Genomic DNA, 144179 nt, shown 5'->3' with positions numbered 1-144179 from the left:
TGTTCACTTGTTATTGTTTATATGTCTTTTGATTGAGTTAAGCCATTTCAATTGATATTTTATAGAGTGTCTTTCTATTTGTGATGTTACACTATTGTTTCAGGTAAGGTGAAGGTTGGCGCCTATTAAAACGTTTAAACCCGCTGCATTAGTTTGCACCTGTCCTAAGCCAGGAACCTGATGTTCAGTGGTTGTCGTTTGTTGATGTGGTTCATAAGTGTTTCTCGTTTCTCGTTTTTATATAGATTAGACCGTTGGTTTTCCTGTTTGAAAGGTTTTACACTAGTCATTTTTGGGGCCAGTTTAATTGAGGTCTGGAGCTGGCATGTCAGTAACTGCTAGTAGTCCCTTGTTAATTTATGTACCATTGTCATTTTGCTTAGTTTCTTTTGTAACCTATTCTGACATCGGACTCGGACTTCTTTTAAACTGAGTTTTACTGTGCGTATTGCTTTGTGTTTGTTTATTCTACATTGGCTAGAGGTATAGGGGAGGGTTGAGATCTCACAAAACATGTTTAACCCCGCCGCATGTTTTGCGCCTGTCCCAAATCAGAAGCCTCTGGCCTTTTTAGTCTTGTAAGTTTTTTAATTTTAGTTCATTTGTATGTTTTGAATTTTAGTGTGACGTCCATTTTCATTGAACTAGTACACATTTTGTTTAGGGGCCAGCTGAAGCCCGCCTCTGATTTTCTTGCTATGTTGAAGACCCATTGATTGCATTCGGCTGTTTTCTGCTCTTTGGTCGGGTTGTTGTCTCTTTGACACATTCCCCGTTTTCATTCTCAATTTTAGTTAAAGGAATTACTCTTTAAGTTTTTGAATATATCTTTGTTTATTCTTCTGACTGCATCAGTTTTACAGAAGTATTTAGGTTGGGCACATATGTATATTTTAATACCATTTTTAAAATAACTTAACTCATCATAGGCCCGTTCACTGGAATAAACATATCTTTATCTTTAATTATCTTTATTTGAAACAAAGTACTCATTTAGTATCTAGTGGGTGTTTGTCTCATTGGAAATCAAACCACATCTTTCTAAAATACATTTGATTATATCCATTTTCTTCATTCTAAATATTTTTTTGACATTTTACATTTATCCTGTGTGATAGGTGTATTTTATTCCAACTCATTTATATTATCAACATGACAATGTAGTGGGAATTTATTATTTTGGCATTGTACAATATCTTGATTTATTTTAGACTGTTTAGTCTATTCACTAAATTCGTTGGATGTGCACGGATTGATACTTTTGTCCGGGAGAAGATTATTTATCTATTAGCAGTTTTTGTCTTAAACTAACTTTCTGTACTCTTATACTCGATATTTTTTGTCTTCGGTATTTATGAGCTCAACCTAATTACTCAATGATTTTCAAATATTTTTACCCCGAGCATTACTGAAAAGAAAACATTGATGGTCGAAATGCGCATCGTGCAGAACAATTGGTACCGTTTATTTATTCTGATAATTATACACAATAATAATTTTATAAATTATAAATGAAATAGAACTGTATAACACACATAACAATACCGAATATAGGATAATTTATATGATTACATTGATGCTGACATTCCAATCTGTAACTTGATAGATAAAAGGCATCAGTTCGGGAGGTCGAATGTCATCAATTAATGCAACGTTTAATTACAGACAGATTATTAATTCAAATTATACTATTGAATAAAACAGCTTCAAGTACAGTCGTTATAAACAAGAAAAACAAATAATCAAACAAAAAATAAGTGCACGTTATTAAATCTAATAAACATGTGAGAGTCCAGTCCAGTCCGGTCCACAGTCCAGTTTTGTCTACAGTCATGTTTACAGTCCAGTCTACAGTCCAGTCTACAGTCCAATCCAGTGCAGTTCAAGATATTACACTTTCCCAAAAAAATAATCACAAAAAACAACATGATATGAATATCGAAGTTAGTTCATAAAGTTCACCTGATCACAAAGTATTTATGATAGAAAATAAAACGACGAGAATCATTTCACAAAACCAAATTGAAACCATGTGTGGTTACCCGTGTAACATTATATCCATTTGAAGTTCAACTTTTAAAGTATTACTTTTTCTGTGGTAGTGTTTTTTTCTTATATATATATACATTCAATAAGATTCTTTGTGTCAGCAAAAAGTTACCATAAGCGTTCAATTGTCTGATAGTTAGTACAGCTATTTTTTATAGTAGTTGTTCAATCCGTCAATCAATAGTATGTTCAAGAAGCCTAAGAAAATTAAAGAAATTTTTTTCGGTGTCATGGTTAAGTTCAAATAATGGATATTTTGGATTTAAGTTTATAATAGTTAGCTTAAATATTGAGAGCATGCTAACAATAATGTTACTTAGCATTTCTATGCGATATAATAGCCTCAGCTGAGGTAATTGTGTACTGCCCTTCGGACCTTGCACTTTAACTGCACCCTCGGATAGTATTCTTGCAATTTCAATGCTTAGTAGGTCTAATACATTTATCTATTGCTGAATACAACATTAGTATTTATCATTAATTCAACATACAAAAGATGTGCAAGAAAAGTTTAAACAAATGACAACATGTCCAAAACATAAATTATGCTTATCCTAAAATTATTTCGGAAGAACAACACAAAAACGGAATGAACAATTTTATATCGAAGGTAAATTCCATTTTCCCCTATTTGCGTGTAGAATTGTTGTCAATGCACTTATACACGCTAAGACACTCGCCGTTGATACTTCAAATGATATTTTCTATAGGTGAAGTTCGGCAGTAGGGAATATTACATTAAAGCATTCTATAGGTCGTTTTAACATTTTGTTGCTCAATATATAATTATCTACAAATGCGCCAGTATTTATCATTACTTGTGTTGTTAGATAAAAATAACAAAACCGCTAAAACTCTGCTTCCCAAAACATAAAACAGTCTATTTGCAGACTATTAAAACTGCGATTTACTACTACAAAGCTAAACATACGAATAAATTATATCTTATGGTTAATATTCTTACCTGTGAACATTTAGATAAAACAACAGAAAAAGTAGTTATCATAATAAGAATGGATGATATAACTAAAATGACAAGAATTGTGTGCTTTATATCCCAGCCAACTCCACATAAAGTAGTTTGTCTTTGTACTTGCTCACTTTGGTCAACATTAGAATTAGCAACTTGTATGCTCTCTGCGTGAAGGACATTTATACCATTGGACCACATATTGCCCTCTACATGTAACCGTCTTTCGTCATCGCTTCTTTCTTCGTTAGGTAACAACTCGATATCGTTCGGTGTCCACATTCTGACTTGCACACACTCACAGAAATCAACTTCTAATTTAAGTTATACCTACGGATAACAGTTTTATTTAAAGTCGGTACGTAATATAGCAAAGTAAAATAACCTCTGTATGAGGAAGTCGATACGCATGATTACCAAATTACGTCTTCTTTATTTTAAGAATTCATTGAACAAAGTCTTCCTTTCAACATGTTCAACGACTAAAATTAAAAAAAAAAATGTTTCCTTCTTTTTCTTTGTTTAGCCATTAAGTTTTGTGTTAGCAACTATAGGTCACCATTATACCTTCAACAATCAGGAAAACCTCGTATCAAATAGTAAGCTTTTAAAGATACTTACAAGTCAAAATATGAAAGCATTCAACGGTAAAACCAACGACCTATTTTATGATAGCGGGTGATGCATGTACAACAAAAGACTTTTACCAATGCCGACGCATCCGATCTCTCCACTCTTGGAGTTACATGTGAATGCCTCAGTTTTTGTTAGGTACCTGATTTGGTTTCTTAATCTATTTTTTTTTAATTTAAAAATCAATAAACTACTGTTGCCTTATTGTAGGACATACAAATAAACGAAAAACAAATACTAAAGACAGCAATCAATTACAACCACTGAATAACTAGCTCTTGATGTTGGACAATCACATAAAGAATTTGTGTCCAGTCCAGTCCGGTCCACAGTTCAGTTTTGTCTACAGTCATGTTTACAGTCCAGTCTACAGTCCAGTCTACAGTCCAATCCAGTGCAGTTCAAGATATTACACTTTCCCAAAAAAATAATCACAAAAAACAACATGATATGAATATCGAAGTTAGTTCATAAAGTTCACCTGATCACAAAGTATTTATGATAGAAAATAAAACGACGAGAATCATTTCACAAAACCAAATTGAAACCATGTGTGGTTACCCGTGTAACATTATATCCATTTGAAGTTCAACTTTTAAAGTATTACTTTTTCTGTGGTAGTGTTTTTTTCTTATATATATATACATTCAATAAGATTCTTTGTGTCAGCAAAAAGTTACCATAAGCGTTCAATTGTCTGATAGTTAGTACAGCTATTTTTTATAGTAGTTGTTCAATCCGTCAATCAATAGTATGTTCAAGAAGCCTAAGAAAATTAAAGAAATTTTTTTCGGTGTCATGGTTAAGTTCAAATAATGGATATTTTGGATTTAAGTTTATAATAGTTAGCTTAAATATTGAGAGCATGCTAACAATAATGTTACTTAGCATTTCTTTGCGATATAATAGCCTCAGCTGAGGTAATTGTGTACTGCCCTTCGGACCTTGCACTTTAACTGCACCCTCGGATAGTATTCTTGCAATTTCAATGCTTAGTAGGTCTAATACATTTATCTATTGCTGAATACAACATTAGTATTTATCATTAATTCAACATACAAAAGATGTGCAAGAAAAGTTTAAACAAATGACAACATGTCCAAAACATAAATTATGCTTATCCTAAAATTATTTCGGAAGAACAACACAAAAACGGAATGAACAATTTTATATCGAAGGTAAATTCCATTTTCCCCTATTTGCGTGTAGAATTGTTGTCAATGCACTTATACACGCTAAGACACTCGCCGTTGATACTTCAAATGATATTTTCTATAGGTGAAGTTCGGCAGTAGGGAATATTACATTAAAGCATTCTATAGGTCGTTTTAACATTTTGTTGCTCAATATATAATTATCTACAAATGCGCCAGTATTTATCATTACTTGTGTTGTTAGATAAAAATAACAAAACCGCTAAAACTCTGCTTCCCAAAACATAAAACAGTCTATTTGCAGACTATTAAAACTGCGATTTACTACTACAAAGCTAAACATACGAATAAATTATATCTTATGGTTAATATTCTTACCTGTGAACATTTAGAAAAAACAACAGAAAAAGTAGTTATCATAATAAGAATGGATGATATAACTAAAATGACAAGAATTGTGTGCTTTATATCCCAGCCAACTCCACATAAAGTAGTTTGTCTTTGTACTTGCTCACTTTGGTCAACATTAGAATTAGCAACTTGTATGCTCTCTGCGTGAAGGACATTTATACCATTGGACCACATATTGCCCTCTACATGTAACCGTCTTTCGTCATCGCTTCTTTCTTCGTTAGGTAACAACTCAATATCGTTCGGTGTCCACATTCTGACTTGCACACACTCACAGAAATCAACTTCTAATTTAAGTTATACCTACGGATAACAGTTTTATTTAAAGTCGGTACGTAATATAGCAAAGTAAAATAACCTCTGTATGAGGAAGTCGATACGCATGATTACCAAATTACGTCTTCTTTATTTTAAGAATTCATTGAACAAAGTCTTCCTTTCAACATGTTCAACGACTAAAATTAAAAAAAAAAATGTTTCCTTCTTTTTCTTTGTTTAGCCATTAAGTTTTGTGTTAGCAACTATAGGTCACCATTATACCTTCAACAATCAGGAAAACCTCGTATCAAATAGTAAGCTTTTAAAGATACTTACAAGTCAAAATATGAAAGCATTCAACGGTAAAACCAACGACCTATTTTATGATAGCGGGTGATGCATGTACAACAAAAGACTTTTACCAATGCCGACGCATCCGATCTCTCCACTCTTGGAGTTACATGTGAATGCCTCAGTTTTTGTTAGGTACCTGATTTGGTTTCTTAATCTATTTTTTTTTAATTTAAAAATCAATAAACTACTGTTGCCTTAATGTAGGACATACAAATAAACGAAAAACAAATACTAAAGACAGCAATCAATTACAACCACTGAATAACTAGCTCTTGATGTTGGACAATCACATAAAGAATTGTGTCCAGTCCAGTCCGGTCCACAGTCCAGTTTTGTCTACAGTCATGTTTACAGTCCAGTCTACAGTCCAGTCTACAGTCCAATCCAGTGCAGTTCAAGATATTACACTTTCCCAAAAAAATAATCACAAAAAACAACATGATATGAATATCGAAGTTAGTTCATAAAGTTCACCTGATCACAAAGTATTTACGATAGAAAATAAAACGACGAGAATCATTTCACAAAACCAAATTGAAACCATGTGTGGTTACCCGTGTAACATTATATCCATTTGAAGTTCAACTTTTAAAGTATTACTTTTTCTGTGGTAGTGTTTTTTTCTTATATATATATACATTCAATAAGATTCTTTGTGTCAGCAAAAAGTTACCATAAGCGTTCAATTGTCTGATAGTTAGTACAGCTATTTTTTTATAGTAGTTGTTCAATCCGTCAATCAATAGTATGTTCAAGAAGCCTAAGAAAATTAAAGAAATTTTCTTCGGTGTCATGGTTAAGTTCAAATAATGGATATTTTGGGTTTAAGTTTATAATAGTTAGCTTAAATATTGAGAGCATGCTAACAATAATGTTACTTAGCATTTCTATGCGATATAATAGCCTCAGCTGAGGTAATTGTGTACTGCCCTTCGGACCTTTCACTTTAACTGCACCCTCGGATAGTATTCTTGCAATTTCAATGCTTAGTAGGTCTAATACATTTATCTATTGCTGAATACAACATTAGTATTTATCATTAATTCAACATACAAAAGATGTGCAAGAAAAGTTTAAACAAATGACAACATGTCCAAAACATAATTATGCTTATCCTAAAATTATTTCGGAAGAACAACACAAAAACGGAATGAACAATTTTATATCGAAGGTAAATTCCATTTTCCCCTATTTGCGTGTAGAATTGTTGTCAATGCACTTATACACGCTAAGACACTCGCCGTTGATACTTCAAATGATATTTTCTATAGGTGAAGTTCGGCAGTAGGGAATATTACATTAAAGCATTCTATAGGTCGTTTTAACATTTTGTTGCTCAATATATAATTATCTACAAATGCGCCAGTATTTATCATTACTTGTGTTGTTAGATAAAAATAACAAAACCGCTAAAACTCTGCTTCCCAAAACATAAAACAGTCTATTTGCAGACTATTAAAACTGCGATTTACTACTACAAAGCTAAACATACGGATAAATTATATCTTATGGTTAATATTCTTACCTGTGAACATTTAGATAAAACAACAGAAAAAGTAGTTATCATAATAAGAATGGATGATATAACTAAAATGACAAGAATTGTGTGCTTTATATCCCAGCCAACTCCACATAAAGTAGTTTGTCTTTGTACTTGCTCACTTTGGTCAACATTAGAATTAGCAACTTGTATGCTCTCTGCGTGAAGGACATTTATACCATTGGACCACATATTGCCCTCTACATGTAACCGTCTTTCGTCATCGCTTCTTTCTTCGTTAGGTAACAACTCAATATCGTTCGGTGTCCACATTCTGACTTGCACACACTCACAGAAATCAACTTCTTATTTAAGTTATACCTACGGATAACAGTTTTATTTAAAGTCGGTACGTAATATAGCAAAGTAAAATAACCTCTGTATGAGGAAGTCGATACGCATGATTACAAAATAACGTCTTCTTTATTTTAAGAATTCATTGAACAAAGACTTCCTTTCAACATGTTCAACGAAAATGTTTCCTTCTTTTTCTTTGTTTAGCCATTAAGTTTTGTGTTAGCAACTATAGGTCACCATTATACCTTCAACAATCAGGAAAATCCCGTATCAAATAGTAAGCTTTAAAAGATACTTACAAGTCAAAATATGAAAGCATTCAACGGTAAAACCAACGACCTGTTTTATGATAGCGGGTGATGCATGTACAACAAAAGACTTTTACCAATGCCGACGCATCCGATCTCTCCACTCTTGGAGTTACATGTGAATGCCTCAGATTTTGTTAGGTACTTGATTTGGTTGGTTTCTTAATCTATTTTTTTTTTTCAATTTAAAAATCTAGTCTTGCTTATTGTAAACCATCTCATTATCTCTCTGCCAAATCCTTCAGATGATATTGTTAAGAGAATAAATGAACTTATTTATACATACATATGGAACTCACCTATACATAGAGTTAAGAAAGATATCCTAATCAAAGATTAGTTGGAGGGAGGTTTGAAAATGCTTGATTTGAATATGTTCATTGCAGCCCTTAAATCAACATGGATTAGAAGGATTTTGCAGAGAGATAGTAAATGGCAAAATATTTTCATGTCAAATATAGATAAAAGAAAGTTGTTTAGTTGTGGTGTTGATTATATTAGACAACTTTATATGAGAGTTAACAACCATTTTTGGAAAGATGTACTAAGATCCTGGGAAATGATTATTCAAAAAGAAAGAAACTTGACTTATGATTCATTTTTTATCAAATCCACTATGGCTAAATAATAATATTAAGATTGGTCATAAATCAGTAATTTATCAAGAATGGTTCAAAAGTGGTGTTAGATTTGTAAATGATATAGTTGACCAAGATGGATCGTATATTTCATTTGACCAATTTAAGGAAAACTTTAACATTAACACAGATTTTCTTAAATTTAACAGTGTTATTTCGGCAGTGAAAGAGGCATCAAAATCTTACACTAAAGGATCTTACAAATTATTTTGTCCTTTTATACCATCATGTCTGCAAGTATTTTTAAAACATTGTAAAGGATCAAAAGATATGTATTCTGTACTGACAAGAAATAATGTTACTCCTACTGGACAGCTTAAGTGGGTTAAAATTTTAGGTGAACAGAATCTGAACTGGAAAAAGATTTTCAGACTGCCTTTTGCTGTTACAAAAAATAGTTAACTACAGTGGTTGCAATATAGGATTAACCATTGCATTATTGCAACAAATCAGTATTTAGTTAAAATAAAATTGATCGATGATCCTTTATGTACATTTTGTAAATCAGAGAACGAGTCTATAGAACACCTATTTTGGAATTGCAATACTGTACAAAATTTTCTACAGGATATTGATAACTGATTCCTTTCTGGTGGAATAAGTCTCTCAATGAATAAATTAAACTTTCTTTTTGGAGACTTATCCAAGATATTCCCCAACAACCCATACAACATGATTTTTCTTTATATAAAACAATATGTGTATAATTCTAGATGCTTTAAAAAGAATCTCTCATTGCAAGCAGCTATAATAAAGCTGAAAGATATGTATAAATTAGAGAGTATGATAGCTGTAAAAAATAAAAAGATAACTGAATTAGACAATGTATGGAATGTTTTTGAAAAACTTTTATTGAATACCAGCTAATGTCTATTTTTGTTACAATAACTCATGACTATTTAATTATAATCTATTTTAAAGAGAATATTATTGTCATGTTATGTACTTGATCTGTGTTGATGGCTGTTACGAAAGAAATATGTCTAGTTAATTTTGCAAATATTTTTCAACATAAATATTTGATATTTAAAATATAGATAGGGATGTAACTGGATAATTCTTTTTTTTCTTCTTTTTTTTCCCCCTTCTTCTTTACTCTTAACTCCAATCTGTTAATTATCATTATTTATTTATTTATTTATTTATTTATTAATTTTTCTATTTTTTATTTTTTTATCTTTTCAATAGAAAATGTAAAATATTTCCAATTTAGATGTATTTATATTAATGACATTGTATATATTCTTATTGTATTATATTGTATGTATGTCATGTATATGTTGTATTTGTTGGAATTAAAAAAATCAAAAGTTAAAAAAAAAAAAGTTATACCTACGGATAACAGTTTTATTTAAAGTCGGTACGTAATATAGCAAAGTAAAATAACCTCTGTATGAGGAAGTCGATACGCATGATTACCAAATTACGTCTTCTTTATTTTAAGAATTCATTGAACAAAGTCTTCCTTTCAACATGTTCAACGACTAAAATTAAAAAAAAAAAATGTTTCCTTCTTTTTCTTTGTTTAGCCATTAAGTTTTGTGTTAGCAACTATAGGTCACCATTATACCTTCAACAATCAGGAAAATCCCGTATCAAATAGTAAGCTTTAAAAGATACTTACAAGTCAAAATATGAAAGCATTGAACGGTAAAACCAACGACCTGTTTTATGATAGCGGGTGATGCATGTACAACAAAAGACTTTTACCAATGCCGACGCATCCGATCTCTCCACTCTTGGAGTTACATGTGAATGCCTCAGTTTTTGTTAGGTACCTGATTTGGTTGGTTTCTTAATCTATTTTTTTTTCAATTTAAAAATCAATAAACTACTGTTGCCTTAATGTAGGACATACAAATAAACGAAAAACAAATACTAAAGACAGCAATCAATTACAACCACTGAATAACTAGCTCTTGATGTTGGACAATCACATAAAGAATGGTGAGAGGTTAAACATGTTTATGAACGCACCACTCTACAACCTAAGCTCTACAGTGATGTGACAGTCTGAAACAATTAATTGGAAAGACTAACTCAGCAGATTTGCACGAGGCATTGATACAACTTTAAATAAACACTAAAGACATAAGGTACCGATCTAGTATGGAAAGGAATATCCAACACAGTTAAACATTTCTTTATTTGTAAAAAGCAATTTCTTAATCTGTAAAATGTTATTTCCTAATTCGTAAAAAGTATTTCTTTATTTGTAACATATATTTAAAAAAAAGTTAAATCACAAAAATACTGAACTTCGAGGAAAATTCAAAACGGAAAGTCCCTAATCAAATGTCAAAATCAAAAGGACAAACACATCTAACTAAACTGTCATATTCCTGACTTGGTACAGGCATTTTCTTATGTAGAAAATGGTGGATTGAACCTGGTTTTATAGCGCTAAACCTCTCACCTGTATGACATTAATATATTAACGTATTCTCTTCGTTCGTTACATGAAATTCTATATGTCTCAATTTGTGAAATGATATATTTTTTTTTATTTGTTCAATTAAATTTCTTAATTCTAAATCGAAACTATGATATTATAAATTTCTTAATTTGTTTAATGGAATTTCTAGGTTTGTATAAATAAATTTAAAAAAAATAGTATACCCTTGCATCTAATCCTAACGCTCCAGAGTTGACTTCCTTCGCCTGCCTTGGGTATTTAAAAGGCCAACCTAAAGCTGGGAAAATGTAATACTTCTTTTTCCCCTTAGTCTTACTCCATATAATCAGTGCAGGGGTGATGCTATTATAAGAAACAGAAAAAAACGTATCGGTTCCGTTTCTTATTTTAGTAATTACATTGGTGCTTTTCTTAAATAAAAAAGAATTCGAATTCATTGGAAATGCTCATAGGTTACAAAATGACGATCAATGGTATTTACAAATACTACAAAGACACCATACTTGTTTTTAAGCAAGACGGTTCTATCATTCCTTGAATTTCCAATAAATTCCTGTTGATTTCAGATGATATGTACTATAGCCATGATTATTTATTCGATATCGAGTATAGTAACATTTAAATTTATCATATACTTATAGAAAATAATGGTATAATTGTACCCATGATAAAACTTATTTGTACATATATTTATTCATTAAATTTGAAGAATTGCCTTAGCCGTGTGATATGACTTTTGTTATCAACTGCTTCCGGTTATTATCGCATGCTTTTCTGTAACGTTATCGCATGACAGTTCGACTTCATTCGGCAAATTCCGGAAAATGTACCTCAATGGTACGTTTTTTTTTTTAGTAAAACATAACAAAGTTGGAGAAAAAGAAAATATTAATCAGGACAAGGATTTGTATAGTGTCACTAAATGAAGAAGTTATTAAGAACATAAAGTTCCAACTCCCTCAGAGCATAGTTGATCAAAGATGGATTTGCATAGCTATTTCATTGAAGTTCCTTAGGCATTTTCTTTTGAAATGTTAATTTCTTAAAATTATTTGAATGAGAGTAGGAACGTTATTTCAAAGTATATTTTATATTGACTATCCGTTTGGGGACAGTATAATATGCTCAGAACAGGTAAAAAGATATTTCTCATATTTTGATCATTATTTTCATCTCATACTATATTTGCTCATGTCGTTGCAAGGCCATTTAATTCCAAGTTTGACCGGTGCTATTAATATGATTAGTCATGCATGTGAAGTAGAGAGGCCCTCTGCCCCCTACTACATGTTCCCTGCTAGAATAGCAAATTTGAACTAGATCTGTAATTGCTAGCAATAACGGATGGCACCTTGTCCCTCTATTGCCAGGGAAACGGCAGCCATTTTGAAAATTCCAAAGTCAAAAAGCGCCACTACACATGCTAATTAATATTGTTTTAAAAAGGTAACAGGTACGTAAATGGCTTGTCCAGCGATTTTTTAAAGAAATTGTATACACGTAGAACTTTTAAAAATACAAAGAAAAATCGAAAAATTTAAGTGCGTAACCGATCTACTTTCAAAGTAACAGTCATTTGAAAATGTTAGGAAAACACTATAAAGTACATAGACATAACGTCAAATTTACGCCAAAAATGAAAAATTTCAAGCTTAATTTAATCTGCAGTTAAAACCATTCCTGCGATTTTTCTATAAAAATTAAATGTTTTTATGATAGAATTTTCCTTTCTATTGATATATAATTTTTCTATGGTTACCGAACTCCCTTTTTATATATCAGCCGTTGAAAGGGTGTTGCCGACGGGAAAAGATAGAAATTGCATGACGTCGCCGAAAAGGATTACGCAACGTCAAGTCTCCATCAGCAGAATCGTCGTCTACCAACATAGAAATATTGTCACATAAAGACAACGACCGCTTCATCCAGGTGTCTCTTTGATTATAAGTTGTTCCTCTAAACTAATGCGCTATAGCGCCTATAAAATAATTATCCTGTCTGAAAAAAAAATATTACTTACCGATTATCATTTTTTTTACGGATTATATGAGACCCTAGGCATGTATAACTTATTTCTTCAATCAGTGTGGGGTTTACGTCAATGCACAACAGCTCAATCATTAAATGATTAAATGATTAAACAATGGACTGTGTATATGTTTTATATCAAGCTCTAAATTGTAGTCTGTAAAAGTTATAAACAAACTTAGCAGAAACAATCAAAGGTCTGTCATAAAAATTAAATTCTCCGAATGACGATATACATTCATTGTTTACATTTTCGACCCGAAAATGCATGAAATATTTGCTGCTGAACAATAAGGGAAGCGAAATATACCAAAGCCGAAAACAAACTGACAATGCCATGGAAAAAAAACGTAAAAACGGCCAAAAGACAAACAGTAGTAAACAAAACACAACAGTAAACATTTTTTTTTACCTGATCGTTGCAGAATAATTGTATAGTCATCAATGTGCTGATGGGTCGTCGTACGATGTAGATGTAGAAGGTCATATAATATATATATATTTATAATTATGTTTTCAATGGCACGTGAACGCAACACAAAAAATAAACACATACATCGAGCCCAATAGTACTGATTTAAAATTTCGTCGTAAATTAAATGATGTGTTTAATATGATAAAATGGGATGTTAGATAAACGTAATTTATAGGTAAAACCCAACAAAAAAGATATTTTGAAGTTTGATGCATATTATGCTTACTCTTTTCTCCTATCCGTGGTTTTGTTCCATTATTCTTAAGTGAGGATTGTAAATTGATGCAAATATTTTAAAATTGTTTTGTGTTTCGTCGAGAAACTAAACATGTAATACAATACAAATGTGTAAGCGTTCAAACAATGTTTTACTAGTTTTTTAATGACATAATGTATTTTGAAATCGAGTCCAGTATCTTCTGGTCTTTTGTAACTCGGGGCTTCCCGTCAAACTGTTCGGTGAGCAATTCGCGTACACCATCAACACCTCCTCTTTTTCCTGCAAGGATAAGATGGTTTAACCGCAAACCAGATCTTGCAATTTTGTTCAACATTGAATTTGAACAGACAGTAGACGGCATGTTGCTAAATGTATCCAGTCTAGATTTTGTTAGCTGCAGCTTCATGATCATGGTTACTGTGTACTGAACAGAAAAGATGTGTTTTTCCAGAACTCTTGGAGAGACTTTTAGCGTGTTGATAAGCTGTTGCAGGGATTGCACATCGCCCATGGTATTGTGTGCATCATAATTTATGCCAAGTGATTCCTGGTTGTATGACTGCTTATTTGTCTTTCTGTCTGGTAGCAGTTCTTTCGTCAATGATGAGGTGTCTATAAATCCACCGCATTTCAATTCAAAATCTTTCATGATATTTTTATTTTGTAAAGCCTTTGTCAAAAATTCTGGAATCAAAAATTTTTGAATTGTGACCAATCAAAATGCATTTTTTGGGAAGCCAAGAAATAAACTGTTTAAAAATCTCACTTTCTTCATCCGTCTGCATTATTTCCCCGTTTTTTATATAAAATTAAACCACTTTTTGAAAACCCGGTTACTTTAGAAGCAGATGGCGAAATAAGCTGAACGGGTACCATATATCGATTATAATTTTGGTTGTCATATGCTGCAGCTATTTGTATAATATCACAATCAGTACCTGAAAAGAAAACAATTCAAAATATCTTTGATATAAATACTGGAAAAATATGAAACGCATACATTCCCATACAGAACAAAACAATTTGTTGTTTCCCGTGATACATGATAGCGATTCCGGTTGTGAAGCGGTTTTTTTTTTATTTTGCAGTGTCCTCTGAATTCCGATATTTCAGTTAATTTTTCTATTCATTCGGTGTTATCAATTTCTTTTTTTAAATACTGTAACTATATATATAATCTTAGTTATAATTTGAATTGATTTATTGATGAGATAATGTTTATTAAACGTTCAGTGGTGCATATATTTATGCATAATTGTTAAAGACATGTGATATTTTCCTATATTCAAACTCCTAAGTATTGAGATATAAAAAAAAAACATAAAGAAACTTCATATACTGTAATACTATAAAGATTTCTGGTAATATACTCAGGTCCTATAAAAACGCAACACATTTTACTCGAAGTCGTCTTTTGTCCCTTTTTGAATGACACTATAAAATATTTTTTAATGCATTTCTAAAACATGTGCCTACATGTTACTTCAACAACCTGGTCTCGCCTGGTTTTGTTTATCAAAACTTCCGATTAGTCCCCTTGGATTCAAATCAAAGAAGGTCTGTCGGTGTAAATTCTTAATAAATAAGAAAATAACATGTAGCCAAGAGATAACGATTCTATTGGCAATATAATAAAAGAAAGCCAACAAAAAATCTTTTAATTTCTTACCGAACCCTGTAGTTTCAAGGTCAAAGTAAACAAATATTTCGTCTTTCAAAGACACGGGAACTTCCGTTACTTCTGGTTTAGGGTCAGGAATGTGTGAAATATCATCGGTATTCTCACACGATTTTGCTGGTGCAGATATAGATGAAGCATATGTTACGCCTTCTCGTATTTCTTTGGCCTTTAGATTCAGGTTGAATTTTCCCTTTTTGACAAGTCTTTTTCTCTTAGCCTCACGGGTACTTGCATTTACTTTGTCATGTGTGCGCTTTTTGTCTATTTTTGCCGTATGCATTAATGTAAATTTTCCATGTGACAATTTGTGAGCTCCATATACTTTTGGTATATAGGAACGACCTTCGTTTTTCTGAATTACTCCCACGCATACTCTGAAAGGAAGGGATTTGGTGCCTTTGACGAGATGATTTGATTTAATGATTCGTTTTCTTGTGAGCTGCCACAGTTAGCTAATTTATCTGAATTCTTTGCGTAAGTATTGAACAATTTTGACAAATCGGCAAACATTTCCTGTCCGTTTAAATCTTTGCCATATGGAAGACTTTTATGTTTGTAATTATCCGGATCTTTATGGTAGTTACACCACGATAAATCACATGTAGAGTGGTCACCAAACGAATGGGGAATGATTGATCTAATATTTTGACTCAATTGTTCTGCACGGCTCTTGTTTTGGGCTATTGCATAGTCTAAATCTTTTGTCAAGTAGCTGATAGTACTGGTGGACAACTTACCCTTGTGTTTTTCATGTAAGTAGTATAAGTCACTAACAATATTTTTTCTTTGGTGATTTCTGTCTGATCTTTTAACAATGTCAGAATTAATGCTTTGTTTTAATCTAGTCAGAGTAGTTGTATCGTCATTCATTATTATACAAGAAACTTTGCAGCCTTTGCACTGCAGCTCCTGCACCATTTTAATGGCTAAGTTTGACTCAATCGACTTTGCGCTTCCAGTATGATTTTTCCTACAATCGTGATTTCCATCTCCCTTTTCATCCACATACATACATTTTCTGCAGTCTGATGATTTAGTTCCTTGACTCACACATTTTCCATTTTTTTCACCTATCATTGTAGCATGACCTATACCAATATAATTATAAGATTAATTTAAAACCGATATGAATTTATAACGTCATTCATTTTGAAAATTTCAATAAAATATATCAAAAATAAAAAGAAGAATTTGTCTGAGGGCACAAATGCCCCCGCCCAAGCTTTGCAATTTTCCCAGTTAAAAAGATCATAATTCTAAAACGGTAAATGTCTCAATACCCAAATTCGAACTCTGTTTACGTGGTGTGGTTCTCAGCATTGTGTTTGAGTTTCATAAAATTCACATGAGGCAAACTTTAGAAAGAGTGGAGAAACGAAAACATTTGCAATTTTCCAAGTTAATAGGGGGCATAATTTTTGAACGGTAAGCGACTCACTGTCCAAATTTGAACCCTGTATGTCTGCAAACTGTGGTTTTTAACATTGAAGATTAGTTTTATAAAATTTGGATGAGAAAAATTTAAGTAAGATTGTGGAAACAAAAATGGGACGGACGGAAGGATGGTCAAGGGTAACACTTAATGCCCCCTTCCCCTAGCGGCGGGGCATAAAAAATCACTAACCAAATAAGAAACGTTCTTTTCGGGGTGAGGAGTGTGCTCTGTTTTAGCAACCTTTATTTTTTGACAATTTTTTTGGACAATCTCCGGACCTTGATACAGTAGGAGTGAATGGAGCAGGCTTTTTTTTCAAATAAACACACACGATGACACCTACATGTAATAGGTTGTAGTCTTGTTTACCTCTACTATACATATCCTTTAGTTTATTCATATTTTAATTTTTGTGTATATATGTGTATTTCTTTATTAAAAATCAATAAACAAATCTTTTATTTTATCAGATTCTTTCACGGCTATTTATCGTTTTCCAGTGCATATAGGTATACCTGTCAAGCTACTGTAGCTTCTTCCACTTCCTCTTTTCTGCCAAGCACCATCAAAAGAAACTGTTATTGAAGGTCCATTTAAATGATCATCTTCATCTCTAAAAATATATTATTATCCATTATATATATTATTGACTGTTAGGAGATGCCTGAATTTCGTTTGATTTTTTCATAATACTGAACCCATTGACACTACAAGATTTAATTTTAGATGTGCACCATTTGCAATGATTTATTTTTTCAGAAATACATATTCTAAAAGTTGGTTAATTACTAACTAGATGCATCACTATCCCAAGTTATGGGTAGGGTTAGCGCCTTCAAACTTGTTTAACCCCGTCACCTTCTGTATGTGCCTGTCCCAAGTCAGGAGCCTGTAATTCAGTGGTTGTCGTTTGTTGATTATCATATTTGTTTTTCGTCTTTTTTTTTGTACATAAATCAGGCCGTAAGTTTTTCTCGTTTGAATTGTTTTACAGTATATCGGGGCCTTTTAAAGCCGACTATGCGATATGGGTTTTGCTCATTATTGAAGGCCGTACGGTCAAATAGTTGTTAATTTCTTTGTCATTAAGTCTCTTGTGGAGAGTTGTCTCATTGCATGGCAATCATACCACATCTTATTTTTTTATAAATATAAAATTTTGACTTACCTGCTTAAATCTATTTCTTCTTGTAGAGCTTTCTGACAAGACATTTCAGCACACTTTTCTATGGTTTTGCCGATTTCTCTTTCTCTTATCTTTAAATTCTTAACTGCTATTGGGGGGATGTTAATGTCAGCAAGGAAATTGACTGTCTGGTGTGGACACATTCCTGCATTTAAATAGGCTAAACAAAGAAATTTGTTTCATAAATATCCGATTTATGTAATAAAATTTAAGTTTATTGGAAAAACATTTTAATAAAATTTTCGTACTTCAGAAATACGTATCGCAAAAATAAAACCTCTAATTCTAAATTCTAATTGCAACATTTGTATACAGTTTTTACTGAAATCGCAATAACTAGTGACACAATTTTGCCCATTTCAAAATAAATTAATTAATGCACGCACAAATTTCTGAATTTTCAGTATACTATTTGAACTTTGCTAATCATTTTCGTTTTGAAGCGGCAGTAAAGCTGAGGGTAATTTTCGTGTAGCGTATTTTTAATTTTTCCTTCGCGTATTTTCACGCTTGAAACTCATTATTCACAATGTTCCTTTCATATTGACTAAAAAGCAACGTGTAAACTTTTTTTTTATAATTTTTCGTTCATTTTGAAAGACCATTTTACTTCCCGTTTGTCCGTGCACAAGGTCCCATCCCGATTTCGATTCGCATTCAATTTTCTTTCCTTTTCTCTTGCTTACCCTTCTGAAGTAATTTCCGACAATACCTTTCGCAAATTTCATGTCACGCAGCAATTTAAAACTCTTGTTCAATATTTTTATTAAAAATTATTTGTTTTAATCCTTTATTTTTCACACTCGGTACTAGCACTTTCCACTTCTATTTATAGACCATATTGCGGACGTGAAAGAAAGCACTGTAAACAAACGGGTTTTTTTTTTGGATAAACATCAAAATGTTTATATTTATGTGAGAAAGTGATTATCTAACACGAATATCAAATCAAGAATATCATTAAGCATATACAAGTGTATTTCCTCTTTTTTGTCGAAGTTGAATATCTCTTAGTGTTGACAGTTGTTTTGAGAAGCGAATTTATTTCTTTGTATGCAACTGTAAGTGTAAGTCTTCGACTATAGGCTATTTGCTATGGAATTTCAATAAATAAAATGAAAATAAAAAAGTCAACGTTATAGTGTGAGCTTTAATTTGTTATTGTGTGTATATGCAAGTGTTTGTAATATTCTTACCCATACTACATTTTGTATTCACGTCCCATATCAACATTCCCTTTTTTGAAGTCTCTGATCTGTGCCGTTTATCAGTGTTTATTAAGTTTGTGAAGGGACAGCTGCCACAAGGTATATACAAAATACTTCCGATACCGTATCTTTGTTCTTTTAAACAGTTGTGTAGAAACAATGGTGCATAGCAGTTCTTGCAAGCTTTAAGTTGGTCAGCTAGTAAACCCAACTCAACCACTCTTCGACCATCACGCCATGCCAAATTACTTTCATTTTCTTGAGAGGGCAGCAATGTTTCACTCGGACAAGACATTTCATTTACAATTACTACACTTTTTGTTATATTTTGATGAGAAGCATTCAATACTTTTCCACCGAATTGACCATTTTTCCGACGAAGCGGAATATCTTTCGACATCTTGAAAATAATTGTCTGGTGTAAGGGAGATAACTCTCATAACAATGAACGCAAATTTTCCCGTTTTGTTTTGAACATTTTTGCTGTTTCCATAGAAACGGCAACCATCTTGGAAATGCCATATCCCGATTGTAAATCTGGACATGCTGGTTAACATGATGGTATAGTTCCCTTACACATTGGTTCATGTAATTCCGAGATATAATCTGGACAAAAAAAAAATGGAAGAAAAAACTAGAATTGCTATTGCAAGTAATAGCGGAGGATGTCACCCCGTTCTTGACATTGCCACAGTAGCAGCAACAATTTTGAAAATTAACCAAAGTCAAATGGCACATCTATACATGCCAGAACTTCCATGCCGTTGAATCTCCCCTCCCGTGAAAGAAAAAAAAGCAATTAGAGTGGGTGGCGCATATTCGCCGTGGACACATTTTCGCCGTTTTTGCAATTTTTTCTGTAAATTTCGTGTGCCTTTACCTATTACTTGTCTAAATAGATGCTAAACGCTGTTTGTAATGTTCGAACTGTTGATATTCCTCTTTACCCTATTTCCAATGTTATTCGCACATATCAAGAAATACGCAGGTGTTTTTGAACGATTTTGGCAATTATGTAAGATTTATATGGCACGCATGCGCAGTCATAAAGTAAATATTAGTTAGGAAAATCGTATAGGAATGGCCTCTCAAGCTAATTCATGTAATTGCAAACAATTGTTTTTTTTATAATATACAAGGATAATGAGGATGGTCCATTGCGGCGAAAAACTTTCTTTTATTTTGTTGATGTGCATATGGACCAATGATGGACTTAAAGAGCATAAATCATTTATCATTCTAATATCACGTCCTTGTTACGCCTTGGAAACAAAGCCGTGTTCTAATAATTAGCACAAAATATGTTTGACACCTGCGCACAAATTTACTGTTTATATTTTCGTTATTTTCATTGTTATTCTAATAAAGTATATATATTTTAGCAGCTTACATAAATTTTTATTATGTATTGTTTATCAAACAACACATATTTACCCTGCTTTTAGTTTTTAAAGTAATTAAATATGAAAATGTAATGTACAGACTCCATTGGGAGGAAACGAGAACAGCCAAACATTTTTAAGGTATTTTCGTGCGCTTCGACCTATAAAAATACTGTATTTGCCCTATTAGAATCGACATAACGCTCAGTGTAAGATATAGACATATATAATGACTACCCATGTTAAAATGAGCATAGAGCATGACATGAAGGAATTATTTTTTAAGTTATATTTTTTTATTGCATTTATCCCTCTATAAACTTTTCATAATCGTCTTCGACTTTTTACTTCGGTTTTAAGCGCGGAAACCAAAACCAGGTCGGACGGACGGGTGGTCAAAGGTAACACTTAAGAGTCACTTAATGCCGCCTCCGGTGGGTGGGGGCATAAACAGAAACAATTATGATTGCGGAGTATCGAGTACCAACACGTTAATTTCTGAATACTGTGTACCATTCCTTTGAGTACAGAATACTCTTTTTTCCATGTACCTGGAATATCACGTGCCAAAAGGGGGCATCCCTCATACACACAACAACAAAAAAAACGCGCCGATTTTAATAATGTACCTTTGACTGCCAGGCATCGGCTTTGGCCGATGTGCAGCATCAATGACGTAATCTTGACGTCATAGACTCTGAGCAGCGCTGAAGGAAACATGGCTGCAATTGAACCTAATCCATGGTTCCGGGTTCTCCCACCAGAGCCAATGAATGACCCACTGTTTAATAGAGCACCCACTGGACCCATTAATATGCCGCCCAGAGATGCCGCGCCAATAGCTTACTTTTATTTGCTGTTTTCTATTGACCTTATCAAAGAGTTTGTCAAACAAACAAACAGGTTGGTTAAATAATCTTTTCTGAGTTAGTTTATAGTTACTAGACGTATCTTTCATAGCCATATTGCAATTTTTTACCATCAATATAGAACCAACGCGCCGTTGAAATGTTAATGACACAGTCAATAAAATAATCAACAAAGTCATACAATTTAAGTCTTTGTGATTACAAGTTGTTTCATTTTATGACATTGTTCTTTCTAAAACATAATTTAGAAATTTTTTGAACACTTTTATATCCACCTGCTGAAATGGTATGTGTAGACCGGTCAAGATAATAGAAAGACAGCCTAACACGACTGTTTGTTCGTTCAGCTAAATAAAGAGTAATGAACATTATGTTTTTCTGTGGTTGCGTTGCAGCTTGCTCAGATACAGAGGAAGCGCCCCAATGACAGGATATAAAATATCACAAAAGCACGTGTAACTCAAAAGAAACGGTTATTCGGGCAGTATACGAAAACAAAACATTAAAAAGAACGGATATAAGTTACTGGCACGAAGACATCAACAAATCACCAAATACAAAAACAAATGAAGAAAATAAAAATAACCCCACTTAATCACCACCACCAAAAAATATACATTTATAAAGTAATATGGTCGTTCCCTTAAAAAAATAGATATTTACATAAAAGATTCTACGACTTTATATAATAAATGTATATGATTATTTTTGAATTTTTTTGTAGATATGCAAAGAATCTTTGTAATGAAACCATTCGCCAAACCAGTCGATTTTCGAGAAAAATGCAGTGGCAGATGGAGGGTAAACTAACCATACCTGAGTTTAAGGGATTCCTTGCCGTTTTTTATAACATGGGCTTAATTAGGAAAGTATCATTTCAAGAATATTGGAATAAGCACAGTCCATCACAGTCTACACCCTGGTTCCGTTGTATGTTTAGTCGAAACCGATTCCAAAACATGTTAAAATTTTTGCACCTGGTGGACACCAAAAACTCCCTAAGCGTAATGATCCAGCTTACAAACCATCTCAAAGGTTCAAACCGTTACTTGATTTCGTTAACAGGAACTTTTTACGGTATTATAATCCCCGCAGAGAACTTGCTGTAGATGAATCCCTTGTTGGTACAAAAGGAAAGACAAGTATGTTACAGTATATACCAAGTAAACGTTCAAGGTTTGGCGTTAAATTCTGGATGTTGGTCGAGTCCGTCACCGGGTATGTTTTACAGATGGATGTATATCACGGGAAACGTTTCGATCCCACTCCTGCTGGAACATTACAAGGAACAAATGTAGTAATAAATTTAATGAAGAATTCGCATCTTCTTGGGAAAGGCTTTGATGTTTTCGCCGATAGCTTTTTTGCTTCACTTAATTCAGCTAACAAATTATTGAGAGAACGTACGTATCTCACAGGCACAATGAGAACTAATAGACCTATGCCACAGATGATAAAAAATGCACGTCCGCAGGCAGGGAATGCTGTTTACGCTAAACAAAGACAAATAATGCTTTGCCGTTTCCGCGACCACAACAGAAAAAAACCCGTCACATTGGTGTCTACTTACTACAATGCTATTGATACACTAAACGGTAAACCTAGGATCATAGGCGCGTATAATACATTTATGGGCTGTGTCGACCTTAGCGACCAATTGATTGGCGCATATAATGATCACAGGAAATGCAGTAAAGTATGGAAAAAAATTATATATCACATATTTCACCGCATTATGTTAAACGCGTATATTCTATACAGTCATAACACCTCATTACCGGTTATGTCCCGACTTCAGTTCAGCCAATCGGTAATAGAAAGTTTAGCGTCCGCTCATTTGACACACAGACATGGTAACGTGAATCGGCAAGCAAGAGTGAAAAAACTTGACGGTCGAAAAGAACGAGATTGTGTCGTTTGTTCCGACAGAAAGCGAAATATAAGAAAAAGATCAAGAACCTCTTGTGTGCACTGTACCAGAGGACTACATGCAGCTTGCCTTCAGAGGCACGAATGTTAATCAGAAATTGTTAATATTGTATTATATAATTACATTTGTCTGGTGTCTTTTATTGTCCAAAGTGCCTCAGTATGTGGTACACATTTACGAGAGATTTTAAACATTTACACAAATTAAAAATGTACCTTCTTTCACAATTCGCATTATATTTCGGCGGCAGATATTTTTTAATATTTATAAATTCACCACGAAAAAAACATTTTTGTTTTAATGTCCTTTCAGTCAGGATTCTACTTCGTCAAAATTATCTCCCCATTACGCCACCTAATTTTTATAATCGTAAAAATGGAAGCCATTGTAGTGATGACGCCCTGTCAATTTAGCTCTTGAAAACCGATAAATTTATCCACATAATATCAATACGATCCTTATATGCCAGTTGTATTTTAAAAGACAAATGTATCTACTAGCTTTAGAGCATCATTTAATGTACTTTTATGCATTTGTTCAACTTTAAAAAAATTATTGTCTGATCGGTTGTCAGGGGGAATTTTCGAAAGTTCAAAAATATTTTAAAAAATTCTAATTGAGTATTTCGTGGAAGGGCAGACTAAAAATATTCCGAGGTTGAAGAATGATTACCGTAGATAACAAACACAAAAACTTTTTTTTTGAAGTTATGCATTTTTAAGACCCAACAGAAAAGTTTGTCGTCAAGTACTTTTAGTAAAAATTTGTTATTCGTACAAACCTACTCTGTTTTTATGACTCATTAGAAAGGTATTTCACTTGACCTATATATTTCACCTTTTAGTACAGTAATTTTTTTATATTATTTTATCAACCTACAGCCTAAATATATAAATTTGAGAGCGATAAATCAACAAAGCAGACAGCTGTGTGGTGTCATCAAAACGAGCAATCCTATGCAGGTACCATGCACAATAGCGTGACGTTATCAATTGTTGTAAAGGTTGCCATGGCGCTGTTTAAAAACGTACGACGCCGGGCCGATTCTTGGCAGTCAAAGGTAAAGCGTTTTCCAATATATTGGCAGTCAAAGGGTTAATTAAAATAGGTAACGAATGGCTGATCGCTGATCATACAATACATGCATTAGACATGTATTTTATCTTGTATAATTTAATTACAAGTTTATCGATTGATTTTGAACAGCTAATGTGTGTATTTAAACAGGTGGGACGCACGTGTTTGTTAATTGTTACTCAATTCAGTTTTCATTTATTTAAAGCAGATTGATGACGATTCTCTTTTCAAAGCACGACTTTTGTATAGAGTAAAAGCATGTTTAATGATATTCTCTTCTAGCATATTCTAGAAGATGTTAGCATAACAGATTTGTATTTGATCGTATGCACATACACTTGATTACAGAACTTTGACTCCAATTTACGAGGAGTTTTTATGCATTTTTGAAGTTTCACATCGTTGCTGTTTCCATGGCAACGGTGGCAATGTTGAAAATTTACAAAATTTTAAAGACAGATGACATTTTAATAACATTTAACCGGGTTTGATCTTTAAATTTGCAAGAAAATGTTACTTTGACGTTTTATCCCATATGGGTCAATATTACACTTTTAGCCTTATCTCCATGGTAATAGCAGCAATCTTAAACATTCCAACGGCAATTAATTCTACAGTTCATACTATTGTTACGGCGGTAGGTTTGAAGGTAATATCTGTAACGGTTGATTAACTATGAATTAAGGATTAATTTTCATTTTTTTCCATATCTGGACTGTTCCCATGGAAACGGTGGCCATTTCGAAAGTTCTAAAGATGGATGGCACACTTTCGAATGACGAGTCATATTTCCTGAAAGTTTCATTAAATTTGGACAACTTTTCGGTTTTTAACATTTTTGCCGTTTCCATGGTAACGGCGGCCATCTTGAAAATTCCAAACCCTAAGTGCACATCTGCACATGAGGATTGTCATTATGGTGCAGTTTTATCAATGTTTGTCAAGTCATCTCCGAGAACTAAGCTGGACGAAAAAATGTGGAATATAAAACCGTAGAATAACAATATGTCCCCCATTTTCCAAATTGGTGACATATTAATAAGACGAAAAAGAAACGTAGAATAACAATATGTCACCCCAACTCCGTTGAGGGAGTCATAATAACAATAATTTTAAATTAAGATGTGTTGTTAAATTATGTACTCTGTATAAAGATTTATATTCATGTGGTTATGTTACAGTATTTATATACAAGGTTTTGGTACACATCTCAGTTCAATAGTAGTTAGTGTGTTACTATTGCAGTACGGTATTTTTTTTTTATTTTATGTTTTTGGTAAAAAAAAAATTATACATTGATTTGCTATTCCCCGCAGATGACAATGAACCTGTTTTTCCATCTTGATCATGTGTTTTTTACTTTCACTGAATGTTTGCCTTCAACGGCAACATGTATGATGGCATAGGTGAATGTTTTCCGATTAGAACGTTAGATCAGAAAATGATAATTAAGACGGAAAACATTGTTAATTTAACACTCTGTATTTTTGTGGATAGTCAATGTCAGTGAAGCTTTCTTAAAAAAACAAACAAAAACAAATCATCCTTGGCTTTCATTTTTTAACTTCGGAAATGTTAAAAAACCTAAATATCACAAGACTGCAATGACAACAACTAAACAAAAGCCTCGTAGGTTGAAACAGCTAAATGGAGATTTAATATACATGTTCAGTTCCTAACCTGCTGCAATCCAAATCTTAAATAAAGTTAAATAAAAGATTTCTAATAAAAGCGTACATATCTTGACGTTACTAATCTTTCTGAACGTTTCGGCCTATTGCACTTAAGCGTGACGGAAAGGAGCATATACTGCATGAATTGTTTGCTCGTTGAATGCAAATATTTTGCTGCAATAGATTATATTTATAAACTAACCCAGTTTGCTATTTTAATCTTAACAGTGATTTAATGTTATATGATTTTATTGACATCAACCATTTTAGGGAAAATTAGTCCAGTTACTTCCTATCAAATGCACCGATCTTTGCTTTTTCGTTTCACTTAATCCATACATGAAAATGTGTTACGGTGAGCAGAGTAACGGTGTCTTATAGCAACATTTTTGTTTCATAAAATTAAATATACATGTGTGTGTATCTGCATTAACTATTATATTATCCATTTGATGTGGCTCCGTACTTATACATCCCGTCATTGTGTTATTGTGCTATGGTAAATTTTTGTATTCTTGTCTTTCGTTTTTGCTAATGTGCTTTGTCTATATGCCTTTTTGTGTTTGTTTGTTGACATATTTGTTTATTTTTATAGTGATTATTAATAAGATTATAACACAATGTTGACTGCTGTACTCCTATTTTTGACATTTTTACCTATTATGTCTGTTTGTTTTGCTCGCACATCGTTGTCAATATAATGGAATTTTATGCGACTGTCATGCAAGTGAGAGGTTTAGCTAGCTATAAAACCAGGTTTAATCCATCATTTTCTACATAAGAAAATGCTTGTACCAAATTCGGAATATGACAGTTGTTATCCATTCGTTTGATGTGTTTGAGCTTTTTATTTTGCCATTTGCTTAGGGACTTGCCGTTTAAAATTTTCCTCGGAGTTCGGTATTTTTGTTATTTTACTTTATACTCACTAATATATTATCATTATATTTGCCTGATTTTCAGTAAAGCTGTCGGTAATAGTATGTGTTAAGCCCGTCAATAAATGTCATGTTCACTTGAGTGGATGAAGCCTTTTGGAATTGAAAGAAATTGTCTTCGGTTTTATGTTGAAGTTTTAATAATGGAAAGTTTGAGATAAGGTTTATAATGGTTTGGTTTTAACTTTAAAAGTATAACAACAAACATAATGATGATTTTAGCTTTGACGGATAAAGTACCCTCCACCGAAGATGTGGTACACAACCCTTCAATCCGTGAACTATCTCCAATCTTGGATACTATTTTACATACAATCAATGCCAAACACGCCGTTGTTCAGAATATTTAGAATATTTTATGTGTTCACAAATATCTTTTTTTAAAGTTTATTATATAATTTTTGTTGTCTTCCTTAAAATTGATATTTGCACATGCAGAATTCATCGAAAAGATATGTAAACACTAAACGTGAACAAAACATTCGGAATAATATTTGCAATGTAAAGGACAATTTTATTATGACGGATACTGCTACTGAATTCTAGTAAGCTAGTCGGAGGGTGTCCCGTTTTCCACATTTCTGTTTGTAAAACAGGTCAGGACCACTAAATTTCCAGACGTCTGTAAATATTTGCATAGTAATTTCCCAAATAAAAGGTACACATGGCATGGTAAAACTGACCAACCGACCCAATGAACGATAATGCATTGTAGGCTACTGTGAGTTTACTACCACTCAAAACACGTGGAATAAGTGGGAAAACTGTCACTTTATATAGTGTCTCGGACTCTCATAATAGATACTTTTGTTCAGCCAATGTATTATATGTAAAATATATAACATAATCTTCAATTTGCATGCTCAGATTAAAACTGAAAAAAAAGATTATATACTGGCTACACGATTCGACTTTATTTTAAAAAATCATTGTAAAAGTAGTTGAACAGGTTTTGACTATTGTTATGCATTACACCTTTGCATTAATTTCACGTGAAACAGTGAAATTTCCAATGAATTGACCACTGTCCAGTATAAAAATCATTTGAGCTTTTTGAAAGTTGCCAAAACGGAGGAAGGAATGGGTAAAATGCCTCTTTATATGTATGCTCTTGGATTTTTGTATCCTGTATAATGCCATTCCAAAAACATTGCTGCTTCAAAACACAAAGAAAATGGCACTGAAATACTGATTAAATTCAAGCATGTCGCCGTTGTGGCATTACAGGCTGCCCGGCAATGTGGATGTGACGACAGACGCAGACTTATCTGCACTGGATATGTTAACTTTTTATCAGGACCTGATATAAAAGTAAATACATAATATTCAGTATTCTCAAAAAATTGTGTAATAAAAAGTGGAGACGGTAAGTAGCTCTACATATTAAGTATACTTTTGTCCATCAATGAAGTCTGCTTGTTGCTAATTTTATCATAAAATATACCTAAGAGATATTTTTTTATCGCTCGGCTGCAATGTTCACAAAAATTGTCATATTTTACGTCTTTGTCCGTTGAAAATATAAAAAAATCCAATATCTACAGTAGAAGAAAATGAACTTTGCAAAGACAAAAACAAAACGAAACTACAGCTTCTTGCAATGATTCAAGAAAATATTGCTTCATTACCTTCAAAACAAAGGGAACAGTTTTAGAAAGAAAAAAATCCCAAAAAGTGAAATATGCCAAAAAATCAATTCTTATAGATTTATTTAACAATGTCAGACAAGAATTACGAAATGTCTTGAACAGTTTCCGCACGTAGATGACCTGTTGCATGGCCAAATTTCTGTCCCTATCTAATATCCCCATTTTCAGGTGACAGACGTTCATCCCGGATCGTCTCTATTACAGGACCAATCTATTGTACTTATTGTTAATTTGTTCTCGTCCTGAACATGCATGAAATATTTGCCACTAAACGTTAAGCAACCAACAATCAATTAATCAATCAATATTGTGAACGAATATCTGAAATCCTCGTTCAATCACCAATAATATTAATGGCTATATTTAGGGTATTTCAAACACTGGTTTCTTCACATAGAAACAACTATTCGTTAATCTGAACATGGAACGAATACTTAATATCACGGACTATAACTGTAAATACAAAAGATGAAAAACTTAGCGAAATTGTTTATCCCGCAATGCATGAACAAATGTGTTGTATTTCAGTAAATAACACGTCTTCTCGGTTGGTCGTTAACACGTTGTAGTCAATCATGCATTGTTACTTATTTAGGTGATTGGTCAAAAACTCAGGTAAAAAAAAAGCGTCATACGTAAATAAACAGTTGTATTTCCAAGGACATTAGTGTTTTGTATCATTTACTTTTTCTCTAATGAGGTCCCTCTTGTCCCTTTCTTTTTCCTTCTTCTCGCCAGTCATAAGATTCTCACTATTGTCCTGTGATTTATCATTAGCTGGTTTTGATGATTTTTTATTCTATTTTTCCATACTAAGGTATCTTGCGATGTCAGGAATATACGTGTATTTGTACTTTCATTTCTGTAAATATTGATCTATAATGAAATGTTGCTCCTTGTACATGTTGTAAGATTCCAACTATATTTAGATACAGGTATTTCGGAATGACGAACATAACAAATACAAATTTCCTTTTCCAATATCTATTTATATACTTGCTTATATATATACTATTCTTCGATTGATGTAAAACCGATCAACGTTTACAAACCATGGGTATTACCTGATAAAGGATTGCTAAACTGCCATTTCACTTCAACTTTATATGGCCTTTTAACTTCATTGATTCGAGCGTCACTGGTGAGTCTTTGGTAGACGAAACGCCAGTCTGGCGTACACATTTTTAACCTTGATATAAATGATGAGTTTATAGATGAATGAAAGCAAATATGTAGAATACGTCAATGAAACAATAATATGCAACCCAAAGATGAAAATATAATACATCTAACAACATGCATTCTTTATCTCAATACAAAAGGCTAAGCCCGTAATCCCCCCTTTTTTGATGATTTCCTGTCGTCTACAGGTTTTTCATCTTCGGTCCTAAATGTATTTTATTAATATAAATAAGAATATCTGGTATGAGTGCCAATGAGACAACTCTCCGTCCAAGTCACAATGTATAAAAAGTTCACAATTATAGGTCAGAGAACGGTCTTCATTAATGTTAGCTTTTTAAAAATTTCTCGTAAAGTACAGCAAGGAGTCATATTTAATTGAACTATATGCACTGAACAGATTCATATGTTTGCAGTTATTAAAAAAAGAAGTATCAAATACTAATAGACACAAAATAATAATTAACGATGAACGAAAGACATCATCATGATCGAAATTTAAAGAGTCAAAAAACAAAAGGCCACACAAAAACTAAGGAGAGGAAAAGCTAACCGTTTAATATTAAATTTATAAAGCCCGATGAAATCCGAAATTGGTTTTATAATATGTCAAGTTCTAAATATCCCCATTAACAAAAATAACAATAAGACTCTAAAATATCAAAAATCATCATAATTTCTCCAAATTCCAAATTACCACGAACTCCAAAAACACATAGAAACATCTTAAGAGAACCATCTGAATATAGGTGAGAAATAAAAATTATATCGTATAAAATCTCAACCCTCCCCTTTTTTTGTTATGTCCGAGTTTGACTGCTAAATAAGTGTGACATTCAGTCATATCGTGTATATCCGTGATCGGCAGGTGTTTTGTGACTAGTTGTAATTTTGGGGAGAGGGTTTGGAAAAAAATTCAACAAGACTGAGATAGTTTTCTTTTTTTTTTTCTCATTAATTTTACACTTATATGATACATTTCCATTATAGTTATATATATATAATCTATGATTTCCTATTCATTTTACTTTATACTCAGTTTTGTCAGAAATAAATTACAACATAGTCACACAGCTAATTTCTCTTACTTGTATCTTCCCTTTTTTCAAAATAGTTTTTTCTACTTGTATTTCTTGGTCTGGATGAAAATCAAATGTGAAATTTCCAGAATGAGGCCGAAATGTTTCAATGTTTGAAGGCCGTACTTTGACCTATAATTGTAAACTTTTTATACATTGACTTGGATGGAGAATTGTCTCATTGGCACTCTTCTCATTTATAGTAATGTACATATACGCATGTATTCTAATATTTATTTACATTATCATCATTACTATGTGGCGGAATTTTTTTATTTTGGCATTGTACATGTAGAAGGTCTTGATTTTTTTCAGGCTGTTAGTCTTTTCACTTAATTCGTTGGATGTGCACAGATAAATATTTTTGTCCGAGACATTATTTATTTATTAACTGTAATTAGCTTGGAACTAACCTTCAGTACTCTAAGGCCGCTACTTTGTGTTTCTGTTTTTATGTCAGGTGTTTTTTGTTCTGTGGATCGCGCAAATCTGACGAGTTCAGCCAATTTAAGTGGTTTTCACAGTTGAATTCTCTTTTTGTGCTGTTATACCACTGTTCCTTGTTAATGTAGGTTGTTTGCGAACAAACACGTTTAACACCACCCTTTTTTATCTGCCTGTCTCAAATCTAAATCTTCTATATAATGGCCGATCGGACACAAAGGCCGGAAATGATGCGATATCCTTCTATTAGAGCTAGACAGGGCATACCAATACGGAATGCTATTTATTTCTATTCGTTCTATCTGTGTCAGTCTTTGGGTAAACATAGACAGTCTATAATGAAATCAAAAGCACAAAGACAACATGATATGTATATTTATTGAAGTTCAAAAAGTTAACATGTTCATCAAATATTTACGAGAAAAATAAACGAGTCATTCGCAAAAACCAAATTGAAATCATTTGTGGTTACCCGTGTAACATAATATCCAGGTACAGTTCACCTTTAATTATTATTCTTTCTGAGGTAAAGCTTTTTTAATAATATTCTTTATTTCGGCATATAGTTACAATAAATCCTTTCGAAACAAGCGTTCCATTGTCTTAAAGTTAGTTCAGTTGTTTATAAAAGTTAATGTTCAATCCGTCAATCAATGGTATGCTCACGAAACTTTCAAAAAGGAATTCTTTACAGGTTGATTGCTAGTCTTAATTACTTAATCATGGTCTAAATGTTTTCACCATTTTAGTATCATCTTGCCCTCATAAAGTTATACATTTTTATAAAATCTTTCGTTAGAAGATCAATGTAACCGTGCTCATTTACAACACATTTAGTCAAAACAGCATTTTTCAAAAGGGAATTACAATATTACCTATTCACAATCTAACTTCTGTTTTGTTTTAGTACTCTGTCAGTAAATGTTTTGTAATTAAATATGTGTGTATTCGTTTATTCTAATTATTTGAAGAAAAAATCGTCGTTATGCCTAAACGACTTATAATACCACCGAAGAACCATCTCATTTTTATTAACAGTAACATATTAATATTGTCAATTTAAATAGTAAAATAGTTAGGAATGGAAGTAAGAGAGAAAAAAATTCTTCCAACTTAAGACACAGCTGAAGCTGAATGCAGCTGTGATACAATATTACTCTGTTACACAATTTAAAGAATTACATCGGCCGAAAAAAAGAGCAATTTAACAAAATAATAATTGAATGCATATTTCTAAATTTTCACCCTACATATATGCAAAATCATAAATGAGTTCTTCGGATATTGCATTTTTGAGATTTCATTCTTATCTTGTTTTTTTTGGGTTTTTTTTTGTGCAAATCTCATCTAGTTTAATCTGATTTTTAACTGTAACTTAGTTAGACGAATATACTGATATCTGAATAAACGAAAACATATGAAATTATGCACAGAAGTAACATATATACCACCTGCTTATACAAATTATGCATCACTGTAAATTGTTAGACTTAATACATAATATTTTAAAGTATATCGTGAAAAGTTATTGTCTATTTTAGTTACATTGTAGAATTCTACGAGTTTTCAAAATATATTAAATATTAATTTCATGTCAACGCTTTTGATAGGTTTATATTACAAAATCTTAATATATGGTATAATGAAAATGAAAAGCATGAGCTATATTTTATCGAAAATGATTTTCATGCGTCAAGTTTCATCTGGTACACCAAATTAAAATATCAAAATATCCGTTAAATCTGCATGTATATGTTACTGTGAATTTTTTTAATCAGGGATTATGTAGAATCCCTGATTTTTCAGCGATTTTGCATAGTCACTAAAATCATTATTGATTATATATAGTCCCTGAAAATGACCAGTGAATTTACAAAATTACTGAAAATATTAAGAATGATTTTACAAATTCCCTGAAATGATTTCAAGGATTTTCAATAATAAAAAGATCTTTTGTATGATAAGAATAATTCATATTAATGTATTACCCATTTATGGTTTGAGTGGACAATTTCATTCCCTGTCCATTTATCAAATCTTATCAAGGTGAACAGTTTTTCTGGTGATTCTATTTAACTCTTTAACCATGATAATTCATCAACAAAAATGTATTTAAAACATTTAAATAGAACAAGGAATTCAAACTAAGAAAAGAAATGCAACTAAAGGTAAAGAGACAAAAACAGAACCAATGCTTGACAGATTGAACACAATTGTGGAGGAGCCAACATTGGATGTAATGTTATAATACTGATTCCGCATGTTGATAGTGGAAAAGGAAACCCCAAAAATGTAATGGTCATTGTTCATAAAAGGAATGAAAATGATAATTGCTGGCTACCAACCATGAAATTTTTCTCAGATAATTCACAAGGAATCAAGGTGCCTGATTGGCCTTTTTATCACCTTCAGATATTTCTGATGAACAATTTAGTTCTCTTAAACTTGCAGCAAAATCAAAAATCAAGAATGGTATGTGTAGGTTAAATTTTAGTTTTTTTGTTTTTTTGTTGTTGCAAAAATATACAACCACAAACGTCCGAGCAAATTTTCAATAGTAGTGGGTCTGGATGAGTTTTACAAAATAATAAAAAATAATGTGCAAAAAAGTAAAATAAAGGGCTAAAAAAGAAAAGAGAAAAAAAAACATAAAAGAAAAAGAGTAGAGAATAACGGGGTGTTGAAATATACAGAAAAGAGAATATTGGGCAAAATAAATAAGGAATAGAGAAAAATTATCTAAAATTAAAGAATAAAGAAATGAGGGACAATGATACCCTTATCTGGTCCCTTATAGTAGATGTCATCCAAAGAAATGAGGGACAATGATACCCTTGTCTGGTCCCTTATAGTAGATGTCATCCAAAGAAATGAGGGACAATGATACCCTTGTCTGGTCCCTTATAGTAGATGTCATCCAAAGAAATGAGGGACAATGAGACCCTTATCTGGTCCCTTATAGTAGATGTCATCCAAAGAAATGAGGGACAATGATACCCTTATCTGGTCCCTTATAGTAGATGTCATCCAAAGAAATGAGGGACAATGATACCCTTATCTGGTACCTTATAGTAGATGTCATCCAAAGAAATGAGGGACAATGATACCCTTATCTGGTCCCTTATAGTAGATGTCATCCAAAGAAATGAGGGACAATGATACCTTTATCTGGTCCCTTATAGTAGATGTCATCCAAAGAAATGAGGGACAATGATACCCTTGTCTGGTCCCTTATAGTAGATGTCATCCAAAGAAATGAGGGACAATGATACCCTTGTCTGGTCCTTTATAGTAGATGTCATCCAAAGAAATGAGGGACAATGAGACCCTTGTCTGGTCCCTTATAGTAGATGTCATCCAAAGAAATGAGGGGCAATGAGACCCTTATCTGGTCCCTTATAGTAGATGTCATCCAAAGAAATGAGGGACAATGAGACCCTTATCTGGTCCCTTATAGTAGATGTCATCCAAAGAAATGAGGGACAATGAGACCCTTGTCTGGTCCCTTATAGTAGATGTCATCCAAAGAAATGAGGGACAATGAGACCCTTGTCTGGTCCCTTATAGTAGATGTCATCCAAAGAAATGAGGGACAATGCAAAGAAATGAGGGACAATGATACCCTTATCTGGTCCCTTATAGTAGATGTCATCCAAAGAAATGAGGGACAATGATACCCTTATCTGGTCCCTTATAGTAGATGTCATCCAAAGAAATGAGGGACAATGAGATCCTTATCTGGTCCCTTATAGTAGATGTCATCCAAATTTACAATGTCATTAATAAAAATGAATGATTTGTATAACAATGTTATGCTTAAAATTTTAATATCAATTTTATGATGTTTAAATAAGATTTCATAGAATAAATTATTTTACTTTTATTTCATTGTCTCTTCATTCCAGTTATTATGTATATATGAAAGAGGTAATATGATAGTCGGCCACTGCTTATAAATCTCCAATGGTGTATCAGTACATTGTGTCACCATGGTATTTAAAGTACTAGTAAGTCTTTATCTTTTATATTGTCTCAAGTTTTGAAATAACTGATTACTTGAATTTCTATCCCATTTCTCCTCCTGAAACAATGTGCCAAGAATCATCTCGGAAATCTTACATCGATGATTGATTGAAACACCTTGATTGATTGAAACACCTTGATTGATTTGCAGATTTTATATTGTCATATACGATTTATTGAGTTTAGTCTTCCTTGCCACAAATAATCATGAGCTATGAATGTTTATGGAAGTCACAGAATTCATCTTCGGCAGTTATTCTTCTTCTCGTGGTTGTCTAAATATTTGAAATGTTTTACATGATTCAGGAGGAATGTTGGACTAAATTATCACAGTACACATGTTTGATTTCTTATTTATTTAATTCAAATTCTTAGTTAAGGCGTGATCGTCATGAGAATTCTGCTCAAACCGATGCTAGTAGTCGTCTTAAAATTGCAGTTAGGTGGTAGGTTTTTTGCATCGTGCCTCATTTGTGACTTTGAGATTAAAACAGCAGTAAAATCGCTGTTTTTTTTTGTTTTTTTTTTTTTGCTTTTTGTGGTTTTTGTTGTGCATATACTGATATTGTGTCATGATACCCCATACCCTTTCTTTTCTATTTAATATATAAGAACGGAAGCATTGAGGCCTGACATTCCAGCAGCAGTCGTACCGTACCGATCCAATGGTAGTTAAATGAACTCATAATGCCGATTTAAGTCCGCACGATAAATGACCTTTTTATTACATAGTTCAAGGCAAATGCATATGTCATAGTTTTAAGAAAATTGAGTTTAAGGTTTGACAGATTATCAAAAATTGGTTTGTCATTATCTATGAATTTGTAAAATATGAGATCCAATTAATTTGATGATTAATCAAAAGCTATTTTAATTAATCATAATTAATATCATAATACAATATGAAGTTGATCTTTCTGCATACTTTGAATTTAAATGGTTAAATATGTGAAACATGCAGAAAGTTCTTTTTTGATCTACAAAAACCAGCATCATGGGATGTTACATTTTCATTAACCCTAGCCTTTTTGTTTTTTTGCTGAAACGAAATTCTGTTTTCTATTTGGTTACACAGTTTTACTGTTTATTTATTTGTCTGGCAAATTTCATTTTCCATCCAAAAACAAAATGATTATAAAGATATGAGTTATGGTTTATGTTTCTAACTGGTCTATTGAACGTTGTATTTCAGATGGTTAGATGTGTGATCGAAAGTTTCGAATATAACCTGTATGTATAACTACACAGTCCTGTCTTGAAACAGACAAGGAACTGATAAACTTGGACTTATGAAATGATTGTTACGATTGTTTGTTTTCATTGATTTTGTCTAAAAAGTGTGTCACTAACAGAAAAATTATAATAGTCTGCAAAGCAGTGTTCATATTAAATGTTCATGTTCATGTTAGCCCTTTTTGGAGTTCACGCGATAGCCTCAGTCTTTATTTGTTACTTTGTCTCTTCTTAATCGACTTACAAAATTTCCACATTTTTTTACTACAATCGCTTTGATGAAGCAATAATGTTTGTTTAAATTGTAGATGCTATGTCTTTTAACAGCAAAAAGGCAATCAAAGATCATTACGTTGAAAGGTTCGTTGCAGTAATACATGTTCAACAAGTCTTATGAGAGGCAAATTAAGCTGTTCAGTTGTTTAAGTACCAAAAGATGAAGTGGTTAAACATTGATAATAAAACCTCAAACCAGGTATGCAATATTCGATATAAGTGTTGGTTCACAAAATGTCAATAATGGTAATCTCAATGCAACATGAAACAAATTTGGATTTGAAAATAATTATTTCAGAAAAATGTTCGTTTACATATATTTGATTTATTCATGATTAAATGGATTTACTGTTTGTTGGGTTTGTTTTTTCCGATGTCGTCCTAACGACGTACAAAAAGTTATTGTGTAATCATTTGTTTTGTCTTTGCGTTTTCCCAAATTAAACAGCACCTATAAATGTGTAAACGGGAGATATTTCTGAAAAACGTCAAATAAATAAACATCAGCTATGCTTTAGTGGTCCGTAACTTTATAGGAAGTTCGATATTTAACAGTCGAAATATTTTTGGAAGGAGTAGTTTGGACACAGTGACATTCTTATCAGCCATTCATCGATGTGATCAAACGTATGAAATATTGCCTGTCCATCTGAGATAAGCATTGTTGAACAAATATAGATAAGCAACCCATAGATCAAACTACTGAAATGAGGATTGTTACATTACTTTGCATTGCATTAGGTATGTTTATTATTCTATTACATAAAAGTATGGTAGGTAATGGTCATATATGAAATATTTATGTTTTAGGTTTAGTACAAAAAAACGAATCGTTATGTTAGTAACAGATTTATATTGTTGTTGTTAAAGTGATTTCTCTGGAAAAAGTGTGAACACCGTAAGAAATGAACAGTTGGTCTCTTATTGTTCTGGTTCTAGTTCTGGTTATATAATGGACTATGTTTATAAATTATGTAATATGTTCTAATGAGGCTGACGTCTTTTATTTCCTTTGCTCAATTATTGTTAATCCTGTTGGTATCCCGACTATGCAGGGTTTAATGTTTGATTTATTTATACGACAGGTATCCAATAAAGACACAAAGGGTGGGGTCTCCAGAGCTAGAAATTAAAGAAACAACAGACACGGCTTCCTCGGCATCATGTTTAGACTTATACCTCAAATTTGACATAAGCGGCCATCTCAGTACCAGAATCTATGACAAACAAGACGATTATAAATTTTGAAATTATCAATTTCCTTCACCTTAGTAGCAATATACCAACTTCACCTGCATATGGAATATACATTTCCCAACTCATTCGATATTCAAGAGCTTGCAGCTGCTACTCAGACTTTATAAAACGTCACCAGTGTCTGAGCATAAAGTTGATAACCCAGGGTTATGTCAAAGAACGTCTCGTCCTATTTTTAAAAAAAATTCATGGAAGATACCAAGACCTTGTTGATAAATATTCCATATCAACTTCACAATAATACATGGTGGTCTGGAAGTATAGATTCAAGGTACTGACGTTGTTTATCATCTTCTGATTTAACCCACCTTATTTTGTGATTGTATCAAGTCAGGTTTCTGGACTATTTGTTTTTCGGTGTTATTGTCTTTTTTAGTAATTTTAGTAGTGTGTGGCTAGTTGTACTGTTCAATATAAATTTTTTTTTTTTTTTATAATTTCCTGTTATCTTTTGTGTTATTTGTACGCAACTGTCAATGTTTAAAATCAAATTGGCTTCTTGTTATCTTTTTGTCATTGTTGTTTTGCAATTATTTTGTAATTGTGGTAGTTTTTTTATTTCTTTTTACATAAGTTGTAGTAAATCACTTTAAACCTAACTTGTGTTTTGGTTTTTTTTTCTATTTTTTTACAAAGTGTGGTGAAGATGTAATTTTTCGTTCTATTTTGTTTACTACAGGCTTAGTTTGTTCCATTTGCCCTCCAGAATGGCAAAAACACGATAGCAGTTGTTATTTCTTCAGTAAAGAAGTCCTATCATGGGATGGTGCACAGGTAAGACTAAAATAATATAATGAGTTCCTTACGGATTGGATAAGATAGGCTTTAACAAATCATGATCGGAAAAAGTGTTTAGGATCAAATTTACATGGGGAGTACCATTATATATCTCATAATGAAAAACAAAATTCTACTAGGCAACTTAAAAGTAAAATAACAAAAATAACGAACTTCATGGAAAATTTAAAACAGAAGGTCCTTTATCAAATGGCAAAAAGCTCAAACAATTCAAACGAATGGAAAACAACTGTCATGTTCCTGAATTGGTGCAGGCATTTCTTTATGCATAAAATTGATTCCTCGTTTAATAGGTCTACATAACTGTAACAGTTTCCATAAAACTAATGGCGGGGTGCTCCGGAAGATAAAGCCAATTTTGCTCCGCATTTAGCATTATATAGAAAATAAATCATTATCTTAACTGGTTTTCTCTAAATTTTTCGAGAAACATAAGGAAAATAAAACGAAAGAGATACGAAGTAGTATAAAATAAAGGCAACAGTAGTATACCGCTGTTCGAAACTCATAAATCGATAGAGATAAAAACAAATCCGGGTTACAAACTAAAACTGAGGGAAACGCATCAAATATAAGAGGAGAACAACGACACAACAAAAACACAACATTAAAATGTAACACACACAGAAACGAACTATAATATAACAATGGCCATTTTCCTGACTTAGTACAGGACATAAAAGAAACTTAGTATTATCGTTATCTTTTATGATTTTCTAATTTACAACTACTGGGTTAAACATCCAATTTAGCAGCTTTACATAGTTGAAGCTGATTTGGTAATACCAACTCGTTTTAATATGGATATAATAACTAGATCTAACACGTCATGTCGTAAAGATATTTGAGCCTCGTGAGCAGTTATCTTGCGTCACATCTTAAAGTTTTGTTGATTTGGAGAAACTGGTATTTTGTTTTGTTTGATTATTTCATAATTTCTTTTATTCTTGGGACGATTTAGAACCGGACAAATTTGTCTTATTTTTTAGGCTAGTGACTGCATGTTTATGTCTAGATGCTTTTAATTATTTGTTTTTATGGGGTCTGTATCGTTGACGTATACCTTTTTTATATTCATATTGAATATTCGAATTCAACTTTGAAGAGTCCTAACACATTAACGATTCAATGATAATTTTTATACATATCCATATAATCAAAAGGTTATTCGGCGCAAAACATTATTGTTGAATACAGTTTTTACACAATATAGCAATTTTTGCATTTTTTGTGTACAATATAGCATTAAAGGACTCTTTAATCAAAGGATTTGATTGGTAGTTGTATCTGAAAGACAAACAAAAGTTTGACTTCCAACCGAAACTTGGTTTTAGCCTGGAACGTCCTTCTTATTTGTTTTTTTCGATAACTAGTTACAGTTTGCTAGAATCTACCAAACTTGCGGTTTTGAGCCATTGTTTTTGGCATTTATAATTTTGGTCCAAGTTCAGTAATACAAAGTACATACTTTTTGAAAATGGCACTGGTATGAAATTAATTCATGGATAAACGGTCCTATCTCTTTTTGTTTAGTTTTAATATTTAAACTATATCTGTTATTGTATTTAGGATTATTGCCAAGAATTCGGAGGTTACTTGACTGAAATAACAAACAGAGAGGAAAACAGTTACATAGAACAAATGTCAAAACAGAGCTATCACCCACACCGTACAGCACAAGGGGAATACATATATGGTAAACATTCTTTTATATATGTGCAAGTTTTTAAATAAGAACATGGAGAATGAATATGGTGCAGTCATTACGTTTTTCAAAGATTTGCTACCACGATGGTTACATAAATATAAAACTTTAATCGTTTTATTTTCATGCATGTAGTAAATATAAAAAAATAAGGAGATGTGGTATGAATTCCAATGAGACAAATATCCACCAAAGTTCAAATGAAGTGAATGTAAGCAGTTATAGGCAACCGAACGGCCTTTGACAATCAGAAAACCCATACCGTATAGTAAGCATATTTTCTGACATTTCAGGAATCCTTGAGGTTTTGATTCACTGCCATTGCGTATATTCAAAATGTTTTTTTTTATTTCTATTTTCACCCGGTCCCCGTGTTGATCATAGTTTCTTATGTTATAACACTTACGGTGCCAATTTTACTGCACCAGATACGCATATTGACAATAAATGAATCAGTGATGCTAGAATCCAAAATATCTCAGAATCCAATAATGCTGAAAAAAATTGAAGAACCGTGAAAATCTAAGATATAACTGCAAAATTAATTTGTCTTCCAATAAAGGCTACTGGACCGGAGGGAAAGAAGACCTGACACATGGATATTGGTATTGGGGTGGTAGTAGACAAAAGTTCACGTATACTGACTGGGCTCTCGGTGAACCAAATAATAGAGGAGAAAACTGCATGCATATAAATTCTAATGAGGGATTCAAATGGAATGATTATATTTGCAAACAGAATGAATATTTTATTTGCGAGAAGAGGTAAGAAATGAGTTTCATTCTTTAACTTTCAATTTCAAACCCAACGAAACCATCGGTATAAGAAAATTCAACATCTATAAGGTTGTCAGATGTAACAATCGACGTTTCTTTAAAAAAATGTTCTATATTTACAAATAGGAAATGTAACACTATTATAATTATCTTTTTTTTTATTATTATTATTAATATTATTATTATTATTATTATTTACCACTATTCTATTCAATCGGCATGTTATTATTACCTAAAATATATTTGACAGACCAGTTTGTGTTTAAGAGGTAGTAAGGACTGAATATCATGGCTGTTTGAAATTAAGCTTAAAAACTCATCAAAATACCAGGAGAATAATTATGAACTCAGACAGTATATAAAGACTCATCAGTGACGTTTGAATTAAAACAATTGGAAGGCCTTACAAATCAAATACGAAGCTGAATAGCATTAAAACAAAAAAATCCGGAAAAAAAATTGTGCCACGTAAGGATAAGGCAATCTTTACCTGGGAAAAGAGAAAATATTTCATAAACAATAAATTTACAAGAAAAAAAATAACACAATAGTGCTGACCACTGGTCTAATGATACCCTCGGGATGAAACGTTTACCAATACAGAGAAAATATTGAAAGGCGTATTTTACTAAATAAAATGATCAGTTAAAATTTTGATTATATTGATTATATTGCTTCGATTTCTGAAGACGTATGGACTAAAGAGGCGGATTTACATCTATGACTTTTATTCGAAAAATAAAATACACGGTGTATATGCTTGAACAGTCAACAATGTTAGAACAAACAACCACTACAAGGTGTATCAAATCTAGAGATCACCACACGGTATACAATCAGGAACACTCACATGTCCGAAAAACATCTCTTTTAAACATTTAATTTCTTGTTTCATATATTTGCATGAACTACAACACTCGTATTTATTTTTCAGTCAGTCAAGTTCAGGCCAAAGTGTAGTAGGATAAATTGATACTATTGTAAAAATTGTGAAACTCGTATGTTTAAGCATTGAAATTAAAGATATCATCGGGGTATTGTATTTTTCAATACCTCTTGAAAATATGTATTCGGCACCACTGCCGAAGAAACCCTTAAGAGAAAGATAATTAATAAAGTCCCCGACTGTACAGTTTGTCCAGTTTTCTGTGAATGAGAACTGTCATGAAATTTCGCAGTTAACAGAATTTATATATTTTTTTAAATATTAATATCATTTTATCCGGGAATCATCCTGGCTTTTATCCAAATAGTTTCAGTGGTAGTAATATTTTTTAATGAAAAACAATATGCATTTGATGAAAGGTCAAACGCAGGAAGTTAACTTTGATATCTAATCTTCGTACAGAAATGATAAATAAAAGTACGAATAACGTGCAAATTTCATGTACGTACAAAACAGAAGATAATGGTTTTGGATCTTTTATTTGGCATTCTAAATCAGTATTATTAGATTAGAAAATAACGTTAGAATATATGACGTAACCAACGAAGAGTAATACAATTATACGAAAAATGATACAGACAGCTAACAAATTATTGGTAACATTTTCACTTTAAGGGGGTACCCAACACTTTGACTAAAATAGATTTGGCCCGTTTTTTTTATGAATATTTTAACAAACAAAATATTCACAGTAACCTGTTGACAAAGATATAAAAATTTCAAGAAATTTGAACCACACAATTTGCAGGAATAATTTCATTGAATGTATAGCTGTTTGAAAACACTGATTTTGATCATTGAGAATCTTGATGTCTCTTTACTAATAGTATGTGATTGAAACGTTCAGCTGTTTTTTAAAGAGATAACTACCTTAGTTGTTCTGTATCCCCTTTAGTTTATTTTCTGAAAAAAATAGTTTTCAGTACTGAAGCTTAACAAAGAGTTTACAGATGTTATCATTTACATCAGTTGGTCTCTGATGGAGAGTTGTCTTATTGGCAATAATACCACCTCCTCTTTTTGTGATTTTGAGAGTTTCGAATGGTATATTCATTATAACAAGTAAAAGCAGAAGCTGCGAAACAATGAATTAAAAAATCATAATATAAAAATAACTTCAAACCAATAAGCATTTTCTTCTCACCCAAAATATGATAAATAATAATTGCATTACATATTCATTAGTTTGTTTCGATATTTACTCTGCATACTGGACACGCAGCTTTCCTCTGAAAAAATGTTCTTTAAGACATAATTCTTAAAATCTAGTTTACTTAATGCTGGAAATTTCAATTTAAATTAATGCAGGGAATTGTATATTAACTTAAAGCAGGGAATTGTAAGTTAACCTAATACGTTAAGTTAACACATGGAATTGTAAGTCAAGTTAATGTAGGAAAATGCTATTTAATGATAGTAACGGAAAAAGTCAGTCTATAGTCTATGGTCGAATTGTTATCTTGAATGTCGTAGATTTCCCCAACAAAACCTTAGAAGTCTATTTTGGCAACCCAATTGATGCATAAATGAAAATTAAAAAAAAATGCAGAATACATGCTAAATTACCACGAAAAATATATGATACTCTTTTCCCAATATTCAAAAACATTTAAGTTCAACTAAGGTTCCAACTCATTCAGGCAAAGTTGAGCATAGACGACTTTTGCTATTTTTTTAAGTTCCTTTTTGGTCATATACCTCTTCACATGTTTGAGTACGTAAAGATCGTTGGCTTGCAAGTTTTGAATTTGAGCATTCCTGATGAAGGTAAACCAAGAAATTTATAAAGTGTAATTTTCATTTAATAGATTAAGTCACTACAATTTAATGTAACTGAATTATTTCCTCACTAACGATGCTGAACTCCGACAAGTTTTGTTTAGGTACACGCACATGCTGTTTAGGCATTAGATTGATTCAGTCCGACACCTCGAGCTCAGCCTTTGTCGTGTATTAGGTTTTGACCTAAATGTTACAACTTTTACTACGTCTAAGATTTAATTCAATATACATAATTATATTTATTTTACAGTCATTTTCTAAACTCAGGCATTTTTAATGCAATTGATAAAATGCATAAACTTGACAGGCATTATATTATGTGACTAAAAATACTAAATCATTTTGTAAAATGACAGAATTAAAAAGGAATCAACAAATTGTCTGTTCATGTTAAGGTAATTTTTAGATAATGATATCATTGAGATACATGACCACAGAGGCAAATCACAATATCTTGAAATAGTGATTTTAATGGTTCAGTAAAATTAAGTTTATTCTTCAGATACAAGCAGGGAAATCTGAAATGTTCATAATTAGCTGTCACGGTGAAACTACAGAATTATGTTCATTTTTTAATGATGGCAAAAGGGCAACATGTTTTTACTATAAAACAAACTTTATAAACAAAAAAGAAAATCTAGATTCAAAACAGAAGTGTGTCATCGGGGCCATTTATAGCTTGCTGTTCGGTGTGAGATAAGACTCCGTGTTAAAGGCCGTACTTTGCCCTATAATTTTTTACTTTTTATACATTGTGACTTGGATGGAGAGTTGTCTCATTAGCACTCATACCACATCTTCTTATTTACATAGAAAGGTCTGGATGGATATCATTAATTTCTTTATTTCTTTAATTTTTTGTACGATTTCTTTTCCTTTTCTATTTTGCCCATTATTCTCTATTCTTAATAACGTAGTACCCCATTATTCTCTATTACTTATTTATTTGCCTTTTTTCTCTATTCTTAATTTTTTTGCTTTTTATTCGGCACATTTTGTCTATTAGTCTCTATTTTGTAAACCCATCTATATAGACCCTCCTATATGGAGCAAAGAAAACTAATTTTTTTTATTTGTTAAGTTTGGTTTGGTTTTTCGCCCAGTAGCATGTAGTTCGTGGATATTCAGGACGAAAACAAATCAGTAATACATCAAATAGCTAAGTATGCAATGGATCGACCGGGATGAAGGAAAAGAATTTTTACTTCACTTGAAATGAGGGTATATTTAATAGGAATGGAAATGTTGTCTTTCAAAACCTGTTGGGCCCGTGAAAGAGTTCTTTTAAAAAAATGCAGAGAGCGTGGAAGTATTGAACAAAATTCACAATTATTAACAGATCACTACACAAGACCGTGTTTTGTTGTGATGCAAAGATATGCTTATCTTCATCTTCGCTGCCTCATGAGGTTATTGCGTCTTTACAATCCGATAAAGGGCGTTGTACTCGCTTTAGTCAAAAAATATAAGTTGACATAATCCTGTTTATGTTAATTTGAATCTTTTGGGAACACAGAAAATAGACGAAAATATTTATGTGTGTGCTGTTTGCAAAAACCCGATGTTTTCGAACATTAAAGTGTTTTATAAGATAAAGTGTTAACAGTGTTGAATGTGAGATGGTTAGGGTTTCACCAAATGTGATCGTAGTGTTTATGATAAGGAGATGACCATTTGATATTCTGGAGGGCCAGGAAGATTTGTTTCATCTGTTGCTACAAATGCTTATTTTTTTTTCGCGGACTTCCCACCCGCAAATGTATTCTCACTTTTGAACACGATGAACTCATCATAGATACCAGAATTAAAATTGTGTAGGTCAGACGCTCGTTTCATCAATAAAATGACTCATCAGTAACGCTCGAATCAAAATGATTAAAAAGACCAAATAAAGTGCGATGTTGAATTGCATTGAGGACCTAAAATATCTCCCAGTTGATACGATTTTTCAGGAATTGCGTTTTCCTATTTCCTTGATTGAGTGTTGCTGTTTACAATGAAGCTATTAAATCAAGAGTTGCAAGTTGTGCAGTTGAAATCATCCCTTCGAACATTTTACGGACGCCTTCACGAGTTGGTTGACCGTTATGGAATACATATCTGTTTCACAGATGACTACGGATATGTTCTAATCGTCGTTAACACAATCCCATTCTCCTTTTCATCGAATATAACCTATCGAATCATTAATATCACTGGGTTTGTACTTACATGAGAAACACGACGGGGGCCACGTGTGGAGCAGAATCTGTTTGCAATTCCGGAATACCTGAAATCATCCCCCCCCCGTTTTTGGTGGGGTTCATATTGCTCAGTCTTTAGTTTTTTATGTTGTGTTTTGTAAATGTAAATTGTTGTTTGTCTTTTGGTCATTTTCCTTTTTGCAATGGCGTTTTCATTTAGTTTTCAACTTATGGGTTTGAATGTATCTTTGGTATCTTTCGCCTTTCTTTTACCAGGCCATGATATTCATTTTCAAAATCATCCTCCCTATCCCACCGAAAACCAAATTTTCCACCAAACGAAGGTTTTGCAAAAAAATCAAGAATTTTGTAATAGATCCTGCCATCGAAACATTACATGAAATAACAAAGAACTGTCAATGCTTGTCGGATAGCATATAATTCAGTAAAACTATTTTTTAATTGTTAAAACTCTTAACTTTCAGGTTGTTGAATTCACTTGCTATGATAAAGTAAACTGCTTTGCTATTTAAAATAATTTCAGTGGCTCAGTTTATAGCAACATTTCATTCTATATGTAATAATTTCAGGCATTTTGTAAAATGCTTTCTAATTTTTCCATGCATTTTCTCAAATGCCCGTAAAAAATTAGTCAATTTAAAATTTACTTACATCTAGCAGTGAATTTATGAAATGCCGAAATTCAGAAAATGACTGTAACGTGGACAATGAATAGCTTTGACTTTACATGTTATTATGATCATTTTGATGAAGCTTTTTAGTCATCAAACTACTTCTTATTATCTAACTGCCGTGACTTTGAAAATTCGGATCGGAAACAATAAGCTCTGGCATATTGTATCAGCTGGGTAATACAATCATTACTTGAACTCATATACATGTTTTGCTAGTACATTAGTATATAAAAATGGAAAGTTCAAAATGAAAAAAATGAAAAAAAAATCATCTCTTATCTTACTTTTTGCGACCCAACACGTACTGTCCATTAAGATTTTCCCCTTCTTGTATCAGATATAAACGTATACACACTTTTTTAGTGTGTTACCCCCTTTGTACTATTTTAAGTATTACAATTTAAAAGTTTTAATTAAAATATATCAATGTTTACTTACTTAAGCCATTTATATTTGCATGTTTTATGATAAGTATGAAAACATGGCAACGTTTTGCAAACCCGTAAAACCCCTGAAATAAATGAATCCAGACGTTGAAGCGTTCGAATAAAAAAGGTAACAATAATACCGAACTACAAGGTAAATCAAAAAAGTTTGAAGCGATAATCAGGATAACATTTTGGGATGACTTCGAATGACTTTCTAGAACTTATGAGAGTATATGTCAAAGTGTACATGAACATGCTAGTTTATCTAATCAACTATAAAGTTGTTGCAAGACCTGCATATATAAGACAATCAGTGTTGTACAAATAAAGATAAGCAACTGGTAAACCAAACTATTGCAATGGAGATTGATATATTACTTTGCATAACCTTAGGTAAGTTTATATTGTATGTCTACAATATAAAAGTATTAAATTTCATAGGTTATGATAAGATGAAATGTTTACTTGAGTTGTGTGTCTACATCATGAAAGTATAAAGTCTGATAGATAATGATCATATGAAATGTTTACAAGATAAAAGTATGAAGTCTCATAGGTAATGATCATATGAAATGTTTACATGAAGCAACTGCTCTGGTTTTTATTTGTGTTAATATAAGGGAAACGAACATGCATATAAGTATGAGATTTGCTGCTGTTACAGTTTTTTCTCTGGCAAATATCTGAACAGGGTACGAAATGGACAGTTTGCGTTTACTTTTCTACATTGGCTAGAGGTATAGGGGGAGGGTTGAGATCTCATAAACATGTTTAACCCCGCCGCATTTTTGCGCCTGTCCCAAGTCAGGAGCCTCTGGCCTTTGTTGGTCTTGTGTTATTTTTAATTTTAGTTTCTTGTGTACAATTTGGAGTTTAGTATGGCGTTCATTATCACTGAACTAGTATATATATTTGTTTAGGGGCCAGCTGAAGGACGCCTCCGGGTGCGGGAATTTCTCGCTGCATTGAAGACCTGTTGGTGGCCTTCTGCTGTTGTCTGTTCTGTGGTCGGGTTGTTGTCTCTTTGACACATTCCCCATTTCCATTCTCAATTTTAGTTGGTTTCAAATTGATCTGGTTTTCTGTGTCATATTTTTTTGTAATTTCTAAAATAAGTTCTGAGGAAGCTGACTTAATAGGGCGTAACATTGCATTAGAAGTAACAGAAAAGATACTTTTATTGGTTACAGATACAACAGACATTTGAATACCGTGTCTTTATCAGCATATTTCTTTACTGTTTAAATATGTTTCTCGTTAAAAGTAAATATTACACGGTATTTCAAATCGTACACTTTATTGTAATGTCGTTAATAAAACTTAAACATTTAAAAATATATATTTATTATCACGGGTGATGTGTCTTGAACAGAAGAGAAAGATAGGAATGGTATCTGAACGAATTCAATTAAAATGGTTATTTTTTTCTGATTGTATGGCGATTTGAAACTCTTACTGTAGTTTTTTAATGTCCCCTTAGTATCTTCCGATTCTCCCCCCCCCCCCCCCCCCCAACCCCCCAACCCCCCAACCCCATTGCCGATATCAAAATATATTATCAGACTTAATGAAACCCGATAGTACTGTTTATGATTCTTTTTTTTATTGCATTAGGATTCAACCAACTGCTGTGGCTACCTAAGTTAGCTCCATGTAGTAGCGAACACAAATTGATAATTATGTACCGTTTCCTTGCTCAACTTATTGTTCATCATAAGTGTAGCGCGACTAATAATGTTTTTATTTAGTGTTTTATTTCATCGACTTTTGGTCGGTCTAGATAGGAAGAAAAGGTGGTATACGCACATAAAACTTGTTAAACACCACCTTATTTTATCCCTGTAAACAGTCAGGCTATCAGAACGGTTTATTGTTCCATGTTATATGTCTTTCAGTGTAAGTTTTTTTTCGAAAGAGTCAGGTGCTGATTGTTGGTGTGAGCTACATGCTGTACTGTCCAATATTTATTTAAGTCCTGTAATCTTTTGTACCTTATGTATTATAATGTTCTGTTGTATTGATTTATTTGTACATTACAGTCAATATTTAAAGTGACTAGATATCATTGAGATTGGAGCCATCTCTGTGGGCCCCGCTGTGAATAATGTGTGGTAAAACATTTGTATCTTTATCATTGGACATGGGGTTGTCAACTGAAACAAAAGTTTTTGACCTTGACCTATGACCTAGGAAGTTGTACATAAATTATGACACACCCTCTGGTGTTGGTTTATATACGTGTCAAGTAGAAACTTTGAAATCTTAACGGTTCTCAAGATATAGAGCGGACACGATCTTTACTATAGGACACGGGGTTGTCAACTAAAACCAAAGTTTTTTTACCTTAACCTTTGACCTAGGAAGTTGTACATACATTTTGACACACCCTCTGGTGTTGGTTATAATACATGTCACGTATAAACTTTGAAATCATAACGGTTCTCTAGATATAGAGCGGACACAATTTGTTACGGACGGACAGACGGACGAACAGACTGATCACTATAGGGCGTCCGCCATTCGGCGGGGCCCTAATTATAAAGTTCTTCTCCCTACGTTAGGAAAGATCTTATTGTTAAGGTCTTTCCACTACGTTGGGTATGACCTTATTGTTAAGGTCTTTCCCTGTTTGGAAAGACCTTATTGTTTTTTCTAATGCTTTTTCTTTTTTTTTTCTTCCAACATTTTTTTGACATGTTTCCCCCCGTTTCTATTGAAGTTATCATGACAAATTGAAAATTTGGACCATCGATAGACCTCTTCATAAAGTATAACCAGATGACTTTGTGTAGGATTTGATTATTCCATTAGAAGTTATCTCTCTTTTATTGTTTTTTTTCGACATGGCCCCCTCGTTGTTCGTAGGTAAATCTCATAATGAAGTATTACCAGATGACCCTGCGTAGGATTTCAACATCTTCTTTTAGATTTATATCTCCTTGAATAAATTTCTTTTATTTGCATATATCTTAATATTAGTTACAGATATAATCGATCTGAAAATGTACAGGAACAGATAGTAATGTTAATAAACATAAACAATTATTTTGTTATCAATCCTTATTCGAGTTATTTTCCTTGAAATATTATACACAATTTTTTTAATAATTATATTTCGAGAACTGGAGGTCGTAGAGGTATGAGACCTTCACCAATAATCTGTAGTTCATGCGACCTTTCATTTGCACACAAAGCCAAAGGTCATAGAGTGCAACAAGTTTTTAAGCTTAAATGTCAAGCTTAAACATTAAGAAAACGATAAGAGATATCTGCATACACAAAGCGTATAAAATTCTCTCGAAAAGCTATACATCTTATGCATTAGCCCAAAACTGTCTGACCATCCGTTCAAAAGTAACAACGAGATGATTCTTTAAAGTTATGTTTTTTTTTTGTGTATATCTTTGAAACGGTAACCGACATCAGCTTACTTTAAACTGCAAAACTGATCAGTATTTTAAAACATTATATTTGAGATCAATGTCAAGGTCATGAGGAAATTTCACCTTAACCTTCAAAAGGTACTATAACCATGACCTTGTGACCTTTTAAAAGGTCAAGTGGTCCTGAGTTGAATGGTGGTAGTCCTATTTCTCAACGACTTCCGGTTCTCAAGTTCGTTATTGTCCAATTTTTGTGACAGTGTTGATTTTCATCTGCAGATCTTCTTATACTTAGTAGATTTGAGATATCTGTTGTCGTTTTAGAGATATTGCAGTTTGAAATTTTGTGAGTTGGGAATATATTTCTGAATCGACAACAGCTGGCCACCTGAAATTTTCAGAAATCGAAGAGTTAAACATGGTTATATGTTCGACGAAATGCCAAAAATATTTAATAAAAAACGAAGAAAAATAAGTAGTTTGAAATTTTCATGTTTTAAATTTACTTTGTAAGTTTCATAAGTTCTATTCATGAAATTGATATTGCATCATTTTTGGACTTTGCCAAATGGGGTCATGTGACATATGAAATTGAATATCAAAATGAGCTCTATTCAAAAATGAAAATTTTAAACCCCCCTTTTCATCCGAACGAGAAGGATGGGGTCATTAAGTGCACAAATTAAAACTTTTAAGATGGTGAGGTTGTCGCATATCAAATGAAAGTCCATTAAGCGTACATTTCAAATATCATTTCTGTCCCCCAAAAAATGGGTTGGGTGAGGTCATTAGGTGCAAACAATAAATTGTCTTAAAAGGTCATAATGTGTATATTTCAAATATCAAATTCCGGTCCCCCACATTTAGATGGATGGGGTAATTAAGTGCAAAACAATCAAACTTACTAGATGGTGGTGTTGTCGCATATCAAATAAATGCTGATCAAGTCTACATTACAAATATCATACGTCCGATCTCAAAAATGTAGGTGGATAGGGTCATTTAGTGCGTAAAGAGAAAAGTTTAAGAAGGTATGCTTATCGTATATCAAATGAGAGGTCGTCAACAGTGCATTATAAATATCAGTTTTTTAAGGGAAAGACCTTTCGAGATACTAGCTCTGCTTGTTTTTATTTGTAGTATAGCTATGCGTTTATTTTGTTGATGTAGTTGTTTGATAGTTTTTACACAAAGGGGTGTATGTCACCTAAATCAGTTAATAAAACCAAAGCGTTTGTGTTATATTTTTTGTGTTTTGTTTTTTCTTATTATGGTTAATATATAATTTTCCTACTCTGTTGTATTGTTGCAGGCGGCCTAGTTTGTCCACCGGAATGGCAAAACCACGATAACAGATGTTATTTCTTCAGTAACGAAACCCTTCCGTGGGATGGTGCACAGGTAACCCTATGAAAATAAAATCATTTCTATGAGAAAGCAATCATCTTGTTGTTGAGATTTGATAAGCCAGGTTTAAACTCGGAAAAAGGTGTCTAAGATACACGAAAACAGGGGGAAACCACAATATGTCTTATATAAAAAAAAAACAGCAAAACTTTTAGCCGCATTAGGTTGATTCCTCCTATAGTATGCTTGAATATATGTTGTAAAAAAACAATATGTAAGTACACAAAAATCCCGTTTGAAACAAATATGTATAATCTGGTAAGTATATTTGAACTTCCTTCCTTGAAACTTTTGTTGGCAGTTGATTGGTTGTTGGTTGCTTGCAACAGGCCACCTACGGACCCCTCAAAGAGTTGTTACAAGGGTTCTCAACGTGCAAAGAGCGTGGCACTCTCTTTACATGTTACCTTTGTGTATTCTTTTTTAAGAGGATAAAATATGAACTACTATATAAATAATTTTCAAAAGTTAAATACAAGCAAAACCAAGGAAACAGAGCCTTACTGTTAATGCACTTTTGAATTATTTCTAATAACTGTATAACTTCACATAATTTACCTGACTGGGCACAGCTTCAAATGAGCGTTCATTGCAGTAAATCAATATGTGCCTTTTCGTAATTAGAATGTTACTAACTATGGATGAGTTTTTTGCCGTTTCAAATCAAGTCAAGTTTTTGAAATCAAATAATGGTTATTTAGAGAGGTACGGCCAACTTCAATTGTTTTTATTTGCAGGTCAAAATCCAAAAGTTATTAAGACCTTCTTGAATTTGAACATAGTTTTCTTTGTGGAGTTTTGTGGATGTCTATTCGTTGTTGTTTTTTTTTTTGCCATGATTTGTTCGTTTCTCTTCGACTTGTGAGTTTTGAATGTCCCCTTGGTGTCTTTCGCCTCTTTTTAAAGTCTAAACAAAACCCATAACAGACTTTGCAAAAATTTTATACCTATCCGTAAAATCAAAATGTAATTCAATTAATATAAAAATAAGAAGATGTGGTATGATTGCCAATGAGACAACTATCCACCAAAGTTCAAATGAAATGGATGTAAACAATTATAGGCAATCGTACTGCCTTCAACAATGAGAAAAACCCATACTGTATGTTCGGCTATAAAAGGCCCCGACATGAAAAATATGAAACAATTCAATTCAGAACACTAACGGCCTAATTTATAACAAAACAATTTACGAAAAACAAATATGACAGACATGAACCAACGACAACCACTGATCTACAGGCTCCTGACATGGGACAGGCACATAAAGAATGTGGCGGAGTTAAACATGTTTGTGAGCGCTCAACCGTCACCCTGACCTGGGACAGTGGTGTAACAGTACAACACAAGAACAAAATATAAAAATCCGTTGAAAAGGCTTAACTCATCAGATAGGTACACATAGAAATACATCTAAGGGAGCTACCATTTGATTTTTAGAGGGGGGGCTAGGATGAAATTTTTTAGTTGTAATCTCTGTCCTGCTTTTTAATTTACTCACTCTATTCGGTCCTGCCTTTTTTTATTAGTTTATCCTGACTTTTTTTACATAAATTGTAATCCTACCTTTTTCGTTTGCCAAGTTGCTCATCCTGCCTTTTTTTTACTCTAAACTTCTGTCCTGCCTTTTTTTTCAAATGAAATTTAGACGGTTCTTTACTGAGTTTAGCCATAAACTGTGATTCATAACAGTTAAGTAACAAGTCTGCTATTAAAGGGGCACAATTGGTGCCCATATGAATACCTACAACCTGTCGATAAACTTTATTGCCGAAACGTACATTAATGTTGTCAAGGAGAAAATTTAGAGCTTTAATCATCTCATCACACCGCCAGTAAGCAAATCTAGCATATTTACCCTTCTCATTAGAGAAAAAGGCTTTATATGAGTTGCAGCAAATAAATTTGCAACCAGATTTATCATGCATTGTTTTTAAAACAGTTTTCAAGCTATATGGCAAATATTGAAGCTAAAATTTGTGTTTACAATTTTGCATTGAACGACATCCAAACAACATAATTGATTTGTATTTGAAAGTAATAAATCAAAGTTTGACTTCCAATATAATTTTCATGTTGATAGGAACGTCCATGTCATTGATTTTTGTGATAAATCGGTTTTGTATCACCTTGAGGCATTTAAAATTTTGAACCATGATCAGAAACACGCTATTCTGGCAGTGGATCCCCAAAAACACACTTGATTTTGTTATGTTGCATGCGAACGTCAAAAATTATTTAAAACACCTTTTGAAAATAGCACTGGTGTGAAATAAATTCAGGGTAAATTGACCTTACCTCATTTTATTTAGTGTGAACATTTAAAAATTTCATTTCATTGTGTTTAGGAGTATTGTCAAGAATTTGGAGGTTACTTGGCTGAATTAACAACCACAGATGAAAACAGTTACATAGAACAAATGTCGAAACACTACTATCACCCAAACACTACAGCACAAGGGGATTACATATATGGTAAACATTCTATTATACATGTGCACGTTCGGAAAGAAGAAACTCAAAAATAGAGAAAATATTGTGCAGTAACTACGTTGTTCACATTTTGCTTCTAAGCAAGGAATACAAATTTAAGAACTGTAATTGTAATAGTTCTTTGCATGTAGTAAGCGCATTTTTTGACAACCTTCACAATAGAGGGATCCTTGAATCATTTTATTCGGGTCATTGCGTACAATTAAATTGCTTCATTAATTCTTTGTCCACCCGGTCCCCATGTTGATCATCGTTTGTCAGATACAGATCACTGTTTAATACATTTGTTTTCCAATAAAGGATACTGGACCGGAGGGGGAAAAAATCTGACAGATGGATATTGGTATTGGCGCGGTAGTGGCCAAAAGATCACGTTAACTGACTGGGCTTACCCTGAACCAAATGATCTTGGAGGGAAAGAAAACTGCATTCATATAAATTCTAATGAAGGATTCAAATGGAATGATTATGCGTGCACACAGAATGAGTATTTTATTTGCGAGAAGAGGTAAGATATGAGTTTGATTATTTGATGCTTGATTTTCAAACCCAACGAAACAATCGGTATGAGAATTTAAGCGACATCTATGAACTTGTCAGATGTGACAATGGACGTTTCTTTGAAAAATCATGTTATTATTACAATATAGGAAATGTGGAAATGTAACATCATAATCATTATCCTAATTATTATTATTATTATCCATATTATTAATATAAACCGTTATGACACTTGAATTGACATGTTATAATGGCCTGAAATTTATTTCACATAACATTTTTGTTTTGTTTAATTTATTTCAATAAAGATATTTTATACAAGTATGAAATGTTGATTGAAATAGTTGCAGAAAGGGTTGAATATCATTAATCTGTTTGAAATAAAGCTTTAAAAAGTCTTCATTGATACCATGTTAATAAATTTGTACGCCAGACGACCGTTTCGTCTACAAAAGACTCATCCGTGACGCTCGAATCAAAACAGTTTGAAGGCCACATAAAATACGAACATGAAACCATTAAAAGCCGAAATTTAAAAAAAAACGTTGTGCCAAATAATGCTTAGGAAATCTATATCTGAGGGTAGAAGCAATTCAACATTTTATAAAAAAAAAAAATACAGAAAAATATATTTTACAAAAAAATGATCAGATAAGACGTTGATTGTATTGATTATATTGCTTTCATTTTTGAAGCCGTATGGACAAGAGAAGTGGGTTTACATCTATGACTTTTACTCTATTAAATACACGGTGTATATGCTTGAACAATCAAAAATGTTAAAACAAACCACCACTACAAGGTGTATCAAATCTAAGAGTTCGTCATAAGTTATATAATCATGAACACTCGCTTGTCAAGTAAAAATTCTCTATAAAAACCTTAGTGTACAAATTCTTGTTTTACATAAATCAGAGACATATAATACAATATTGTATTATATGTCTCTGCATAAATGCATGAACTACAACACGCAAATTTATTTTTTCAGACAAGCACGTTTCTGCCCAGGTGTAGTAGGATAAATGGATACTATTGTGAAAACTGTAGTCTCGTATTTTTTAAGTATTGAGATTAAAGATGTATTCACGATATTTAATTTTCTATTAATACCTCTTGAAATATGCATTTAGCACCACTGTCGGAAAAAAAATTAAATGTAATGCAATGTTTAGATCCAAAGGCACAGTCCCTGGCTGTACAATTTGTCCAGTATTGCGCGAATTGAAACTGTTATGATAACCCACAGATAACAGATTTTCTAACTTTATTCAAACTTTGATATCCTTCCATGCCCTCCTCATTCAACCCACAACAATCGAATCGCTTAACAACCTATTTGGAGAATTTGCGTTTATATAAGGAATCAAGTTTAAATGTATGGAACGCCATAGCTGTCTTATGTGTCTTTTTTATTATAATAAGATGTTTTTTTTTATTATACGAAGGTGCTTTTCTATTATACGAAGGTGCTTTTCTATTATACGAAGGTGGTTTTTTATTATACGATGGTGGTTTTCTATTATACGATGGTGGTTTTCTATTATACGAAGGTGGTTTTCTATTATACGAAGGTGGTTTTCTATTATACGATGGTGGTTTTCTATTATACGAAGGTGGTTTTCTATTATACGAAGGTGCTTTTCTATCATGTGGATGAGCTTTTCTATTATGTGGATGAGCTTTTCTATTATGTAGATGAGCTTTTCTATTATGTGGATGTGGTTCCCGTGATTAACCGGAAGTGTGGCGTGTCACATGATTTGAAAACAGGGACGGGTCAATTTCTAATAAAATATGGGAAAATCTTAAATCAAGAAAATCAATTAAGTCTTTAAAAGTTTTTATGGACTATTATATTTGAAATAAAACAATCAATTAATCATAATTGATAAGTGAATTTGTCAATATATCGGAATTCGTCCACCTGTTGATCCTGCATTGTTTTCGGCGATATATCCGGGTTGCACTAACGACAGGACGATTGCCCGGATTTGGACAGGATATATTGACCGGATGAGATATAAATAGTCAGAACTTTTTGTTATTTGATAGATTATTTCAATATTTGAAGACCTTAGAGATACATAACTATATTTTATGAAAATCTAACAAAAAAAGTTACAATATTTTTAAGCAAAAATAATTGAAATGAACGACAAAAAGTGTTAATATAGCTATTGTTTTACAACATTTTTTAATGGAACTAAAACTTTATAGAAAAAAAAATGTTTTGTAACAAAAAAAATTGAGCGGACGGATTTCGCCACGAACAATAATGAGCTGATCGACATAAGTGTAACACATTTCTTATATCTAATAATATTTTGAAATTAATAAATCTTTATGAGGAATAATTGTTAAAATGATATTTTATGAAAATATTAACTGAATTGTTAAAACTGATTATATAAGTCAATTTAATTATTAAATGTATTTGATCTCTTGTGTGAAAACTCAAATGACATGTTATTTGGCTTGATTGGTAATTACGACAAGTGTCAAAATTAGATTATTTAACTAAATGTTCTTGGCCTAATATGTCAAAATGTTTATCACTTATTCAAACATGTTCAAGCGATGCTTTGCTTTTGGGCCAATTTGCATTTCATTTGTGCAAAAAAAACAACCCATTTCATTAGCGCCAATGATACAGGAAAATACAGGTAAATAGTATAAAAAAATAGTTAAATTCAAAAGAGACTTTTAGTAATAATTCTAAAACATAGTTTTTGATACCATAAAAAAATATATTCCACCGAAATTAGTCATCGTAACCATAATGAAACTCGCTGTTTTATATTCACGATGTAGCAATGGATATTTCAAATTTCTTTGTTATATGTTACCTGTAAAATGACGCAAATAAAATATAACATTGTGGCGCAAATGAAAGATTGGATTTTGTCAAAATTGGCGCAAATGCAAACTTTGTTATTAAAACTTTGTTGTTTGTTAAATGAAAACTGGAAACCGGTACGTCTAAACACCACCTAGGCCGCCTTGGTGCACTAAGCTCCTGAAACTGCACTAAGCCCATGATGGAACAGTCATATAAGCACCAAGGTCATTCAGTACGATAAAGTTTTGAATAAAGAGCATATATTTAAATTTTGGTGTAAATATATTCAGAAATTAAAGACTTATCAACATTTTACGTGGCACGCGCCAACTTTTGTTTAATGTGTCCAGTTATTTTAGTGTTAATTGAATCCACTGAAGCTTGACGAATTCATAAAAACTGCACTAAGGAGATGATTGAAAGGTTAAATATGCACCAAGATCATAAATTAAGATTTCTTATTATGATAAAAAAAATTATGGTCAAAGTTGGTTCGAAGATCTAGATAGATTTAAAAGTTATTAACATTTTTAACATTACACGCGCTCTTCTTGTGTAATGCCCCCTCTGTAATGTATGATTACCTTGATAATTGATCTAATCAATCATGAAGGATTAACTTTTCACCAGTAACTCATTCTTCTTTGTTTATAATCATTAATGATAAAAGGACTGTTGATCTTTTCTTTGATGCTTTGTTAGAATTTTTTTTTGGGGGAAAAAAGTGTTGGAAATAAACATTTTGAGAAAATAACAGTAAAAACAATGGAGATTGGCTTGTTTACGAAGCCAAGTGTATTATATTCTGTTTCTTTTTATTCTTCTCAATTTACTGTTTCAAGACTTAAAATTATAAATATAATAGACTAAATTCAATTATAAGAGTGTAAAATGTGGCGTCCTTTGGGTTCAATGAAACCCAATATCAACAAGTATGACAGATCGCTGGTAATTCTACAAGGGATACATGTAATTATAATTAAATCTATATTTCATATGGTTTACTCCTGGTTTGCCCACTTTTAATTACACCTATTATTTATTAGTAACGAAAACAAAAAAGACAAAAGGTTTAATGAGTACACAATTATATAGTCTGTTCCAACTTAGGTATATAGTTTATCAGTGTTTTCTATATATATTCAGGTATTTTTTATTTTGTAATTCCATTTTCATAAATGTATAGATAAATTATAAATAAATTATATTTTTTTTCTCTCAATAATTTAACATACATGTAAAACAATGGCACTAGCCTGTTTTAAAAGTAATATAAAGTATATTAAAAAATAACTAAACAAATTTCGTGCGCAGGATTTTGGGGCCACTGAAGGCCCGAAGAAGCTATAGAAAAATGTATGCAAAATCATGCATTCTGCGCATTTCCCAGAACCTTTCTTGATCAAAAATGCAAGTTCTGTTTTTATTATTTTTTGACAATATTTTGGTCTCAAGGTAAAATATATAGTTTCAGTGTAAGACTTTTAGTTTTTAGGGACATCAAAACACCAATATGTAGGATAAAGCAAAAACATGTAGTTCACATATAGTTTTATGGATGTGGTTGCTATTTTTTTTTTTAAGAAAAAAAATCCTTAAAAAAAATAAAAGTCAAGTTAATTTTTTTTTTACTAAATTACAAATGGAAAGCAAAAGAGAATAAAGTAAATGTTCCTGAGACAATATACCTAAGTTAAATGAAACCCATTTTCAGAGATTTAATTCAAGTAAATTAATATTTATACATTATATTATTTAAAGATTTGGGAAGTTTTTCCCTAAAAAAATGAATCCTCCCCCCCCCCCTACAATATCCAATATTCGTCACCTAATATATGAATCAAGTTTATAAATGCATTGCATAAGGAAATAAATAGAGCACTATTGTAAAATAACAATCTGTTGGGTTTTTTTTAAATTATTTCATTTGTAAAGCTTGGCTACTGAACAGTTGCATTTTTATTCTATTTGTTAGTATTTATTGTCAAATTCAATACATTTTCCTGATAAAAACTATATTAAAACTTTTGAACATTTTCATTGATTTAATAGCAGAATATGGTATTTGATAAAATTTTACAGGTAAAATAAAAGGTAAAAAATATGACTATAATTCAGAAATAAACTATAATTGTTAAAACAACAATCCACCCTATGTTTACATATGCATGTAATTAAAAGTGGGCAAACCAGGATGACACCATTTCATATATACATGATAGAATTTGGGAGTTATGATATGATTGCCATTGAGAAATGTAAATATCCACCAGAGTTGAAATGACGAGGATTAAGGCAATGACAGGTCGCAGTACGACCTTAAACGACGAGAAAATCCATACCGTCTAGTCATCTTTATGTATATTCATTGGTTTTTTTTTGGTTCCAAAAGTTTTAAAACTTAAAGGAAATATTGTCATAATGTAAATTTGACTGATAACAGTTTTTAAACGATTATATGTGTTTCAAATGTTGTTAGCTGTTTACAAAGAACCTGCAAAATAACAAATTCCCTGTATTTTACCGAACTAAATATATTTAATCAGAGTCGGCAAAATAGCCACTGCCTTAATCATGATGATATGGAATTAAAAAAATCTCTTATTTTCCGGGCCTTTTTATACAAATAAGATGATGTGGTATGAAAACCAATAGGACAAATCTCCATCGAAGTCACAAGTCACAATTATAAAAGTAAACCATTTAATATTGGTCAAAGTACGGTTTTCAACACGGAGCCTTGACTCACACCGAACAACCCACTTTAATTAAAGTTTAAAGTATTTAACTTAAATTTCTTTAATATTTCGAATTTCTAATGTGTCAGAATAAAAATTTCATTCCAATTTTTTTTTATTAAAAGATTATATGGTACTATTTGTTTAATTTGCGTCTTTTTTTGTTATTATTTTGCTTTCTGTTTTCATTTATATTATGTCGCTTACTATATTTTATATGTTGTTGATGCTATAGCATTATTTTATATGCTGATTTGCAATAAACTTATTACAATTACAATTAAATATCTGTACTTCTAAATTGTGCCGGTAAACTCAATCAGGTCAACATTTTGGGATCAAAGATATAAGTTTTAACGGATAGGACTTATTGTTTCATACAATTTATAAGTTTATTTCAAATGTATCTCAATTTAAAAAAGATGTTTTGAAATTTTAGAAATTTTGAACACTTTCTGTCGATCATGTCAATATAATTCGTCGCATAATTCGCACAGGTCAACTTTTCTTGTAGAGAAACAATTTTTTACTATAAAGTTAATTTTTTTGTATAATTTATTCATATGTCTCCCAGATTCTTTTTTTTCATGAAATATTAACTGTTAAACAAACGAGATAGTAACAATTTTTGTCGATCAGTTCAAAACATTAAAAGCATTTTTTCGGCGATTTTGAAAACTGTTGGGTCAATATTTTTTGGTCAAAAAACATTTTTTGTTACTATAAAGTTTACATTTTCATATATAATAATTATATTGATTAATATCGCATAACAGATTTCTTAGTTTTATTTTAAAATGTTGTTAAACAAAAGCTATATTGACACTTTTTGTCGTTCATTTCAACTTTATTGTTAGATTTTCATAAAATATAGTTATGTATCTTCAAGGTCTTCAAATATTGAAATAATCTATCACATAACAAAAAAGTTCTGACTATTTATATCTCATCCGGTCAATATATCCTGTCCAAATCCGGGCAATCGTCCTGTCGTTAGTGCAACCCGGATATATCGCCGAAAACAATGCAGGGTCAACAGGTGGACGAATTCCGATATATTGATAATAGATATAATTCACTTATCAATTATGATTAATTGATTGTTTTATTTCAAATATAATAGTCCATAAAAACTTTTAAAGACTTAATTGATTTTCTTGATTTAAGATTTTTCCATATTTTATTAGCAATTGACCCGTCCCTGTTTTCAAATCATGTGACACGCCACACTTCCGGTTAATCACGGGAACCACATCCACGTAATAGAAAAGCTCATCAACATAATAGAAAAGCTCATCCACATAATAGAAAAGCTCATCCACATGATAGAAAAGCACCTTCGTATAATAGAAAACCACCTTCGTATAATAGAAAAGCAACATCGTATAATAGAAAACCACCTACGTATAATAGAAAACAACCATCGTATAATAGAAAACCACCTTCGTATAATAGAAAACCACCTTCGTATAATAGAAAACCACCATCGTATAATAGAAAACCACCTTCGTATAATAGAAAAGCACCTTCGTATAATAGAAAAGCACCTTCGTATAATAAAAAAAACACCTTATTATAATAAAAAAGACACATAAGACAGCTATGGCGTTCCATAATTAACACACAAGATGAGATTGTGAAATTTTAATTATTAACGAAAAGTATCTTTAACAAGTCGAAGGTAAAAAGTCAAGCACAGTTTTAGGGTATCGAGCCATTACATGTGTTACGGGATATCTTCCCTTGATTACTAGATACTTAGCCAGCCTTAAGAGGTTGAGCTAGTGAAGAACCGGTTAGAGCGCTGACTTGTAACCGAGGTCCCGGGTTAGATTCCCAGCAGAGACAATGTGATTTTCCAGCGAAAATAATGTTCACATACATGTATTACATTTGGCGCCCAACTAAAATACGCACGGTGTTAAGAAGGATTTCTAGCCAGAATATGTGTTGTGCGAGTCAAAATGGTATGATGACTCTTGCGGTGGAGGATGTGTGGCAGGACTGCTTCCCTTGAGTAGTAGATACTTAGCCAGTAATAACCGGTTGAGATAATGAAGTACTTGTTTACCTCTGTCGGTTAGAGTGCTGACTTGTAACAGAGAACCCGGGATAGAGTCCCGGAGGGGACAATGTCATTTCCTAATAATAATCATGCTCATATTAAACAATATGCATTTGGTGAAATGTATAGCAGCAATTTACCTTTGATATGTAATCGGAGTACAGAAATAATAAATAAAAATACGAATGACATGCGAATTTCATGTACGTACAAAACAGAAGAAAATGGTTTTGGATCTTTTATTTGATAGCTACATGGACATCAGTGTAATTACACTAGAAAATAACATAAGAATAAAATAATTATGACAAGTAACCAATTGAAAATAATACAGTTAAACGAAAATGATAGATGTAAACATCTAATGAATTATTGGTTTCACTTTCACTTTCAATTCATTTTCTAAAAATAAAATATGCAACTTTCGGAAAAAAAGTTTGAGTACTAAAGCTTCACAAAGAGCGCATTGAAAGTTTCGGATTGTATAATCATTGTAACAAAAAAAAGTGGAATAAAAAAATCTAAGAACAACTTAGAACAATTCAACATTGTCTACTCAACCAAAGAATGATAAATAATAGCAAATAATATTCATTAATGTGTTTTGATATTCCCTCTGCAAACTGGACACACAGCTTGACTCTGAAAATGAAAATATATTCTTAAAATGTAGTTAAGTTAATACAGGAAATGTAAATTAAGAATGTAGGGAATTGTAACTTAAGTTAATGCAGAGTAAACAAAGAAAATTGTAAGTTGTTTAGTAAACAAAGGGAATTGTAAGTTAAGTAAAAAAGGAAATTGTAAGTTAAGTTTCAACAGGGAAGGGTAAGTTGAGTCAATGCATGAAAGTTAAGTTAATAAAGGGAATGGTAAGTTTAGTTTACACAGGGAATTGTAATTTAAGTTAACATAGGGAATTGTAAGTTAAATTCTGCAAGGAATTGTAAGTTAATTAGTTAACACATGGAATTGTAAGTTAAGTTTATGCAGGGAATTGAATTGTAATGTTTACAATAAAAACTGTAAAGGTCGGTCGATGCAATCGTAGGTGGGGCATAAAAATAAAAACAAAACAAAATGCATGCTAAATAAACACGAATAAGAACATGACAATTATATTCCAATAATCAGCATGTAATGTTCAACTGACTATAAAGGTTCCAACTCCTTCAGTCATAGTTGACCATGGATGACTTTGGCTATTTTTTTATGTTCCTTTTGGTCATACAACTCCTCGAATATTTAGTAAAGGCAACAGTAGTATACCGCTGTTCGAAATTCATAAATCGATTGAGAAAAAACAAATCCGGGTTACAAACTAAAACTGAGGGAAACACATTAAATATAAGAGGAGAACTACGGCACAACAGAAACACAACATTAAAATGTAACACACACAGAAACGAACTATAATATAACAATGGCCATTTTCCTGACTTGGTACAGGACATTTTAAGAAAAAAATGGTGGGTTGAACCTGGTTTTGTTTAGGCTCGTATATATCATTGATTTTCAAAGTTTTGAATCTGAGCAGCCCGGATGAAGGTAAATCTGAGCAGTCCTGATGAAGGTAAATCTGAGCATTCCTGATGAAGGTAAATCTCAGCATTCCTAATGAGGTAAATCTGAGCATTCCTGATGAAGGTAAATCTGAGCATTCCTGATGAAGGTAAATCCAGGAATTGATTCGGTTATTTTCCATTATAATTTCATTAAGTCACGACAATTCAACGTAACGGGTATTTCATTAAGTCACGACATTTCAACGTAACGGGTATTTCATTAAGTCACGATAATTCAACGTAACAGGTATTTATCCTCAGTAACGATTCTGACTCCCGGCAAGTTTTTTTTTTCAGGTATACAACATGGAAGCAGAACCTACATCTTCTAAAGTTATTAGTTTGCTTCAGTCCTAGCCCTCGAGGCCAGACTTAGTTGTCTATAGGTTTTGACCTAAAAATGTACAGCCATTTTGTGTGTGCTGCTTTTTGTCTTTTTGGTCTTTTTCTTTATTTGCCATGGCGTTTTCAGATCATTTTCGACTTATGAATTTGAATGTCCCTTTGGTATCTCTCGCCTTTTTTTTTTATTACGTGTAAGATTTTCAATGAAAATGAGTTAATTACAAGCATTCTGAGAGTATTGCATGGCAATACATAATCCCCTACCGGGTAAAAATTCATTTTACTGGAACAAAATGCTTACTTGTTCTATAACTTGTCATGGTGTAAACAAAAAGTAAATATCATCTCAATATCTTCAAGCATGACTAAAAACAGTGTGGAAAACTGATTATATGAGTGAAAAAAACATTAGATATGATTAATAGTTCTCTAAAATTAGATATGATGTAATACAGTGTATATCTATTTTCAAATTATAATCAAATATAATTAATAGTTCCAAATATTTTTTCTTTCATTTGTCACAAACTAATATAGATTGTAACTTATCTATAAAATATCAACAACTTTTATCTACACAATGTAATGTATTGAAATATATACATTAATAAAAATAGATTATTATCTAATTAAAGGATTTCTCTTCATTATTTTTTTTATATATATAGCATTCAGAAAATTAGTTAATACTAAATTGCAAACAAACCTGCCAAAAAATTCTTCAAATAATTTAACAAAGAAACTCTTTTAAAAAATGAGTTATCTCCCTTTGTACAGAAATATGGTTTAACATAGTACTCTTACATTAGATATGGTCCAGAGTTATGGTCCATAACTCTGGACTAAATCATCAGACAGGAACAAAATTAGAACTTGATCTATAACTTGTCATGATAAAACTATATACCAAATATCAAATCAATATCTTCAAGAACGAACAAAAAAAGTGTGGAAAGCTGATTTGACGGACTGACGGATGGACAGACGGACAGATGGACAGATGGACAGACGGACAGACGGACGGAGTGCAAACCTAAAGTCCCCTTCGACTTCGTCGGTAGGGGAATAATAATTGGGTGCGCAAATATTCTCACATATATCTGAACTCTCCTTAATCAATATACATGATTACATGTACAATTATTAGCTTTTACTTAACATGTAATTCTGCATTCTCTGAAATTATGATCATTCTGATGTAGCCGTAGTCATCGACTAACTTACGGGAAGTTCTTACACTACTTACAAGATAGCACTTTTAAAAACATTATCAGTTAAAGAGTTTTGTAAGTTTGTCAAAAAAAAAGGTATCAAGAGGAAAATCAATGGATCATAAGTCGAAAAGAAAAAAGTCGAGAAGACACGAATGTCTGCCAAAAAATACAAATTAGAAAAGTAAAGATTGAGCAACATGCTCCTGAAGGGTAAGCATTGGCGTAGCTTACGTTGAGGCAACCGAGGCAGTTGCCTCGGTAAAAAACAATATATGAAAAAATAATAAATAAAAAACTTTTCTTTATAATCTTTTTAACAATTTTCACAAAATGCAGACCGACTTGTATTGTCTTGTCGCCGTGATTGATTCATACCCTTTGCGAGTTCAAGACTTATGGAAACATTTCCCTCCTCTAATTGGAAATCCCGATCCCTTTGCGGTAGTTTTCACTAATCATAAAATGTCGGAGTCAAAGAAATCGACACAATTGAACCGATCAAATTTATATAATGCTACCCCAATCAAAATCAGTAGTATAGATGATGATCAAACTCACGAGCCTTCCCCGATCGAATAACTTGAACATTCAGGTAAATTATTAATTTTGTGTGAGAATAATTTCTAGTATATGAGGGTCTGGTGAGGTTTACAGAATACAGAAAAATGCCCTGTAATTAATTCAAACAAGTTAACAGAATGGATATTATAAATGGTGCTAAATATAAAAGAAAGGAAAATCAAATTATGGACAAAAAGAATTAAAAAATAAATATTTGAAGACCCCCATTCAAACCCTCAAATATAACCGATTACGTTTAAAATTGAAATATCGCTGTGTGTTGACATTTTCCCCTACGTGTAGTACTTCAACTAGTACACAGTGTTTCATTGACTTTGAACCAAGAGCATATTATCAGCATTGCAGAGCGCACGTTTTGAATCGTCTTGTTGCGTTTACTTGTATAGCGCTAGCTGAGATCCGGAATTTGTTTGATTCTGTAAGTCAGCTGACATGGTTTTTTGGTGGATCACAGCTGTATTGTTGACTTGCTGTGTCATTAAAATATACCCCATACCAATCTCCTTTTAATCGTAAAGAATTTAAAATCTGGGAAGTTCACTGAAAGGATTCAATTTGAAAAAGTGGTAAATGTTTTGATAACATTTTTGTATTCATCTGAACATTCAAAATGATGTAGGTACCAGTAATCAACTAAAACATCTGTAGTATAACTAATGTAAGGCATATTAACATTATTATGATGAAGTAAAATAAAACAACTGCTATTTTTTAATAGACTGATCTTCTTGTTCAAATTTCAAAACCTCTACAGCTTCTGGGGGCCTGCGCCCCCCAAATCCCCTGCCTCGGTAATAACAGAAGGCATGCTTCGCCACTGGTAAGCAGTTCCTATTCTATAAAGAGCACCAGTCGCGTTGCTCATGACATGATACTTTACATTACATGTATGTTTCATTATAATACGTTATTTTGATTGGCTAACAGCAATTAATCTCGCGTCATTCTGAAATCAACATTCATTTCAAAATGAAATGTAACATTCATGATGACACGAGCTTCCACAATAAAGTGCACAGGTAAATAAAAGAAAAGCTTGATAGAAATCGTGTTTTCCTGATTTTAGCAAAAAAATTAATAAGTAATGAATGCTTCTTTTAGTAATTTTATGGGGTTGTAAAAGCGTTGACCGTGCGCACATTTTTAGAAAATGTACTTGTCAACGCTTTTACAACCCAATAAATTTACAAAAAGAAGCATTCAATTCGTAATTAAACTTTAGTGCAAATTCATTAAAATACCGAACTCCAAGGTAAATTTAAAAAGGGGAAGTCCATAAAACTGACAAAAACGTTATCAACCAACGGAACGAGTGAAAAACAACTGTCATATTCTTGACTTAGTACAGATTGTTGCTAATACGTGGAAGCCAAATCGTGGCTTTTACTAAATATATGGAACATATCTGTGGTCATCTGGACACAGATATTCCATAGCAATCAAGCAAGTCAATAAAGCGTGTGTAAAGTATTACTAGTGATGACCGGCTAAAACATTTGGTTCAGTGACTATCTTGTAAGCGGGAACTACGAGTCTATGAAGAAAGAAAATTCCGCGATCAGAAAAGTAAGCTCTAAAATATTGTATCAGCTGGGTAATATACAATGTACACTTGAACTCCATATAAATATTTTGCTAGTACGTTACTACATAAAAATGAAAATAAATCATCTCTTGTCTTATATTTTTGCGAACTATCACATACTGTCGATTAAGAGTTTCACCTCCTTGTGTCAATTATGAAGGATTAAACGTCTGTACATTTTGTTTTAGTGTTTTACACCTTAAAAACACCTTATGTACTATTTTTAGAATTACAGTTTAAAACTTTTAAGACATATCAAAGTTTACTCACCATTAACCATTTATCTACGCATGTTTTATGATAAGAATGAAAACACGGCAACGTTTTTATACTTTCTCCATCTTTGTATTCATTTAGGCATATACTACATGAATTTTTATCACTTTTAAGAGTTTTATATAGTCCTGGAGTAGATTTGAATTTGTGACAAGGTATTCGTCCTATTTCTTCTGCTTTTAGTCCTTTACTACGCACATCGCCATTTCTTTCTTGTAACTCCCATAAGGCCTGTAAATGTCAATTGAAAAAATATAATATTTAACTCCCAAGATTAGACTTCTTCAACCCGTCTGTGGTTGGCTTGGACATAAAAGTGGGCAGATAAACTATGAATAAGTATAAAAAACAGCTGGTACTTCATATGCTGTGAGGCTAGTTGTTTTTTACCAATTAATCAAGGATATTGTACAGTAAATTCATTTATTCCACATGCTTACACTTAAAAGCCAAATCCTTATACAGAAAGGTTTTAATTTTATATATTATACTTCATGTCATAATGTTAGATTTTGATTGGTTAATACGAGGAAGACAATTCACTCTATCCCGTGGCAAATACTCGATTACCCTTCACGGAGACGCTTGCTCAACTGTGCGCTTTAATAAATACGGATGATTGTTATGTACAAGACGTCATACTTTATAACTTTGAATTTAATAGAAAGTTATATCAGAACATTCAGTAGAATGAATTAAATTACACATATCTGAGAGGGTGATAGAGCAGATTGTTACCCCTCGCTTCTCCTCAGTTGACAATGTTTTCTCGGGGTAACAATCTGCTCTATCACCCTCTCAGCTATGTGTTATTTATATAATACCTTATGCATTGTAAGTATAAGATATTCGGTTTAAAGAGCAAAAACTACGTCAACCTTTATGCAGGTCTATCATAAAGCTAATATTTCTTCGAAGTACGAAATAGGCCAGAATTAAGTCTGTCGACTAGCTGTGTTGCGTTTGACAACTACATACCGTTTCCAGGGAGACGATAAATTTGCAAGCATTATACAGAGTACATGTATACATGTTCATACTGTTCGTTCAATAGAATATAAAAATAAAAAAATGTGGTGTGATTGCCAATGAGACGACTCTCCACAAGAGGCTAAATGACACAGAAATTAACAACTATAGGTCACCATATTATAAGGACAAGCAGTAGACTGTTGATAAAACTTGTACACAAATCATACCACTAAAGAGTATCGAAGAGTCATTAAAAAGAATACTAAAATTATTTTTTCAGGTATTCAGTGTTAACCTACAAGTCTGTTTCATATTTGTGTATGTACCTCATAATCATCAACATCTATATCATCACTCCTAAAAGGAATCCTGTTATTGCGGTTCTGGATGGGATTCCTGTGATAACCACCATAATTCATTAACCTTGCTAATGGATTGTACGGCTATAATAAAGAAAAAAGAATCTTTCAAATAAAAAAAATCGTTGCTATTAATAGTTTAGTATTGTCGAATTAATTTCAAAACAATCGAGATACAACAAGATTATCTTATTTTTTCATTTGCTACACGTTTGTTTTTTATGTTTAGGGTTTTCAATGTTCTAAGACTTACTAAAGGCGATAATAAAAGACTGTGGCTTCTAAGCAACAGAATGATTTTCTTTCGAAAAGTTTTGTTTTGTTTATGCTTTTCAGTTTTCGGTTAGATTTCTTGTATATAACGGAGTCAGTGATACATTCTGTTTTCTTTTCTTGCTTTTTTTCTGCATCATTAAAATGTACTGTGCATTTGCATTGTATCATAGGTCAAATTTATTTGTTCAGTGTATGTTCACTCAGGTGTTAATAATTATGTCCTTTGATTGAGTTCCCTTACCGAAAAATAAGCCCTGCGGCAAACATTTGCCGCAAGTTTGCAGCAAACATTGCCGCAAGCTTGCAGCAAACATTTGCTGCAAACTTGCCGCAACCATTTTACCATGCAAATGAAGGTTGCGGCAAGCTTGCTGCAAACATAATTATGCAAATTAGATTTGCCGCAAGCTTGCGGCAATTGTTTGCTGCAAGCTTGCGGCAATTGTTTGTTGCAAACTTGCAGGAACTACACATATACCAATGTCATGTGTGTAGACACATTCAATTTATCTCTTTCAAATTACACAGCAACATTTTGAAAAGAATTCCTGCCTGTATACAAACAGTCATTGAAAGAATTCTTGCAAACTTAAAGATTTAAGGAAATACATACATGCATTTGAGTTTTGAAAAAGGGGGCAGGGGTTATTCTCAAATGACATCATATACCTGTATTAAGAAATGAAAAAGGATAAATCCCCAATGTGTATTGGGTATAAAGCTAGGTAATAATTGCATTACAGAATTGAACTTAATTTTAATAAACATGATACAGTTAGTGACATCAGTTACAAAATTCAAACTTATAATAGCTAAAGTTTTTCAAACACACACATATATATATATATATATTTGCTTACTTAATTATGTATGATGGTGACATAAATTATTTTATCAAATGCAGTTCTATGAATTATTTGTACTTACAAAGTTACCTATTGAATATCCTATATTATTGAACCAAAATGACTCCTTGATCTCTTATATGTGAAATGCATTTTCCAAACACAATCAACATGACCTAGACACAATTTCAAATTGTTAGCTTCCAGGAAGTGCCAACTAGGCATGCCCAGTCAATATTGTGTAATTCTTGCAATGTTCTGGCAAACATATAGAATGGTCAAAGTTTTCTGCAATCTTGCGGCAAACATATATAATCGTCAAAGTTTTCTGCAATCTTGCAGCAAACTGATTATTTATTATCTTAACTTTCTGGCAATCTTATGGCAAACATTGATGTTTTTGCAAACTTGCCGCAAGCTTGCAGCAAAAAGCTGCAATGTTTGCCGGAAGTTTGCAGCTAGCGGCAAACATCTGCAAACACTATTTTCTCTGTTCCTGCAAACTTTTTGTTTGCCGCAAGCTTGCTGCAAGTCTGCTGCAAGTTTGCGGCAAACAATTCAGTTCCATAAGGGTTAAGCTATTTCAGTTGATATTTTATAGTGTGTCTTTCTATGTTGTGATGTTACACTATTGTTTCAGAAAAAGGGTGAAGGTTTGGTACCATTAAAACGTTTAAACCCGCTGCATTTGTTTGCACCTGTCCTAAGTCAGGAATCTGATGTTCAGTAGTTGTCGTTTGTTGATGTGGTTCATAAGTGTTTCTCGTTTTTTTATAGATGAGACCGTTGGTTTTCCCGTTTGAATGGTTTTACACTAGTAATTTTTGGGGCCCTTTATAGCTTACTGTTCGGTGTGAGCCAAGGCTCCGTGTTGAAGACCGTACTTTGACCTATAAAGGTTTACTTTTATAAATTTTGACTTGGATGGAGAGTTGTCTCATTGGCACTCATACCACATCTTCTTATATCTATAAACATGTAAATTAAATCATGCAATCTCTTAAATCCAAAGACATAATTATTATGTTCGACAGTGTCATATAAAGTGAAGTTTCCGATAAGTTAAAGTAACTGGAATGAGTGAACAGTTTAATTCAGTACAGTATTCACAAATATCACAAAATAACCAAAATAAAAAATAAGGAGATGTGTTATAACGGGCGTATTACATTTGCGATCATTTAGGGACTATAATTTTTTACGTTTGCGTGCAGCTTTTGAATACATTTGCGCGCATTCATTTTACAGATAAAGCAGTTAAAATACAGATAATTCATGATAAAAATGACCTTAGTTATTATGAATTTTGAACATATTTGTAAATTAATATTATATACTTTTCATATTGAATTATAAAAAAATATACAGTGATCATGAGAAATCCGTTATAGCTTAAGACAAATAATTTATTTAATTGCGAATATTTCAGAGTAAATAATATTCTGTCTCATAATTTTACCGAATAGTGATTGCTTTAAACAATTTAAGTCAGTTTGAAAAAATGCGTCAAGGCACACACATGGAGTTTCGTTTGTCAGAAACTAATCGGTGAAAAAAATCATAAGGGTAAGATGGATTTAGTTTCCGTATCGACAGAACACTTAAATCATGATATATTTCATAGCGATGCACCGTAAATAATTGCAAAGGTATTTTCCCTATTTCCCTTATGTCTTTGGGCATCACTACCATCAGTAGAATCCAGATGTACTACAAACGACCCGGAATCATTCCATGCTCACTACAATGAGCAATTTTATTCAGCACATGAATGTATATTTGTGCAAGTTACATGTAAAATCGGTACTTTTAACCTTTAGATTTAATGTTTTTACATTTTTGTCTGTATATATTTTTCAGGACTAAGTGATTGTGCACAATAAAACGGACTTATCCTGCTAAAAAAAATATTAGTTGAATAAATATATAGATATAATATACCTATGTTTACCTGAGTTTACCTGTAAAAAAAGGCGTGCAAATGTAACCAAAAAGATGCGCGCAAACGTAATGATTTATGCGCGCAATTGTAATGGTAATGCTCGCAAATGTAATGCACCGGTTATAATTGCTAATGACACAACTATCACAAGACACCCAATGAAGAGGATGCAAGTCCTTATATGGCACTTAACGGCGTCCTACAATGAGCAAAACGAAAAACCGTGTAGTGAAACAATTAAGGGTCCCAATATGACAAACTGTGACACAGTTCAATAGAGAAAACCTACGACTTAATTTATACTAAAAACAATAAACGAAAAATAAATATGGCAGACATCAATTAACGACAACCACTGAATTATGCTCCTGACTGGACAGACAAGTATATATGTTGATGTGTTAAAAATGGTTGTGAGCGTTCAACCCTCCCCTAACCTGGGACAGTAGTATAACAGCACAACATTAACTATAAACATCAGTTTGAAAAAGCCTGATTTTATATATAAGATATCTCAGAACTTTTAAAAACTTTTATGTTTCAATCATTATTTAAGTAAGCTATTCTATAATAAATGAGCTCCGTCGCCTTGACCTATACGTACATTCCTGTAAATTGGGGGTTGCACTATGTCGTGTCGCTGTTCTTGTTCGCGATCTGGTATATCATCTCTATTTTCTCTAAACCGAAACATGCCTGGCAAAGGCTGTAGGCCAGGTCTCTGTCCGTTTTCATCTGCCCTAGTATTCCTTTGAAATCTGTTCTGATCCGGTCCTCTTCTATGGTGTTGTAGTCTAGGTCTTGGTCTAGGAAGTATGGAGGGCTCTCCGTCTACTTCTATAAATGTATAAAACTTATTTTCTTGGGGGAAAAACATTTTATAAAATGCTAAAATGGTTACCAACAAAGCAGAAATGAAGTATGGCTTTAATCTAGGGTTGAAGATGTTCAATTATCCGCCCAAAATAGAAGAAGATTATTAACTAGAAATATTGTGATCACAGCAATAATTTAACAGCTGTAAAACTATAAGTAATTCAAAGAATTAATTTTAATACGCTGTCAATTGTGTTCAAAATAAAACTCAAGCTCGCATTAATCTGTAACGCATCATAGCATGCATAAACAATAAAACTAATGACATAATTTAACATAACACTTAAAACCATAACAAAGTATGTACAAGGAGAGATTAAAGACAGGAGGACGGACTGATTACTATAAGATCATTTACGTCTTACATGTAGGTCAAGATTAGGGGGAAATATAAATAATAAGCAACAATCGAATATTAACAAAGGCGACTCAAAATTAGGCTTGATCTGTAAAAGTTCTTGAAATTATCGGGTCCTACTAAATAGGTTGGAATAAATAATATCATAAAGTATTATCGCTCAGTTTTTTGTTGATATTCTGATTGAAACATTAATGAGGGTGGTGACACAGGAGTGATCATTACCCAAATCCCGATTTTTTTTCCATATCCCACTTTTTTCCTTCTTTTCCCAGTTCCTATCCCCCCCCCCCCCCCCCCCCTTAATCACATCCCCACTTGTTTACCGACTATATCCCGAATACTCAAAGCGTGTCATCCCCTCATATATTGAGTTCTCGAATGCCAAAAATATACTATTGTCTTGTCTATCCGATGTCTGTGTTTTGCTAATGACTTCGGTAAAGTAGCTTCATATTAATTTGCATTCTGAAGCATCTTAATTTTTGACGGGTCAGTTGCGTTGGCCAATCTTTAGTTTTCTGCATATTGTGTTTTGTTGGCTGTTTTTTTGAGTTGATGATTGTTGTATCTGTTCATTTGCTATCTAATTAGAACTACATCTATGCGTATGCTAATTGTGATATAACTTCGATGAGTAGGCGAGACTATATATAGATCTAAATTTTTAATCAAATTGTGCCCTTCTGCGACTTTACAACTTTTATTGTCCCCTTTGGATTATTTTTATTTTTCGTTGTTAACAAATCTTTTAAACAAAATTGATTAAATTTTTCCTGTACTGCATAATATTCTGTATCATATACCTGTGTCGTCTGAGCTGCTGTCTATTAATGTGCCGGGACCGAACACATGTAACCCTGAACTAGATGGAAGTGTTCCCATCATAGATGGCGCACGAACCGTTCTACTGAAGTTCATCTGTTAAACAATATAATAGTATTCAATTATCATCATTTACATATTGGGTCATCTCATATAAACATGAAATGGAACCAGACCAAACCGAATCATATTGAACCTGAAGATTTGGTACGGTTTCAAAAGCGGTTCGGTTTCCATTGATTAATTTACTGATGAACATTTGGTGGAGTCAGTTTGACAGGGCTCCAGTTTCGATCGGGTTCGGTTTAGACATGTTTCCGTTTAACATAAGCGATATTTTTATTAGCCTACATTCTGCTGTTGAAAACAATTTTGACAAATCATGCACATATTGTTTGATATCTGATATGCGTCTTGAATCAAAATGAATGAATCTGAAAGACAGTATGCAAAGGTTAACTTCCAATGAAAGGTTGATTTGAGAGTTCTTCCTTATCATCATTTTTTATTTAAAATAAAACAATACATAATAAAAATTCAGAAGTACCATTTCATATTGTCAGAATCCAAAAGTACACACAGGAATTTATCTTCAATTATTGTTCAAACTCATACAAATTCAAAGATCTAACTGGTATAATGCGAAGAAATAGATATAAAGAATATCCATGAATTTCAAATTTTTGCTACTTCTATGTTTTCGCTTGCTGAAATAAAAAAAAGTCTAGTTTAGATACGTATAACTCTGCGAGTTTCGTCTATGAAACGTTTCAAGTTTAAACTTTTAGGTGAATCACTATGGAATATGGAGAATTCAACAGAAAGTATTCCTATAGAAATATGCAATCTTCGGCCGATTTTTATTGAACCATGGCACTAATCAATAATAAGTGAAAAAGATAAATGGAATCACCCAAAATATTATACAGTACCACAGACCACACCAACCACCTACAATCGACTCCTCCAAATACCTAGACTTACAAACAAAACAAACAACAAAAGGAGCATGATTTGGTACAGACACAAAATGTGCCGGGTTAAACCAGTTTCACTTGCGCCCCCGCCCCCTTTTTAAACCATATGTCGTAAAAGTGATACAAAATAGATTAAAATAAAACTTGCGCAGTTCACATGTCCACAGGATAACCACTTAATTGAACAACACACCTAATAGGTTTCATGAAGTCTCATAATTGAAAGCTGCACTTATTACATGTGAAAGGCGAATAAGCATTTAAAAATTTAGACCATTGGAAGAACGACCATTTTAACTGAATTAGTTAGTAAATCACGCCTGTAGCTAATGCTGTTGAACGATGTGAGAACCTTCCCAAGTTTAAATATACGTGTATAAATTTTAATGTTTTAGTCCTATTTATGACATTCAATAGATTTTATGGTGAGAAATACCAAATGTAGGGATATTTTTTCTAACAAATATCAGGAACGATTTTTTAAAGTATCTGTTTTTATAAAATGTCCTATTCATTATCAACATACAATTGTTTATATCTGAGGCGGAATTTGAATTTTCTATAAAATAACTTAAAAGTGAAAGCACTAGCATCCGATTTATAAACTTTTATTTGCCAAAATTTAAATGAAAATGTACTTTTCGTGCGTCAACATGCGTATCTCTACCATACATTACAACTTCTGTCATAAAATGAAGTAATTAGTGCTCAAGTTAGCTGTTCCCTACCTCATTGCTTGGTCGTGTTCTATGCATGCTGTTTAATGCCTCATTTAGCCGGGGAACACGTCCACCGTCATTTAGGCGGGGAACTCTTCCACCCTCATTTGCATGGGGAACTTGTCCATCCTCATTTTGCCTTTGCCATCCGTCCGCTATTCTTTGGGCAACCTCTGCATCGTGGAGCTCTTGCTCAAGATGATCTTGTTCTTGCAGCTGCAATGCAATGAGTTCACTGTCTTCGTCAATAATTGGAGGTAATGGTGTCTGCACTTCTCTTTTTTGAAGTTTTAATGCCAAAGCAGCATCAGGATTTCTCCTGATACTTTCGGTAAAAGGTCTCTGAGCAGCTTCATATGCAGAGGCAGTAATTTCATTCTGAAGAAATCGTTTTGTAAACTGGTCATCATTGACGAAGGCCATTAGACAGGTGAATCATTCTACAATCAAATATAATAATCCTAGTCTTTATTGAAGTACTAAGTATATTACGTATTTGATAAACAATTATTTGTATCACTTTTGTAGCGAAACACTATAAAAACTAATTTTATTTTCATTGATGTTCTGAATCAGGAATGTTTGATGGAAAATAAGAATAGAGGGACATCACTACCGTTATTGTAATATATTGTATGGCCCATTAAATAAGTGAAAATAAGTTAAAACTTAAAGAATGTTTACTAAACAATTACAGCAAAAAAAAGGGGAAAGGGGAGCCCTATAGGACGCTAACAGCAGCTTTCGGAATTTATGTGTATTAAAAAAAAAAAAAAAATTTCACACGTATGATGTCTGCGTGCATCCAAGCAACGCTTCGACCATTTTTTTTCGGGGTTTGAAGTTTATGTTTGCAAGAGACATTGTTTAAAATTACGGGTGGCGACGGGTTATTTTTAAGTTCACGGGAGTAAATACAAAGTAATAAATAACACAGTTCTAAAACCCATATCCCAATGAAATAAAATGCAATAAAATGAAATTTATGAGATTTAATGAAATAAATAAACACCTAAAAAAATATTAAACTAGATAAAAAAATTCAAATTTAAACTAAAGAGTAAATTAAATAACTGTCAATTTTCTCAAACCTGACGATAATATATACCGTATACGTATCGTTTGAATGTGTGTTTGGTCTAGAATGTGTATTCAAAACGACAATATTTCCCCTTCTTCTGTTGTAGTTATATTTTGTAATCGTGTAATCGAAACTAAAACATGTAAAACAATTGCTGCTGTACAAAGAATATTCTAGAAGTTTTATCAAATCAATTTAAAATCCAATACTAACAAGAAGTGACAAAGTTAGTTTCGTTTTAGGAATTAGGTCATCGAAAGTTTTATCCCGAGCACAGTTTTTCTTTGTATTGTTTCCTCATTACAGTTCTCATGGTGATTTGAATATATCTAGAAAACATTTATGATGATATGTTAATTTACACCTTTTTTGAACAGATTCGTGTCATTTAAATTTGATCTATTATTTTACTCGACAAAAAACTACGTTCAACAATATAAGTAGGTTATAAATTAATTTGATCACAAAATGTGGAAATCCCAGGTTACTGGTAACAGACTTTCACAACTTACCCATTTTCGTGAATGATATTCAATCAAAATATTAGTAACTAGTGGCTGACTACACAGTTCCGGTATTAATAAGAACCTATATTTAATTTCCTTGTTGTGGTAAAGGTCTATAAATAAACATTTCACATTTGTCGGTATTATCACCAATAATCTGCAATCATATTGTTCTCATGGAAGTCCATTTACAAAATCCAGGAAATGTTAACAGATTTTATTTTTAATCCATTTTTCTTTATCCTAACGTATATATATAATTTATCAAAATTTTTAAGAGTCAGTGAGAGCTCGAGCGGCACACGTGTATAATAAACGATATTGTCTCAAGAACCATTAAAGAAAAAAAAACTGGGAAAAAAGTAGGAGCATGTATCCCACAGTGCACCAGAGTATTCCTGTCTTTCTAATTACTCTACTTTAACGTTTATAAATGTTATACGTAAACGTCCAACATTCAGAGCACTTGATTCCTCAGCTTGATTCTGTCATCGTGGTCATAAATGTAGTCGTTTGCATTTTCTTGTCCCGTCGCTCCCGCCTTTACCTGTGTTTTTTTTGTGAGATTTCTTTGTTCGATTAATATTAAATTATCTTAATTTTCTCTTTGTGTTATAATATGACGGACATTAATTTCTTCAAGTTCTACTTACACTCCTGCTATCTCGCTCATATAATATACTATCTCAACTTGGTCCAACCTCATCAGTTATAATAAAGAATTCAAACGATAAAAAAAACTGATAGCTTCACCTCTACGGTCGAGCATATTTTATACAAGCATATTTCAACCAGTAATTCCACATCTAAATCTCAAATGTATGCTCAAATATAAGTTTTGTGAAAAATAACCATCAAAGTTTTTTCTATATTTAGTAGATGTGTGGATCAAAAGCATATGTTGAGACTTCTAACACCCTTGTTTTTTAACAAAAATCACAACCTTAGCACTACAGTGAACATGCTCGCGTTTAGTTAAAAATATAACTTAAATATACTGCGACTGAAAGAACTTTCATGCGTTCTTCTCCAAACGACGTTACTTTAAAAATTAGAATGACATGAAATGATGAACACGATGAACAAGGCCGGAAATAATTATATATACATCTGTAACGCTTCCGAATTTTATTTAAACAACATCAAAATATAAAAAGGAAATGTAACCGAAGATCACACGGTAAAGGTAAACTTTAAATCGGCGACATCATCATTTTTATCTACAATTAATTAAGATGATTAACTTTAATTTAAATGTTGTGAATTCATTTACATTCATTGCGAACAGTTAAATTCTATCTTGGCTGACTGCACCTTTTTCAGTATATGAACACTCAATTTACGAGAGCTTTTTGTTATCCATGTGATCATTGACTATATAGGTACATCAATCACAAATGTATGGTCATTCCTTGACTTCTCACATGCGGCTGTAAAACCCATGCTTAAGAGGGGTGTCCGTTTGACTGTGCGGGCTGTATAAATACACAATAACGTCTAATCTTACCTTATTTATCCGATTCGACCCCACCAAACACTTGGGGAAAATGGGGGGGGGGGGAGGGAAGAGAGGGGTTATCTCAGGTTGCACATGGAAAGAACACATTTGGTGAAGTGGCCATCGAGAAAAAGAGGACAGAAACTGTTTGGTCGTTGTCGTAATGTTCTTAGCATTAAATATCCCCAAACAGGTTTTGGTTGCTGATCTTGTTTGGTCAAATGGTAGAATATTATATTGATCCTTCTTAACCAGCTTGTATGGAATGTCTCTTTTTTTTGATGGTCACTCACTTAAAAGTCAAAAACACGCCAGCTTTATGAATCATACAGCAGGATGGACTTAACACTGCTGTTGTTGATTCGCAATTTGGTCTTTAGAATGCACGTTCTGGTTGGACATCCAGATTTACTGAAAATGCAAATGTAACACGTGCTTATGCTTTAGAATGTGACAACATGTACCGAATGAGACTTTTCAACGAATTTGTACTTACATGAGCAAACGAACGGTGTGACATGTGGAGCAGGATCTGCTTACCCTTCTGGAGCATTTAAGATCACCAGCGAGTTTAAGTGGGGTTTAACCTGTGTTGATCAGTCTTCTGTTTTTTATATTGTGTTCTGTTGAATGTTGTTTGTGTCTTCTCGTCGTTTTTATTTCTTTTTTTGCCATAGCGTTGTCAGTTTGTCTTCCACTTATGAGTTTGATTATGAATATCCCTTTTGTATCTTCCGCCTCTGTTGTTGCCATGCAAATCTTTCCTATTCTTTCCTGTTCCATTATCTTTACTTTTTGATGCTTCAAAGGTAGATAAAAAAACTAATAAATTTTATTCCTGCAAATCATTGGTTGTAATTGGTGTTATACAAACAATATCTTCTTGCATGTGTATTTCTGTTTTGAATCTTGCTATTTTACGATTTTACGTCATTTCATTTGATCTTATATAGCAATTACACAATGGTTACGCTTCCGATTTTTAAACTAAAAAGGCCGAAAGATTTCAGAGTAGACAATGTCCATTTGTACACGGACAGGAGCCTAAAAACATGTACAATTCACCTATATGCGAACAAATTGTTCATTCGACATAGGTATTTGCATATTGTCATTTTTATTAAAAGGGCTTATATAATCCTATTGTAATGGCTGCCGTTATGATAAGGCAAAATGGCCGCTATGCAAATTAGAAAATTACCCCAAATTTTGCCATATGTGTTAATAGAATGAAATTAATTAATTAAAATTTCTTTTTGTCCGTCAGTGAATATTTATATGCATGAAACAAGTATTGGTTCATATATAACAATAGATTAACAAAGTAAAATATAACAAAATTTAAATGTTAGCGTATACTGCAAGTTAATATTAAATAGATGCATTTGAAAACTTAACCAGGTGCAGATTAATGTTGCTACCAAAGATATGTATAGACTACGTGATTAAAAGAGGCACTGCAGGAACATTTTGTCTAAATATAGCTGTAAAAAGGAACTTATGAACGATCGAGTTGTCTTGGTACCGAGGCATCGCATGCACGGTGTATTGCGTAGCTAAATAAAGCTTGATACGACAAAAAAGGCTGTGTGATATGCGATTGTAGTTTCTGTGAGAGATAAAAATTGCGACGGAATTATGCCACAGATTTTTTTTCTGCGATGGTGTACTGACTTACGGCTGTAGTTCAAATGTTACCAGTATAACAAGTTTATTAAACACTTTTTATGTATTTTCACTTTACAGCTACGTACTGTACATTGTTTACATGAGAAAAGGGTGAAATAAGGACAAAGTATAAAAGATATAAGGTTTTAACTATTTTACTTTGTGAAGTATAATGCATCCTGTCCCACAAATGAAACACGAAAGTACATTTCATCTAAACTCAGTTAAATTAATTATCATTGAAAGTTCTTGCAAACCGCAAAAAAAAAAGAATTTTCAACTGACATACGAAAGGCACCAACTTGTGAAGTTATTATTCCTGTTTACATCCTTTAATAGTTAGTTCCTCTCCCTAGAATTCAAAAAGACTGGACAATGCACATGACATCTAGTGAATATGGACGAATACGTTAATACTTTCTACAATCTAAACTGGGTTACGGAGCAGATTTGAATGTGCGGAACCTGGATCTCTACTAACATAAAATTTGTTGACTGAAACTAAACAGTTTTGAGCTTGTTCCTATTTCAAGAAAGGTCCGGTACGGATTCCGACAAGTCGTAAACCAAAGGATTCGACCGTTTGTTAACTAGTATGTTTTATACATTTTTTGTATTTTGTTTCATTTTTAACAGTTTAATTTCGCCTATAACTCTATTGTGACTGGTAATTTCTTTTATTATATTTTTTTCGTAATCTTTTTTTATGTACATTTTTTAGCTTCTTTTGTACATGTTTTAGGTATCAAAATTTAACCTTTATTTTTTTTTATAAATTATTCTAATCAAAACTATCTAATCTTTAATTCATGTCCATTTCTCAATTAAATTACCTTAATTTTCACCGTGGCTATAAAGGATTATTGTTATTCATTCCTTAACAAACTTTTTAAAATATTATTTCCGTTCAAAATATATATTTATTTATTGCTTTTCTCTGTTTTTCTTAGTCGTCGATTTCTCGGATAATAAATAACCTTTAAGAAAATTATAAAAGGCTTATTCACACTTCGTGAGCCGTAGAATTATGTTCATCAATAATCATCTTATTACTACAGTTATAACAAGTCAGCCAATTATCAACAGACCCAAAGGCAGTAGGTGAACGTTTTGGGGGGAAGTAACAAATGCAAATACATAATCCTTTAATTTCAAGTTGTACCTTTCAATCTTCCACCACAGGAGCAGTAGTTCTGGAAATCATGAACATAATAATGCTCTTGAATACCATGGGTATAGTTCTATGTCTCATTTTGATATTCAGCAACCTGCAATGTATAATAGAATCTCTTTCCATCCTGCCCTGGGATACTATAAACAGGGAATGAAGTTGTATTCTAAAGTATAACGTGAGTAGCCCATTTTCATCTTTCCCTATGGGATATCAAAGGTAGATATTAAAACTCACCCTTATCTTCTATTTACTGTAACGTGTTCATTTATAAGAGAAAATGGGTGGCAATATTTTATATAAAGTGAAAACATAATTATAAGATAAACTTTAGAAATAAAAAATATTAATGGGTATCGATATTTCACTGACTTAAAATGATCAGAAAATAGGTCAAAGTAATTTTCCTTAACAAAAAACTGAACATGAAATAAACACTTTATTATAGAAATTCTGACTGGGTTAAAAAGTTCTTTACCGGGTACCAGACACAGGGAAAACGACAAAATGTCTGACATTGAAAAGTGGATTGAAATAGCAAAAGATTGCAATTACTTGCCCGAAAATGACCTTAAAGTATGACGATTGAAGAATTTAAACAATTTCAAAAGATTGTAACAGTTAAAATGCAAAAAAAATAAAGTCAAGGCATGATTCGTCAGAGTTATTTTTAGCATTTCAGTTTTGATGTTGACATGGTTGATATTGCTTTATTCATGTTATTCTTTAATTGTTATACTTAGTTGAATCATATGATTGAAGGATATGCTCCTCGTATATGCTCTTATATATAGAGCAATTGTCATATGCTTTTATTTACATGATAATGATTCTGGGACTGTTACAAAACATTCAGATTTATAATACATATTAAAAAATAATTAATGTAATATAATTTTTATTGAGAAAATAACTTAATTCGTTTTTTTTCTCCTTAAAAATTCATTTCAATACAGTAGAGCTTCTTAATACTAAATACAACAAAATTTGAAACTTTCTAAAACAACAATAATGAACTGTGAACTGAAATTGATTGAATTTTTCTTTAAACATTTATTTCAAATAATGGTAATTTTAGTGAATATTTTAAAAATATTTAAAGAGACCTTCCTGTCATGTGATGTATCATGTTTGATGCACGTAAAGACATTTTCAGATATAAATGCAGATAACATACCGGTACTAATCAGTGTTCTCCCCAGTGCCTTTAAGTAACCATGTGGACATTTAACCTTTGCATGTTATGGTCATGATGATAAAGATGTTAAGCATGTTAAGTAACAGCACAAATCCTTCAAAAATTGCTCCCAGAAAATATCTCATGGTTAAACTACTTCATTTTCATGATTTTAGGTATACGTTCTAGTTAAGGTTTAAAGTTATTTATACCTTGTCAAGTTTCCTACAAAGGTCTTGAGAATGCCTTATCATTGCTTATGATAATAGATTTTTTTGTCTGTTAAAAGATTAGATACGATATATTTTATGTTGAGTTTTCCTACAAATACTTTAAAATAAACAACAAGGAGAGGAAAGTTTGAAATTCAAAGTGATGTTCTATTGCTATTGAAGGGCAGCCAAAGAAAAACAAAAGTGGCAGACAAAAAGGAGATATCTTCTCCCATGTGACTCACCAGTGTAAGGCTTAAAAGGTCTTGGTGATGCCTTTTAATATAAACAGATTCTCTAGATCTATTTGTATGGGATTGTTACAAATGTATGTTTATAGAGTTTTCATCTAATTAATATGGTTAATAACATTAAAAAAATTATGAAGACAAGAAATACTGAACTATGTTAAGATCAATATTTGATCATGTTGATTTAATTGACTTTTTTATAAAAACATTTTCAGAGGTTATGTGACATGGTATGTGAGTTACTCCTTGAAGAATCCAATGTGCAGCCCGTATCGTCCCCTGTCACAGTGTGTGGTGACATTCATGGACAGGTAGATATTTTAGCAAACAATCAAAGATCCCTCAATTGTAGATGTACTAACAAATGGAGGAATACTTCTTCCATGCTGGACACCGGTTGCGCATAATTGAACTTTCTTGAATCGACCCTGACAGTCTGTCAGACTTAAGTGAAAACTTTCCGAAAAAACATGCATTTCCCTGATTTTACAAAATTTTGTTTCATCGCAAAATACAATTTTAATATCTATCACCAATTGGCATGATTAGGTAACACCCATTTCATATTAATGCTCAATGTTCAGCCTTTATCAGCACCTGTCACTGTGTGATGACATTCGTGGCAAGGTAGATATTTTACATTGTTTTGTTTAGTGTACAACCTGTTTTAGCACCCTTACTACAAATGTATATGTTGACATTCATGGTGAAGTCATGCACAAGCATGACAAGTATATCATGTTAAGTGAACAGTCTTCTTAAGTGCTTTTATCTGGACCTTCCACAGTGTAGGTTGAGATTGATTGTCAGCATTATATTTTCTGATATTGCCCTGATTATTACGTATACTGATACATTCATAGTCCGGTAGATGATTAACATCATATTTTGTTCATGTATCAAAACCTGTTCAGAGTATTTTTCTTAAGCAATCTGATTAATGTAAAGACCCTATGTGAATAGTTCACTTTAATACAAGGATCAGACAAAGCTCTGGTCTACTTTCTGTTCTGATAACTATTATGTCAACCAATAAAATTTCTGCTTCAAAATTTATGGAAGAGTGAATTAATGACAAATCAGAGTATCTGGAAACAAGTTTTTTCACAACAAAAAGAGTGTTTGTGAAGCATTAACAAAGAATCTCTATTTTAATCAGATAGATTCTTAAGTAACCGCAAAAAGTTTGATAGTTTTAAAATATATGCAAATGCATTTGCTAGAACAGTAAAAAAAAAAGTTATGCAGTGATGAATTCAAATTTTTTTTAATTTTCTTTCAGTTTTATGACTTAATAGAATTGTTCAAAACAGGAGGCCAAGCACCTGACACTAATTATATATTCATGGTAAGTCACCAGACTACACAACATTACCAGATTAATTATTTAGATACTGTAATTTTTTTGAAAAAGTAACTTACTCATGATACTTATCATGCTTATTGTTACTAGCTAAGATTTAGCTTTTTGAAAATATATGAAAAAGAATGCAACTGGAACATGTCGAAAGAGAGCCCATAAAGATTTTGTGTCAGGAATGAACCCACTATACATGTATATATACATCCATTCTGTACCATTTGGAAAAGTTTTTACTTATTACAAAGAAATTTTGAAAGAATTGTTTGTGTTTTTATACCTCCACTCTAGGATTGGGGTGCTTTATTGCATACACCTTGTCTGTCTGCTTGTCCAACCAATATTGTTGTCACACTTTTCTCAGGAAATGACTTCATATTTAGTCAGCAGCTTGACAGTGATGAGTTGTAATGTGTAAGCACTTATAATCAGATCCGTCATATAACTGCTTTCTGTTAACTGATACTTAGAATTTTTCAAATGAACTTTAATTTTTTCGTCACTTTATACCTAAGTACTACTGAACCAATTGACTTCATGAGTTGTAACTTGTGAGAATATATGTAACACTCAGAAACGTGTCCTATTCCCCCAAACGTGTCCATATGACGTCACTGAACTCCAAAATATGTCTAGTTGTAAAAGGGCACTAAAGCGTATCATTTGTATAAATGCCCAAACGTGTCCATATGAAGCCTAAGTTTTTCCTTTCTCTGAAAACTCAATCGTGTCCATATTATAAAAAGTTAAAAAAACAAAAGAGCAGAACTCCCAAAGATGTCCCCCGTTATTTGGTTATTGTGCTTTCATTGACATATACTCCTTTCACTATTTCATTGTAAATTGAAATATAGTCCTTTAAGTCTTAATCAAACTAACAGTATAACCCGTGCCCAAGTGGGGCCTCCGTTCGGCTGTGCGGGATGTAAAAGTACGCAGCCATGTCATGTTATAATGTGGATATTAAATCCGATACCTCGTGTAGGGAGAATGCCCTCTCTCTGCACATTAAAATCCTTGTAACAACGCTTTCACGATGCCGTCGGTGGTATGCTGCAAGGCAACATTTTTGTCCCTATCCATATGCCCTTATTATCTAGTGGCAGTTAGAATTTCCCCAACTTTTATTTCAAACGGCCTCTATTATATAAGGGGGAATGAAGGAGTGTCATACTGAAGTCTCGAAAAAAATAAAGCGGTCTTTCCCCGCTCCCAAAAATTATTATTTAATTCCGAGTCCCGATTAGTGCAAATTCCTATTATAACCGTACAAATTTAGGCCGAATCCCAAATTCCCGGAATAATACTGGCACAATCCCAAAGTCCCAGAAATTATTATTATAGAACCTACCTATAGTATTTGTTGTAATATGTTGATGCATGATAATGCATGAAATATTTTCCACTGAACACAATGTCTCTTGTTAAGTAATGCTAGAAACCCAAAATTTATAAAAAAAAAAAACCCTGAGTACCAGTTTATAATTTCAAGAGCTTTTAAAGAAACAGAACTGTTGAAAAAAATGAAAAACACTTCTGCAGGAAGCCGGCCGTGCAATATCCTCATACATGATTAATATGGTAAGGCATTACCGCAGTTTATAAGTCCAAAATAATTTACTTCTTTAAACTGTGTTCCTTTTTTAATTTCCGGTAATTGTGCCCAAAATACTTCAGGATTTATGTCTTTTGAATGCGGCTTTTATCTTATCTAGGATCCAACCGAAATCTGACACCTTCAATCGTGTCCACTATCATGAAATTGCCGTAAATGTTATTGGCGTCACTGAGAACATAATAGCGCTAAAAGTTTTGAGACCTTCAGGCGTTTTAAAGTGGACACGTTTTGGCGAATAACAATTATTGGACACGTTTGGGGGTTATGAAATCGGACACGTTTGGGCGATATCAACCTTGAAGGACACGTTTGGGGGGATGGACACGTTTGGGAGTGTTACATATATATATGCCCAATTAAGGGACGTATTATGGTATACCATTGTCCATTCATCTTCAGCATGTCGGACAATAACTCAAAAATGCTTAAACCAATTTGCATGAAACTTTGGTAAATTGTTTATATCTATTGATGTGAGCTCCATTTCAATTTTAATAAATTTTTGATATTAGGTTTCTGAGTTATGGGGGTTTTATTCATTAAAAAAGGGGGGATTTTCCAGTTTTCAGATAATAACTCAAAAACACTTTCACCAATTCATGCAATTTGCAATAAACTTTGGTGAATTGTTTATACATGTATCTTTTTATGTGAGCTCCCTTTCGATTTTTTAGAATTTAAGATTTTACGTTTCTGAGTTATGGGATTTTATTCATTAAAAAAGGGTGATTTACCAGTTTTCTGACAATAACTCAGAAGTGCTTTGAGCAGTTTTCATGAAACTTTGGTGACTGGTTTATATCTATAAAAATAACCTCCCTTTAGTTTTTTAAAATTTTTGATATGACATTGAGAAGTTATTGCACTTTAATCTTTGAAAAAGCGACGGGCGTATCATGCCTTCATGACACAGCTCTTTATTCAAATTTGTCTGACTCCTACTTCCTGTTTGCTGATACTTAGAATTTTTCAATATCTTGAATAAACTTTAAAAAAAGTCTCACAATTACTGCATCGAAAGATTCATATTAAGTCTTTTCAGACACTTTTCATTGGCAGAATAGCAATAGTTCTTTTATATTTTCTTCCATTTTGTCTTATGTATATTCATAATGAGTGTTATACAACATGATCAGTAATGATAAATCCTATTTCATTCTAGGGTGATTTTGTAGACCGAGGATATTACAGTTTGGAAACTTTTACGTTACTGCTCACATTAAAGGCACGGTAAGTCTGCTTTGTATGACCACAGTGGGTAATATAGAAAGGTTTTCAGTCTTTATTTGAAAATATGTGTCTAATATCTCATGGTGTGAGTGTGAATGACAGCTTTACACATGCTTCTAGTACATTGACATAACAACACACTAGGATTTCCCTGTAATATTTTTATATTGCTGAATTTGTGATGGTTTTCAATATTTTATGTTTATTCTAGGTCAACATATTGAAACGTTTAGACAAATATATATAATATATTCAAATTTAAGTCTTTCTGATCTGAAAAAATAAACTACATTGATCTTAATAAATACGTCTTTATACTGAAAATAGAACTAGAAATGAATTTGAATGTTTTAGGTGGCCAGACAAAATCACCCTACTGAGAGGTAATCATGAAAGTAGACAGATTACACAGATATATGGATTTTATGGTAATGTAGAATTCAACTTTTGCCCATCTTTCATCTCACAGACCCATGACCTATGTATACTTCATGCTTAACATATGGAATTTTACACTTTCCATCATTGCACATACATTAAAAGGAATTATGGTCCCGTGTTTAGAAATTTCATTAAATTGAATAATGGTTCTTGTTTTAGTTTTATTAAATATAATGATTTGGTTTTTTTTCAGCAAATTGAATCCTAGCCCAGACCCCAAAACTTCATGCACTTGTTGTCTCAGTACAGAAGAGTATTCAAGATTTTTACTTGCAATTTTACAATAATATGTAGAAGGTCCTGTAACAACAATTGTTTTATTTTAGCAGTCTTATTGGAACAAATGAATGTGTAACTGTTAAATGTGAATGTACTGAATTTGCTGTAGGAAACAACTGTTGATTTAAAAATCAAGCAAAAGATACTAAGGGGACATTCAAGATTCTTTAAGCTGAAGAAAAACTGACACATCATGGCAAAGAATGAAAGAACACAAACAAACAACAGTCTATAAAACATTACTCAGAAATCTAAAAACTGACCAACATGAACTCCACAAAAAACTGTGGGTGATCTCCAGTGCTGTGGAAGAGTAAGCAGCTCCTGCTTCGATAGGGGCACCCATCATGTAGGTCATAATAATTACACTTGTGGTGATATGTAAAGGATATAAAAATTGTGTGTAAATATCAGAAATAGAATTCTTTAAATCTATGAAAAAAAATTATGTAAAGATTAATTGGCACACACCTGGCAAATACTTTTTCTATTTAACCCTCTCAAAAAAAATTCTTGATCTGCCCTGAAAGAATAATGTCACCTTATAACTAATGACTAATTCTTTATGTTATACAGATGAGTGCCAGACAAAGTATGGTAATGCTAATGCATGGAGATATTGTTGTAAAGTATTTGATCTACTTACAGTTGCCGCAGTAAGTTTAATACAGTGTTTATACACTGTTGTGATAGATGTAAAAAAAATTCTGAAACCATGTCTGATATAAATACATATCCTTTATAATATTTCGCCTCAATCAGGTCAATTTCCTTTTAGTTGTTATACGCCCGTCGAAGACAGGACATATTAGTTTATACCAATTTCTGTCCTTCAACACTTACTATAACAACTCAAATTTGCTTACAACAATTCACGTATAATTAGTATTGATTGAAGACTTTTTTTTAAATTAATTTTGAAAATGTTTAGCTTATTTGGTCCAGAGTGACAGGACTTTCAACGTTTTAATTAAGCCTAAGGCAATTTTTCTCATATTGCACACTTACTCCAGTATGCCTGGAATGATTTCCTCAAAACTTTAATTATTTTTTGGGGATTGATAAAAGGAATTTTTTTAATTTTCTGGTTTGTCATTCCAGAGTTACAAACTTAAATTATCAAATCTAAGTAGATTTTTCACATGTAGTACCATAACTTTAGTTTCTTTGATTGATTATTGAAAACTTGTCATAATTGTGGAATTTGGTGAATATAACACACCATTTGATTCGAAAAAAAATGATATGTCATTCCAGAATTATGGTAACTTGACCGTTAGATGAATAAATGGCATTTTTTAAATGCATGCACTAGCTCTAGTGTGCTTGGATCAAATTACTACAAACTTAACACTGTTGTTGAGATTTATAAATGTAGACTTGCTCTTGATTTTGAAAATTTTCTGTTTTGTCATTCCTGAGTTTTAATAGGACTTTTAACAGTCATATTTGGCTCAATATTTATATACCTAAGAGTAGCCTCATGCAAGTTTTTCTACAGAGCCATTTTATTTGTTTCTAATTTAATGCCTTCTCTTTTCCAGTTTTTTTTGTGTGTAAAAATTGCGTCTTGATAACAAATTATTTTTAATGAATATGTGAAGAAAATATAAAGACATATATGCCAGCACAAAATGTTAAAAGAATATTTGAAAAAAAAACTAAGAAATGTATGCCACCACAATATAATAAAAATTATGCAAAGCTACAGACTCTTAAATAGAGGTAAAATTCATATGTTTGCATTTAATTTAATTGTATTCACAGTCTTCACACCATCTAACATACTGGATAATCTGTAAATTATGGCTGAATAAGTTTGCTAGATTGACATGTATTTACGTCAATTAAATTGAATATTTGAGAATTCTTTAAGAATTTCATTGATTTTTTTTGTTTCTTTGTATAATTGTAGATAATAGATGAAACAATTTTATGTGTACATGGAGGTTTATCACCAGACATTAAAACTATTGACCAGATACGTACAATAGAGAGAAATCAAGAAATACCACATAAAGGTGCATTCTGTGATATCCTTTATCACAATGATTACTACATAATACACTACACCTCACATGGATTTTACATTGTCCACCTGTCAATAATTGTAGTGACTGGGAATGAGCAAAACTTCTGGATTGGCCCCTGTGCTTCAATAATACTCTTCACCTCACATGGATTTTACAATGTCCACCTGTCCATGATTGTAGTAAATACACTACACCTCACACAGATTTTACAATGTCCACCTGTCCATGATTGTAGTAAATACACTACACCTTACATGGATTTTACAATGTCCACCTGTCCATGCTTGTAGTATATACACTACACCTCACATGGATTTTACAATGTCCACCTGTCCATGATTGAAGTGTATACACTACACCTCACATGGATTTTACAATGTCCACCTGTCCATGATTGTAGTATATACACTACACCTCACACAGATTTTACAATGTCCACCTGTCCATGATTGTAGTATATACACTACACCTCACATGGATTTTATAATGTCCACCTGTCCATGATTGTAGTATATACTCTACATGTACACCTCACATGGATTTTACAATGTCCACCTGTCCATGATTGTAGTATATACACTACACCTCACATGGATTTTACAATGTCCACCTGTCCATGATTGAAGTATATACACTACACCTCACATGGATTTTACAATGTCCACCTGTCCATGATTGTAGTATATACACTACACCTCACATTGATTTTACAATGTCCACCTGTCCATGATTGTAGTAAATACACTACACCTCACATGGATTTTACAATGTCCACCTGTCCATGATTGTAGTAAATAGACTACACCTCACATGGATTTTACAATGTCCACCTGTCCATGATTGAAGTAAATACACTACACCTCACATGGATGTAACAATGTCCACCTGTCCATGATTGAAGCTAAGTAAATACACTACACCTCACATGGATGTAACAATGTCCACCTGTCCATGATTGTAGAAAATACACTACACCTCACATGGATTTTACAATGTCCACCTGTCCATGATTGTAGTAAATAGACTACACCTCACATGGATTTTATTATGTCCACCTGTCCATGATTGTAGTATATACACTACATGTACACCTCACATGGATTTTACAATGTCCACCTGTCCATGATTGTAGTATATACACTACACCTCACATGGATTTTTCAATGTCCACCTGTCCATGATTGTAGTATATACACTACACCTCACATTAATTTTACAATGTCCACCTGTCCATGATTGTAGTATATACACTACACCTCACATGGATTTTACAATGTCCACCTGTCCATGATTGTAGTATATTCACTACATCTGACATGGATTTTACAATTTCCACCTGTCCATGTTTGTAGTTAATACACTACACCTCACATGGATTTTACAATGTCCACCTGTCCATGTTTGTAGTATATACACTACACCTCACACGGATTTTACAATGTCCACCTGTCCATGATTGTAGTATATTCACTACATCTCACATGGATTTTACAATGTCCACCTGTCCATGTTTGTAGTATATACACTACACCTCACATGGATTTTACAATGTCCACCTGTCCTTGATTGAAGTAAATACACTACACCTCACATGGATTTTACAATGTCCACCTGTCCATGATTGTAGTAAATAGACTACACCTCACATGGATTTTACAATGTCCACCTGTCCATGATTGTAGTATATACACTACACCTCACATGGATTTTTCAATGTCCACCTGTCCATGATTGTAGTATATACACTACACCTCACATTAATTTTACAATGTCCACCTGTCCATGATTGTAGTATATACACTACACCTCACATGGATGTAACAATGTCCACCTGTCCATGATTGAAGTAAATACACTACACCTCACATGGATGTAACAGTGTCCACCTGTCCATGATTGTAGTAAATACACTACACCTCACATGGATTTTACAATGTCCACCTGTCCATGATTGTAGTAAATAGACTACACCTCACATGGATTTTATAATGTCCACCTGTCCATGATTGAAGTAAATACACTACACCTCACATGGATGTAACAATGTCCACCTGTCCATGATTGAAGTAAATACACTACACCTCACATGGATGTAACAATGTCCACCTGTCCATGATTGTAGTAAATACACTACACCTCACATGGATTTTACAATGTCCACCTGTCCATGATTGTAGTAAATAGACTACACCTCACATGGATTTTACAATGTCCACCTGTCCATGATTGAAGTATATACACTACACCTCACATGGATTTTACAATGTCCACCTGTCCATGTTTGTAGTATATACACTACACCTCACACGGATTTTACAATGTCCACCTGTCCATGATTGTAGTATATACACTACACCTCACATGGATTTTACAATGTCCACCTGTCCATGATTGTAGTAAATACACTACACCTCACGTGGATTTTACAATGTCCACCTGTCCATGCTTGTAGTATATACACTACACCTCACATGGATTTTACAATGTCCACCTGTCCATGATTGAAGTGTATACACTACACCTCACATGGATTTTACAATGTCCACCTGTCCATGATTGTAGTATATACACTACACCTCACACAGATTTTACAATGTCCACCTGTCCATGATTGTAGTATATACACTACACCTCACATGGATTTTATAATGTCCACCTGTCCATGATTGTAGTATATACACTACATGTACACCTCACATGGATTTTACAATGTCCACCTGTCCATGATTGTAGTATATACACTACACCTCACATGGATTTTACAATGTCCACCTGTCAATGATTGAAGTATATACAATACACCTCACATGGATTTTACAATGTCCACCTGTCCATGATTGTAGTATATACACTACACCTCACATTGATTTTACAATGTCCACCTGTCCATGATTGTAGTATTTACACTACACCTCACATGGATTTTACAATGTCCACCTGTCCATGATTGTAGTAAATAGACTACACCTCACATGGATTTTACAATGTCCATTTGTCCATGATTGAAGTAAATACACTACACCTCACATGGATGTAACAATGTCCACCTGTCCATGATTGAAGTAAATACACTACACCTCACATGGATGTAACAGTGTCCACCTGTCCATGATTGTAGTAAATACACTACACCTCACATGGATTTTACAATGTCCACCTGTCCATGATTGTAGTAAATAGACTACACCTCACATGGATTTTATAATGTCCACCTGTCCATGATTGAAGTAAATACACTACACCTCACATGGATGTAACAATGTCCACCTGTCCATGATTGAAGTAAATACACTACACCTCACATGGATGTAACAATGTCCACCTGTCCATGATTGTAGTAAATACACTACACCTCACATGGATTTTACAATGTCCACCTGTCCATGATTGTAGTAAATAGACTACACCTCACATGGATTTTACAATGTCCACCTGTCCATGATTGAAGTATATACACTACACCTCACATGGATTTTACATTGTCCACCTGTCCATGATTGTAGTATATACACTACACCTCACATGGATTTTACAATGTCCACCTGTCCATGATTGTAGTGACTGGAAACAGGCAAAACTTCTGGATGGTTTATATTTGAACACTAAAAAGTAAGACTAATTTACATAATAAAGAAATCAATGTATGTGTTCAACGTTGCTACAAAAAATGTATATTCTAGAATCTTATTAGATGGTCTGCACACCATTGACATGATTAATATGTAGAAATCCACACTAACTGTTATAGTGTACATATTGGCCTGATTTATAACATGATAAATCTTGCTCACAAGGCAAGTCTATATACATAGATCTTCCTACCAGGACACAGTATCCCTAATGTCAATGGGTAGTTGCTTGGTACTTATACTTCTAAATGCATTTGAATTATGAGCTTTTGTACTATTTGTATAGATTTGAAGAAAGTGTGTTCAAAATCCTAGTTTTGGTATCAGTTCTAAACAAGACCAGTAGTGTTAAGAATTGTTAAAAAATTTTTAAATGGTAACATGCTAGTGTCTATTTATCTCAATATGCATTAAATACTTGCTTCTGGAAATAACAACCAACGCAATAATAAATCAATCAAACCACTTTTTCTGCTGCACTAAAATGTTTTGGTTGTCCAGTGGTTTGATATGGAATTTTAGATCTCTTAACAGTTTTCTGTGTAGATTTGAATTTAAACTTCTTGTGATCATTTATATGGATATTGTTGCTCAACTCATTTAGAGACAAAGTCATTGTAAGTTTCAGTTGTGTTATGAATAATGTGAGGTATACATCAATGAGACAGCAACCAAATGACAAAAATAACTAAAACAAGAGGGCAAAATACAGTCTTCAGAAATGGTAAACGGACAGAAAGTCACAGGACAAAAAGTCACAGGACATAAAGTCACAAATTTGATAGGACAAATAGTCACAGGACAAAAAGTCACAAATAATTTGTTGACAATTGTTTGAATATATAAGAGAAAGATCTTGAAATATTTTCTTTTTATTACATATATTCATTTTTAAGTTTAGGAAATTGTTCATAAGCCTTGATTAAAATTTATTAAATTTTAAACATGCAAAGGATATATTTCTTGCCACAATGAAGCCATTTAAGTACCAAGCCACTTTGACATTTTGTTTTCATAACAATTATTTGATCATTATTGATATTTATTGAATTAATTTTAATTACAAAGTTGCTTCATATATAATAGTTCAAGAAAAAATAAAAATTTTATTTTTTAAATTAGTGTTTTCTTGTTTAAAGAAATGTAATCTCAAAACTGAATTGTGACTTTTTGTCCTGTGACTTTTTGTCCTGTGACTTTTTGTCCGTGACTTTTTGTCCTGTGACTTTCTGTCCTACATTTCTTCAGAAATATACTATATAATATTTCTAGTTCTAAATCATCCAGAGTCTGTAAAAAGTTTTAAATTAAAATAAAACCATCAAAATTTCAGACCTTGTCCCTTCTCTTTCAACATATAGGAAGGAGGGGTCTAATCTAAAAATCTGTTGTGACAGTTTTGTTTTTGGATATTTATTGTTTTCGCTGCACTCGCCAAAATTGTTCACATTGAGGCTCACAACTGATATTTTATGATGTGAAAGTGTAGAAAACCATATAATCTAAACATACCAGTACTGCACAGAATAGTTAGCTGCAAATATCAATTTTAGATATTGACATAAAATACATAATTATAGACCTTCGAATTACTGTTTGAAATTAAGAATGGAAATGGGGAATGTGTCAAAGAGACAACAACCCGACCAAAGAGCAGAAAACAGCCCAAGGCCACAAATGGGTCTTCAACACAGCGAGAAAATCCCGCACCGGGAGGCGGGCTTCAGCTGGACCCTAAACAAAAATGTGTACTAGTTCAGTGAAAATGGATGTCACACTAAACTCCGAAACACATAAATGAACTAAAATTAAAAAAACATACAAGACTAACAAAGGCCAGAGACTCCTGACTTTGGTGCAAAAATGCGGTATCAAAGTAGATGTCTTTTTGGCTTCTTGTGTCATTGGGTTCATGTTTCATTCAATCCCTTTAGTTCATGTGATCTTCCACATTCCACTTAGACTGTTCCTAAATCAAGGCATGCCGGGCATGGGAGGCATTTATTAAGACCCCAACCACTCATAATATAAAATTTTTGTTTTACTTGTAATTCTTACAAAATTCTAAGGAAAATGCAACCAACCACAATTAGACAATTTGAGTTCCTCCCAGGCCCCAAATTTAGACAATTTGAGTGGCTCCAATCCCCCACCATGATAAAATTTGGAACAGCCCTTGGACTGTTTGTATAATATAGAAATTGCTTATGAAACATTTTTTCTTATAAAACTTTTCCTTAATACATTGAACATTTGGTATGGTCTGATCCAGAAGATGTAGATACATGGTCTGTTAGTCCAAGAGGAGCAGGATGGTTGTTTGGTGCCAAAGTTACAAATGAGGTTAGTGTTATAAATTCTTCTATAACTAACAGCTGGAATTTATATACTAAAATTGATATTTAGCTCCACATAATTCCATATATAAATTTCAGAACACATAATTAGTCATATATGGACTTTTCAAACACCTACTGGTACTTAGTCATATATAGAGTCAGACTTTTCAGACACTTACAAATTCAATGTGAACTGACCCTGATACTTACCAGAAAGCAACATTCAAAATTTATTTTTTGAAGTGTTTTATATACATTATATTTGATAGTTCCCTAGTTTGAAATATAGTGGTTAAGATAGGATATAGTATACATGTAATTGCCAATGAGACCACTATCTACCAGAGATGATAGGATGAAGAAGTAAACACTATAGGCCACCTTAAGACCTTCAACAATGAGCAAAACCTATCCTGTTTAGTAGGCTATAAAAGGCCCTGACATAAAAAATGTGAAAAAATCCAAAAGGGAAAACCAACAGCCTAATTTATGCTAAAAACGAACTAATAAAAAACAAATATGACAGACAGCAATCAACAACAACCTCTGAATTAAAGGCTCCTGATTTTGAATAGGCAAATAAAGAATGTGGCATGGTTGAGTATTATTGTGAGTGCTCAACCCTACTTCAACAGAAAATAATTATTTCAAAGCCCTGATATGTAATTATTCAATACTATAAAAGATATTGGAAGGAATTTTGAATGTTGAATCTATCTGTTTACAATTTGATTTTTTAGTTTGTACATATAAATGGTTTGAAGTTGATATGTAGAGCTCATCAGTTAGTGCATGAAGGTAAGTTACTTTAGAGTTATTGTTTGTATTTTTTTCAATTTTTTATTGGTCATATTTGTCTTGATTTGAAATTGCATTGAAATACCTTCTCATTAAGGTCTGGTCCTTCACTTTGAAAACAACCTCCACCACTATTTTGGCAAAGTCATTGATTAGCATACAGGTATTGACCAATAATGGAAACATAATGCAATTACCAGTATACATGTAATCAAAATATTTTAAGGAACGAATACGAATACTTTATTTCTCATAAAACTACAATTACATAGTTATAGAGAACATACATGAATATAACTATAAAATACAATTTTTGCATGCATGTGCGAACAATACAATAAAATTAACTTGGAGGACTGACTTTCACATTTATAACTTTGATAAATTTACATAGTTTTTCTAATATTACAATATTTGATGAATTAAACAGTTGATCAAATTTATAGATATTAGGGTTTGACAAACAGTATTTCGGTAAAAATTTCTTTCTTTCCAAATTAAATGTTCCACAATTCATGATGTAATGATACTCGTCACCAATGTCGTTTGAGTCACAGAGACGGCAGATTCTGTCTTCTCTCGGTATACCCTGCCACCTTCCAGACTCAATCGGCAAGTGGTGACTTCCACATCTATATTTGCAAAATGTATGAATAAATTTGTAAGGCAAAGAAGAAAAATATTTTTCAAATTGAAAATTCTTTTTAAAAATACGATAACATATAGTTTTAGGCGAGTCTGCAACAAAAGCAAAGCATTCTTGTTGGAACTGGTCTTTGAGTTTTTGCTCAATACATTTTGTCACCCATTTATCAACAAACTGTGCATTCCATATATTGGACATACCACAATTATCAAAAATATTTTTAACATATGATATCCACTTAGTTTCTATTCCGTTATCATTATAATATAAAAATACAAGTTTGTATAATATAACACAAATTTTACTTTCTTTTCCATTAAGAAGTCTACTCCAGAAATTAACCATTCGCAATTTCACAGACACGGTAATGGGGTATCTGCCAAGCTCTGCATACACAATGAAATTTGGAGTAGACTGTTTTAAATGTAAAATCATTTTACAAAATTGTAAATGTACACGTTCAAGTATATCTATATTTTCAAAACCCCATATTTCTGATCCATATAGCAGTATTGGTAAAACCATTTTGTCAAATAAATCAAGTTGACATTCTATTGACAAATTGTTTTGTCTACCTTTTTTTAAAACACTATACATAGCTTTTGTGGCTTGCTCTTTTAAATATTTTTTATTTGATAAAAAGGATCCACTTCTAGAATATAAAATACCTAAATATTTGTATTCTTTTACAATTTCAATATCATTGCAATTTACTGTGAACTTGAGATTTGCTGGCATTCTGCCACTCGAAAAGATCAAAACTTTAGTTAGGTCTTTCCACCTTTCCGTGGAAAGACCTATTGGTTTTCTTCTGATTATTTTTTTTTTCTTCCGCCTAATTTTTTTCTTGCTGTGTATTTTTGTTTCAAAAGATGTCGCTTAGTTTTTGGGTATATGATATCATACAGTCTATACGCTTTTGAAACTGACCCTGTTTAACCGAACACTTTTCTTTGTAAGAGTTATCTCCCCAAACACTGTTTTTCTTGTTATGAGATCTCCTCTGAAACCGTAAAAGAAAGCGACAAATTTATTTTTCCGAATTGCTCGTTATATCCTCAGGATGTTAGGTTTTATTTAGACCGAAGCTTTACGAAGACTCCATATGAGAGTTATTTCCCCTTTTGTATTTAATATAAGTGAAATGTATTTGTAACTGGAAAACCATAAGTGATAGAGGCCTAGGGTCTTTTGATTTGAGGTCCTTGGTCCATAAAAATGAAAATGAGGTCAAGGTCAAAGGTCAAGGTCATGTTGTAAATTTTGATTTTTGGCTTGTTATCACTAATTTTCAGAAATCTTATAAGATATCGACAAATTTTTTTACAGACTTGTTAGTTGCGACATGTTGTAACACATAAATTTGAGTTGAAAGGGTACTGAGACATTTATTGGGAGTTTTCTCCCCTTTTATATTCAAAATTACATGTATGGTGATATAACTCATTCATCTTATATAATTGAGACCTAGGGTCTTTTGATTTGAGGCCCTTGTTTCATGACCTTTAAATTGGGGTCAAGGTCAAAGTTAAATTTGACGTTCTATTTTTATTTTATTTTTTTTTCTTATGCCTAATTTTTTTCTTGCGGTGTATTTTTGTTTCAAAAGTTGTCGCTTACATTTTTGGTATATGATATCATACAGTCTATACGCTTTTGAAACTGACCCTGTTTAACCGAACACTTTTCTTTGTAAGAGTTATCTCCCCAAACACTGTTTTTCTTGTTATGAGATCTCCTCTGAAACCGTAAAAGAAAGCGAAAAATTTATTTTTCCAAATTGCTCGTTATATCCTCAGGATGTTAGGTTTTATTTAGACCGAAGCTTTAGGAAGACTCCATATGAGAGTTATTTCCCCTTTTGTATTTGATATATGTGAAAAGTATTTGTAACTGGAAAATCATAAGTGATAGAGGCCTAGGGTCTTTTGATTTGAGGTCCTTGGTCCATAAATATGAAACTGAGGTCAAGGTCAAAGGTCAAAGTCATGTTAAAAATTTTGATTTTGGCTTGTAATTACTAATTTTCAGAAATCTTATAAGATGTCGACAAATTTTTTTACAGAATTGTTAGTTGCAACATGTTGTAACAAGTAAATTTGAGTTGAAAGGGTACTGAGACATTTAATGGGAATTTTCTCCCCTTTTATATTCAAAATTACATGTATGGTGATATTACTTATTCATCTTATATAATTGAGACCTAGGGTCTTTTGATTTGAGTCCCTTGTTTCATGACCTTTAAATTGGGGTCAAGGTCAAAGTTTAATTTGACATTCTATTTTTTTTTTTTTTCCTTCCGCCTAATTTTTTTCTTGCGGTGTATTTTTGTTTCAAAAGATGTCGCTTAGTTTTTGGGTATATGATATCATACAGTCTATACGCTTTTCAAACTGACCCTGTTTAACCGAACACTTTTCTTTGTAAGAGTTATCTCCCCAAACACTGTTTTTCTTGTTATGAGATCTCCTCTGAAACCGTAAAAGAAAGCGACAAATTTATTTTTCCAAATTGCTCGTTATATCCTCAGGATGTTAGGTTTTATTTAGACTGAAGCTTTACAAAGACTCCATATGAGAGTTATTTCCCCTTTTGTATTTAATATAAGTGAAATGTATTTGTAACTGGAAAACCATAAGTGATAGAGGCCTAGGGTCTTTTGATTTGAGGTCCTTGGTCCATAAAAATGAAAATGAGGTCAAGGTCAAAGGTCAAGGTCATGTTAAAAATTTTGATTTTTGGCTTGTTATCACTAATTTTCAGAAATCTTATAAGATATCGACAAATTTTTTTCCAGACTTGTTAGTTGCGACATGTTGTAACACGTAAATTTGAGTTGAAAGGTTACGGAGACATTTAATGGCAGTTTTCTCCCCTATCATATTCAAAATTACACGTATGGTGATATAACTCATTCATCATATATAATTGAGACCTAGGGTATTTTGATTTGAAGCCCTTGTTTCATGACCTTGAAATTGGGGTCAAGGTCAAAGGTTGATTTGACGTTCTATATTTTGACCTTTGCTTTTACCTCATATATATACATGATAAAGCCATGGGACTTTTTGCATTAGGTTGCAAGCCATTTGACCTTGAAAAAGCCAACCGGAAGTGACCTCGTGTAAACCGGAAGTAGCTATTTATTGTACTAAATTAATGTTCAAGTATATAGAACTATATATTTTTGGAATCAGTGTCAAGTAAACTATCAAACAATACCGGAAGTGACATTTTTTAAACCGGAAGTCAAAAATTATCTCCCTTATTTATCTTTTTTTGCATAGAAACCATATATTTTTGGAATAAGCGTACATTAAGCTGTCATTTGACACTGGAATTGACATTTAAAAACCTAATTTTAATATTTTTCATATCAAAATAGATCCTTACTGGTGGAAAGACCTTCAATTGTTCTCTGAACAATTGGTTTTTAATTTTATTTGTATTTATTTTCATTTTCCATTCTTCACAATATTCGTAAAAGGTATTTAACATGTATTGTAGATCAGTGCTATTTTCTGCTAATAAAACAGTATCATCTGCATATAAAAGTAGAAATAATTTCAAAAATACTGACAGCTCATTTTCGATATCTTGTGATATAGATTTTAAGCCAGTTATATTTTTCTGTTCAAAAAAAGTTTGAAGATCATTTAAAAATATAGAAAACAAAGCAGGTGAAAGGTTTTCCCCTTGCCGTACCCCCATCTCACAAGGGAAGAAATCGGATTTTTTGCCCTCATGTATAATACGAGATTTGGCAAAATCATACATATTCTGAATAACACGAAAAAAATTCCCATTTACTTCATTCTGCAATAATTTGAACAGAAGTAAATTTCGCTGTAAAGAGTCAAACGCTTTTTCAAAGTCGATAAAAGCACAATGTAACCTTTTCTTTCCCAATTTCAATAATTCAAATAAAATATGTATAGTAAAAATGTGTTCAGTCGTAGAATAATCCCTTCTGAAACCTGCTTGGTTTTCATTTAGTATACATAATTCATCAAGATAATTACATAATCTTGTGTTCAATATTGAGGTAAAAAGTTTACCCATAGTAGATAATAACGTTATAGGCCTATAGTTTTGTGGATCATTTTCAGAGCCTTTGTTTTTAAACAATGGAATTACATTTCCTATTAACCATGCCTCAGGCAACAATCCTGTGTCAAAAATAAGATTAAATAGATACACATAAACATCAATAAAAAATTCAATAGACGAACATATATATTCATTTACAATAAGATCATCACCAGGTGTCTTATTATTTTTCAGGCTTTTTATGGCCTTCAATATTTCATCTTTAGTGATACAAGCATTGAGAAATACATTTGATGAATTTTCGTTAACATCATTTTCTAATATGTATCGGTTTTCTGTTTCGTTATTTTTATTCAGATCCTTAAAAAAGGAAAACAAATCTTCAATATTAATATCATTTTTTTCCTTCGTCTACCTCGATTTATAATTTTCCAAAAATCTTTCGGGTTTTTTGTTCGCATCTTTTTCATTTTTGAACGTAAATTAACATTAAATGATCTAATATTTTTATCCATGGTTTTTTTATATAGAGTCTCACTACGTCTCATACGTTCATTGAACATGCGTGAACCATATCGTTTATATAACCTTTTTGATTTTCTAAACGCCCTCCTTTCCCGGCGGCATTCTGTGTTAAACCAATCACGGTGATTTTGTTTCCCTCCCGTGAAATCATATCCATAAGTTTTCTGTACGAACTCACCAAATGTATTTCTAGCAGAATTGAGAAAAACATCTCTTATTTCATTTACAATTTCATCAATAGTATTTTTATCAACACTTTGAACATTTTCAGATTTTTTCATAATAAAAGATAACAGTTTAGATATACTTTCAGAACAGAACTTTCTCTAAAAATAAACAAATTGAATATGTGGATGCAATTTAATTAAATTTCCCAGATCAAGCCATCTAGGTATATATTAATGCAATATGCTGAAACAAACTTGGAATTAGATAGACGTGAATTGGAATTTAAGTGCATAATATCACTTTATAAAAAAAAATTAATATGTATTTCATTAGATGATATTTATTATATGGTATATGTTCTTTATAAATTTATAAACACAGATCCATTGTTAGCTATATGTAAATAAATTCTAATCACATAACTGTATATTAAAGATAAAATTCCATAACATGGATGAATTGACTATTGTAAAATCCACTTTACAAAATTATAAAATTGCATTGTTAGCTCTGTCACAACCACATTTCTTGTAGGATTGTTGTGAAATTTATATCAAAAGTTTACATCAGTAATGTATTTGCTGAATTTGAAAATCAGTGCTGATCTATTATTTTTACAGGAGTTATTTCTCTTTAATATGAAATTTACAATGGAAATCTTTTTTATTACCTCACCTTTTGTACCATATTTTTGTTTGTTTATTGATACTATTATTTTTATGCCCCACCTAGGGGCATTATGTTTTTTTCGGTCTGTGTGTCAGTTCGTCCGTCTGTCCCGCTTCAGGTTAAAGTTTTTGGTCAAGGTAGTTTTTGATGAAGTTGAAGTCCAATCAACTTGAAAACTTAGTACACATGTTCCCTATGATATGAAATTCCTAATTTTAATGCCAAATTAGAGTTTTGATCCCAATTTTACAGTCCACTGAACATAGAAAATGATAGTGTGAGTAGGGCATCCGTGTACTATGGACACATTCTTGTTTATTGTGTAGAGCAATTAAAATTTATTTTTTTATTAGAAAGGGGTTTATAAACATTGTATTTTAATAATAGTAATAATATGAATTTTAAATTTGAATATTACAGGATATAAGTATATGTTTGATGAGAAGTTAGTAACAGTATGGTCAGCACCTAACTATTGCTATAGATGTGGAAACATTGCTGCAGTATTATCATTTAACGACGCAGATAACAGGGAAGCTAAACTTTTCAGAGCTGTTCCCGATTCAGAACGAGTTATACCAGCAAAGTCAACAACACCTTACTTTTTATAATATTAGTTGATAAAGACCAATAATTTGAAACAGAATAGTTGAGTGTCAAGAAATTTTAAGTAAATGGACATGTAGAAAAATGGACAAAAGAAAATCGTATCAAAATAATGATATACTATGTTTGAACTGACTAATTATTTATTCGATTTGTTTGAAACTAATTATAATGGATTAGGGCATAATCTAGAACAAATTGAGCAAAAACATCTACATAGTTGTGATCAATTCTTTTTTTTTCATTGCATCATGATATATTTTTTAAAAAGTACAGACGTGGGCAAACCATTATGTTCCTCTGATGATATTCTAGATTATTCTCTGTTTACCTTCATTGTTTGTTATTATAACATTAAATGCATGAATATATTCATTAATACATGTATGTTCATAAATTTTTAAAATGAAAATAATTGTGTTTGGTACATAATCGTCCCTCACTATTTCCCATCTTTGCTATTCTAATAAAATAGATGTGGATAAGTAGAAGAGGACTTCCAAATTGCCCAGACGTCCAACATACTTTTCATAGTTTTGCATACTTCCTACTTAGGGGTATATAACCAGGAGGGTCTCGTACGTTCATATTTTTTTGCATACATCAAACGGACATACAACCATAAATGACCCTATACCAATGTCCAAAAATTAAACTTCACTTCCTTCCCTTTTTATCCAGTTTAATGGAATAGCCCTCATCAGTTCAATCTTGCAGAACCAGAGGCAGATTTACAGAAAACTGAATCTGTTTTTTTTTAAGTTATTTTGTTTTCCTCTAAAAATTCATTTATCTGCTATGGAAATAACAGTGAAATTCTATTTCATAAGTACAGTCAGCTTAAGCTAATTTTGCTGACACAAGAAAGGGAAACAATTCAATTAAGCCTTAAACTCAAAGCTTAAGTTGAAAGGTTATTTTATATTGAAAATATATACTTGTTACCCTGGGCAAGTCCTTAATTGTGGCAAACCATATATATGCTATCACCAAACTGTTTAACATTGTTATAAATTATTATGATGGTTTTTTTTAGTGCTGGTAGAAATTTTAAGCTCTATCAAAGATGTATTGTAAAAATTAAAAATAAAAGAATAATGAACTTTCACTAAAACATTACTGCATATTAAATATGGACCATTCTAATATTTATTATTTAATGTGTTTCTGAAAAACTAAACAATGGTTTGAAATTGTTTGTTTCCAACAAAGTATCTTATTTGATTCTAATGACATTTCATCAATAGTTATATTTTGTGTTGATATTTTCACAATTTCAATGCAAAATTTATTGTGCTGTGGTTAAATTCACTTATTGAACGATAAATAAGCCCTTCTCATAAATTTGGTTGATTTGTGTAAACTATTCAAGAGGGGAATATTTTCCCGTATTTTACATGATTGCTAGATAAGCGGAAATAACCACAGCACGAAAATTTTCATTTTTACAGTTAAAAATGCAAAAGTGTAATTAATTTTATATTGTAAATAAAAATATAAATATTTGTTTTGGTATTATTCACATGAATTTTAAACAATAAATGTAGGCAAGTTATAGTATGATGTCTGATTAAAAAGAAGGAATATAATGTTGCTGTGTAAAAGATTGATTGGTGTTAAACACCATTTTCAACACTATTATGCTATTTCGTGGCGGTCAGTTTTTATTGGTTGAGGAAGCCGGAGTGCCCGGAGAGAACCACCAACCTTCGGTAGGAAAACTGACAATCCTAGTAAATTAATGTTGGAGTCGAGTGCACCTGCCCCGTGCGGGATTCGAACTCGCAACCTCAGTGGTCGAGGTCTCCTGTGTAAAAGAAGTATTATAGGAAAATGTAAAGAAGCTTCTTTGAATTGCTCATTTTGGAAAGAAAAAAAACATGCAACTTTTTTGCCATCATTTGTGCATGCTATTGAACTGCAATCAAATAAACTTGACAGGGTTGTATACAAGCATTTTTGTTTTGCTTCGAAGAAGTTGAAAAAGGTAGACTTAGGCTTGCTGTTTCCTTTGGTGTATGGTGAACTACTAGTGATAGATCAGCAATATTTGGTATGTAGTTGTTTTAGTATTTTCATGGAGATTATTTGGCCCCACCCCTTCAGTTATTTACTTTGAAACTTTTGCTTAGTTTACATGTGTTAGTTTGTGATTAGGTCAGTTTAAGGGGAACCATTAGTGGTAGGTCAATGATATTTGGTATGCAGATGTATTAGCATTGGCACATCTCATTTCCATGGCCAGGCCCTATCATCATGGTTAACTGACTTTTAAAACTTTTGGATAGTTTACAAGTTGAAGTTTGTGTTTAGGTCAGTAACTTATGACAATGCAATGGTATTTGATAAGCAGTTTTATAAGCATTGACATTTCTCATATCCATGGATGTTATTTGGCCCTGCACCGTCAGTCATGGTTCATTGACTTTGAATATTCTGCATACTGTAAATTCAGAAATTATTGTGTTTTTTGAAGAATGGACAAAAATGCATGATTAATTATTGCGATATCAGAAAAATCTGCATACGGATATTTGTATCAAATTTCAGAATACAAGTTCTTACTATTGTGATACTCAATCAGTCGCATTATTCGTATAAATAAAAACCTCACAATTATTTCTGAATTTACAGTAGTTTACATATTTAAATATTGCCATTTTAATTTCAACATGTTACTATCAAAATTACAAAAAGCCAGACATATCTCTGTGTCAACAGTTTATTTAACTATGACTGTTATCTTATAACAAATATCAGTAGGTCTACCATGGCTAAATAGGCTTTTCTGACCGGCTGAATCTAAAATAAATCTTTTAAGAATTGAAATATTGCACCTTTATCAAATATACAATGATTGCAAAGTAAGTGTCATTATAAACTATTAAACCAATTTGGACACCAGCAATGTTTTTGGTTCACATCCAAATTAATGTTAAAAAATTTTCATATTGATAAATACCCAAATAATTAAAATCAAATACTTGCTTTTTTTTAAATATGAAGTTACCTACAAGGGTTTAATAGTGAAGCCTTTTGTTCCAACAATAAACCTATATTACTGGTCACAGTTGTTTTTAGATAAGGCCACACAGGTAACAAGGTCTGATTTGACCATGTTGGAGCCACCAGTGGAGCAGATAAGAAAACATGTACCTGGTATGTAGAAAAATCTTCATGAAAATTACTGCAACAGTCTGAAACTTGAAGGCTCAACAGTTCCTTTGTTTAGTTGTGAGGGCAAAGGAGATTCCTTAATGCATACATGGCCATTAACTTTTCTATAGAAGCTCACATCTTCTAGTTGCCTTAAACCCCTTTAACATAATTTTACTTCAACTTAGCCACCTAAATATTTAAAGTCGTATGAAACTTCAAATTTAAAAAAAAAGTTGATATGTTTTATTTACTTGAATGGCTAAGTTTTACTATAAAACAAGTGAACGTGAACTTTCTTGTGAAAGAAAATCCTTTATATTATCGAAATTTTCAATTAAATTATTGTCTTCCCGTATACGAATTTGCCGATATTTTCCCATATGCAGTGACCTTAACTACAACCCTTTCGTTAGAAATTCGACAATTACACAGCGCAAGTGCAAGGGGAAAATCATGACGAAAGAATGTAAACAAACGTACACTGGAAGGTAAATAGTAATAACTGATTCTCAAAGAACATTCTTAATACAACAATTAATTTAACAACTGTTAAGGTCATAAGGAAGTTTAATTAACAAATGGCAACGCATTGAAAATATAAAAGAAAATATCATGGCTATATTAACTCACCATTTTGGTCAAGTTAACTTATTTGTAGATCTTTCTTTGCTGAACATTATTGCTGTTTACAGTTTATCTCTATCTATAATAATATTCAAGATAATAACCAAAAAAATTTCCTTAAAATTACCAATTCAGGGGCAGCAACCCAACAACGGGTTGTCCGATTCATCTGAAAATTTCAGGGCAGATAGATCTTGACCTGATAAACAATTTTACCCCATGTCAGATTTGCTTTAAATGCTTTGGTTTCAGAGATATAAGCCAAAATCTACATTTTACCCCTATGTTCTATTTTTAGCCATAGCGGCCGGGTCGGTTGGTTGGCCGGGTCACCGGACACATTTTTTTTAAACTAGATACCCCAATGATGATTGTGGCCAAGTTTGGTTAAATTTGGCCAAGTAGTTTCAGAGGAGAAGATTTTTGTAAAAGTTAACGGACAAAGACCGCCAAGTGATGAGAAAAGCTCACCTGGCCCTCTGGGCCAGGTGAGCTAAAAAAAGTGTGGAAAACTGATTTGCCAGACTGATGGATGGACAGACAGACAGACGGACAGATTGCAAACCTAAAGTCCTCTTCGACTTCGTCAGTAGGGGACTAATAAGAAGATGTGGTATAATTGCCAACTCTCACAAGACACCAAATGACACAGAAATTAACAACTATATATGCATGCATTGGTTCAATAATTTGAAAACATCAAAATTACAAGAAACTCTTTTCATATGACTTTAACCCTCAGAAACAGCGAATACTGATTTTAAAGTCTTGTTTGAATTGGAAAGGGATTGAACCAACAATCTTCAGCACTTGTTGCATGCAGGAGACCACCAATCTAGTATATTACACAATATAATGGATAATTAAACACAGATCAAGTTTGACCATTTCCTATAAATGAGTATGTACCTTCATCATATGAAAGAATGAAAGTTCTCAATTTTTCTTTTGTCAGACAACTTAATGATATTTTTTTTTAAACATCTGAACACATTGAATACAACTACAAAATCTTTCAAAATAACAAAAAAACTCATAAAATTTAAATAGTTATAAGTCAAACGGTCAACATTCCTTAAAAAATTTTGTACAATACAATATAAACTTAATTCAGTAAGTTTCCATTAAATAACCGAAGACCAAAACAAGCTCAATATGATACAAAAACCCTAATAAATCCAAACACAAACTACAGTGGATATACAGATACAAATAAATATAACCACATTTTCCTACATTGTTAAATGAGTACTATTAGTGAAAATATATGTAACCATTCGCCATAAATAAATATAACAGTAAAAAGAAATTCTTTTCAGGTGTCAGGCTGATTTGTAAAAGGACAGATGCCATTTTTCACCTTGTGTAATAATTTTCTTTACCTTGTCTAATAGTTTTATTTGTATAAAATGCTACTGGTATTTGATATAAACATAACACATTGCCAGGAATACAAAAGTTATCACATTTATGTATGGCTATATTTGAAATTACCAGTAAGGATTTATATGGCATGGTCAATATAATGGATACACCAGTCAAGCAGGAACTGCTAACCCTTGCAGAGTACACTGGTGTTAGTAGGGGATGTGTTGCTTAATTTTCAGTGCTGTTTACTTTGATGGATAGATGGCTGTTTAATGTCCAGTGGCAAATTAAATGCATATTCAGCACGTAACAAGTTAATGCGATATGAATATGAACCTTGTTTTGTACTACACCAACATGGTGAGCCAGATTTATAACGTGCTAGTTCACAAGGTAACAGTTCGCAGGAAGACACGATACCTTACCCGGACACATTATTCTGATACTATTTGACCCGTCTTTGCTCTTACTCCTTAGTGCTATGTGCTTAGCTGTGAAGCAGCAAATATCAATTTTAAAGTCTTTGGTTTGTCCCCCCTTTGTCATGTCTGTTTTCCATCAATAAAAGCTTTATACAAGTATTTACATACATGGAACTTAAGAAATTAAATCTTTTATTCATTCTCATTATTTTATTTGTGAAAAGATATCTTTCACTTTGTTTGACCATTTAAAATCTATGATGAGAAAAGCAATGTTTTGTCAAATTTCAGCACTAAATCAACAGGTTAATCTGGATTCTCTGTAGGCTAATTTGTACCAGATGGTCTGAAAAATAAAACAAATAACTCTTGAGTAATAATTGAAATTAAAATCAAATTAAATAATCCTATTCCGTAATTTTGATTATGGATAAATCACATAAATATTCATGTCAAAGCGGAAACATAAGTGGTGGCATGTGGTTTAGGTAATTGACAACAGTTTTCAACCTGTGAAGATAACGTCAGCATATAATCACCATAGAAAGGAATTTAAATCAATCTCCTTTATTTGTGAAATTGATAAAATTTCAATATGTGCTTGATCTGCAATTTTTATTTCACATGTTTTCTTGCTTGATGCTTGTTATTCACAGTGTTTAATGCAAATTGGTGAAAAGGCAACAATTCAGCCATTGTTTCAATTTTCGTTCATCATGAAATTAAAATAACCCCCCCTACTACAACTCTCTTTATCATATACTTGCTACTGATCAGCTGTTTAAACAGGCCTATTTGGATTTGTCTGTAAACTGACTACCATGAAAATGAACAAATGTGTTACCAAACAAACAAAAAACAAGCTTAATTTATTGCAGTTGTAAAATTCCAATCAAAAAGAAAAGCACCTCTGTCATATGCATGATTAAATGCGAACAATTACACACAATTAAAGTGTTTACCAAAAAATCTGGTATTAGACTTTAACTATATACTTACTTTGCCCATTCAACATTAAGAATAAGATGATCATATCCAAATCCAGACACACCAGCGATGGCCCGAGCTGCATCCTCTCTTCTGTGGAAGTTGATAAATGCAAACCCCTACAAAACAGATCAATTAGGATTTCGTATACATTGCCTGTGCAAAGAAACATTTCAACCGTTGTAATATCTACACTAGAGGTGAAATTTTGACTTGCTTGTCATGTAGCTGTCTCGTTGATTTTTACGTTTACACCTCATTTTATTCCTGTTTATTCATGTACATTATCAAATAAATATAACTGTTGAAAAATATGTAAAATAAAACAATTGTAAGATTATGTACCATATATATCAGAAAAAACATTTGTGTGTATAGAGTTCCCAAATTAAACCTTTTTTGGGCTGTAACCCAAACATTTTTATCTCTTGTAGAAAAAGACAAAAATTAAGTTTTAATATATAAGCTCAAATGTTTCATGCAAAAATCCTTATAAAGTTCACTAGCACCATGTTAGTTGTAAGAGCTATTCCATTAAAATAGGTGTGGGAGGGTAGCAAGGAACTTTCAAAATCACCCCACAACCAACATGCTTTCTTTCAATAACAGACATACAACCATGAAATAAAAAATCCCTTTCTATCCCTCCACATTCGTTTTAATGGAATAGCCCTAAATTCCTGCATTCAATTGGAATTGTACAAGACTGTCAAGACTGGAACCAGAATTAAATGTGAATTTTAAAAAATCTGATCCTCTAATCCCAATAGTTTTGGCATAATTATTTTTAAATCAAAATGATGATCAAAATTAAAACTAATTTTGCAAAAAAATAATTTCTTTCTTAGAATTTCTTAACCCACAAAAATTTAGTGTTTCGGACAACTTAAACAGTGTTTAGCTTACCTTAGACTGTCCTGTATTTTTATCTTTTGCCAAGTAAATTCTCTGTATAGGACCAAATGGTCTAAACAATTCCTGTAAATCAGACTCTCTGGTATCCTCCGATAAATTAGTAACTCGAATAGTAGCAGACTCGTCTGAAATAATAACAAATCAATAGAATATGGCAAACACATAAAATAAATACTGACATCAACAGTGGCCAAATCATTTCAAATAATTTGTTGAATTTTTAAATAGATATCTTAACAATAAGTATAAGATACAGCATATTTTCCAAGCACTTGTTTAATTATCTAGATGTTTTTTCCCTTACATTAATAATGCCATGCATTGATTGAATTATCACAAGATATATGAGAAAAGTTCAATTACCCATTTACACAAAGGTTAAAATTACAAATGTAATGAAAAGCAGTATGTTATAGTATTTTATATGTGAATTTCGCTATCTAATTATAACCATGTTAATGAAATTTCAAAAGAGGAAGGTATGATTTTCAACACTTTCTGATTTAATTTTATCCAGAACAACAATCATATTTTAACTTTTGAAAATTTAGAAGACATGCGAAGGGGGAGGGGGAATCATTTTAATATTTCACAAATTGATTTTTTTTTAAATGCCACACATATATCATGACATAGAACCATATTTTTGGTACAAATGAAGAATTTTAAATCAGAAAAGATTATAATGCTATATTTTTAAAAGTTGAAGATAGTATTACTCAAATTAAAAACTTTTCTGTCAATATTGTCTAAAACTGATTCAATATAAAAACCCAAAGAATGAAATATTAACTGCAATGTACAGACACAATCACTGACAATCATGATGATTTTACCTCTTTTAGACTGCATTGTCTCCCCTTTTCCTTTAGATGCTCCATCTCTAAGACTGGGTGGGACATACTTTCCACCTGGTTTAGCCTGTGCTGCAGCCCCGGGAACTGCTGGTGTTGGTGCTGCCCCCTGTTCTCCTGCTGGTTTATCTCCATCCTGTAGTTTCTCTTGGATTGGACCTAAAGTGTCCTTGTATGGACATTTTGTAGTCCAATGGTCTCCTTTACATATACGACAAGACACCATTTTCTGGGCCTTCAGTTTAGCAAGTGGGTCCTCTTCTTTTTCTTCTTTAACCTATAAAATTGTAAAGTTTAAATTTAAATCCAAACAAGATATGCATCAATAGGACACATGCCCCACTCCCACTATCACATTTCCATATTCAGTGAACCCATATACAAAAAATTCTGCAATTTTTCAATTTACAAAGGCACATAACTCAAGAATAGCGAAGGTGACACCAACCAATTCAAACTTGATCTGTGTTTGGTGGTAATAAGCCTTTGTGTATAAGTTTCATAACATTTGGTTGAGGCATACTAAAGTTAAAAGAGTGCAGAAACAGCAAAGTTAGCAATTGTTTCAGTTATAAAGGGACATAACTCCATAATGCTGAAAGTGATCCCACCCAAATTCAAACTTGATCTGAGTTTGGTGGTAATAAGCCTTGTGTATAAGTTTCATAACATTTGGTTGAGGCAAACAAAAGTAGAGTGAGGAAACAGCAAATTTAGTAATTTTTCCATTTATAAAGGAACATCACTTGATAACGGTGAAAGTAACACCACCCAAATTCAAACTTGACCTGTGTTTGGTGGTAATAACAATTGTGTATATATTTCATAACATTTGGTTGAGGAAAACTAAGGTCCGAGAACGGAAACTAATTTTGGGACGTATGAACATACATATGTATTATCATGACAAAGAGTTAGTAAAGCCAAAAATAAGATAAGAACCTTTCAGATCATACAAAACCAACTCAGGCTATTAAAAGAACAGCCAATACTGACTATGGTCAACTTGACCTGAGGTAGTAATCTGCAAATGTATTTGACTCCTGCACAATAATCATGTAACATATATTTTGCGATTTATACAGATTTACTGATTTTTGTTTTTCTGTTTTCTCTCAGAATCTTGATTTTACTATCTTTGTATCCCTTTATATCGTCTGTTCTTTCTTACCTCATCATTTTGAACAAACTGCATGAGAATTTCTTCTACTTGTACTATAGTATTGGCAGGGTTTGGGCCTGGTGGATCCTTTTCTGCTGATCCAAACTTCCTCCAATTCTGTAATCAAGGTTAAAATTATGTTTAGGGTAAAACCAGATGTACTATGAATGATACCCCTACTATAAATATTTGGTTAACATGAAGTTGGTGACCAATAGATGTGGTAAAGCATCTCACTGTATAGCATGCTCACATAATGTGCGATACCAAATTTTAGAAAGCTCTCATTTGTTGATCTGCTTCATGAGAAAAATATTATTAGAATTCCATGGGATAGACGAAAAGAGGTAAGCCAATATAACAATTTAAAAATATTCTTATCTCTCTTTACAATAAACTTTGTTACTCAGGCAAAATTATAAGCTTTGAATGTGATACATAATGTGAGTATTTAATTTTATCAGCAAAGGTCGATGGATGGATCTCAAAAGCTATCACAACCAATATAATGATAGAAAGAATATACCTTTCTTCTCGCAATTGATTTTGGGACTCTTCTTCTTTCAATCCTGTATGTCTTGATAATCTATATGTAAAATAAAAGCAAAACTATTAACACAATTCAATTGTAGCTAGATGATAATTTTTTATAACAATTTTTCAATTATTACAGTCATAGCTCTCAGAATAAATAAGTCTACTTCTGTTTTGACTTCTGCAAGTCAAAATGTGATTTTATGAAATCAATTTTTGAGTTGTTGATGTTCATGTCAGTTTTTTTCTAGTTATTTATCAACAGACTTTTCTTTTAAATTTGTTGCCTTCAAAGTCCTGGATACTTAATATATGATCTTATAAACTCTTTTCTAATAAAATCAGTGTTATTTACGTACCTCTATGAACAGTTCTAATTATTTTCAACAATATATATATATAATCATATTTCTTCTACTAACTACAACTTTTTTCCTTTACTTTTGTAATATAGGAGTTTCTATTCTTTTCTTTTAATTGATTAATTTGTCATATTTGATCTTCTCAGGTTAATAGTTTAAATCTGTACATGTCATAAACTAAATATATATATACACATGTATTGACAATGTTATCAAGAATGTCAGCAACAACAAAAATATATTGAGAAAGATAGACAATGATAGAACTAGCATCAAATTTTTGATTTGGATTTCAAAGAAATAATATTTTAACACAACTTCAATATTCTGACTCTGGATTAAACACCAAGTTGAGAAAAAAATCTGACTACCATATCCATCGTGTCCATGTTCAGATTTGCAACAAGAAACACATTGTCTTCACTCTAATTACTTGACCTTTTTACACTAACTGATCATGTAAATGCTGATGTTTTAAGTAGGATTTGTTAGAACCTGCAGTGGCAAACCCATTTTATCATGTATCATTTTTTTTAAATTATGTAACCAAAAATAGACATTTTTTCTCACTAAAGATTTGGCATTATGTGCATCAAAGCACAGAGGATAAAGCATGTTAAGTAATCATTTGATTTAAACTTGATTTGCAAATTGTGTTTAATATTAATGGTTAGAGGCAAATATTTTATTCATATTCAGGCCACATTTGTAATCTAGCAGAACCAAAGTACTGGTGAAATGTATGCCATTGGTTCCCCATGTTTAACTAAGGACATCTTACCTTGACTGTTTTACCATCTTCATTGTACTTGTATTCTGTGATTACTTTGATGCCTTTGTTTTCATCAATGGTCTCTGTAGAAGGTGGCAGGACTCCTGTCATGAAATTATGGCGGTTATTTGGGTCATTTATCATTGTTTATTATTATAATATACAAATTTTTATCTTTTTATGGTACACATAACATGTTTACCCCCACCACATTCTTTATTAGGGAGCCTGTAATTCAGTGGTTGTCATTGGTTCATGTCTGTCATTTTAGTATTTTGTAAATTGTTTGTTATAAATTAGGCTGTTGGTTTTCTCAGATTTCAAATTTTCATGTTGCCGCCTTTTGTAGCCTACTATATGGTATGAGTTTTTTTTTCATTGTTGAAGGCTGCATGGTTGCCTATAATTGCTTACATCCACTTTATTTGAACTCTGGTGATAGCGGTCTCATAGGCAATCATACCCAGTCTGCACCGTTAGCCACTAGTCCGATGACCCAGGCTAGTAAAATATTGTTAGGACTTGTATTTGAAAAACTTTTTTGGACACATAAGAAAAATGTTGACCTTTGGTCTTCAGATGAATTTGAAAAATATTTTGGTGCAGACTGCATACCACATCTCCTTATTTTTATATGTTTATCTTTTTTTTGCCTCCTGTCATAAGAAAAACATATGTCCCAGTGTTATCCCTACAGATTTTAAGCATGGTGGTGTCAACGTATATTTGTTCCGCCTAACAGAAGTTCCACTGGAAACTTTGTTATAAACAATGTCATAATATCTGTTCCTGTTGGAACAAATATTCTATACCATTTATTCCGTTAGGAACATTTACTGTAATATTTTTTCCAGTGGAAATAATATTCCAGAATATTTTTTCCATTTGGAACTTATATTATGAAGGAACTTCTATTCCGTGACAGTGGTGCCCCTGACCTTCAAATTATCCTTGATAATTTTTAATGGTGGATTCCAACATTGTTTTCACCAGAAGTGTGCCCTTGAGTTTCATGTTGTTTGTATATATTATGGTTTACTCGGAACTTTTCCTAAATTGCAAGGTAAGTCCAGAAGATAGGCCACTGTAACCATGATAAAGTGCAGAAAACTTTGTCACATCAATATTACCAAGCATGACAAGAGTAAAGAATTTTATGTAAATAAAGGATCCTCATGGAAACCAAGATGGTGGATTACAATGGAAAATAAAAAGGTCAAAATAATACTGTGCAACCACAATAAACGATAGGTCAATCTTGATTTCATTTTGAAAAAACGTTATGGGTTCTGTTAAGTGAAAAACATCATTTCAAATGAACGCAATTGACAATTAATAAATCTAAGACCAAACACTTAGTGCCATTTTCACATGACAGCGAATATACCTTATTTTTGTTTGCACTATATTTGTGGCTAATATTTTAATTGACAGTGATCATGAGACTATCAGAAAGAAATAAACTTCATTGGCAATCAAACCACCCCTTTCTTATTATTATACGATCTAAGACTAAGAGACCTAACAGAACCTTCCAATTTAACTGTTGCAACAGATGTTATCCCTTTAGACTTTAGTGTAATAGTCTGTATGATTACAATGAAAACAGCTGGAACATTTGTAGTCCAAATAATTATGACGTCTTGAAAGGCTATTTTAATTCTTTGATGTGACGCCTTCCTGCGAGTAGTAAGGGGTCAAAGCAAAAAATTAAAATAGCCTTTCAAGACGACATAATTATTTGGACTAGAAGTAGAACATTTGATGACAATATGTCAAACTCAAGGCGCCTTACCATCTTCTCCTTGCTCTACCTGTTCGGCCCAACTAAATCCCTTCGGCCTGAAATAGAAAATACGTATTAGATTTTATAAAAGTTAAGGAGTCTTTAAAATTTGGAAATAGTATACTATCATAAAGAAATTGTATGCCAAACATACTCTGCGTCGATTGACGGCATGCTTCTTCACAAATTTGACACTTCCGGTTTTACGGGCAAAACTAAATGATAACAAATTATACTCTCGTCCCAAGTACGGGATCGTCCTGATCTTTCATTTTTTATAACAAGAACAAGAACATATTTTATTACCAATTAAGGGCCCACAAGGGGCATATAGAGCATACATGTATAAGAAAAAAAGAACATTTATTAGCATAGATACATAGTATGTAAATACACAATCACAATACAATTAGACTGTAATGAAGCCCTTGGTGTATAGTATATAATATAATTATATGAAAAATAAATAGATCTAAGTCATATTGACTTTAATAAATTTTCTAACTGCATTAAGGATCTGATTGTCTTCACAGCTTAATAAATAAATGAATTTTTGCATATTGTCCAGTAAAGAAAAGTTTGGAATTTTTTTTTGGCAAACAAAGTCAAAGAGCGCATCTCTATCAGAGTTAAATTTTTCACATGAATTTAAAAAATCGATTTCATGTTCAACACAGCCAGAGGAGCATTTTTTGGCAAATTTTTTCATTTCGAGGAATGTTTGAAAAAAACGGCCAAATTCAATTTGAAGCTTATGATCAGAAAAACGTAATGCAAATAGCTCTTCTAAAATCAAAGTGAGATAATTTTCATAACCAAAATTTTGTTTAGATTTCAAATAATAGTTCAATTTTCCATCAGAAGCATTTTTTTGGCTAACATACCAATTGTTAATATATTTATGCACATACGCTTAAAATTTTAGCATGTTGAACTGACATTATTTCAATTCGATGTCTTGCGTCACTGAAATCCGACACTTTGAACTCTTTCAATAAAAACATAAATTGTTGATCTGTATCGTGTCAGGACAGAAATTAACTTGAATATGCGAAAAATGGGACTAATTAATAATCTTCTTCCATAATCCTGGGACTATTATACTAACAGCATAATCTGACTGATAAATTAAATACACGAATCATTCATTTCAACAACTTTTACAACCGAGGTACAGAGACCATGCATTACACGGTGAAAACTTTTGACTTAATACTATCTCAAATATAGGAGTTGGTTGTGGAAAAATAAATTGAATAACTGTCTGTAATTTAATAAGCTGCATTCAACAGCCAGCATGAGTAAACGGAACGAAATCATTTATTTCGAGTAACAAACAGATATTTTGTGTGTACTGTCGGGCAAATAGACTTATTGATCGAATGGAGTATTGAATTATTATCATGCTGTTTTGTTAAAACACTTATGTTTGTGTGATCAATGTCAATTTTGCTCATTTAATGTAGTTTGGAAAAAGTATTTTTTTGTACTTTTGAAAATTCTTTCGTATTAGTTTATATTTTGTTTTGTCACTATAGTTATGAACGTTATGAATCAGGTAGTATGACTTCAATCTTAAACCAAATTAAACTTGAACCACTGAAAGATAGGCGACGACAAAACGTTTTTTTTTCCCAAAAACAGACTGATTTTATTTTTGAAAGGTATACATCATCTAGCCGAACTACCAACAGAAAATCTTCAACGACCACAAAGAACAACAAAGACCATTCATTCACAGTCAACATTTTCTCAGAATCCAGGCCAAGAAGGACACTTTGAAATTTGACTTTCTACCAAATATACCTCCGGATATCATCGCCAAGATGCAATTCGCGGAAGAACCAGCTAAGTTGTTCATAGAAATTGTAAGGGGGTCCCAAGTCGTAAGTTATTAACCTTGACACACTCGCGTTAAAGTCGGGTTTTTTGTGTATTTTGTTGATCGATATAAAAAAGGGGCATCAGGACTTTATATCAACTAATGTAAGTCCTTCGGTACTGACATGATTTATATTCATTTCTTAAATTTTCCGTTTATAGAAATTATTAAGAAACTATTGTTACAACTTCCTGTGCTTACTTCTATGCGTGCCTCTCTCTTTTAGTTTGCTTGCATGATTGTTTTTTGATGCTGTTGTATATGTTTGTAGTATTCGATTGAAAGCTCTATAGATCTTACTATGTTCAAGTTATAGTTTGTAACTGTACCGAATCTAAATTATGCTTTCGTATCGTATGTGAAACGATTCAAACGCGAAAAAAAACCAACGGCCTGGTTTCAGGGTCTAAATAGCGATTACAGAATAGAGAATGATGAACAAAAAGCAAAGAATATAAGGGCCAACAAATTTAGATATAAAGAAAAATAGAAAACAAAAATTCTCTCAATCTTTTGTTTCCGGCAAAAACGCAAAAATGGATAAAAGTCGTCATTCAATTAATATAACTCCGTTTTTACGTTTTATCCATGTAATACGTGTTCGTGTATCCCCCCGACACGAAATGCATGTCAGTCGACCATTATATTTTGCATTGAAAATAAGACAAATTATGGTGGTCCAGTCATTTTGATGCATATAAAATCATTTTTATTTATATATATGTATGTTTCCAATAAGCTGTATTTGCTTTGGAATATTTTGTCCGAACATCGAAAAAAATGTCCGAGCTTGATAAATTTTTGATTAGTCTGAAATTTGGAAATGTATAGTTAAAGTTTGATAAGAATTGAATCCGGACCTTTTTGCCACCAACACAAGTTTGCTTTGGCTAGTTTACACCAAGGATTTCATCAGCTGTTGACTGAATACAGAGATCTGTGGTGTAGTTAATGGAACAGCAACCTATCGCTACAAATATAAAAAAATATCTAGGGCCTAGGGGTAAACCTAGAAGAAAGATTTATTTTATTCTAAAAAGTGCAGGAAAATCAGAAAAAAAACAAATGTATATAACTGTTATCTCAATTAATGGAATAAGGACACCGCTTGATTATTACTATAGTAACTGGTACAACAATAGACTCTTTTTGAAATATTTGAGTGGCCCTGAAAAGTGCCTTTGGTTTGTGTCGTTATTTCTGCTTAATCAGGTCTACTTCTTTGACTTCTTGGCGGCCTTCTTCTTTGGTGACTTTGCCTTCTTTGCTGGTTTCTTTGCAACCTTCTTTGCTGGTTTCTTGGCAGCCTTCTTTTTCTTCGGCGACTTTGGCTTTTTGGCCTTCGACTTCGATGACTTTTTAACTGCAGCTTTCTTCTTTCGGGGTGACTTATTAGCCTTAGCATTGTTTGATTTATTCTTTGATTTCTTGGAAATCTTCTTCTTTGGTGACTTTGCTTTCTTTGCCTTTTTCTTGGGAGAAGCAGGTGCTTTTCCAACTCGGAAGCTACCAGTTGCACCAGAAGCACCAGCGGAAGTTTTGGGTCTGACTAAAACACCAGATTTCAATCCCTTTGCGAAAGCCAATTTCATTGCAGGTCCAAGGTGAGATGTGTTGATTCCTTTGTTGTTAGCCAGGATGTACTTCCTAATTGCTTGGACTGAGGACCCTTTTCTGTTCTTCATTGCTTGGATGGCAGCTATACACTCATGGATAAAGTAGATAGCTTCTTGGCTCCACCCTTTGCTCTTGGTTTCTTTGGAGTCATTTTTGCCTTTGCTGGACTTCTCTTTGGAGATTTGCTACTGCTCCTAGACCTAGATTGGGAACGTCTGTTTGGGCTTGGCATATTGGTTACTTGCTATTATTACGTCAAAACATAAGAATGACACAAACAGCTACAGGTACTTCCTTTATGTTAATAGCACGGACGTGATAGTGAGCACCCATAGAAGTTGGATCTGTAAACAAGGAAATATGGCGGACATAGGTTCATTTCAATTGCATGAAATTTACAGGTAATTGTGTGAAACCGGAAAATATTAATGTGGAAATGACTGGTTAGTTCAAATCTTCAAATACCTTAACAAATAACCGTCACTTTAAAATTATTTCGTCATGAAAACATACGTCGAACTTTTAATTGTTGGTTTCTAAAATGTTTGCTCAGTCAAACTGACACTAAGATGGGAAGAACACTGGCGTAAAAGGGTATGGAATTGGTTTTACATGACCAATAAATGATGAGTGTACCAAACCTGATTATTTCAGTATAACTAATGCATGCAATGTTAAAATATTTTAAGAAACCAAAATAGGTTTCCAGATAAACAAAAGCATGTCCGCCATTTTTACTTTGGCAATGTTTATTTTCAACAAAAATAATGTCCACTCGTGTTATTACTATATTGTAAATAAAATATCTTCTCGTTTTTTACAGATAGACTTCTATGTTTTTAAGTATTTCCAAAGACTTAATGAAATCTTGAACTATATATGGGTCGTTTAAAAAAAATGTCGAATTTTCAGTACTCCTATGCTATGGTCACTGTGCTTTTAAAAACGTCTAAACTTACTAAGATGGAGCCGCCTGGCGTCGGTAAGACACTTCTCTCCTATATAATAAAAATACCACGAATACAACACAAATGTTCAGTAATTAAAAAGTTGCTATCAAATAAACTGGAACAAAGAATTTTCTGTTTTTCTGTTTACGTTACAAATCATTTAAAATAGCACATGCTCATGTATATAAACAAATTTGGCTTATGGTGCCTTTAATAGCTTAACTTTTTACGGATTAGCAGTTTCAAAATCAGGGACAATCTGTATAGGTATTACTTCATTCTGTACACGAAGGTTCAAGTTATATTGTAATATATTTTTGTTCATTTAAATCATCGCTTATTTTGTCCATTTTTCTTCATGCATGTGTCAGATATTCATATTTGAGAAAAAAAAATTAAGAAGAAAACTCTATGTTATACTCTGGGTTTTCCCAAAGCAGGATTAAACTGAAAAATGTTTACTAAAATAAATTGCATCAGCTTCAAAACAAAAAAATATGGAAGGTCATGATAAAACATCAAGGAATTATAACATTTACAGAATATCACTTACTAATGACTGCAAACCAGACAGACAAATTGAATTATCTTTATCAAATTAATTAGTTCAAGCTACATATATAAGATTATAGAACTATAGTGTAGAATGTATTATAAAAAATCAGTACAAAATCATGAAAATGAGTAATGCAATCAGGGAAAATCTCTGCCGTACTCTGTTACAGATAGTGTCAATGTCCATATGTACTTCATATAATAAGAAGATGTGGTATGATTGCCAATGAGACAACTCTCCACAAGGGACCAAATGACACAGAAATTAACAACTATAGGTCACCGTACAGCCTTCAACAATAAGCAAAACCCATACCGCACAGTCAGCTATAAAAGGCCCCGAAATGACAAATGTAAAACAATTCAAACGAGAAAACTAACGGCCTAATTTATGTACAAAATAATGAAAAAAAAAAATATGTTACACAGCAGCAAACGACAACCACTGAATTACACCCTCCTGACTTGGGACAGGCACATACAGAATGTGGCGGGGTTAAACTCGTTTGAAGGCGCCAACCATCCCCCTAACCTGGGACAGTTGTGTAACAGTACAACATACATTGTAAGAACAAACTATAAAAATCAGTTGAAAAAGGCTTAACTCAACAGATGGATACAAATAGAAATACATCTAACAGAAACACAGAGTGGACGTGGACGGGTACTTATACTTCCCCATGCACAACAAATAAACATTAAGTACAGATCTGAGAGTACTCTCAGTTACTGACAGCTAGTTCAAATAGATATAGGAAGATGTGGTATGAGTGCCAATAAGACAACTCTCCATCCAAGTTACAATTTATAGAAGTAAACCATTATAGGTCAAAGCCAATAACAACTAAAAACAAAAAAATCATGCATCTAAGACTAAAATATCAATTAGTACACATCCAACATCCAGTGGATTTAGTGTAAAGACGTAATAAACAGTCAGACCTTGTGCAATGCCAAGATACACGTATCGACAGACTGTAGAGCCATGAATGTGCATATGTACTAGTATACAAAAATAATATTTAGTTTAACATCATAGCTTCTTGTCAAGTAAATGCCTGTAACTAAGTAGCTGGCAGTCACAACCTTCTCACAACTGTTATTAAATCGATAGGTTATTTTTGTATGGACGTCCAACTTCTGAAACCATGTTCTAAAGGGTGGTCGTGGTTGGGGGGGGGGGGGGGGGGGGGGGGGTGTCAACAAAACTTTTTAATGTGGAAATTTTGAACCGCCCCCCTCGGCTGATAAATAATGACCGATTCCTTACTGAAAGCAGTTTCAATGCCAATTACAACAAATAGATAAATCAGGTTTTCCCAGACTAAAGTATCAATCGGTACACATCCAACGATTTTAGTGTAAAGACATCATAAACAGTCGGAGAAACGCCAAACTATAAGTAAACAGTATCGACAATCAATGTTACATTTATCTGAGTGGAAAGACATTAGCCAGTATTAATAAAAATTGTTCTCATTTTATGTCAGCTTTAAGATCTTCCTGAAGCTTGAGACAGTCGTTTTGTGATTCAATTTGTCGATAAATTATTCTGTCATCTTCAAAGAGTCTGATTCAGTTATGTTTGATGCATTCTGGAAGGCCATTGGTGTAAATTAGGAATAGTTTTGGTCCTATCACCTGATGTGTCTGGTATTTTTGAAGATGTCTTATTTTCTAAAAGTACTGTTTCAGTTCTATTTGAAAGAAAGCCTTAGGATTCAACCCAGTTTACGATTTGTGCTGGTTTGTTAAAGTATTTCATTTTATATAGTTATCTTTAGTGTGGTATCTTGTCGAAAGCGTTTGCAAAATCCATGATTATAAAATCTATCAGAGACATATATGTCTCTGAATCTATTCATCTATGTTCTCGTCATTTTTTGTGGTAGTTCTTGTATTACGGAGAAATTATGTGGGACTCACATGATCGTTTTGCCCTAAATCCATGTTGTAGTTTATAGAGTGTGTTGTTAGTTTCTAAATGTTGCATCATGCTGCTGACAAAATATATTCGAGTACTGAATTTTGAAGCTATGCATGTTGTGGTTATGATATAGGCCTGAAGTTACCTGGATTGTGTTTATCCCATTTTTGAATACAGGTGTGACGTTTGTGTGATTCCAGTCAGATGGTACCTTGCCTGCATGTTTCCAATGATCAAGATAGGAATACCTGTAGCATGTCGATAAACTGTATTGCCGAAGATGTTGGCAAGGGGGAAATTTACAGCTGAACGTCTTCTTTCCAAAGAAATTCAGTCTGTCGTAAGTGTTTTGGAAAGGAGGATATCTGAATGTTCTGGTTTTTTTTTATTAAGAATTATCAACATGTATATATATTTCCAAAAACAAAATTTAAGATAATTAAGTGTAATCCTTTTTTTATTGGCACTGGCTACGGTTACATGGAAATGTAACAATACTATAAAAATTATTGTTACATTGGAGACTAATTGCCGGAACCGATTAATTACGAATGTAACAATAATATTTGGGTCTACGGTTACATTGCGTTATTGTTACATTAACGCACTGCAATGTACGAAGGGAATAGTAATAAATATGTATTAAAATAAAACTTGAATACTTTTATTTGATATTACAATATTGCATACAATATTTTGATTTTTTATTAACCATGACAGTTTCTACAAATCCAGTATGTTGTTTTTGGAGCATGTTTTAGTCCGACCAGCCATCACAAACCAGTGATACGGCAATGTGCACGCTCTATATTGCATACCGTACAATTCCATTCTGCATTTTCCCTTTATGAAGTTTAAGAAACTTTCTGAATGCCTGATGCTTCAGGTGAAAAATATTTTGTTACTCTTGCGATGTTTACATTTTCGTCCAATATTTTTTTTGGAAGCATGCTAGGTTGTTTAAATACAAGTCAATTGTGAAAGCAATCATGTAATGTTGACATTTGCCGACAGATTGAAATTGGTGGAAACAAGTGTTTTCATTTTCAGAGTGCAGATATTTTGTGATCTTATCAGTCGTGACAGTACATGCTCTATTGAACAGTTTATTAAGTATTCATCAGTAGTGATATTGAACTAAACTGTAGTAGTCATGATTTTTAACAACACCAAACAATCAATACTTATTCGCTGAATAATATTATTATTGTTAATATTATCTAGTACATATCGAAGAATTAAGCAACATAACTATAGAAGGTTTAAGTTTAATAAATCTATCATACATTTGCAGCCTTTAATTTAACAATAACGCAATGTAACCGTAGACCCAAATATTATTGTTACATTCGTAATTAATCTGTTCCTTACCCAACCTTGCATTCTGGCAATTAGTCTCCAATGTAACAATAATTTTTATATTATTGTTACATTTCCATGTAACCGTAGCCAGTGCCTTTTTTATTTAAGCTTTGGGATGAAAATATAGGGCGAAAATGTTAGACCGAATCAATCTAAGTAATGTTATCGTTTAATTTGTATTTGCTCTGGGTTCCTGTTTTTTTTTAGTATTTCTTCCCTTGCATCTTCAACAAACAGTCACGAAGGGTACCATGAGAGTAAATATGCAGCAGTTTACTGTACAAGACTGCAAAGGTGGATCATTTTATGCCGTTAACATAATGTGTAAAATAGGCCTGCACTTTAGATGCATAATGCTTAAATTTCGGAAATTGTTTTAGAGTTTGGCTATTACAGAAATAATTACCATATGTGTAAAAATTGTTTATATATCCTACCGTAGTCTATAATCGGTCATAACATTGGTTCGTTCGGATTTTGTTATTGTACTTATCATACGGGAAAACTCCGCATTGACGTCACTACGCTAATACCAGCGTATAAAATTAGTACAGAATACATTTTTTCTACACTTCTAAATAAAATGATATTTCTAAAGATATGTTTTCATTATTATTCTTAAGTATTGTACAAAAATGCAGATTTTCTAATGGCCATTTCAAACCTGACTTCCGAATGCCTAAAAGCATTTCAGAACTTAAGAAAACCCCTCTTCCGGCCTCCATTGCTTTGTTTACATTCCATTGAGCGTCATCAATCTTAATTGCAGACCAAACAGGCCAAGCAAATCGTATTTTTAAGAATTTCAAAATGGCAAGCACCTTACGTCTTCCGCGATTTTCCCGCGAAAAAAAACCATCCAAATTGAAAGAAAAACTTTGGGAAACAAACGATAATCATGCCATGTTTTTGTTCAGGAATATAGAGTAGGTTAAGAAAAAACAATATACATATATTTTTCATAAAAAAAAATTTGGTTTAATATAAAGAGATCGATATTCTGACCATAAGTAAATATTCATATAAAATTCCATTGATGTCAAATTTCATGGCTAATAATGAGTTTTCCTATTGAATAATCCCCCAATTTATTGCAAACTATTTCAAAGCAATATCATACAAACAAATAATATAATTGACTTGTACTAAAAAATCACCTAATTGACAGTAGAGCAATTTGATTGGATATAACGATTCAATGTGTCACATGGTTTTGAAGCCATTAGAATTTGAATGTAAACAAACCGGGTCAGCTGCTCCCGTATGGAACAACATCGTATATTCAGTGACTGAGAAACAATTATGAGTAACCAAGCTTGACAATACACAGTAATAAAAAAACAAAACTAAGTCTACAGAAAAATAAAATAAAAAATGGCCTTAAGTGCACGACTTACCACCATTGCGGGATACGATGCAGTCCGTGAAGTCCGCCCACTAGCTGCGGAACCGTAGCTCTTAGGTCCTTATGTTATTTTTTGACTTTGTCCGCAAATAGTCAAAAAATAACATAAGGACCTAAGAGCTATGGTTCCGCAGCTATCCGCCCACATAAGGCTTTGATCGTATGTATTTCTGCATAATTATATACAAATTGTATCAAATTTAACATAAATCGATTCACTGACTTATTTACGTTGAGTAGCGGAGCGTCTTTTTACCACAGAACACCACAGAATACCACAGAACACCACAGAATACCACAGAATACCACAGAATACCACAGAACACCTAAAATATACCACAGAACTACACAAATTACAATAAAACTACTGAAATATACCACAGAACATAAAAATTACTTTATAAAACGCAAATCTAATAATTCATAATTATATTATTTCTTTAATTCGGTTACACCAATGACATGACGATTGACTGGATGAGATAAAAATGATCATGACTTTTTTGTTATTTGGCATATTTTTTTTACATTTGGAGACCTTTGAGACACTAAACTAATGCATTGTAATAATGAAAATATAAAAAATAAACATTTAAAAAAATAGTTTAGAGCAAAAAATTACCGCACAGTTTTCACAGTCACATTTTAATCTTTGAATTTTTTTTATTATAAAAATTGTATTCTTGAAATTACTTGACAATAATTTTAACAGGAAGACTGCTATCAACATTCTATTTAATATAATATATATATCATTGATAATGGAATATTTACAAAATTCTTCATTGTTTGGATTCTAGTTGCCACCTGATTTTATAAGGTAATTCAATTAAATGTATTTGATGTCTCCGGTGTGAAACCTTAAATGACATGTTAATTGGCTTGATTGGTGATTACGACAAGTGTCAAAATTGTTTTTAAAATCTAATTAAATTTTGGTACTTTAATTGTGTCTGTGAACTTGCTACGGTCAACATTAATTTTGGACTCAAAAATATAGAATCTATATGTAAATGCTACATATACCAGTTTTTGCAATATAAAGTTTCAGTTCAACGATTTCTAAATGCATATAAAATTTGGTAAAAATCTGAAACATTGTCAAATGATTGGAGAAGATACACACAAAACATAAGAATCCAATAAACAGTCATCAAACTTGAACTTTTTCACAATTAAAAAGACACACTTATAATATGTTATAAGTCAACTCAAATATTACTGTCCTACAACAACTTCAGATATCTTTTTGAAAGTATTTGGTAGCCCTTAACACAGGATTGTTTTATATATAACTCTAAGGGAGAAAACTTTGATGTACAAGCATTATACCCAAGTTTAAACGATTGTTTGAAACAACTCTTAGATATCAGCTTAACAAATTACTTTAATCACTTTAATAAAGTTTAATTATTTGTTGGCAACAATTTTAATTAAATGTCACATTAACCATTTTGATTATTTATTGTAACAACTCTTAACATAAAAAATAATAAAAAAGTGGAAAAAAAAAACTGATAAACAAAATAAATTTAATAAATAATTACGTACATGACGTAATGCATCTAAACATTTTTCAAAAATGAATTAAAAATTACAAAAAAGATTAAAATGTATTTAAAATATAAATTATCTTTGTATATTATGGTTTTAATTGCTAGGGGTTTTCGGTATGATCCCAATTATTGGCCATTCAGTTGGGGGCGTAGCAATAGTGAGTCGACCCTAAATAGAAAAATTAAATTTATTTGAATAATAAATGTCAAATTATAAAAAGAATGAACAATAACACGATAATAATGTCTGATGTGTTAATATTTCGAAGTTCTGTGGTAAAAAGACGCTCCCCGTTGAGTAGTTTATCTCATTTCCCAAAAAATGTCTGAAATAAATTTTAAAATCAACAAAACATGTGGGTCATCCGTGTTTTTATCGGAAATGTGTTTGTCCGGTAAATCCGCCCATGCGCAGTAAAGATGTATGGAGGGCCCATTAATCACAAATTTATGAAAGTAAATGATGATCTATTTATTAATAGACCACTTATAAACAGATTCCAGATAATAAAAAAAAAAAAATTTCAAATCAGAAATAAGTTTTGTAAGCAATAATATGATTATCATTAGCTTTAGGAACTGTATTATATATATCACTAGATATTTTCGTAATAAAGGATTTTTCTTTAAAATTTGACATGCAGTGATGATAAGTACAATTCCTATGAATAAATTTGCAGACGAAATATTATCGGAAGTGACAATTACGGAAGAAATGGGAGTGGGACGGGTTTACCGGACGGGCAGAATTACCGGACACTACTGTAAACAAAAACATGATAAAGCATCAAGTTTCAAGACATAAACAGATAAAGTATAGAAATTTGGTAAATTGATGAGAAAAGAAAGTTGGATACGTTTAGATATCAGCGTGTGTCAGTTAAGGGTCTACGATACAGTTACAGGGGAGGTAATGACGTTGCTAACGTAAAATGTTATTTTCGCGACGTCAAACTGTGACATATCCGGAAAAAAGGCATTTTTCAACTGATTTTTATCATTTAAACTGATTTCACTTGAAAACGAGTTCATGGACCCCTCTTTTTTAAAATGACATTAGGTTTGATTATGTATGAAGATTATTTGTACCAATTTTCATGAAAAAGGCACCAATGAAATTTTTTAAAATTAGATAAATAAACAGCAAAAAATGCCGTTTTTTTCTAAAATCATGAAACTTTGATAAAAATTAATTATTCCAAAGAATTGTTATACAAATTTAGAGCATACTTATGTAAAGAAGATTTTCCAAATGTTTTTACAAAAATCCACTTGTGTTTATCTTTTGAAACAAAAAAGTTAGGAATGTCTATCCAAAGGATAGAAATGTTCAAAAAAGCGAAATTTTTAGTAAAATGTCTGAAAATTCGACCACATTTATCTCTTTAAGTAGCACATGAAGATATATTTTTTATTATATATTTGAATTGACTAGGTGCAAAATAGCTTGTATGCAAATTTTCGTAAAAAAATCACTGTGGGATCAAAACTGTATCGTATGCCCTTACAGTTACAGGGGAGGTAATGACGTTGCTAATGTAAAATGTTATTTTTCACGACTTCAAACTGTGACATATCGTGAAAAGATGCATTTTCGACTGATTTTTTTCATTCAAACTTAATTAACTTGAAAACGAGTTCATGGACCAATCTTTTTAAAAATGACATTTGGCTTTTTGTGTATGAAGATTATTTGTGCCAATTTTTATGAACAAATCACCGATGATTTTTTTAAAATTAAATAAATATACAGCAAAAAATGCTGTTCTTTGACTAAAATCATGAAATTGTGATAAAAATGAATAATTTCCCAAGAATTGTTACTCAAATTCAAAGCAAACTTATGTAGAGAAGATCTAGATGCTTTTACGGAAATTCGCTTGCGTTTATCTTTTGAAACAAAAAAGTTAAGTATGTCTTTCCAAAGGAAAGAAATGTCCAAGAAACCGAAATTTCCAGTAGAGGTATAAAATTTCGACCCCATTTATCCCTAAAAGTAGCATGTGCACATGAAGGTATATTTTTTATTACATATTTGAATTGACTAGGTGAAAAATAACTTGTATGCACACTTTCGTCAAAAATTCACTGTTGGATCAAAACTGTATCGTATGCCCTTAAGACCGGTTCTCCTTGAAGAGTTGCTGTGGTCAACAAACAATATGAAAAAAAGAAAAGAAACAGTTGTAATACCAACAACAGTCATGGAAATATAACGTGAGGGTACCGAAATTGCACCTATTTTGACAGTTTTTTCATTGACTTTTATTTAAGATCCAGACAAAAGTTTCCATTCTGTGTTTATTTTGTAGATGTATCCTTAATTACTACATCCTTCCACAAAGGAGTACTAGTAGGCCCGGTAAGACCCCTTTTTGGCCCCAAAATGTAGTGTTTTTACAAAGTAGTTAAAAATGTCACTTTTATCTATTTATTGGAAAGTAGAATACTTTTGTTACATGGATATGGGCTGTTTTTGACAAAACAGTGGACATGCATCAGGTACTAGCATCATTTTTTCATGCAAAAATACTGAAATCTTCACCATTTTAGCATTTGTGCTAATTTTAAGAACTGGCTGCATTTGTGTTCAATCTTAATATTTAAATATACATGATATATGTTGTATTTAATGATAATGAAATAACATATATAAATGTTGAGACTGAACATGAATGTGGCCACTTCCATTTTAGACAAAAACCACCCGAAAAGAGACGTTTTATGGCATATTTGATAGATTTTCATATTTAAGCGTGAATTTGAGCCCCTTTTATGACCAAATCAGTTAATATCTTTAACATAAACTAATTGAATCGACTAAAGTAGACACTTTAGTGTTTAAAAAATGTCAAAAATCTTTAATCAGATGTACTTCCAATATTAGGCCGAAATTAGCCCTTATCCATTGTTAATGTTATCGGACCTTCTCCTTTAATATTGAATCCATTTTGAATCATAGAAAGATGGGGTTGAACAGACCTCCAAACGACACAAGATTCTGTAATGAGGAGTACCTAAATTGCATCCATGTTTATTTTTTTTACCTTTTTTAAAAAAAATTATAGATAGTTACATGTATATACTATATATGTTATTTTTTTTTTCACCTTTTTTAAAATCTTTTATTGATAGAAACTCAATGGTGTACATGATGTATGTTAGGCCCATTTTCGGCATGCTTAAAATACAATTTTTGATAAGTTACCGGTTTACTTTAGAAAAGAGAATGGAAACAGGGAATGTGTCAAAGAAAAAACAACCTGACCAAAGAGCAGAAATATTATATGACATTGTACATATCAACATGATTAATTCATTAAAATTTGACATGTTTGAGGAAATATATTACAGAAAAATTATTTACTTTGGACAATTATGACATTAATTAGTCATTACAAAATCTACTGTAAATTTTGAATCTGTAACCTTTATATTTATGGTTTTGTGTCTGGCTTTAGTATGTACAGACATATTGGTTAACATATTATAAGAATTTTATTGTTTGTAATGCAGCAGTTGATTTTATCAATTTGAAAGTTAATATTAAAAAAAAAAAAATACACTCTATCATGCCTATCCAACACAGCTTTTTTTTTTTTGCAGTCCAAATTCATCTTGTTAGACCCAGTTTGTAGCATAAATGTGAACATTCAGTAAATTGAAAAACAATCCAAAAAGTATCAGGAAGCTTTATATATCATGTATATACTTTCATGAATATCCAAAATCTATCATCAACCATGATGTGATTACGAGATAAAAGATACAAGATAAAACAAAAAATTAGATAATCTACTTCAGACACAAATAATCTATTTTTTGTCTCAACAGAAGCTCTTCAGGATGTTCTAAATGCATTCCGACAACCAGATAATGCACACCGATTGAATGAAGCCAAAGATAATGCAGGAAATGATATGCTGAGAATGATGCAGATTGTGTTTCCATTGGCAACGCAAATACAAATGGAAGTGATTGAAAAATATGGTTTTCCTGGAGATGGAGACGGTAAGACTAAATAAGGAAATGTGTAATAAATGTAAACTGGTTCTCTTTCTTGCCACATACAGGTATCTGAGTCCCCTAGTTGTTTAGTTTTATAGCCAAACAAATAAAGGACAGGGTACAAGTCTAGTAATAAATGCTAGGTGGTATCTACATTTGCATAATCATATGAAATGTAACCATTGTTTCTTGGGGAGGTTAAGAAATGTGTCAAGAGCCATATATAGGATAGAATTTGAAAACACAGCCCCTGTTCCATTCCCCTTCACACAAAAATTTATTGTAAAGCAATGCTTATAAACATGTATGAGGTAAATTTACAATAATAAGCATATCGCATACATTATAATAAAATGAATAGCTACAAAAATGGTTCATGACAAGGTATATATCATATTAAGTTATTTGTTTTTCAAAAAAAAATCATTGCATGTATGTTTCATAAGAATCTTTTTATTAGCTGACAACTGACAACAATCAAGAGGCATTCCATATCAAATTCAACATTCATAACTGTATGTGCTTGCTGATACAAAGTCACAACAATGCATAGACAAAAAAACAAATGTTATAACATGTGACCATATTTCAAGGTTGTAGCATAAAAAAGGTAATTTTAAGAATTGAATGCTTCTTTTGTAATTTTATAGGGTTGATAAAGTGTTGACTGTGCCAACCTATTAGTATGAAGTGCTTCATACAAAATGTGCTACAGTCAATGCTTTTACACCCGAATCAAATCACAAAAATATAGAGAATAGAGAAAAATGAATAATAAATTAACAACAGAGAAAAAAGGCCTGAAAAATTAAAAAATACATTAATATTATAAATGAAAACCCCCATTCATGACCTATTTATAGCACCGATAAAAGAATATTAATGACTTAAACATGTTAAATGTTTTTTTTTTCAGGTATCATCCGATTTACACAGGCAGTAAAACTGTATGAAAAACAAGATCAAGATGTGACATTGCTAAACAGAGAACTTAAATCATTTCTCATACCATCAATGAACATATTGCCTCCTGAAGGGGCCTCTTGATATAAGCTTTCTTTGAATTTATATTTAATTGCTTGTATTTAATTATGAACTGAAGCAACTCCATTATTTACCATCTTGATAGTGTCTGTTGTGAACGTTAAATCATACGTAATGTTGATATCGTTGTGTGAATGTAACGTTTTCCCTGGCAAAATTTACATTTGCATTACGAAATTTCACCAACTTGTGGCATACGAATGACATCTTTTGTTTTTACACATGTTGTTAATTCTACATTTCATTAGTAACTGCTATTTACCTGTTTTATATTGCTAAATCTGTGTCAGGACTGATGAATATGAGCGTACATTCAAAAGCTTATACCATTGTGCATTTGTTTACAGTGATACACATGATTGACATTGAATGTGAGCAACCAATTTCTTACATGCAATGTTATGTGTGCGTATGAAAAGGGGATTTCTCATGGTTAAAACTGTTAGTTATTTTGAATTCGAATTTATAGGTAATTACTTGTCACACACAAAAACTTTTACAAACAAATTTACTTTCTACCAACAATAAGGTAAGGTCCACCTTTAAAATACAGGTTTTCCTTAAATTTTGAAACTGATATAAATTGAAAAACTAACAGTATTATCTATTTATTTACATGAGACAAACCGGGATGCAGTATTCAGTATGTAGGTGAAACCAGATGCTATTTATGTAAATGCACGCAAGAACACCTTATTGTGCCTGTAATTATTGTTTTGCTTTTTAAAAAATAAAATTGTTATTTCCTAAAGCTATTTAGTTAAGTCATTAGTTTTGTGAGACAACATTTGGCAAAGGTATTTTGCATAGCAAAAATTACAGATTGAATATTTTAAAACTTTTATTGTCATAAAGATTGACAGCAATTACAACAGTGTCCATATACAAACTATTACCGTTAGACAATTACAACAGTGTCCATATACAAACTATTACTGTTAGACAAGTACAACAGTGTCCATACACAAACTCTTACTGTTAGACAATCACAACAGTGTCCATATACAAACTATTACTGTTAGACAAGTACAACAGTGTCCATATACAAACTATTACTGTTAGACAAGTACAACAGTGTCCATATACAAACTATTACTGTTAGACAAGTACAAAGATGCATATTTGGATTTGAAAGTCAACTAAGATATATAATTGGACGCAAGAGCTTAGTATAAAAAACTAATATTTATTAGTTTAACAAAACCTTTGAAAGACTAGAATGATTGATGGTTTGAATAAGATACTGTATAGTTGGTTACAGATGTACTGATTTATAGAGCATTGCAGAAGGGAGAAAGCTTGAAAATATAATCTAGACATAAGACACTTTTAACAATAGGATATTTCAAGTCCAAGGATGATTATTTGACAGCTTGCTTGTGGTTCTTTAGTGTAAAGTCAAAGGAAATACTTGCTATATCAAGATCAAAATACCTACCATTTTTTTTAACTTGAAATGTTTTAGCTTTTATGTATATTTAATTGATAAGAAATCAAGATAAATCAATTTTTTCCATTGGCCTATACAATACTCTTTTTCCTTTAATACATGGATTCAGACAAGAACTTAAAAAGTACCTGTATTAAGTCATTGTTGACCTGTCCAAAATATTTAAGGGCCAATTAATGATAACCTCCACTCCAAGCAAACAGATCAAAAGTGACTGATAGACCTTGAAAGAGACAAATGAATCAAAATTAGAAAAACTCACAAGACTAACAAAGGCTAGAGGTTCCTGATTTGGGACAGGTACAAAAATGTGGCAGGGTTAACATGTCTTGTGAGATGTCAACCCTCCCCTATACATCTAGCAAAAAACACAGCAATAAGCACAGTAAATCTCAGTTTAAAAGATAAGTCTGAGTCCAATGTTAGAATAGGTAAAAGAAGAAATTACACTGATCAGCACGAATTAACAAAGGACTACTAGCAGTAACTGTCATGCCAGCTCCAGACTTCAACAAAACTGATTGAAAGATTAGATCTTCATCATATGAAAATCAACAACAATCTCTCCCATTAGCATGATTAGAGTTTAAGTATCATGCCATCGTAAATTATACGAGAAGAACATAACCCAGATCATGCCAACAACTGGTTTTATGATCGTTATGCAGTGATCTGTTTAATATATATATATACGAGAAAAGATACAGGAAAGATAAAGAATAATTTATTATGTAGCATTGTCCTTAATATCTCTGTAATATTGGCCAATGGACGTTGCAAACTTATCTTACTTCAACAATAAATAAACTTCATTTAAATTTTGAATTTATTTATTAAGCAGCAAAAATTCACTGTACAGTGAGCTGCAAAAGTGTCTTATCTGCATTCGATTTCACCTGGATAGATACATGATTGATGAAGCTAGTTTGTCTAGCCAAATATTGCGTTTATTTTTTTATTGCACTGTAAATATTTTTAACATTTTAACATTTATATACTAAATAGTGTGTTAAAATAACATTGTTAGACAATTTATAATTTTTTTGTGTAATTGTATTAATCTTTGTACTGAATAATCCACACTCAAATAGATTTGTATGTTATGTGTTGCTAAAAAAAAGTAAAATAACAAAAATACCGAACTCCAACAAAAATTCAAAACGGAAAGTCAATTATCAAATGGTAAAACCAAAAGCTCAAACACATCAAACGAATGGAAATCAACTGTCATATTCCTGACTTGGTAAGGCATTTCCTTATGTAGAAAATGGTGGATTAATCCTGGTTTTACAACTAGCTAAACCTCTCAATTGTATGACAGTCATATAGAATTCCATCAAATTGACAATAATGTGTGAGCAAAACAAACAGACATAATAGGTAAAAATGTCAAAAATTGGGCCACAGCGGTCAACATTGTGTTATAATATTAATCACTATAAAAAACATAACTATTTCAACAAAGAAAAACAAAATGACATATAGACAAAGTACGTAAGCAAAAATGATAGACAAGAATACAAAAATGACCATAGCACAATTAATGGCGGGATGTATAAATACCAAGCCACACCAAAAGTGTATACCAAAAAAGGACTAAACAGTAAAGGTTAAAAATATACGATGATAAATAAAAAGAACACTATAACACGTAATTAAGATGATTAACAACGTCAGTACCTAGAATCTATACTTCAAGACCATCATGTATTATTTGTGAAGTTGATACGGAATATTTATCAACAAGGTCTTGGTATCTTCCGATGAACTTTTCTAGAAAAAGGACGAGACGTTCTTTGACATAACCCTGGTTCATCAACTTTCTTTCTGCGCAGACACTGGTGACGTTTTATATAAAGTCTGTCTGAGTAGCAGCGGCAAGCTCTTGCATACCAAATGAGTTGGGAAATGTTTACCCCATATGCAGGTGAAGTTGGTATATTGTTGCTATGGTGGGGGGAATTTATAATTTCAAATGTTTTTTTTATTAAAAAAAGAAAGATATAACCAAAGTCTAATTTATTGAAAACGTAGTTGATTAAAAAAAATTGCATAATTCATCATCTAAGATAACCGGTAAAACACTATCACATGTACCTCTAAGATAATCAGTAAAACACATGATCATTTATCCCTAAGATAATCAATAAAACACTTTCACCATGTATCTCTAAGATAATCGGTAAACACTATCACCATGTATCTCTTAAGATAATCAGTAAAATACTATCACCATGGAACGCTAGGATAATCAGTTAAATACTATCACAATGAATCTCTAAGATAATCGGTAAAACACTCACCATGTATCTATAAGAAAATCGGTAAAACACTCACCATTTATCTCGAAGATTATCTGTAAATACTATCACGAAGTATCTTTAAGATAATAAGTAAACACTATCACCATGTATCTCTGAGATAATCAGTTAAATACTATCACCATGGAACTCTAAGAAAATCGGTAAAACACTATCACCATGTATCTCTAAGATAATCAGTAAACATTATTATCATGTATCTCTAAGATAACCAGTATAACACTTATACCCATGTATATCTAAGATAATCAGTTTAACACCTCACAATGTATCTCTAAGATAATCAGTTAAATACAATCATCATGTATCTCTATGATAATCAGTAAACACTATCATCACATGTATCTTTGAGATAATCAGTTAAATACTATAATCATGTTTCTCTAAGATAGTCAGTAAAACACTTATCACCATGTATATCTAAGATAATCGGTAAACACTATCACCATGTATCTCTAAGATAATCAGTAAAAATTAACTATTATCATGTTTCTCTAAGATACTCAGTAAAACACTTATCACCATTTTTATTTAAGATAATCGGTAAACACTATCACCATGTATATCTAAGATAATCGATAAACACTATCATCATGTATCTCTAAGTTAATCGGTTAAACACTATCACCATATATCTCTAAGATAATCGGTAAAACAATAGTAGCCAAACTAATTTAAGGTCAACTTTGTGTGAGGGAGTTGTAATCTTAGTTTCCTCATAAGTACTTAATTTATCAACGGATAACTTAAGAGAAATTTGTTATAATTATGTCAGAATCGGAGCATTTACTAGTAAGCTCACGATACCCTCGGGAACTAACAGGCCACCAGCAATGGTATTGACCCAGTGTTTTTAAAAAAGGAACACAACTCTTTATAAATGTGCGTGCATCCGAAGCGCTTTTATGGATTAATCTTAATTCATCAGGAACGCTTAAACGCTTATTCGTTAGTAGCTGTATGATCAAAAAGGAACTAAAGAATAGCCAAATTAATCTAAGGTCTACCTTGTCTGAGAGAGTTGAAACCTTAGTTTCCAATTAAGTTCTTAATTTGTCAACGGAGAGTTATTTAAATGTGTGTTAAAATTATGTCAGAACCGGAGCACTACTGAGCTGATTATACCCCCAAAGGCTTACAGACCACCAACAGTGGTATCGACCTAGTGCTCGTAAATAAAAATAAACCTTTATAAATTTCCGTACATCCGAAGAGCTTTTATTGATGCATCTTTATCAGAAACGATCAAATCCCAAAATTTGAAAGCAAAGGACCTTGATACGTGAAGAGACCTAAAAAGAAACTAAAAAATCGCAAAACTAATTTAAGGTTAACTTTGCCGATGGGAGTTTAAATTTTAATTTCCTAATGAATTCTTAATTTATCAACGAAGAATTTAGGAGAAGTTTGTTACAAATCATGTCAGAACCAGAGTACTCGATCCCTACTGAACTAATGGTACCCTCGGGGATTAACAGTCCACCAGCAGTGGCATCGATCGGTCGCAGTTCACAATTAGCTAATTAATTAGCCCATGCATATTAATGAATGTGATGAGGAAACCCTCACCTTTTTTTCAATTTAAGAAGAAGGGGACTAAGTTATTCCTTATTTCGAAAAGTCTTGGTATAGACACAGATATCGAACAACACTTAACTTTATTTAAAATATTACGAACTCGGACTCGAAGTCGCAAACTTCACAACAAGTTTAATATACCGATTATATGGTTTAGACAATGTATTTTACTTTAAACGCTGTTATGGTTTTCAACAATGTATTTGACCGAATGGAAATTTATACCCCAAATGCATACACAATTGCATCAAAATCCGAAATATCTCCCAATTACATTCTCGTTTATTTTCCTCTTCCAAATGTGACACTATGTTACAGATGGTTATATTAAGGGTAAGTGTTAGCTTATTTTGGTGAACGAGAAATACCTAACCGAAATTCTCCCTAGCATTTATAACTAAAGATTAATGTTTAAATTGAAAAATATCTTTTTTCATCTTTTATATTTATAATAATTGTCATGAATTTGTTAGTTTCTTGATCATTCATGCAACACTTAATAAGCTAGCATAACGATACTAATGTGTTGTAGGGTCGTCAAGATGGTTACTTATTCCTTATTCCATATTCGTTACTTATTCCTTATTCGTTACCTATTCGTTACTTATTCCTTATTCCTTATTCGTTACTTATTCCTTATTCCTTATTCGTTACTTATTCCTTATTCGTTACCTATTCGTTACTTATTCCTTATTCGTTACCTATTCGTTACTTATTCCTTATTCAATATTCCTTATTCGTTACCTATTCGTTACTTATTACTTATTCCTTATTCGTTACCTATTCGTTACTTATTCCTTATTCAATATTCCTTATTCGTTACCTATTCGTTACTTATTCCTTATTCAATATTCCTTATTCGTTACCTATTCGTTACTTATTCCTTATTCGTTACCTGTGTTGCTCAGTTTTTTTATATTTTTGTGGACTGTTGTTGGTCTTCGTCGTTTTTCGTTTTTTTTTTTATCTCTCTATTAGACTTTCAGTTTTGATTCTCCCTTTGGTATTTCCCGCCACATTTTAATACTTATCTGAGATGATTGAATGATGCTGAACTCGTTTGACACTTGTTTCCGTTTTTGTCCTTTGTTTTACGAGGGTCTGGATGGCCATTATATCTGTAGTTAAAAAATAAGATAATTTTTCTCTATCACATTCTTTATGATTTTGCCTATTATTCACTACTCTTTACATTTTGACACCTCAATATTTTTCATTTTTTATTTATTTTCAGTTTGTCCATTAACCTCTATTCTGTAAACCCCATCTAAACCCTCTTGTATCCCTCTGCCGTATGATTGCTTAGTATGACAGGTTTTAATTCAAATGCTTTCTATTTTGCCATTATGTGTGATTATAATTTAGCTTTTCTTTAATACTATTTTCAACAAATCCAATGTGTGTCTCCACTACAAAACTGACATTTGTCTTTTAAGGTTTCCAACTCATAATAAAGACTTCGGGAAAAATGCATCTTTCCCCGTGGTATCTTCTCCTTTTTTCCTGAACTAGTGAATTTTCCTTTATCTTTTATATATTTAATACTAAATGCGAACCATTGGCAGCTTTTCAGTTCTTTATTAAGTGAGTAGTAATCCCCAATCTATATTTTCCTACTAAAACTAGTCAAAAAAAAAAATGTTCTGAAAAATATAACCGGTAGAATTGTTTTACTGAAAATCTGAGAACACTGTATCAACCATCTTTTCTTTAGAGAGATTCTTTCAACACACATGTACGTGTTGCTATCCTTTCCTTCGAGAGATTTTGTCAACACACACATACGTACGTGCTCCTATCCTTTGCTGGATAGATTCTGTCAACACACATGTTCGTGCTGCTGTCCTTTACTTGGAGAGATTTCTGTCTGTGTTATCTTTTTTGTATGTGTCTTGGTCTGTTTCATATTTTTTGTTCTGTCCTGTCCTTCGGTAAGGTCGGTACGTTAAACTAACTTTTCTCTAGACACACACACACACATATGACTTTAATGAAATAGTTTAAACATTTTACAATAAATAATATTTCTTTGTATATTTTAAGTTGTGCGTTGCAAGATCGATTAACATGTAAAATATTGATGTCACAGGTGCAAAGAAAGTACTAGTCTACTGAAATAAACAGTATAATGTATGTGCTATTTTATTGTATTTCAATTTCACTTGTACATAATATTTTGGGGTTTTGTACTAATGTTTTACCGGAACCCGAACCGCTATGTAGGGAAACAAGTTTGGAGATGAGACCCGACAACGTATATGGTACCTGTAACAAGAAAGAGGGTAACACAGAAAGAAATAGAGAAATACCGAAATGGAAGGTTGCAGACCCGCCGCAGGTCAAATTTCTGAATGTGAAGAAGGTACGTTAAAGATACTCATCCTACATATGTTTTGGAAGGATGTTTTACAGAGTTAGGCACCGAACATGGAAAAAGTAAGTTTTGATTTTTACATATTGAAAGCTGCACAAAATGTTATTTCAAATTCAAACATCGTTGACAGATAGGAAATCTAAACTGTATGGACTAGAATAAATAATAAAATTTACAAGAAACAGTATGCGGAAAAAAACCCAAATTAGTAGTTAAACAAAACCAATTCTTGGATTATACATTTATTGATTGATTGATAGCTACTTGCTTAACGTTCAGTGAGAAATATTTCATGCATATACTAGGAACATTCTGTAATTCTGTGTGACTACATTTGTATACCCCAGTCAACCCGTAGGGTTCATTTAATCAAACCACAGGATAATAAACTTAATTTGCGTATTCCTCTGAAAAATTCTTATGCTTATTAATAGGAATGTTTCAGTGGGTGTTTTTTGTTCGAGAAATATATTCTACTATGATTGTATCCCGTTGAATGCTCTTGATTGTTAAATCATAAAATATCACATTGGTCGGTAAACTTGGACATTTCAAAGTTTGCAAATTTAACTACTTTTTGTGTTAAATTCGGGATAGTTATCGAAACACTTACAAAAATACATATAAACAGCTATTAAATCTCTACTTGCTATATTTTCCATTTCCTTCAGATATGGTAAGATAAGATAATCTTAATTTCAGACTCAAAAGATCCATATGTATATACATGACACAACATATTTTGTGTAAACAGGATTAAATTTTAAAATATTTATAGTATAAAAAATTAAAGTTAAAATCACAAAAATACTGAACTCTGAGGAAAATTCAAAAAGGAAAGTCCAAAATCAAATGGCAAAATCAAAAGTTTAAACACATCAAACGAATGGATAACAACTGTCATATTCCTGACTGGGTACAGGCATTTTCTTATGTAAATTACAGTTAACAATGTAGACATAACTCATTGTATCATAATTAACTCATCATAGATACCAGGATTAGAATTTTGTTCGCCTGACACACGTTTCGTCACTAAAAGACTCATCAGTGATGCTCGAATAAAAAAAAAAATGCCAAATAAAGTACGAGTAGGCAGAGCTAACTGAATTTATTCCTCGGGTAGAAAATCCTACTCTTAACAATGTTGTAAAATACAATTAATCACTACAGAGAACTTAAACTGAGAATTTGGTTCCTTAGAATGGCCTTCTTTATTATTCAGGATCATTTGTATATCCTTATCATGAGAGACCCGGATGCTGAATCAGCACATGATGTCCTTCATTGGCTGGTCACAAATATAACGGTAACACACTATTCCACTATTAAGTTTTCCTTACGGCGTTGTCAAGGACATCACCATTCCAGTTGTTTTTCAAGCCATGACAAAAAAGGCATACGAGATGTCGTGTGTATTTTCTCATTCGCAAAATCCTTACATGACATTTAGGTATTATTTATATCTAAAGAGATTTTATCCATAAAAAAAAATTTGAATTCATTTCATTTACCATAACCTGTAAAATTACCATCGCCACCACGAACAGACAAATGAATTGGAGTAACTGTTATTTTCTGCAAGTGGTTCAAAACTTCTTACCTAAAACCCATTATCGACTTTAAACTTTTATGTTTTAACGTTTTCATCCCAATTAAAAATCTGTAAGATATTAAGTCTTTTTTCTATTCGTGTTTATCTTTCCTTGTTTGTTTCACACTAGTCTTGTTGCTTTTAAGTTGTTGCGTTAGTGTGTTGTACTCTGCATATACACTCATTATTTGTTTTGCATCATCAAAGAGATAACCTACCAGTCAGTAAGGAAGACTTGAAACGCACACATACATGCCATAGTTTGCCGCCATTTTTTACCATCAAAATTATTCTTGTTCAAAGATTTTATCTTTAAAACTACACACCAGGAAGGAACTATTTTTTTGGTTTGAACTAAATATTTATCAAAGTTTAAATGGATAAATTCTTAAAAATTCATATTTCTTGATTTTCAACATCTTTTTATATACTTTTTTTTTTATCTCAGACCAAGGAAAAACTTACACTTAGCAAGCTGAGAATAAAAGCACAGCATAACTTTGCCTTAGCTCGTTTAACATGTTCAAAGACAGCTAATTTTGTTTCTTCTCCTTTGCCATCATTATTTTTTATATATTATAATTCTACTTTTAATTCATATGAATTTTATTCTAATCCTTCGGACAGCTTTAAGTAAAGGAACACAGGGAGAAAATAGACATGTTTGCATAAGCAAAAGATTTCTCCAAATTGATTTTTGGAACAAACGGTCTTCTGTAAACATGATGATACGAGAGGAATTATTTTTTTTTTAATTGTAGATTCATTTGATACTAAATTTACTAAGACATTGTGTGTAAAATGACTATTATTGATCTATTATGTCAATGAGTCACATAGATGTCAAAAGTGAACTTTTGCACCGTATTGATTAAACTGAATCACCTGAGCTATTTCTCCGGCAATATTGAACGTATTTTTGAAA

General features: G+C 32.2%; 5 protein-coding genes, 2 long non-coding RNA genes and 2 pseudogenes across 8 annotated transcripts in view; 4 read left to right on the top strand and 5 right to left on the bottom strand.

The window, feature by feature from the left end:
• The window catches only part of LOC127729191 (uncharacterized), a 17422-nt gene extending 9715 nt beyond the window's left edge, over window positions 1–7707 (bottom strand). The window contains exon 1 of one of the 2 annotated variants that reach the window (XR_007994541.1): window positions 7355–7707. This is a non-coding gene — a long non-coding RNA (uncharacterized LOC127729191). Of the gene's footprint in view, window positions 1–3013; window positions 3338–7354 lie in introns of those variants that run through there. The other variant, XR_007994540.1, reaches the window with a different exon arrangement.
• A 9646-nt stretch (window positions 7708–17353) lies between these two features.
• Window positions 17354–19634, bottom strand: LOC127728864 (uncharacterized). Its single transcript, XM_052236456.1, has 3 exons — window positions 19250–19634; window positions 18036–18213; window positions 17354–17480 (listed from the first exon to the last, which is right to left on the bottom strand). Exons 1-3 carry the CDS (start codon window positions 19554–19556, stop codon window positions 17354–17356), a joined length of 612 nt encoding a protein of 203 aa, XP_052092416.1. The 5' UTR covers window positions 19557–19634.
• A 2660-nt stretch (window positions 19635–22294) lies between these two features.
• On the top strand, window positions 22295–44557 carry LOC127728863 (piggyBac transposable element-derived protein 4-like; annotated as a pseudogene).
• An 18683-nt stretch (window positions 44558–63240) lies between these two features.
• On the bottom strand, window positions 63241–78418 carry LOC127729190 (uncharacterized). The gene is made up of 7 exons (XM_052236879.1): window positions 78325–78418; window positions 76741–77171; window positions 75017–75131; window positions 73581–73813; window positions 69881–69997; window positions 68577–68813; window positions 63241–63657 (listed from the first exon to the last, which is right to left on the bottom strand). Exons 2-7 carry the CDS (start codon window positions 77152–77154, stop codon window positions 63610–63612), a joined length of 1164 nt encoding a protein of 387 aa, XP_052092839.1. The 5' UTR covers window positions 77155–77171; window positions 78325–78418; the 3' UTR covers window positions 63241–63609.
• A 4707-nt stretch (window positions 78419–83125) lies between these two features.
• On the top strand, window positions 83126–106192 carry LOC127729189 (serine/threonine-protein phosphatase 6 catalytic subunit). Its single transcript, XM_052236878.1, has 10 exons — window positions 83126–83231; window positions 84511–84606; window positions 85578–85643; window positions 88436–88503; window positions 88858–88931; window positions 89800–89879; window positions 91139–91258; window positions 97139–97228; window positions 97965–98022; window positions 104501–106192. The coding sequence occupies exons 1-10, from the start codon at window positions 83163–83165 to the stop codon at window positions 104689–104691; spliced, it is 912 nt and encodes a 303-aa protein (XP_052092838.1). The 5' UTR covers window positions 83126–83162; the 3' UTR covers window positions 104692–106192.
• A 4242-nt stretch (window positions 106193–110434) lies between these two features.
• Window positions 110435–117847, bottom strand: LOC127729188 (eukaryotic translation initiation factor 3 subunit G-like). Its single transcript, XM_052236876.1, has 9 exons — window positions 117786–117847; window positions 117641–117687; window positions 115855–115949; window positions 114704–114763; window positions 114187–114294; window positions 112998–113292; window positions 112153–112286; window positions 111259–111365; window positions 110435–110605 (listed from the first exon to the last, which is right to left on the bottom strand). Exons 1-9 carry the CDS (start codon window positions 117803–117805, stop codon window positions 110587–110589), a joined length of 885 nt encoding a protein of 294 aa, XP_052092836.1. The 5' UTR covers window positions 117806–117847; the 3' UTR covers window positions 110435–110586.
• Window positions 117848–120727: 2880 nt separating this feature from the next.
• On the bottom strand, window positions 120728–121362 carry LOC127728762 (sperm-specific protein PHI-2B-like; annotated as a pseudogene).
• Window positions 121363–126129: 4767 nt separating this feature from the next.
• LOC127729187 (protein C10-like) lies at window positions 126130–134688 on the top strand. Its single transcript, XM_052236875.1, has 3 exons — window positions 126130–126218; window positions 132720–132896; window positions 133810–134688. The coding sequence occupies exons 1-3, from the start codon at window positions 126176–126178 to the stop codon at window positions 133938–133940; spliced, it is 351 nt and encodes a 116-aa protein (XP_052092835.1). The 5' UTR covers window positions 126130–126175; the 3' UTR covers window positions 133941–134688.
• Window positions 134689–141368: 6680 nt separating this feature from the next.
• LOC127728761 (uncharacterized) overlaps window positions 141369–144179 on the top strand; it is a 5241-nt gene continuing 2430 nt past the window's right edge. Inside the window, exons 1-2 of the long non-coding RNA XR_007994362.1 lie at window positions 141369–141648; window positions 142886–142969. This is a non-coding gene — a long non-coding RNA (uncharacterized LOC127728761). The remainder of the gene's footprint in view (window positions 141649–142885; window positions 142970–144179) is intronic.

Source organism: Mytilus californianus, unplaced genomic scaffold (assembly GCF_021869535.1).
Source record: "Mytilus californianus isolate M0D057914Y unplaced genomic scaffold, xbMytCali1.0.p SCAF_2, whole genome shotgun sequence".
Lineage (NCBI taxonomy): Eukaryota > Metazoa > Mollusca > Bivalvia > Mytilida > Mytilidae > Mytilus > Mytilus californianus.
The sequence above is the reverse complement of the archived record's forward strand: the minus strand, read 5'-3'. Positions and strand labels throughout refer to the sequence as shown.

What these genes read in the sequence shown, in the direction of transcription:
- LOC127729189 (XM_052236878.1), top strand. Translation starts at nt 83,163, where the DNA reads ATGTCTGACATTGAAAAGTGGATTGAAATAGCAAAAGATTGCAATTAC. An exon ending in TGCCCGAAAATGACCTTAAA is followed by an intron (nt 83,232 to 84,510) that starts GTATGACGATTG and finishes AAACATTTTCAG; the next exon opens with AGGTTATGTGACATGGTATG. An exon ending in ACACTAATTATATATTCATG is followed by an intron (nt 85,644 to 88,435) that starts GTAAGTCACCAG and finishes ATTTCATTCTAG; the next exon opens with GGTGATTTTGTAGACCGAGG.
- LOC127729187 (XM_052236875.1), top strand. Translation starts at nt 126,176, where the DNA reads ATGAGAGTAAATATGCAGCAGTTTACTGTACAAGACTGCAAAG. An exon ending in TACTGTACAAGACTGCAAAG is followed by an intron (nt 126,219 to 132,719) that starts GTGGATCATTTT and finishes TTGTCTCAACAG; the next exon opens with AAGCTCTTCAGGATGTTCTA. An exon ending in TTTTCCTGGAGATGGAGACG is followed by an intron (nt 132,897 to 133,809) that starts GTAAGACTAAAT and finishes TTTTTTTTTCAG; the next exon opens with GTATCATCCGATTTACACAG.
- LOC127728864 (XM_052236456.1), bottom strand. Translation starts at nt 19,556, where the DNA reads ATGTCTTGTCCGAGTGAAACATTGCTGCCCTCTCAAGAAAATGAAAGT. An exon ending in GAATACAAAATGTAGTATGG is followed by an intron (nt 18,214 to 19,249) that starts GTAAGAATATTA and finishes TTCTTTGTTTAG; the next exon opens with CCTATTTAAATGCAGGAATG. An exon ending in GAAGAAATAGATTTAAGCAG is followed by an intron (nt 17,481 to 18,035) that starts GTAAGTCAAAAT and finishes ATATATTTTTAG; the next exon opens with AGATGAAGATGATCATTTAA.
- LOC127729190 (XM_052236879.1), bottom strand. Translation starts at nt 77,154, where the DNA reads ATGGCCTTCGTCAATGATGACCAGTTTACAAAACGATTTCTTCAGAAT. An exon ending in AACCCCCAATTTACAGGAAT is followed by an intron (nt 69,998 to 73,580) that starts GTACGTATAGGT and finishes TCTTTATTATAG; the next exon opens with CCGTACAATCCATTAGCAAG. An exon ending in TAGATGTTGATGATTATGAG is followed by an intron (nt 68,814 to 69,880) that starts GTACATACACAA and finishes TGACATTTACAG; the next exon opens with GCCTTATGGGAGTTACAAGA.
- LOC127729188 (XM_052236876.1), bottom strand. Translation starts at nt 117,805, where the DNA reads ATGCCGTCAATCGACGCAGA. An exon ending in ATGCCGTCAATCGACGCAGA is followed by an intron (nt 117,688 to 117,785) that starts GTATGTTTGGCA and finishes TTTCTATTTCAG; the next exon opens with GCCGAAGGGATTTAGTTGGG. An exon ending in AAAATACAGGACAGTCTAAG is followed by an intron (nt 111,366 to 112,152) that starts GTAAGCTAAACA and finishes TCTGTTTTGTAG; the next exon opens with GGGTTTGCATTTATCAACTT.